The sequence below is a fragment of the Gobio gobio genome (genome assembly GCF_949357685.1).
Source record: "Gobio gobio genome assembly, chromosome: 12".
Taxonomy (NCBI): Eukaryota; Metazoa; Chordata; class Actinopteri; order Cypriniformes; family Gobionidae; genus Gobio; species Gobio gobio.
The window spans coordinates 12,541,425-12,685,603 of NC_137105.1; the positions used below are offsets into that span (position 1 = coordinate 12,541,425).

Sequence of the window (144,179 nt, forward strand, 5' to 3'; positions counted from 1 at the left end):
ATTTAAATGAACAATCTAAAAATATAAAAAATTCAATTTAAAGGTAACTATGAATCATTTTTACAGTGCACTGATACATTTTCATCCTTTTTTCCCCCCAAAGTCAAAGCAACAGTTCATTTATAAGATGTGGCTCACCCACCACAACATCCCAGGTCATGGCCAGAAAGAAGCGGAGAGGGGTAATTCACAACTTTTGAGAGAACTTTGTTCAAATCTTTTAAATACTTTATTTAAAACACTGATACATTATACTCTGTTGATTATTTTATATATCACAGATCATTGAGAAAAGACGGAGGGACCGAATAAATAACAGTTTATCAGAGTTACGTCGTCTGGTGCCAACAGCATTTGAGAAACAGGTGAGTTCACATCCATGTGCTTTATGAAGGTATTATTTCTAATAATTATTATAAATTAAAAGTAAGGGGAAGAGGATGTTGCCACTCTATTTCATCAAAGCTATCATATTAAAAACATATCCTATTTCTTCTCCCAAGGGATCTGCCAAGTTAGAGAAAGCGGAAATATTGCAGATGACAGTGGATCACTTGAAGATGCTCCAGGCCACAGGAGGAAAAGGTAGACTGCTTGTTATTGGCTCCTGTTTTGCCCTCCACCTAACGCTGTAGTGAAATTTGAGCACGGGGTTCCCTTTTGAACAGATTAAAGTGGAAATCAATGTTAATGGTAGGATTGAACTCGTGGGAAAGTGCCGGCAGGACAAAAGAAGCACTTGACCCTGGGATTGTGTTTGCTTTCATAAATCCATGGGAGGGGAGTGGGGCCACATTCACAGGCTGCACTGTTGGGGGTTTGTTAGGGCTTTCCAATGAGTGTTAAAACCGAAGCCGAGGGAGACAAAATAAACATACAAACAGGTCAGGTCACAATCCCAGTCTGCTTAGGTTCAGCCTCTTGAGCACAGTGGGGTTGCGTTTGATTCATCATGATTAAGGCTTCACTTGGCGTCCACGTTTGAATCGCTCTCTCTGTCTCTTTCAGGATATTTTGATGCTCATTCTCTGGCCATGGACTTCATGAGCATCGGCTTTCGGGAGTGCCTAACTGAAGTGGCGAGGTATTTGAGCTCTGTGGAAGGTCTAGACTCCAGCGACCCCCTCCGCGTCCGCTTGGTTTCTCACCTCAGCAGCTGCGCCTCGCAGAGGGAAGCGGCCGCCATGACCACATCCATAGCCCATCACCAGCAGGCCCTCCATCCGCATCACTGGGCCACCGCTTTGCATCCCATCCCCACTGCGTTTCTACAGCAGAGCGGACTTCCATCCTCAGAGAGTTCCTCCGGCAGGCTGTCTGAGGTTCCTCAGAGGGGTGCAGCCCTGCTGACCTCCTCCTTCACCCACAGTGACTCCGCACTAAGAGCGCCCTCTACAGGCAGCGTCGCCCCTTGCATACCGCCGCTCTCCACCTCGCTGCTTTCGATATCGGCAACCGTTCACGCAGCGGCCGCCGCAGCTGCAGCGCAAACCTTCCCTCTATCGTTTCCCGGAGGATTCCCGCTTTTCAGTCCCAGCGTAACGGCATCTTCGGTGGCTTCTTCCACAGTGAGCTCTTCCGTTTCCACATCCACCACATCCCAACAGAGCAGCGGGAACAGCGGAAGCAGCAGTAAACCATATCGACCATGGGGAACTGAAGTGGGAGCGTTTTAAGTGTTGGATTTGCTCTTGTTGCATCTGGACGCCTTCCACACTTTGTACATAAAGGAAAGAAAACAGCTATTGTGCCTGCTTCGGTCAGCACCATGGGCTTTTTTTCTCTCTCTACACTTCTCGTGCACATATGCAACATAAAATAAGCCAACTTTCCAGGAGGGAAGGAGAGAAAGACAGACTTTTACACATCACACTGCGTGGACACCCATAAGGATGAAGAGTGACTGTCATGTTTAAAGAAAATCACAGTTTAAATTTGCGTAAAGGGCTGGGCTGTGGGATAGTGCCTGCATAAACACTGCTAAATGCTGCATTTGATATGTATGCTTTTGATATTTCTCCATAGAAAAGCATATTGTCCGATTTTCACAAACACACACTCCGTGGCTTTGTTTAAAAAACAGCTTGTTCAACGACAAACCAAAGGTTTTTCAGATAATCACTAAAGTTGAGGTGTGAATCAGTTTTGTAATCTATGATTTAACAATCCAGTTTGTAAATCTGTATATGTGTAAGATTGTAACTAGAGTTTATATTGAAATTAGACAGAGGAGTTAATTTGGTATGATGCACTTCAATCACTACTGTTTTTTTGGGGGGGTTGGGGAGGGGGAGACGGGATCTTCTCCGCTTTACACAATAGGCCTACTGAAATTAAAAAAAAATAACATTCACTAATACTCATATGTGAGATTTTCTACTACTGTAACTTTGTTACCTTTTTAATAACCCTACCACGCTCTGTAAGATGTAACCTTTTTCTATGCAAAAAAGAAAAAAACTGATGTCCCTGAAGAAACTGAGTGGGGTTTTTTTTTTTCATTCCGACACATATGCCATAAAACCATCATTCCATTTGCCTTCACCACAACAGATCGTGGAATGTTATGAGAGAAAGTAATTGTTTTCCCAAAGCATAATTTGAGTTCTTGAAATTGTATGGTGGAAAAAAATATTTGCGTTCTTTTATGTGTTTTTCTAATAATGCAAAAGAAGCCAATGAAGTCAAAACAAACAACTGCAATTATAAGTGCCACTTCAACAGTTATAAATCAGTCGACAAACTTTAAAGTAAGCTGCAAACACATTTGTTGAATTAAGTTACATAGTCACCAGCCATTTTAAATATGTTCCCTTTTGTTTATAAAATGTCTCAATGCCATGTGTGTTGACGCTGCAACACAATGTCTTAAAAACATTTAAGCAGTTCACATTTGCTGTTTACTGTTATTTGAAGGCACGGCCCCTCAAGGTCCCTCTTGGTCCCTCAGGGACAGCTCAAGTCAAAACTTATGTAGCTGTTCTGGCGGGCGTGAACAAACCGCCGGTCGGTCTGCAGTAGTGTGCGCCACATGAAAGCACAACAACACCAGTCACTCCTCCCCAAGATGGGTCTTTATGCCGGCCTAATCCAGTCCCTTTATGCCAGGGTCTGTTAGACAGATTTACATTAGTAAATCACTGTCACACCATTAAATTCCTTAAGAGAAAAAGTATCAGCATTTCCAAGTGAATGGGGATTAAGGCAAACAGCGCCTGCTACCCACCGGCAATCATGGGAAAAGTGCGAGGCCATAAATCCGCCGGTTATCTGCTTTAGAGCGGCTGGTTCTCACGCCGGGCCCCTGCCTTTGAAGTGGCCGTCATATATCAAGGCCGCACATGATCTCCCCAAAACATCACACAGGCAAAGAGTCAGTGGTGTGAACGTGGTCAGTAAGCCTGTCAGCTTCATTACTTTCCACACATGAAAATGGTTTAGCTACAACAAGATGTGCTTTATATACCAGACCACAAGATAAAAGCAGCATCTAGATATGATCACGGCTCAGACGGATCATATTCTTGGCTCTAGGGCACAGTGAGTTTACACACAGTCATTTAGACTTTTTAACATCGACTGTTTGGTATTATCGGGAGTATTTCATATATTGATGAGGATGTTTTGGGCACATTAATATATATGTGTGTGTGTGTGTGTGTGGGGGGGGGGTATTTTTGTGAAATATCAGGACACAAATGTGTATAATGACATGGGTATGACATAGGTGTTACAAAAAGAGGGTGAAATATGAGGACGTTCCCCATGTCCTCACTTTTCAAAATGCTTATAAATCATACAGAACAAGGTTTTTTCCACAGAAAGTAAACTGCACAGTCTCCTGTGATGGGTAGGTTTAGGGGCAGGGGCAGTGTAAGGGGATAGAAAATACGGTTTGTACGGTATAAAAACCATTACGCCAATGGAATGTCCCCACATTTCACAAAAAAAAACCCGGTGTGTGTGTGTGTGTGTGTGTGTGTGTGTGTGTGTGTGTGTGTGTGTGTGTGTGTGTGTGTGTGTGTGTGTGTGTGTGTGTGTGTGTGTGTGTGTGTGTGTGTGTGTGTGTGTGTGTGTGTGTGTGTGTGTGTGTGTGTGTGTGTGTGTGTGTGTGCGTGCGCATGTATTTCTGTCTACTTCAGCCTGTATCCACACTTACTCATGGGGACTTAAACAAGTTCATAAATCATACAGAATGAGCTTTTTGGAAATGTAAAAAAGCAGAAATGTTTTTGTATGTGTGTGTGTGTGTGTGTGTGATAGGTTAGGGGTAGAGTTAGTGTAAGGGGATAGAATATGTATATTCTATTATTAATTATCTTTGTGGACTCCATACAGTTTGTCCAGTACAAAAAACATTATGTCTATGGAAAGTCCCCACAAAGATAATTAACCAATGTGTGTGTACACACATATATTACTTGATGTAAATAACATGGTATTATCTATGTAGCCTATGGTAGCATAGTAGTATTACTGTGCTGGTGGTAGTAGTAGCCTAATATATTACTAGTATGGTAAAATATGGTACAATTTTCCTCATTATGATTGACCTTTGATGACATTGACACTACAACGTTAACGAATATTAAATTATGAGATGTGTGAAGTCTGAAAAGGCAACAAATGGGTCTTTTCCAGAGAAATGCTGCCATCTGGTGCGAGATCATTTTAAGCTGCAACTAGTTCTCAATTCAGGTCACTCGTTTTTCGCTTATTACTTTCGAATGACATTTTTTTAATATTTTCTGCAATATATATAATATATACAATATTTTTCTAAAAGTTTCCATTATAGAAAACCAGATAGAATAAAAAAGGGAAAAATACCATCTTAATTTAATCAATCCTAACAATCCTAGCGAGATGGCGTCATCCTCTCCCGACCAATCACAGCATTGCGTTCTTCACGCATGCACAACAGGGAAGTAAACAACTGGTATGCACATGCGCTAACTTTGAGTTTACCTGACAAATGCATTAATTTCTTTATGTACTGTTGTACTGGTTGCTGGGAATTTATCACGTGTTCGCCGTTGTTGACAATAGTTTGGCGTTTTACCACAAACAACAGAGGTTATTGCCCGTGATTACATTTTTCATGGACTTTAGAGTCAATATGCAATGACCTAGGCGTTATTACTGTATACGCCGAGTTATTAGAGAATATGAAGTCGTTTAAATCTCCAGGACGTCATGGATATGCTGTGGAGGTTTCACCTTTTCTCGCTTCTACGGTCGCCTGTGCGTCCTCTCAGTATTATGGGATTGCAGGTAATATTAGTAGTTTGCACGGCCATGGTTAGATGATATTGACATTAAAAAAACTTCTTTCGTGTATTTTAGGATGTGGGACACTTCTTGTGCTGGAGCAGAGAGAAGCAGATGTTTCACTTGTGAGGAGGTAATTTTCTTTCATTCAGTGAATTAAATAGAGCATATATTATCAAAATATCTGGGTCATAGTGATCACCAAAAAATAATAACAGCTTACATGTTGCCACCATTATTACTATTATAATTTTTTTGTGACAATGTTGCTTTACTGTTTTGAAAATCATCCCACAACTACTGCTATGATATCTAAAACTATTTTACACACATACTTTTTACACATACATTAGAATGTAATAGAATGTAGTGTAATTGCCATGCGAATAACATTCCACTGCAACAAAATCTTATTGGAAAATAGTATTTAGAAAAGATGAAGAATCATTTCTTTGCAGATAACTCGGATAACAGTTTTGTATCTTATTTTGAATGCATTGACATTCATAAATTTTTGAAGTCATTGTAAATACGTGTCATCTTGCAGTGATATGAGGACAAGTGTAGTCAGTGATGTGACTGATTGTATCTTTTTGTCTCATGGGCAGTTTTGACTGGAATGATGGCCTCTTCGATGTGACGTGGAGCGAGAACAATGAACATGTGCTGGTGACGGGAGGAGGTGATGGATCTTTGCAGATCTGGGACACGGCCAACCCGCAAGGTCTTCTGCAGGTGCTTAAAGGGCACACACAAGAGGTCAGTTCACACTTTTAACTTCCAAAACAGCATGTTAAATCTTTCTGCACTTCGTAACCTCTAGACTGCAAAACGTCTGACCTTACAGGTGTATTCAGTAGACTGGAGTCAGACACGGGGAGAGAACCTGGTGGTATCGGGATCTTGGGACCACACAGCTAAAGTGGTAAGTGGAGTTTGTTTTATGCCTGGTACACATTGTGCCATTTTGGGCTATCCCAGATGAAAGATGACCAATCATGATTTCTGTGGTCGTGGCTCCAGCCTGTGGCAGACTGGAGTTTCCTTGGTATTTGAGGTGAAGGTTTGTCTTCTGATTTGGGATCTGACTCTCGCTGTGGCGAACATTGGAAGTATTCAAAACAATTCCACATGTGTAGCAGGGATGTGACACGCCCATCAAAACAGTGTTTCAGAGAGGTCAAAACATGATTGAAAATTGCCTGTATAGCCTTTTTATGTAAAAATATTTCTAACATTGTAAGTGGACCTCAACATTAAATTACATTTAAAATAATAATAAAAGACCCCTTTAAAGTCACCATGAAATCAAAATGGGCAATTCTTATTTTTTAATGCAATACTGCTGTATGTATAAATAATTTTTCCATGCACATCATATTTTCTTTGTAAATAATCTTGTAATCTTTAATCAAAATAACTTTCCTCCCTCTTGCAGCAACATCTCTTTTCTTCTCTGATTACGTGTTTTTTGGTGTGAGGGTGGGACAACCTGTCACTCACATGACATCAGAGCAATAGCAAACCAGAACCATCCAATTAATTTCCAATGGACAAAATCAAGTCCCGCCCTACATTTTTTTCTTGTTTGAGAAGCGTTTCAGTCAGATATACAGTACATTAAAATAACGAAGAAAAGACTATCGCAACTTCCGTTTCATGCCAACTTTAAAAGATGAGGCTTAGTTCTGTTCCTAACTAAACTAAACAATGCTAAATAAAATGCATTTAACCATATACTCATACATTTTGGGGATTCCAAATTCCCCCCCAAAAAAGATGAAAACATTATTTAATGTGCTTTGGTGATCAAACATAATGATGTTACATGGTTGTCCTGTTTTCCACACAGTGGGATCCGGAGCGATGTCAGTTAGTGAACACCCTGCAGGGTCATGAGGGTGTCATATACAGCACCATCTGGTCTCCTTATATCCCAGCATGCTTTGCTTCAGCCTCAGGTAGGATAATGAGCTGTATCTATCCTCCTATGAAGCCTGGAGGGATTGCTGCTTTAGTTTTGAAAAATGACTGTGTTGGGATGCACACTAGAAATACTAAATAATCTTGGGGTTATCAGACATGCATATGCATTAAAGGGTTAGTTCAGCCAAAAATGAAAATTCTTTTAATTACTTACCCTCATCATGACGTTCCAAACCCGTAAGACTTTCGTTCATCTTCAGAACACAAATGAAGATCTTTTTTGATGAAATCTGAGAGCTTTCTGTCCCTCTGTTGACGGCTTACGCAACTGAAAATTTGATTCTTCAAAACGTTCTTAAAGAGATTGTAACTTTTCTGAATAGACACGATCGCTTTATAGGATGAACAGATTGAATTTAGGCTTTTGTTTTATTTGAACTATCCTTTTAAGTTTGTGGAGCATGTGGTAGAGCAACACCAAAGTAAACCCACACAATGGGTTTGATTGAGCGCATGTACTTATACAATATTTGAATGCAACTGAAGTCATTTTGGAAATATGCTGTGTATTATATTATCAGTTATATGATCAGTTACCAGTTCAAGGGTCTTTTTGCTAATTATATTTTGAGGGATGGTAGAGGACAGGCAATTATGATGAGAATAGGAGGTATGGGATCTTGAAACAATGTTATTTTAGTATCATCGAGATTACGATTATATAGTAATACTATTATATACTATTACTATTATATTTTTTATTAATAATTTGATTTTTTTTGTATTGTCCATTTTCGTTTTGATTTTAGATAAAGTTTTAGTAATTGTGTAATATTTTTTTGTTTTTTTACTATTTTATTATTTAAATAAATCTGTCAATAGTTTTTGGTAAATTTTTATTTTAGTTTGAGTTATTTTATTACATAAAATGTAACTAAATGACACTGTTGCCTTGGCAAATTTTATTTTATCAGTTAACATTTATTTCAAGTATTTTATTTATTTGTACTTATTCTAACTGATAATAACCCTAATACCCTGCTGTAAAATGATCATGCCTCAACACAAACTGTTAGTAATTTGCTTGTCTGTATATACAGTATGCCATGTTTTGATTTTGCTCAACTCCTTAAAATTGCATCACAGGCAAATTATACACTAGAGAGCAACTTATTAAGTTGCAATACATACAGAAATACAGCTTGTGTATTGAGACATGTAGCACCATTTCACAATCTCATTCCATTCAATGGAATTAGTAGAAAAAAACAATGAGGTACAGACTGAGCTTGTGTTATATTTTAATTATCCAATCCAATTAGATTTGATACGTAATTAGGTTTAGTGGCCAAACCATTCACCTCATCAGTACCATCATTCACCCCATGAGGTCAGCAGTGAGCTTTCATCATCCTAGTCTTCAGCTCACTTTTTTATTTTAGTTTATTGTAATTTTTTTGATTAGGAATTTTTATTTAATATGTTAATATAGTACAATTAATTATAAGGAAAATAGCACAAAAGTGAACATAGTTAAAGGATAATTCACCCAAAAATGTAAATTCTGTCATAATTTACTCACCCTCAAGTTCTAAACCTGAATGAAGTTCTTTCTTCTACTGTTTGGTTACCGACATTCTTCAAAATATCGTCCTTTATGTTCAACAGCAGAAAAAAAAATCATGTATGTTTAGAACAACTTGAGGGTGTTGTTGTCAATGACAGAATTAATTATTTTGGATGAACTATCCCTTTAGCCATGTCCCCTAACATGTATCTAAATTCCCTTAAAAAAAAATCCATATGTGCTATTATTTGTTATTAAATCTGCTTTTTGATTAATAGCCCAGATTTTGATACATTTTGTGCTGGGAAAATTTACAAAAGTACATTCTTAGAAGAAATATCTGCATAATCATGATTGCATAAGTTTGCTTTTTTTTAGGTCGTACTCTTGAGTCTGCACAGTGATCTGTGTGTCTACTTGTGTAAGAAAGACTCACAAGGGTCTCACGAGCACATCTTTTTCAGATGTATCAGGGGTTGGTGACCACATTGCAGCTCTAAACCAGCAGGCTTTGCCATCAGAGCCCTGAGTTCATCAGCTCCAAACGGCTCTGTTGTGATCTTATCAGCAGCACATTGGGCCTGCAGCACCCACTTACTGCTGATGTGCTCCCAGAGTCTCCGTGTCTAAAACGAAAAATTCACCCAGAAATGAAAATTGTACCATTATTTACTCACCCTCACATTGTTGCAAACCTTAATTACTTTATTCTGTGGAGCAGCAAAGGAGACGTGCATCCCTTTGTAATGCATTTTACGCATGAACGGTGACAAGGAGTCAAGCACCCTTTATAGTGCATCAGACTAGCCCTGAATGCACATACACACATGATGCAGATCATATGCATAACACCTCATTCATGTTGATTTATATTGAGTTGAGCCTCCTCGGAAGCTGTAGTAAGAATAACACACTCCTGTGCTGATGGAGGACCTTTTTCTTTTGCCATTACATTTTGACACCACGTGTGTAATGAGATGTGTCTGAAAATCGATACTAAATCCCAGTACCGCGGCAAACGCCGAATGTGATCATGGGACAAGCGGTTTCCATGAAATGCCGCCTCAGCAAAGATGTTTAAGTTATATATATGCTGGTTTTTCTCATCAAAGAAACCACTTATGTAAGCATATAACATAAAGCCAACACCAGGTTTTCATTTTCCATATATATGTGGCAACTTTCCACAGCTTTCAAGCACAGTTTTAAGAGGGCCGGTTGTGACTCTGTAACTTTCTGCAAGCCTGATGTTTATACATAAAGTCTTTCTTTCCTTATTAATGTCTCTTCAAAAAGCAAATGCCAAATTGTGGGAAAATATGTGTTTTGTGTATGATCAGTTTTTGCATGGACACATAGCTCCACATGAGTCCAAATAATTGGAGGTCTTTGGTGAGGCATAAAATAAACGGAATTTGCTAGTTCATGCTGTGTAATATAATGTTGGCATATTTCATTGTATGAATATTTAGATAAATATTAATAATAGAATTCTGGTTAGAAATATTAAGCAAAATTAATAACTCTCTTAATCTCATAATATATATTAAATAAATGTAATTATATCCATTATCATGAATATATATATATATGTGTACATGTGCGTGTGCGTGCGTGTGTGCGCGTATATTTCTATGTTCTGTGTTTTGGGGTCAGTCACTGAATACATTTATTCAGCAAGGACATATTATTGATCAAAAGTGATAATCAAAGAATCCTAAAAAATACAAATGTATTAAAATGATTTCTGAAGGATTATGTGACACTGAAGACTGGAGTAATGATGCTGAAAATTCAGCTTTGCATCTCAGTAATAAATTACATTTTTAAATGTATTAAAATACTCTATATTGCCAAAAGTATTGGGACACCAAATCATTGGCACTCCAAATCATTGAATTCAGGTGTTCCAATCATTTCCATGGCCACATGTGTATAAAATAAAGCACCTAGGCATGCAGGCGCTTCTACAAACATTTGTTAAAGAATGGGTCGCTCTCAGGAGCTCAGTGAATTCAAGCGTGGTATTGTTATGGGTTTCCACCTGTGCAATAACAAGTCCATTCGTGAAATTTCCTCACTACTAAATATTCCACGGTCAACTGTTAGTGGTATTATAACAAAGTTGAAGCAATTGGGAACGACAGCAACTCAGCCACGTAGTGGTAGGCCACTTAAATTCACAGAGCGGGGTCAGCGCATGCTGAGGTGCACATATGTCACCAACTTTCTGCAGAGTCAATAGCTACAGACCTCCAAACCTCGTGTGGACTTCAGATTAGCTCAAGAACATGGTGTAGAGAGCTTCATGGAATGGGTTTCCATGGCCAAGGAGCTGCATCCAAGCATCCACATCACCAAGTGCAATGCAAAGCATCGGGTGCAGTGGTGTAAAGCACGCCACCACTGGACTAGAGCAGTGGAGACGTGTTCTCTGGAGTGACGAATCACGCTTCTCTGTCTGGCAATCCGATGGACGAGTCTGGGTTTGGCGGTTGCCAGGAGAACGGTACTTGCCTGACTGCATTGTGCCAAGTGTTAAGTTTGGTGGAGAGGGGTTTATGGTGTGGGGTTGTTTTTCAGAGGATGGGCTTGGCGCTTTAGTTCCAGTGAAAGGAACTCCTAATGCTTCAGAATACCAAAACATTTTGGACAATTGCATGCTCCCAACGTTGTGGTAACAGTTTGGGGATGGCCCCTTCCTGTTCCAACATGACTGCGCACCAGTGCACAAAGCGTCGGTCCATCAAGACATGGAGGAGCTAGTTTGGTGGGGAGGAACTTGACTGGCCTGCACAGAGCTCAGCCCGATAGAACACCTTTGGGATGAATTAGAGCGGAGACTGCGAGCCAGGCCTTCTCGTCCAACATCAGTGCCTGACATCACAAATGCGCTTCTAGAAGAATGGTCAAAAATTCCCATAAACACACTCCTAAACCTTGTGGAAAGCCTTCCCAGAAGGGTTGAAGCTGTTATAGCTGTAAAGGGTGGGCCAACTCCATATTAAACCCAATGGATTAAGAATGGGATGTCATTAAAGTTCATGTGCATGTAAAGGCAGACGTCTCAACTTTTGGCTATATTTATATTAAGAATATTAGGAATGGGATGTCATTAAAGTATATATTGTAGTATATATAGTATATAGTATATAAAGTATATATTGTATAATGTGTATATAGTAGTCTAAATCTTTTTAATCTTACTTAGATTTTCTATTTTGTTTTGACGTCTGATAATATATTCAACAGGGCCTACAAGTGCCTCTGTGCTTTGAAGAGACAATTTCAGCACCTCCCTTATCAGAGATTTCACCTCCTCCCGCTCAATGCAGTGATCGCAGGAGCCCTGGCTTCTCTGAAGGGGATGCCAATGAAATCTTCAATGCGAAACGCTTGCATGCCAACAATCTCAGTAAGAGATCTGTTCTGCTATAATTAAAATAGAAGTGCCTAAAGCAGACCATATATCAAAATTATTGTTAAACTTGAGCTCATTGAAATATTGACACAATTAATCTCCCTCAAAACCTTGAAACAATTTTTATTTCCATCTGCAAGCTGCCTCCTACACATTGAGGACCTTTTTGTGATGTTTTCTGACATATTCTCATGTGGTAGGGCCTTGTGATTCAAAGATCTTAGTTAAGGATTTGAATAAATTATTTTCACACAATAATTGCTGAAAAGGTTTACTCTTATCATATTATCATCATTTTTAAAATGTAATATTTTTATGGTGGCTTTCCATATTTTAAGATCAAAATCTGCATCTGTGACGAGGGTAAAATCTTAAAATCTATACATAAAAAGCTTTTCCAAATATTAAAAAAACTAAATGATGTAGGCAATAGGCATTGCAAACTAGCAAAGACTGTAATCGGTTTTAAAAAATAATCATATCTATAGGCCCCATAGTTTAGATTCTCTGACACCTTTTCCTGATGCTATGTTAAATGGAAAATTAAACCATGTTGCAGTATATCATGATACAAAAACACCACTCTGTTTAAATCTTCCTAGTGTACTATTACGTGTTTATGTGATGGGCTTAATTTATTGTGACTTTGCAGCTCAGGCAGGAACTCCCTGCGGGTCGCACTTCAGAGTGGATTTTATTTATTCCATCAATTGCACCAAATCAATAAGGGTTACAATAGTCATTGACATACGCCTCTTGAGATGTAATTAACTAGAGTAGGGCTATTCATTTAAATGACGATCTATTGGATCGTCAATAAATGCAATGTATTTTGATGACGTTTTTAGGATTGTCACATATATTTTGAACATATTCACTCCAGACTTGGGTTTGTATGCTCAGGGAACAGCTAGTGTGCTGCTATTTGATGTATCATTCATGTTCGTGCCGCAAATGGTACAAGATGAGATGCATACCAAAGTTGAATACTTTGGGGGTTTGTTCGCAATGGTAATAGAGATGCTTGCCTTAGTACACTTCTAAATGGTCTTAAAGTCACCATGAAATCCAAATTGGCAATTCTTATTCATTATGGAAAATTGCAGTACTTATTATAAATGATCCGTGCATATAATTTTTTTTTTTATTCACGTGTCCTTGGAATCTTTTATCAAAATAACCTTTTTTTTCTTGTTCGAGAAGCCGTTCACTTAGATATACGCCACAATATGGAACAAAAAGCTATCAAATCTTCGGTTTCATCCCAACTTTAAAGATTACAAATTATTTATTAACATCTGTAAGCATTCCACTTATGCACTAATATGGTTATGATGTGTTTATGTGATTCTCTCTTAATGTTTTAAGTTTCTGCATGATATAAAGTATAGTTATTTATGATTTAACATCCTAGGTTATTCAAAGGGGGACCTGTGGTTTATAGGGATCATATGAACATTATCCAGCATGCTGTTAGTACTACATTTATACTTCACCAGCTTTTGAATTCATATGCACCATATAGAGAATCCCCTGTTGAATGAATCTTGAGGCTTTTGCTGTGGTTTGTGGAGACTGATCAAGCGTAACGTTAGTTCTGGCAGGTCAGGTTAGTCAAGCTCGCATCAGCTGACTCTCAGATGATCCACATCTACCTATGGGAATACGACACCTATCGCAGCATATCTATATATAGGGTCCATTCAGTATTATAAGCAGGTATTGCGTTTCTCAGGAGAGAATTACCCTTCTCCATCCCCAGCTCCTCCTGTCGTCCAGTCAGGATTTGGCCTTCTGATATTCCTCTTCAGACTCTTTTATCAAATTGTTGTTACATTTTAATGATTTTGTCATTAAGAACAATAATGATGTTGCTACTATATTGGTTCTGTTCTGTTTACCCTAAGGGGGGTTATTGTTGCGCTCCCTGCTCCTATCCATGCTAGGCTGCATGGATGTGCAGGGGGTTCTTTCCCAGAACAGAACCATTCCGCCAATCCAAACTGTATGCAATTGTCAATCATCTTTGACAATAGTGGTCCTGACAGAACTAATGTTGCCCCTTCTAGTGACTTGTAAAAAGTGAATGGTCGGACCATTTATTTCTTACTTCAGAATAGAAAGGCTGTGCTTCAAGAAGAAGGTCAGATAAAAGGCGTAGAAATCTGTGGCCCGTGCAGCTTACAGAGGACTGGCCTGCGACAGTTCCCTCAGCGCCTTGCCCTGGGTCCATTCACGCTGAGTGCAAGTGGCCCTTGAAATGAATGTTATGGTTCAGAGGATTCTGCTGAGATCGCAAACCAGGAATTTATATGAGAAATTTTGTGGCTTTTTAGAAGATTTAAAGGTCTAATGAATTGATGCTCATCTCTGTTGCTATAGGGGATGGCACACTGCGAGTTTGGGATGTGAAAGCGGGATCCTGCAGGCTGGCCATTCCTGCACACAGGGCTGAAGCCCTCAGCTGTGATTGGTGCAAATACGACCAGGCGAGTATTATTTCCTCTATTCAGTTAATTCACTGTCTGTGTGCACAAATGGGATTTGAGTTCCCTTACACAGTTTATGATATTATACATGTGTAATTGTACCGAACATTTTTTTTTCAGGATTATTTGATTAACAGAAAGCTCAATGGAACAGCATTGATTTGAGATACAACTTAATGTCACTTTTGATTAATATTCCCTTGCTTTTATAAATTAATAATAAGTATGTCTTTAAAAAAATCTTAGTTACTCCAAACTCAAAAAAATTAAGCATTTTAATGGAAATTCGTTTTTTTAGGTGCAAAAGCTCCTTTATGTATATTTCCAAGATGATAACTGGATATCACTCCCTAAATTAAGCATGTAATGGAGTGGAGTCATGTGACCAACAATGTATCATACTGCTCACATACTATTTAAAAAAAATAGTATACTGTACTTTTTTTTTAAATGGTGCACAGTAGTATTTAATTCCGTTCATATTGCCTTTCCATTATGTGACAAGATCTAAAAGAACTGTATAGATGGTGGACAAAACATTTACCTTTGTCATTCCTCTCATTTCTATTATGTTCTCAGAATATTCTGGTCACTGGATCCGTGGACTGCAGTCTCAGAGTGTGGGATTTGCGGAACATCCGAAATCCTTTAGCTCAAATGATGGGCCATTCTTACGCCATCCGCAGAGTAAAGGTATTTTAGTTTGGGTCAACTCATTTTTTTAATTTTAGTTCAAAAGCTGGCCTTAATTTCTTCCAGAAGAGTATGTCATTTCAAGGGCCATGCAAACAATGTGTAAAGGGAGCTAGAGAGTTTGAAATACTCAGCTGGATGAAGGGTAAAGACTCTTACTACATCTGCATTTAATGTTAGTTTTGTCATTGCTTTGACTTAAATTAACTAACAAGTCTGTTGAACAATAATGAGGCTTGTGTCTGCTTCTGTCTGTGTGAAAATCAAAGCGTATTTCTGTACTGTATGTGACGGCTATGGATTTCCGTATATAAACAGATTATCTTTAAGGATCTGTGTAATTGAGTTGGAGAAAATGTGAACGCTTGAGTGTCCAAACAGTCAGCAATTATGTCGATTAAAGAGTTCAGTTCACTTTGCACCTGACCGGTCTGCTGCCAAACCTGAGAACAAAACGTACACAAATAGTCCTTCCATCTGATTTTGTGCCACATGAGGAACCTTGTATCTCCAAATGGAGCTGTGGGAATAAAACTCACTCCAGCTGGGTCAGGGTGAAATCACAAGCTGTTACAAGTTAATGGTTTTGCTCACAGCTTTCAGATAATGTAGAAATGTGTGATATAAGGAGCTACGAACACCGTGTTATTATTGCACTGGGAATACAGGAGGGCAGTGAAGCATGAGATTGTGTGTTCGAATGTAATGATATCAAATAGCTTTGAAATGAACACTTTTTATTCTTTTTATATGATTATTATGTCATCTTATACTGTATCAGTGATGAAGAGGTTCATTCATTGTCTTTTGCATTTACTGTTTACTCCTCCTGTAGTGTCATGCAGTGTTAATTTTGACAGCAAATTTTGATTTAGTTTTAGTCATAGACTTTTGACTAAAATGCCATTTAGTTTTAGTCATATTTTAGTCACCTGAATTGTTTTTAGATTCAGTCTAGTTTTAGTCGACTAAATCTACAGTAGATTTAGTCTCCTAAAATCTAATGAGTTTAGTTAAATTGTAATACATTAAGCATTTAAGCATTACATAACCGACTGTCACTTGAACTGACATTTTGACATCATTTTGTTTTTGACGTTAAAAATACACGAAACAGAGCTCAATTCCCTTTTTTTTTTTTTTTTTAAACATCTATATAGTTTTTATAACTTTGTATTTCTGTTTTAGTTAGTAGGCCATATCAGGTTAAGCTAAAGCTTCAAATAAGTTTTTATTTTTATTTTTATTTCAGTTAACATCGTTCAAATCAAATGTGCGCATCTGTTACACAGGATATCAGTTCTGACTGGATCTCTTCCCTAATCGTCCCTCCCTAACATTTTCGTGTTGTTTTTATTTGTTGACGAAAATGACTTTCGTCATAGTTTTTGTCATCCAACACTAGTTTTTATTTAGTTATCGTCTCGTTTTCGTCAGTGAAAAAAGGTTGTTGACGAAAATTATGACGAAAATTATTCGTCAACGAAATTAACACTGGTGTCATGACAATATTTTGATTAACCTTTCCAGCTAAGATAACTAAAAATAAATGGAGAGTTAATCAATAGAAAGGTTTAGATCTCAAAGATCTCACATACTTGCTAGCAAGTATAAAATTTGCTTGATCCGGAGGGGAATGTCCGATGTCACCATTTCTAGGAAATCATTGACCATTGTATTTTTTAAATCATAATAAATTCATAATCATAATAAATTATGTAGATGGCTATGTTTGTTCACCTCAAACCAAACTGAACTGAACTGCTTTTCTGCTCACATCCATTTGAATAAATATTGTAAATAAAAATAATTTTATATATAAACAAAGATGGATCATGCAAATTTCATGATATTTTTTATTTAGGACTGTCCTGAATAAGCTGTTTCACATAACAGATGTTGACATAGTCCACAAGTTCAAATAATAACTGAATTTACACAAATTAACCTGTTCAAAAGTTAATAAATAGCATTGAATCTTAATACTGTGTATTGTTACCTGGATGAGCCACGACTGTTTTTTATGTTTTGTGATAGTTGTTCATTAGTCCCTTGTTTGTCCTGTAGCAGTTAAACTGAGCTCTGTTCTTCAGAAAAATCCTCCAGGTCCCTCCTGAGGGGTGCGTCTCAATCAGCTCCCTAGCTCCCTACTAAGTTGTGAATCAGTATATCATGTAAACGAATTCGGCCTCTGGTAAGGACAATAAGGACCCTGGCTCACTACACATAGGGAAATGATGATTCTATTTCCGGCGACATGACAACGCCCTCATTGTACAACATCACAACTGGTATTTATAAACAACAGCAGAACTGATCTTTCAAACATTATTTGTTTATGTTGTATAAAATGCATTATGATAAGTACTTTGCTTGTTACATATACGTGCAACATTTCAGCTGTAAATAAATAATTTTAGCTAGAATATGTTCATAGCCTATTTAGTGATGTATGTTTATAGTTTTTTTTTGTTTTGTTTTTAAAAAGTGTGTCTTTGTGTAGTGAGTTGGCTCACATGATTTAAATTTTGCGTTAAGGGAACTTAGTGACCATCAATGCTCACTGGTTTTCACTTTTTAGCGAGCGAACGTTTCAATGCATTGGTAGGATTTTATAATTTGAGACAGCCGCTAAAATTGCCGACTCCTTGATCAGTGCCCTGACTATTGAACTAGGGAGCAGATTGAGACCTACCCATTGACTGAAAACTAAACATGACCTTACTGCATACTCTGAAAGCTGAATGAATAGTATAGCAAGTTTTTTGCTGTTTATACTATCTACCAAATGATGAAAGGATTTGGGCCACATTGAGCTGTGGAGTAAATATAGCCTTTATGCAGTGTTCATTGATAAAGATATCAGCATGTACTTCAATTGATTTTTATTTATTTATTTATCTTTTTTGTCCAGCAGCCACTTTATGTTAATTCTTCTTTCATTTGTTTGTCGTTTCTAGTTCTGCCCATTTTACAAGACCGTCCTTGGGACCTGCTCATATGATTTCACAGTCAGGTAAGCCAAATGTTTGACCACAGATGCATCTATTCTTATGATTACCAACACAGCAGAATGTTTGCAAGTGTGCTATTTTAATATACTGTTCTGCAAACAAGCAGTTAAAGGGTTAGTTCACCCAAAAATGAAAATTGTCATTAATTATTCATGTCTTTCCAAACGGTATTTTTAATGAAATCCGAGAGCTCTCTGACCCCTCCATAGACTGTAATATAATTAACACTTTCAAGGCCCAGAAAGGTAGTAAAAACATTGTTAAAATCGTCCATGTGACTCCAGTGGTTCAACCTTAATTTTACGAAGCGACGAGAATACTTTTTGTGCGCAGAAACAAACAAAAATATTTCATTCTAGCCTGTGTCAGTCTCCTACACAGTTTCAGAATCAGAATGAGCTTTATTGCCAGGTATGTTTACACATACTAGGAATTTGTTGTAGTGACAGAAGCTCCACAGTGCAACAAAATGACATTGACAATACACTGACACAGATAATAAAAATAACAACATACAAATATAGAGACAATGTGCAAAATAGCAAAGACACAATATACAAATTCAAAAAAATAAAATAAGCAATATTATGTACATGTATATTAGGTGTAAATTAGAAATGTAAATAAGTATGTGTTAAATAAATTAGTGAATAAAGGAATGTACAAGTGTGTGTGTGTGTGTGTGTGTGTGGGCATGTTTTCGTGAAATATCAGGACACAAATGTGTATAATGACATGGGTATGACATAGGTATTACAAAAAGAGGGTGAAATATGAGGACGTTCCCCATGTCCTCACTTTTCAAAATGCTTATAAATCACACAGAACAAGTTTTTTTTCACAGAAAGTGAACTGCACAGTCTCCTGTGAGGGTTAGGTTTAGGGGCAAGGGCAGTGTAAGGGGATAGAAAATACGGTTTGTACAGTATAAAAACCATTACGCCTATGGAATGTCCTCACATTTCACAAAAACAAACATGTGTTTGTGTGTGTGTGTGTGTGTGTGTGTGTGTGTGTGTGTGTGTGTGTTCTGGTGCTCAGGGCTCTGTAGCGTCGACCAGACTCTAACAGTTCGAAAAGGGAGTGTGCTGGATGAGAGGGGTCCAGAGTGATTTTGCCAGCCCTTTTGCGCACTCTGGATAAGTACAGATCTTGGAGAGTGGGGAGGGTTGTACCAATGATTCGCTCAGCAGACCGGACTACCCTCTATAGTCTTCTGAGGTCAGATTTGGTAGCTGAGCTGTACCAGACGGTAATTGAAGTGCATAGGATGGATTCAATGATGGCAGAGTAGAACCGTTTCAGCAGTTCCTGTGGCAGGTTGAACTTCCACTTCCTCAGTTGGCGGAGGAAGTACAACCTCTATTGGGCCTTTTTCCCAATGGAGGCAATGTGAATGTCCCACTTCAGGTCCTGAGAGATGGTGGTGCCCAGGAACCTGAATGACTCCACTGTTTTTACAGTGCTGTCCATGATGGTGAGTGGGGGAGAACAGGGGGGTTTCTCCTGAAGTCCACGATCATCTCCATTGTTTTGAGCGTGTTAAGCTCCAAGTTGTTATGACTGCACCAGGCAGCCAGCTCTTTAACCTCCTGTCTGTAAGCAGACTCGTCTCCATCCTGGATGAGGCCGATGACTGTTGTGTCTTCCGCAAACTTCAGGAGCTTGACAGAGGGGTCTTTAGAGGTGCAGTTGTTGGTGTAGAAGGAGAAGAGCAGTGGGGAGAGAACACAGCCTTGAGGAGCTCCAGTGCTGATGGTGCGGGTGCTGGATGAGAATTTACCCAGCCTCACAAGCTGCTGCCGGTCTGTCAGGAAGCTGGTGAAACACTGACAGACAGAGGTGGGCACGGAGAGCTGAGTTAGTTTGGGCAGGAGGAGATTTGGGATGATAGTGTTAAAAGCTGCGCTGAAGTCCACAAACAGGATCCTTACATAAGTCCCTGATGTATCCAGATGTTGCAGGATGAAGTGCAGACCCATGTTTACTGCATCATCCACAGACCTGTTTGCTCGGTAAGCAAACTGCAGGGGGTCCAATAAGGGTCCGGTGATGTCCTTCAGATAAGCCAGAACCAGTTTTTTGAATGACTTCATGACGACAGATGTTGTAAGCAGTGCAGCTTTCAAGTTCTACGGCAGCCGATGCTGTTCACGTGAGCACCACGACGCATGCGTGTGATGATGACGCAGGTGCTGCACTTTATCTACAATGTAAACTGCGTAGGAGACTGGCACAGGCTAGAATGAACTTGTTCAATAAGGTTTTTGTTTGTTTGTTTTTTGTGCACAAAAAGTATTCTTGTCGCTTCATAAAATTTAAAGGGGGGGTGAAACACTCATTTTCAGTCAATCTCATGTCAATCTTTAAGATTGAACCACTGGAGTCACATGGACAATTTTAACAATGTTTTAACTACCTTTCTGGGCCTTGAAAGTGTTAATTATATTGCTGTCTATGGATGGGGTAAGAGAGCTCTTGGATTTCATTAAAAATATCTTAATTTGTGTTCCGAAGATAAACGAAGGTCTTACGGGTTTGAAACGACATGAGGGTGAATAATTAAAGGGTAACTTCAGTGATTTAGCATTAGGCTTTGTATCAGTAGAAACCCGGTAGTATATTCAAATTATGGTACTTCCCCCCCCCATATCCCCCTGAGACGAGAGAATTATGCATTTTATTTCTGAAAAAAAATTCTCAGATGAGGCAAATATCGTCATTTTGCATCATCTGAGGAATTTTTGGCCAGAGGCTAAAGACTACAGCCACTAGATGGAGCTGTTCCGCATGTTATCAACCCGCCCATAGGGGAGAGATCTCACGCACAGAATGTAAGACACAGACGGCCGCACGGATAATCATAACGGAGCACGGTGCAGAGAAAAGTGAGTGTTTCAACTTTTCAATGAATTTCTGTGATAGTTTAGCTTCCATATGCGATTAGAAAACGTGCCAGACTGGCGCTTAACGTTACCTCAGCTCTGCTCAGCTCTTCGTGATGAATGAAATCTGACACTGCTACGTCTGTGCCGTTCGGCTCACTCACACTTTATTGAAAAGACACGTTCAGTTTTTAATTGTAGTGTTTATTCTCTAACTGAACGAAATTATTGTATTACTATGAAGATCAAAACGACTCTGGGGGCGGTGTACGGAGTGGCCTCGTAGGGCAGCGAAGCAAGTGCATTCTGGGAGTTGTCTTTCATCCTCATGAGACAAAAATAAATTTTCTGTCTTTTCTCAGTCTAGAAGGCACGAAATTCAAAAATAATTTCACATTTCTACTGCATAAATTACCCAGTTTAAATACAAAGCTTAATGCTAAATTACTGAAGTAACCCTTTAATGACAGAATTGCCTTTTTGGGGGAAATAACCCTTTGATATAAAATTGGCCAAGCATATTAGAGGACTGGAACTAACTGTTGAATTCAGCCACAATGAGTCAGTTTTTGTTATTGTTCCTTATCTTTCCTGTGGGAGTTTCCTTACTTCACAATGAAATTACATCTTCTTACAATTTTTCACTGAGCACTTACAGAAAAAACTCATTTGTTTTACTGAAACAACGTATTTTCCATTAAAAACATAGTAATAATTCTAAAGAACCTTTTCACATTTTCCCCTGAACTATCCAAATCTAGTCAGAGGACAGAGGATCTTTCCTTTTGGCCTTTGGATGAATGATGAAGTCTGCATTGCTGGCACAGTAGCAGAAAAACTGATGCCTTTGCCATCAAACAGGGCTGTAAAAGCCATTGGTCTCATTTCAGGGTAGACTGTTTTATCTCCTTTTGCAGTGGGTTCATTCTGTTAGTGCGTGGTTGTGTTTTTATTGAGCGTGGAGATCATTTTTGCATTAGGGAGAATGATCTTCAATAGGACCGTCAAGGACGTATCAGCAGAAATCACTGTAGTAAAGCAAACTTTATTATTTCCAAACTTGATGGCTGCCTAGTTGCTGTAATTTTATAAAGGAACTGTAACAACATTGAGTTTCGGGGAATAATTCATTCAAATGGTGTAAATATTCATGAGTCTATGAATATGATTTGCTTGTTGTACAGACAATATTACTTACAAAAATAACTTATAACGGAACCTTTAATCATGTAAAAGTAACCTTTATCCAAATTGATTTCTTCATCAATTATCAATCTTACAAACTTTAAGAAATATTAATCTGCTTGATCAGGACTAGGGATGTGACGGTGAGGAAATTTTCCCACCGGTTAATTGATGTGTGACAACACCGGTAATACCGGTATCACCGGCGGAGGCTTTTAAATCACTAATTCTATCTAACCGAAAGTAACATGCACACGACCGCTCTGAACTGAAAACGCGCCAGTGCGCACACACCGTGACTGACCGCTCGTCTGTAAATGCGCGCTCTGTGAGGCCATGGGTGCGTCTCAATCAGTTCCCTAGTTCAGTTGTCAGGGCACTGATCAAGCATTGATCAGTCTATGATTGAGATGCACGCCATGAATGCACACTGTTAGTTCGTCCGTAAAGCCTCGTTTATACTCGACGCGCCCGCACGAGCGCGAGGGTGCGCGCGGCAAAAATAAATCCGCGCAGCAGCGTAGCGCGGAGGCTCGCACTGCGGAGCCAGGCGAAAGTAAACAATGCGCGCTCTGTGCGGCCGTGCACATTTTACTTTCGGTTTTTAATTAGCGCCAATTCGGCTGCGGGTTGCTTGAATTGTGGGTTCATTAGCCTATTATTTTTAATGAAAAACACAACAACAAAACAAATGACAAACTCCCTTAAATAGGCACTTTTACGTTTCGCTTTGAAACCAAATCTTCCGCGATCATCTCAGTCAGCTCCTCACTCTTAAATCTGATGAATGATCCTGCCGCTGCCGAGACTCACGGTCGGATCCTGCTTTATTAAGCAGACACGTTCAGTTTTTATTTGTATTGTCTGTTCTCTAACTGAACTAAATTCTTTTATTACTATAAAAAAAAAATCAAAAAGACGATGGGCGGTGCCACGGTGGGCAAGTGATGTAACCGGTGTGGAGTATGGACACCGGTAACACCGGCAACACCGACTATCGTAGCAAGCCTAATCAGGACAAATAATATTTCCTATGTTTGTACAATTTGTATTACTGAAATAGTAACAAGAAAATCAAGCTTAATTGGTAGCTAAGATCTTATGTCTCATTGACTTCGATCTTTGTGAGCAAAACAATACGGATTCAATTCAATAAAATTATTGAGTTTTAATAAAACAACTAAAGTATACAAAGCTACGATTCACACGGGGTAAATATGCATATATATGTAGGAGAAAACAAACAATATGGTACAAACAAGGAAAAATCAAACTTAACGAATAATATAAATGGGGAGAGAATGATGGAAAGAGAGAATTAACAAGAGAGAGAGAGAGAGAGCCCTCTACGGCCCTTTCGCAAGAGACCTCAAGAAATTAGCAATCCCGTGAACAGGAATAATTCAGACAACCTTTTACACGCAGTTTGATTGTGAAATAAAATACTTGCATTGCTATGGCTTCTCGTGTGTAAGTGTCTGAGTTCGAATCGTCAGGGAAGTTCAGCTACGGATCTTCGGGTCTCGGGAGAATTTCTCTGAAGCTTAGGAAAGTCGTGAAGAAGGCGCAAGTTTTTCTTTGTTTTTGGACACCCCCTCCTCTTGGCTAATCAAAAGGGGTGATCATTTTAAACCTCTATTCTTAGAAAGCTGGTACTTTTGTAATAATGCATCTTGTTGTAATTTGTGAACGAGATTCGGTACAGTCAGGTTCCTGCGGTCTGAAAGATACCACACACTATCATTCTGCGATTTGAGAGTGCAGAGCTACAGGATTTCCACAGTTACTGGCGTACAAAGTTTGATTTACATACAGTAAACATCCTAGCTATTTTAATACATTGCATAAAGACATTAAATCAACACAATATGTATATTTAAACGTTATGGAGGCAGCTTTGGTCCACATGGTTCATATAAGGCGGCTGTGTGGGTAGCCTGTGTCTTGTCTAAGTATGTGCGCCCATTTGCACAAAGGGTGTGTGTGTGCGGACGTGAAGTCACGTGAATGTCTCGGGCCATAAAATTCAACACTCCAATCTCTTGCGGAGACACGGTGGCGCCTCGGATCTAATTAGTGTAGACTAATCAACACAACCCTTTTGTTTATGTATGATCTGATTAGAAAAGTCACAAGATGCTGTGAGGAGTTCCATCCTGCCAGATGGCTGGCTGGATGCCATTGCCCTTATCGTTACAGAACCACAAATGAGTTTTATACAAATATACCCTAAGAGTCATAATAACTGTTAATTGTGATTAAGTCTGAAAGATATGTTTAGGCCTTTGAAGAACATACTAATTATACTATAGTTAACAGATGTCTGACATTGCATTTCAGGATTAGCACGCCTTTATGCCCATGCAAGACATAATTTGTTATATTTATATAGCGCTTTTCTAGGCACTCAAAGCGCTTTACATATGGAAGGGGGAATCTCCTCAACCACCACCAATGTGCAGCATCCACCTGGATGATGCGACGGCAGCCATATTGCGCCAGAACGCCCACCACACACCAGCTGATTGGTGGAGAGGAAACAGAGTGATGAAGCCAATCTGTATATGGGGATGATTAGGAGGCCATGATGGAGAGGGGCCAATGGGCAAATTTGGCCAGGATGCCGGGGTTACACCCCTACTCTTTATCGAAGGACATCCTGAGATTTTTAATGACCACAGAGAGCCAGGACCTCGACATGTAGTAATGTTCCAGGTTTAATACAAATGAAGCTCTACCACCTATTTTGTACACAACCCCAAATCAGAAAAAGTTGGGACAGTATGGAAAACGCAAAAAAAAAAAAAAGAAGTGATTTCTAAATTTACTTTGATTTGTATTTCATTGCAGACAATATGAACACAAAATATTTCATGTTTTGTCTGGTCAACTTCATGTCATTTGTAAATGTGCTTCCTTTCCTGTCATTCAGACCTGCAACACATTTAAAAAAAAGTTGGGACAGTAAAGCATTTACCACTTTGTAATGTTGCCATTCCTTTTCACAACACTTAATAGAGGTTTAGGGACTGAAGACACCAAGTGATGAAGTGTTTCAGGTGTAATTTTGTCCCATTCTTCCTGCAAACAAGTGTTAAGGTGGGCAACAGTACGGGGTCTTCATTGTCGCATTTTGCGCTTCAAAATGCGCCACACATTCTCTATTGGAGACAGGTCGGGACTGCAGGCAGGCCAGTCAAGTACCCGTACCCTCTTCCTCCGCAGCCAGGACTTTGTAATGTGTGCAGAATGTGGTTTTGCATTGTCTTGTTGAAATATGCATGGACGTCTTCTTGTCTTCTTGAAGGCAGCATATTATGCTCCAAAATCTCTATGTACTTTTCAGCATTAATGGTGCCTTCACAGAAGTGCAAGTTACCTTTGCCAAGGGCACTGACACAACCCCATACCATGACAGACCCTGGCTTTTGGACTTGTTGCTGGTAACAGTCTGGATGATCCTTTTCTTCTTTGGTCCGGAGCACACGGCGTCCATTCCTCCCAAAAAATACCTCAAATACTGATTCATCTGACCACAGTACACGTTTCCACTGTGTGATGGTCCATCCCAGATGCCTCCGAGCCCAGAGAAGTCGACGGCGCTTCTGGACACTGTTAACATAGGGCTTCCTTTTGGCACAGTACAGTTTTAACTGGCATTTGTGGATGTAACTACGTATTGTGGTACTTGACAAAGGTTTGCCAAAGTAGTCCTGAGCCCATGTGGTGATATCGCTTCTAGATGAATGACGATTCTTGATGCAGTGCCGCCTGAGGGATCGGAGATCATGGTTGTTCAGCTTAGGCTTGCGCCCTTGTCCTTTACGCACTGAAATTCCTCCAGATTCCTTGAATCTTTTAATTATGTTATGCACTGTTGAATGTGAAATATCTAAATATCTTCCTATCTTTCTTTGAGGAACATTGTTTTTAAACATTTCAATAATTTTCTCACGTATTCGTTGGCAAACTGGCGATCCTCTGCCCATCTTTGCTCCTAAAGGATTAGACCTTTCTTGGATGCTGCTTTTGTACCAAATCATAATTACAATCACCTGTTGACATCACCTGTTTTAAATCACATCATTATTTAACCATTTTACCTCATTACAAGCCCTAAATTGCTCCTGTCCCAACTTTTTTTTAAATGTGTTGCAGGTCTGAATGACAGGAAAGAATGCATATTTACAAATGACATGAAGTTGACCAGACAAAACATGAAATATTTTGTGTTCATATTGTCTGCAATGAAATACAAGTCAAAGTAAATTTAGAAATCACTTCTTTTTCTTTTTTTTTGCGTTTTCCATACTGTCCCAACTTTTTCTGATTTGGGGTTGTAATTTCGACACTTTGTATAGAAAGATTAAGTGCTTTAACAAAAAATACTGTTACACATTTCTGTTTTTATACTAAGGGACATGTGACTGTTATAATTGGCAGCCTGTCAATAAAGCTTAACTTGTTTTGAACCTGGAACATTCCATTCCTTAGTTAATCTGTTCTGTTGCGAGAGCTCCACAATTGATAGAGGAATAGATGGTCATTGTCCCTACAAAGTGACAATTGATCTTTGACTTGGCTGTTGGAGAAAGATTACAGAGAGTACTTAATCTGGGCTGACAAGCTTTTAAAATGAGAATTGACTTGCACATTGAGCCGTGGTCTTATTAGAGGCGAGTTTGATTTTCTTTCCAGCGATGCTAGTCACCTTATTGTTTAAATGTTATGTTTATCTAGGCCTGGAGGGTAAATGTGCCGGCCAGTCAGTAAATAAACACTGCAAGTTTGTGTAGTACAATAATCCAAACCTATGTATACCTCCCAGATCCATATAAAAACAAGAGAAAGAAACATGGATTAAATTATTCATGCATCCAAAAAGCTAATATAATGGTAATAAATGTATGTATGTGGTGGGGAGAGTCTTTTTAGGAATTTTAGGAGAGTCTGCTAAAATTCAATTAATATCTATATACTCACTGGACACTTTATTTAGTACACCTTGCTAGTGTACAAGCATGGACCCCACTTTGCCTTCAGAACTGCCTTCATTCTTCGTGGCATAGATTCAAGCAGAATCTAGAGATTTTGGTCCATATTGACATGATAGTATCACATAGTGGCTGCAGATTTGACGGCTGCACATCCATGATGCAAATCTCCCGTTCCAGCACATCCCAAAGCTGCTCTATTGGATTGAGATCTGGTGTCTGTGGAGTAGAGTGTAGAGAACTTGTCATGTTCAAGAAACCAATTTGAGATGATTTGAGCTTTGTGCATTATCCTGCTGGAACTTCAGTAGCCATCAGAAGATGTGTACACTGTGGTCATAAAGGGATAGACATGGTCAGCAACAATACTCAGGTAGGCTGTGACATTTAAATGATGCTCAGTTGTTGCTAAGGTGCCCAAAGTGTGCCAAGAAAATATCCCCCACACCATTACACTACCAACAAGGCAGGATGGATCCATGCTTTTATGTTGTTTACACCAAATTCTGACCCCACCATCTGAATGTTTTAGCAGAAATCGAGACTCATCGGACCAGGCAACATTTTTCCAGTCTTCTGGTGTCAAACCTTGTAGCCTCAGTTTCCTGTTCTTAGCTGACAGGAGTGGCACTCGGTGTGTCTTCTGCCGCTGTAGCCCATCTGCTTCAAGGTTTGACATGTGGAGCGTTCAGAGATGCTCTTCTGCAGACCTCGGTTGTGATGAGTGGTTATTTGAGTTGGGGCCGGCTCACACAGAATGCGCTTCATGCACTAGACAGACATATTTGACCATTGCATTCGCATCTTCTCTTTTGCAGTGGAGCGCTATATATACGATTTATATATTTGTTGTAAAAATCCATTGACATCTCATTTTCAACCTGCAATACATCTCATTAATGATCAGATTTTCCATAAAATCGCTGTCAGTGTGAACGGTCCAGTGTACCTAGCTATATTACTGTACCTTAGAAACTTCATGCTTGTTATTTTCTCAGTTCATTTAATATAAATTATAGCTAATTTCCTTTAGAACTGGTATTTGTGGTTTTGCTTTCATAGCAAGGCTTTCATAGAAATCAATTATATTGATTACAGGAAATTTGCTATTTGAATAGACCAGGCGCTCATACTTGACCAAGGTGTCATTTAATTAGTTTTACATTCAGAGCAAACTGTGATAATGCCGACCATGAGGTAATTACTAGAAATGATTTCCGCAGAAGGAACAGATCCACTAGAATCGTTTTGTTCACTTGTGGTAAAGAGAAAAGGCTGTTTATTTAAATACAAAGCCTTTTTGAGGGTTTGTGTTCAAAAGAACATGTGAGCCACCTGCTGCCACACACACACATAGCTGTTTACTTAACCTAGTCTATGCAGTCGCTTTTTCAGATCTATCAGGTCTCGTTTACTGGAGATAAGGTGTCCTCTTTCATACATAACAGCTGGCTTTTCTGAGTTGCTATGACGGCAGTTACTAATACAGGATGCTGTACAGAAGGAAAATTGTCTTTCTGTGTGTCATTTAACAACTAATTAGGCTGGGATATTGATTTTGCTGTATTGTTCTCTGCTTTTTTCTTTCTTTCAGTAATGACAGTGTGTATAGGTTGATGCATTGCTTTAAAATGAAGTACGACATATCAGTGTTCTGAATATCAAAATACACGCCTTCTGCACATATCAGGTGCAGGCTGCTGTTGACAGTGAATTTCTCTCAGTATCTGCAATTTCAAAAAACATTTGTCACAATATTTGTCACCCTTACTTTTAGAGCTACACGATTCTGGATAAATTTCCCACAATTCTGAATAGACAATTAAACTAAATAACATGTACATTTCTAGAGGTTCTGACAAAATGTTAATTGCTGCAGTCTATATTAAAATATTTTTATTTTTAATTGGTTTGAATGAATGATTATACGGGCCCTATTTTAACAATCTAAGCACATGGTCTAAAGCGCACGGCACAAGTGCACTTAGGGCCCCTCCGAATCCACTTTTGCTAGTTTAACGACAGGGAAAATGGTTGGGCATTTTTTAAAAGGGTTGCCCCTATTCTCTTAATGAGTAATGGGTGTGTTTTGGGCGCAACGTGCAATAAACCAATCAGAATCTCCCATTTCCTTTAAAAGCCAGTTGCTTGCGCCATAGCAAATTCGCTATTTACATGGCAGAATTTGCGAGCAGAAAGACTGAACGCCTATCCAGAGAGGAATCCTTTTGTTGTACTTTTTTTTTTTTTTTTTTGTGCTGCTGCTGCTGCGTGTCCCTGTGTGTGTAATAAGCAGCGTGTACGAGTGCACCTGCCTATAGGCGCATATTATTAATGCACCCTACTGGCAGCTACCGGTACCCGAACGAAGCTTGTTGATGGCCTTGCGTTATTTTGAAATAACATTAGACATCTTCTTTCATTTGGATTTGGTCATCTGCATTTTTCTGCACTGATTGTGAGTGAAAATCGTGCAAGCCTAGTAATTTGGCACAAGTTTGTTATTACATTGTGGCTTTGTGGAAGAGTGGCAAGAAGTTTTGGCACTTTTAGTGCCCTCTGAACCTTTAACATGCACAGTCCATGTTAATGCAACGTTGGTGGTTTACATCAGCATCTCTTTCTAAAGATGTCCACACCCCGAGCAGCTTTCATCCCACTGTGCTTATAAATAATATCCTTCACTTCTGCTCTATGGCAATGTTAGTATTAATGCCTGCCTAATGTTTTCTTTTAGACAGGGAGGTTTTTTCAGAGGTGATTTAATTACATTTGCTGAATGGATCAGTCGGGGCCTGGTGAGCCAGGGCTGCGTCAGGGCTTTGAGCCACTGCCCCGTCAGAAAAGACAAACGGCCGTTCAATTAGCATGATTGCCTTCTGCTGCTTTGCGTCCACAGATTCTGGGACTATTCCAAGAACCAGCCGCTGCTGGAGACACTGGAGCACCACTCAGAGTTTGTGTGTGGCCTGGATTTCAACCTGCACATCCCGAACCAGGTAAACTCGCCAAAACACACTACAGTGGGCAACACTTAAAGATCTGAAATTGTGGCCAAGGTGTGCCAGTATATGAGCACTATAGTGCTCATATACTGTACTGTAGGCAACTTGGGTTCAAATCCAGTTTAACATCACAAATGAATATTAGGAGAAAGTTCAATACCACAGCAAAAAGACTCCTTGGACTGCAACCTTGGACTGTAAGCTTCAGTAGTCTAAAAATGCCACGTTGTAATAAAAAAAATGCTATATGCCTTTTAAGTGATCAAAAATCATTTCAAAACTTTGATTAAACAATTTGTTTGTCATCACATATTTTACAATGATCTAGTAAAATATATGTTGATTATTAACAAATTTGGTTATAATGATGTAAATGAAAGTGAAATATAATTTATCCTAGTGTTCATTTAGTTGTTTTTGACTAAATATTTTTTCTTTTTATTATTCTATTTTGTTTAGTTTATTTTTATTTATTTTTTAAATCTACTTGAATCTCCAGTTTGTTTAAAATTATAGTACTTCTGATCAAATAAAAAAATATATATATTTTTTATAAATCAAATATTGCCAGGCTGAACAATATTGAGATCTACTTGTTTTATTCTATATATTACAGTCTTTCTGTGATCTTTTGTGACAAAAAAATATATGTTTAAAATATATAAAAATATATATTAAATATATTAAAATATATTAAAGGTGTGTACATTTTAGCGGCATCTAGCGGTGAGGTTGTAAATTGCAATCACCCACTGCTCATCCCTCCCTTTCCAAGCACATAGAGAAGCTACGGTGGCTGACAGGACAAAGATGTCATCATCTGAGACAGCAGAGAGTAGCTAGCGCTTTGTAGAGCAGTTTGTCCATTTAGGGCTACTGTAGAAACATGGCGGTGCAAAATGGTGACTTCACTGTAAGGGGACCTGTGGTTTATGTATACAGAAATGGCTCATTCTAAGGTAATAAAAACATAACGGTTATGTAAGGTAAGGTATTATACACCACTGAAAACATAGTTATATATATTATATTGCATTTCTGTCAATAGATCCTCATAAATATTACACACTGCACCTTTAAAATAGAAAAGAGTTCAATTGACCTATCGGTAAGCCCCGCCCCCCTAAGTTACTGTTGCTAACTCGGACAAACAAACAGAGTTTCTAACTGTCTTACAATGACAGTGTCAGTGTGAAAACATTATCCCAAATTGTTTTTGGACACAGAATGTTGCGGACCCCCTCCGATTGATGGCCAAACTTAAATGATGGTTTATTAAGTTTATTAAATTCTTTTTCACTCAAAAAAAAAAAATCACCATAAGAGCTGAATAAACAATTAGCATAAGAAGTGTGCATTAACGGCTTATTCAAACTCTCGCTCTCTCCGTTGTGTTATCATTAACATACACAGCAAATTACAGTAATCACAGTAAACAAACATATACAGACATTATGCCTTTTCGGGGGTGCTAATAAACTGTAAACTTTGTATCTGAAAACAACTCCAATAAACTGGGAGTGCAAGCTCTCCCTTTCACTGCCCATATTGCTCCGTAGACTATAATACTCATCGAAATAGGAGTCCCTCCTTCGTAAGACATAAAACAGACCTTAAACCTGATCTAAACTCAGTGTTTTTGACCTAACGTTACACTGTTAACGTTACATGACGTGAGAACAGTTCGTTATTTCGGTTTGTATGTTAGCAGGGAATCACTAACTTTAATCGTAACTCAAGGAGAGTATGACAACCAGAAAATCCTCTGGATACCTGGAATCAGTGTTATAGTATCCCAGACACGTCGTTTTACCATTTTTGTAGCATAAACACCATCAAACCGATGAGAGCTTCGGATTTTCCAATGTTTCTCTATGGCGCTGAAACCTAAAGATGTCCGAGTTCCGGTCCCAGCGCAACTAATACTTAACTGCCATTGGCTCATCTGCGTTTGAGGGGTGGGCTTACCGATAAGTCAATTGTAATATTTCAAAATATTACTGTTTTTCAGCATTTTTAGTCTAAGGCTGAAGAATATTGAGATATTTTTAGGCTATATCATGCAATCTTACTTTCTATGATCTTTGTTTTTTTGTGTGTGTTTTGCAAAAGCTGCAATGTATTGACATCTGTTCTGATGGACCAGTAATTGAGAAACTTAAATCAATATTTCCATGACTCCATCTGCAGCTATTGATTTCTATTATCCCTCACTGTACAGCCTTGTCTGTTGACTTCATTTCACCTGAGATGTCTGTCTGTCTATCTGTCTGTCATTCGCGGAGAGGTAGCATGCCACTCGTACATGGAATCGGTCACGTACAGTAACAGAGCACTCAGCTCATTGAGATGTGGGCCGCAGTCCTCTGGGGAGCTGGTCCTGTCTGACGCAAGCACTCACAGTGATGAATAAAAGTCAGAGCAGTCAATGAGCCATCACTGAGCTGACGAGATGTCTGCAGCAAAAAAAAAAACCTTTAACTCCACAGTCTCTGCCACTGTGCTATTTTAAGATTTAACTTTGAAACCCTTGCAAACTATGTCACCTTAGGCCCTCTTTGAAGCCTGTAAATATAAAGGTCTTCCTTTCCGTCTGTTTACATGTAGCTTGATGCATTTTTAAATTGATTTCAATAAATTAACTTATAACTTATTTACTGGAAAGTAAGCCGTTATATAGCTAACTGAAAAATGCTTTTGGGCCGCCGAATATTTGTCTGCAATATATTTTTATGTTGATTAGAGTATTGTGTCAAAAGTTTGGGTTCAGTAAGAATTTTCTTTTGAAAAGAAAGAAATTAATACTTTTATTACACTAGGAAGCTTAAAATTGATCAAACATGACAACAAAGACATTTATAATGTTACAAAAGATTTCTAATTCAAATAAATGCTGTTCTTTTGAACTTTCTATTCATCAAAAAATCCTGAAAAATGTATCACACTTTGCACAAAATATTAAGTTTTCAAAAATGATTATAGGAAATGTTTCTTGAGCACCAAATCAGCATATTAGAACGATCTCTAAGGGTGCGTTCACACGCGTTTGGTCCGGACCAAAAAACAAAAAACAAAACATATAGTCCTGGTCCGCTTAGTGTTCACACTGGCATTTTTAACAGCAAACCTAAAGTTACCGAACCAAAGGCATAGGGAAACGCTCACAACCTGATTGGTCGGCTTTTATGACGTATATTTCTCGACGGAGCTTGCTTACCGCACTAAATTTTTCAACTAAACATCGAAATACATCTAAATAATAAACTAAATTAACCATTTAAACTAAATTACTGATCAAATTATTGATCTAAAGCCCACACTGTCACTGTATGATACTTGAAATTTTTCCAGAATGGCTATACAGCTGAATAAAATTATGCTGCATTATTTTCCTGTTTAACACTGTAAAGCTGCTTTGAAACAATCTACATTGTTAAAAGCGCTATATAAATAAAGTTGACTTGACTTGACTTGACCGAACATTCAAAACAATGCTGTGTGCTGGATTAAACGCGATAATTTTATGCGTGTACATATGGTTTTATTTTTACCAGCTGAGAACTCAACAGCACCAGGACTTTAATTTGTTACCTCCTCGTTGCTCCACGTTCGCCCTCTACTTATTTTGGATACACCGAACCGCACCAGAGTTCGTTTGGAAGCGGACCGAGACCCATCTTTTTAGTCTCGGTCCGCTTGTTAGGTAGGCACCAGGGTTCGAATGGCTGCGTTCACGTATGTTCAAATGAATCGCACTAACCGAGCAATCGCACCAGGGTTAACAAGTGTGAACGCACCCTAAAGGATCATGTGACCCTGAAGACTGGAGTAATGTTTTACTGTATTTTTGATCAAATAAATGCAGCCTTGGTGAAAATAAGAAAAAAAAAAGTTCCAAAGCATCCTGAATTTTTTTTCAGGATTTTTTATTTTTTTTTGGCTGAAGTTATTTACATTATTTTCAGGGTATAATGGCTCCATTCAGCTTTTTCAAGGGTTTGCCATTACCTCCACATCTCATTTTGGTAATGTAGAGTTTCCTGTCTATCAGAATGCAAATTTGGGAAGCTTTTAAGCTCACTTAGATGTCTTGGCCATTTCGTAGTATTTTGTGAGTCTCTTATAAGACGTGATGTGTCTCTTATACTAATAGTGCGCAACCAGAGAAATCACAAAAAACGGGCCACAGTGTGTCAGAGCCAAATTGCAGGATTGGAAAATGATGTATGTATGGATTCTCTCATATTGTTAGTTCCGCATGGGGCGTAAGTACAGCTGTTGGCAGGCTGCAGGTGGTGTGGGTTGTCCCTGCAAGGCGAGGGCAAGAACTGTGAAGTGGTTTTTCTACCGCAGTCTCCCTGTTCTCTGCCAACCGTACGCACATACACACCTTGTGCTGCTCGTACTCGCTGTCCAGGCCAATATGTAAACCCACAACTCAGTCTCAGCTATTGTTAAATACTCACGCATATACATTTTTAACACACATTGTCATTTATTGGCTAAGTGGGCATGACTATAGGTCATTTTTGACTATTTCAAATAGTCAGTAGTTCATTGTTAGACTTAAAAACACATTCCAAATGAAAATGTGCTTTTCTTCATCCTTACTTTATTCATATCAGTTTGATTGATCACCTCTGCTCAGATTTGCCTTTCACGCTGAACATCTGTACGGTTATTATGCCTTTGAACAAAGTAGCGCCTTCAAATGCAATAATTATACTGTAACCGGTGCTTGAGAAAAAGCCCAGCTCCACCTTCATGTACACCCACAGCAGGTGATACATCATACCTTTGCACCTTTTGACAAGGAGCTAGAACGTTTCTGCCAAAGTGGACATGTATTTTGTGCTCAGATATTGTTCCTCAGATGAGGAGAGCGGAGCTCCGAATCAAATTCCTGCTCTCTTGCCTCCAGTTATATTGAACTTTGTATTATCAGCTGACCACCCATTCACGCGCCTGCTTCGCCTCACTCTCTGCATCTGTTTTTTATGCACTGTTGCCCGCTTTCTGGCACTCGGTCTCTGTTGTGCATTTTGCAGTCAAGTAATTAATGAAGGACTTTTTTTTCCCCCTCAATGGGTGAGTCACGGGTTTTCTGCTGGAGCGCTCTGGAGTAATGAGATACAGAGAAAAGACTGCAATAAAGGGAGCGGAGCTTTGCTTTGGCATCACTAAATCCCTTTCCTATTGTCTTAGGAAACACTGTGCCTTTTGAAATTCTATTCCAGTCCATGAAATTCTATTCCAATCCATATTTTTAGTTAGAGTTAAATATATAGTATATGTATATATGAATCATATGTTCATGTCCATGTTATGTCAGCTGTCCTCATTCAATTTGTCTTGATATTTCTGTTACAATTTTTAATGAAGAAAACAACAGGTTCTTTGTTGAGTTGTACATGACACGGTTGCACTTTATTGTGTATTGTGCACTTGTATTCCTTACATGGACAAAAGGAGAGGCTTTAAAAAACTCTTTCAAGCAGCATCAAAAGGAACAACCAATTCGAAGCAATTCATTGGCTGAATATCATTATTGTGCATTTCAGTAAAGCAGCATATGCATAGAAATCTCTTTGTTTTTCAATATCAAGGGTGCTCTCTCTCTCTCCGCTCTCTCTCTCTCTCTCTCTCAGCTCTCTCTCTTTCTCTCTCGACCCACCATTAGCTTTGTGCTTTACATTTACCTATATGAATTGTGTAGATTTTTATTTTTATTTTTTAAAATTTAGTAGCGTTTCCCATTGTTCAATTTGGATAAAAATAGTAAAATGCCAATACTTTTTCTCTATCTCTCTTCCTATACAATTTATGTCCTAATCAATCATGATTTACTCTGTTGATCAGACCAATAATACATATTACATATGTATCCAATCATTTGCCATTCTTTCCAATCAGCTAAGAAGTTTACTTTTTTTAATCCCTGAGGTCCATTTATGATATTAGTACGTTTTTGTGCCAAAAAGAAATGCAGTAATGTTTCCCACCTTTTATCTAGTGCTATGTTATTTTCACAGTACATCAAGCACTTTTATCTGAAAAGATAAAGATTTTAATTTATCATGAAATTACCCTTTTATATTGATGGGCTTGTAACCAACTGTGCAGTACCATAACCAGTATTCATCTTAAGTGTTTAAACGGGTCATATGATGTAGGGTTGGGCCGATAGACGATGCCATCGTCCATCGCCGTTGGCTGACAGACATCAGAATTTTGAGCCGGCATCGTGATTTCCCTAGATGTTTTACACACACTAAACCAATGAGAGAGAGAGAGAGAGAGAGAGAGAACGGTAGCATAATTTTTCTGTTTCTAGTTGAAGCGAGCAGAGCATCAAAACAGCGCTATATATCATCTAGTAGTTTTATCTAAAGCCAAACGTGCTTCATTCAAGCCCTTTCCACCCATGCGCATTCTCTCTTTCTCCAGACGCATGCCACATTAAAGGTCCCATTGCATGAAATTTTCATTTTATGAGGTATTTCAACATTAATATGAGTTCCCCTAGCCTGAATATTGTCCCCAAGTGGATAGAAATGTTGATCGGTGTAAAACCGAGTTCTGGCTGTCTTTCTCTGCCTTTGAGAAAATGACAGGCCAGACTAGCCAATCCTGAAGTCTCCTGGTTTGACGTCCAAGCGGGAACGGTTACCTCCCTTTCCTCCGCCCAGAGAATCTGGCACACCCATGCAAACGCTCGAGAGATCATGGGTTGTGAACGAGTGAACACTGGCAGTTTCTCAGTGTTTGGATGTACAAATGAAAACAGAAGTCTTTTTTCAGTTCCTTCTGATCTGTGATCAGTGATTTCTTATGTGTAGCTAATTATTTATTATTCGTGCACACACTGCGGCTTCTCTCTCTCCCGACAGAATGGTGTTTTCGTGTTTTCTATCTTGTGAGTCAGTGTTTTTGTACGTCCTCGTCGCGTCTATCTGTTCTTAAATGTGCATACAGTCGGGAGTTTCTGCTTAAAATCGGCAGAGCCACATCTTTAGAGATAAACCTCACACACGCCGAAGCTCGGCCTTCAACATCCCCGACACCCAGTACTGCATCTGGCCCACAGCGGAGGCACCAAACGCGGCGTGAGATTAAGCAGAAGGGGGGTAAGCATGAGGGTATCCGGCTAGGCTAGCCAGCTTTCCCCACAATAAACTGGATTACATTCGATTACTGCTGTTGTGTCTTTGTTTGCGCTGTGTAAGTTACTCAATGCGCGTCACTGATGCTTTTCATATGATTGGAACATATCTAGAAATAATGCTTTAATCAAACTTACTAACTCGTTCATCTCGCTGTAATGGTACATTGCATGTTACAAAGTTGGTAGAATAATGATGAAGACGGACTCGGCGTGACTGGGACTCGTGTTTATTCAGAACTCTCAGATACAGACACAATAAACTCGCGCTGACAGATAGCGCTCTCATAACTCAGTAGTTACTATAAATAACTGTTAGCAATCGCTCCGTCTCCGTGATGTCCGGTTCGCGAACGAATCATTCTTTTGAATCGGTTCTTTTTAGTGAACCGAACCAGTTCACCAAATCGGACTGAATCGTTCTAAACGGTTCGCGTCTCGAGTCAGCGCTGATCCATAATTTACTAAAGTTACTAACTTTTCTGACATGAGTGACAGCCCCTCCGACTAGAAATAAACTAATAACCTGAAGTATATTCTAGTAACTACAACAGTTCACCCTGAACTGAGACATGCTGAGAACTGATGTGAAGTGAACTCAGGTCCATCCGTCTCTCTGGCAGCAGCTCGTGCGTCGTAGACCTCGTTAAACCACGCCCCCTCCGCTCATTTCAAATGCAAAGATGTCAGCCAATCACAACAGTGGGCGTTTTACTGAAGTCTCACAGCAGACACGCCTCTTGAAACAGGGCAGTCAGCCACAGGGCAAACAGCAGTATAGACAAAATGCCTTTTATTTCTAAATTATGACATTTTATGATGTAAAAATCATACTAACAATATAAGTACACCTCAGGAAACACTATAAAATAATAGAAAAATGCCATGCCATGGGACCTTTAAAGGGTGAAAAAATGAAAATTAGCCCATGATTTACTCACCCTCAAGGCATCCTAGGTGTATATGACCTTCTTTCAGACGAATAAAATCTGAGTTATATTACAAAAGTCCTGGCTAATCCAAGCATTTTAATAGCAGTAATAGTTGCTCTGTTTTTGAAGTCCATAAAAAATTCATCTGTCCGTCAAATAACGTGCTCCACGCGGCTCCGGGGTGTTAATAAAGGCCATCTGAAGCGGATCGATGCATTTGTGTAAGAAAAATATCCATATTTAAAACTTTAAAAAGTAAAGTTTCGACTGACCGCCTCATCCTAGAACATTCATCCTAACAGCTTCCACCCTGCCTATTAAAGTAAGGGGAAGTGTATTCCAGCGGTTCAAATCGTGCTTAATTTTATCTATTAATTTAATATAATTACTTTGATATAAACTAAGGTCAGGGGGTATATTTATTCCCAAATATCTAATTCCCTCCCTGGGCCATTTAAATGAGAAAGTAGATTTCATCTGTGGGGAAATTAAATTGTTCATGGGGAGTGCTTCTGTCTTAGTCACATTTATTTTGTAACCTGAGTAAAATCCAAAGGTCTCAGTACATTTCATTAAATTTGGAACAGACTTTGTGGGATCTGAGAAATACACAATTACATCGTCTGCATATAGTGACAACCTGTGTTCCTCACCATTCACTTCAATACCACTAATATCTGTGCTATCTCGTATTAGCTGTGCAAGGGGCTCTATACTAAGGGCAAAAAGAAGAGGCGAAAGAGGGTCCCCCTGTCTGCAACCCCTCCCCAACAGAATTTTTTGTGAGAAACACCCATTTACCCTTACTGACGCTTTTGGAGATGAGCACAACAGTTGGACCCATTTAACAAAGCCAGGACCCAGACCGTATTTCCTCAATACACTAAAAAGGAAAGGCCCCGGTCGAATGCTTTTTCTGCGTCCAAAGCCAATGCCATACATGGCACTGGTTTAGACTTGGCATAAGACATAACATTCAGTAGTCGACGAATATTATCAGACAGCTGGCGACCAGTAATAAAGCCTGTCTGGTCTGGGTGCACTAGAGTCGTAATAACTGTTTTAAGTCTTTTTGCCAGTATGGAGGTCAATATTTTGCAGTCCGAATTTTGAAGCGCTATGGGTCTATATGAACTGCACTCTGTAGGGTCCTTCTCTCCTTATGAATAACCAAAATTATTGTCTCTTTCCAGTTTGGTGGGAATTCCCCCCTTTCAAATGCATACGCATATGCTTTCTCTAAAATAGGGCTTATATCGTCTACAAAGGCCTTTTTAGAATTCATTACAGTATCCATCCGAGCCCGGACTTTTGCCGTTTTTTAACCCCTTGATTGTTTCTACAATTTCTTCTCTCGTAATGGGTCGATCTATAGCTTGTGAATCTTCTTCTGATAATTTTGGCAGGTTTATGCTTTCTAAGTAGGCATACATTTTTTCAAATTCTGTACATGTGTCCGTATTTGAGTACAGTTTCTTATAAAAAGTGGCAAAAGCTCCCGATATCTCATCTGGCTTATACAGAAAGGGCTTACCTGGGTCGTTATTTTTAATTTTCTGTACAACTGTTAGGCTCATCTGTTTTTTTAGTTGGAATGCTAAAAATTTACTTGCTCTACTCCCATTCTCATAATAGCGCTGTTTTAGAAATCTTAAATTTCTCTCAGTATTATTTGTGAGCAAGTCTCCCAAGGCCCTCCTGGCTTCCTTAAGTTGAGTTAGATCATTTGTAGATAGTTGACTTTTATGTCTCTGTTCTAACTGTTTAATTTGTTCTTCAAGTTCTTTACGTTTGACTTCTCTAAGTTTCACCTTAGCTGATGCAAATGAAATTATCTTTCCCCTCAAAACTACCTTAGCCGCCTCCCACAAGATCACTCGTGACATCTCACTCGTATCATTAAAGTGAAGGTATTGGTCCAATTCCGCCTTTATATGATCTTTAAATGCATTATCGTTTAGAAGTGAGACATTTAGGCGCCATAGGCTTGGACTATAAACCCTACCCAAATCCCAAATCAAACTAACTGGGGCATGGTCACTTAAGGTTATGTTATGTATTTTACAATCTAGGACTCTGTAAGACTCATTTTTAGCAACAAAGAAATAATCAATCCTGGAATATGAGGAGTGTGGGTTTGAATAGAACGTGTAATCCCGATCTCTTGGGTGTATATGTCTCCATGCATCGATCAGACCCATATCCTCCACCATTTGCTTTAGAATCCTACTGGTCCCTGAAAGCGTGGCAAATGATGATGGGTTTTTATCCATCCTATTTGACAAAATGCAATTAAAATCACCTCCAATCAAAATGATTCCTTTAGCTTTTTCTATAATCATTTCACTTATTTTCTTAAAAAATTTAGGATTGCTTTCATTTGGAGCGTAGATATTCAGCATAGAGACATTCACACCACAGATGGACCCATTTACCAGAATAAATCTCCCTTCTTTATCCGTAATTTCTGAGTGTAAACAAAACTGCAGTGAACTGTGCAAAAATATTGTCACTCCACGCCTTCTCCCTGAACTATGAGATGAAATATACACTTAGCTGGCCCATGACCTTTTAAGTTTCATATATTCAGAGTCTGAAGGTGGCTTTCTTGTATAAAGGCTATAGTACATTTAAGATGTTTAAGCTCATTGAGATTTTTTTTCCTTTTTATGGGGTTATGTAAGTCCTTAACATTATAGCTAATTACACTTATGCTATCCATTAACGCTTACGTATGCAAACCATTTATCACACATTGCAGTTCTTTTATGTTCTTGGGGCTCATTGTTATACATATCCCATGTTGTAAAATAAAACATTAACACGAACACTGTAACTATATACATGATAACATTTTGCATCCAGACTTCCAATTTATTCACCCATAAACGTATGGGTCTTCCTTGCAGTAACATGAACAAAACCATATAAAGCAATTGAGTCGGCCGTGAAAAAAAAAATGTTTTGCAAGGAAGTGAAGTTTTATCCAGAGCCTCCATAAAGGAGACTGGGCCTTGACTGCAAGTTCGTCATCACAGATGTCCTGCGTTTATGTCTCCCACTCTCATCGCCAGAATTTAGAGAAGAAAATACAAATCAAAATAAAAAAGATCCTTTATCCGCCACTGAAGAGGATTTAGTGCCATTGCCTTTACACCCATAAAGTCATCCAACAAGTTAGAAACCAATGAAAAAACAATAAAAAATTAAAGCTGCAAGCAGCATTTAGCGGGGTTCAAGCCTTTAAGGCCTTTAAGCACACAAGCATCAAAAGACATTACGTTTCATTTAGCAAGATTTTAAACACTGAAATAACAGATGGAAAAGTCCATTTACAGGCAATATTGGCAATTTACCATAGAAAACATATGGTTTTAAAAGGTTTTTAATAGTTATAGCGCCACCTATGGTCCGATCTCTATAAAACTTTGCATGCTTGTTAATGATGTTATGACACACATGCCTCCAATTTTCGTGAAGTTTTGAGTTTTCCCTTAGAATATATCAAATGATATGCATATTTCGTGGATGTGTGCAACACCACGTGATTACAGAGCCATAAAACTCATTAGCGCCAACTAGTGGCCGATTTTTTTCAAAATTCTTACCGACCTCTAGGGCCATGATACTTGTCTAATAGGTGCTCAAATTTAATTGGCTGTGGCAGCCATGTTTTTTGAGATATGCCAATGTCCTCACAGACATACTTGGTACCTTGGACACTGCATACCAATTTTCAAGTCAATCGGACTAGCGGTCGGGTGGTTAAAGCCATTTTCATGTTTTTTTACGTTATTGCGCCACCAAGAGTTAAATCGTCGCAATTTTTTTATTGTGACCAAAGACTCAGCCTATACACATGTCTACCAAGTTTGGTAAAGATATCTCATTTTGTTCTTGAGTTATAGCTTTTTTAGTAAATAGGCTCCGCCCTGAACGACTATTTTTACGCTCCTTAACAACCGTGAATATAAATTTCGACTTTTTTTTGATAATTATTCATAACCTAACTCCAGAGAACATTTTGTCACTGGTTTGGTTCCGATCGGGCAAAAAACCTAGGACTAGTTTGCAAAAGTAGTTTTTTGACAAAATTCAAAATGGCGGAAAATCTATAATGGCGGAAATTAAATCGGAGATATACGTTTTGTTCGTCATGGACTCACCTTTCCAATGATATAAGACACTTGAGTCTACGTCATACGGTTTAGGAGTTATAAGCCCTTTCACGCTTTTGATTGCTGTAGCGCCACCTATTGTCCAATCGGGTTCATACTCTGAAAACATTAGCCTCGATTTTTGTACTATCATCTGATGAAGTTTCAAGTCTCTAGCATTTACGCTTTGGTCTGCACGATCACAGTTTAAATATGATTGAACAATATTAGTTTAGAGGATAAGCCAATGAGTGGTCTTCTGCTGCCATCTGGTGGCAATTTTAGGTAATACGCCATAATATATTTGAGATAAATTAATTTGACAAAATGTGATTGTAAATATTGTAATAATGACTTTATAATGTCTAAATAGGAATTATAGAAAATGATAAGTAAATAGTATGAAAAAATGACTATTTATCCCCAGCAGGTGGCAGCAGAGAACCACTCATTTTCATTTTAAATGTCTGTTTTTCATTTAATGGGCACATTTTCCAAGTTAATGTCTTCAAACGTGCTTAACTCACATGCACATTTTGTTGGTGATATAAATATTTGAAATAAATGATGGGTAACAAATAGCTTATTCCAGGTCTTCCCCTTTAAAACATATTTTCAGGCATTATTTTAATTGTAATTTAATAATTATTGTAAAAACATTAATCAAATGAACAAATTAATTGATAAACATTGACAAAATGTCATTTTCAATGCTATTATAATGTTTTTTTAGAGTTTATATATATGCTTAGTGGACAGAATGAACCAATGAGTGGTCTTCTGCTGCCCTCTGCTGGACATTCTACTTATTAATAAAGTCTTTTCACAGTTGCTTTGCAATAAACACTATAAAATCAGTTATATATCAAATTGGTCTTCCATGTTAATTCCATTATGCATGCTTATACACACACACACACACACACACACACACACACACACACACACACACACACACACACACACACACACACACACACACACACACACACACACACACACACACACACACACACACACACACACTTTTTTAATGCTATGGTCTATAATCATTTCACATAGCTCTTTGTAACTATTAATCAGATTATTAAAAATGTATTCAGAAACATAGGACTACACACACACAATTTGTTGTAGATACAGACATTTGAACTATATGATGTTGCAGTAAACAAAATGTTTCCTGCAAGTCTCCTTCAAGATTCACATTTCTCAATGTGACAATTTTGACTAAATGTGATTGTAAATGTTAAAATTGTGATTTTTTTTAAAGTCTGAATATGACTTATAGATCAATATTAGAGTGTAGTACAATAAAAAGAACAGCGGGGGGCAGCAAACGACCACTTATTGGCTTAATATACCATTATTTTCATAATTTTCAGCTTTTTAACTGTTATAGAGGCAAATATTGTCCTATCTGTCTGAAATTTTTCATGCTTGTTTAGAGGCATAGTACACATGTTCTGACTTGTTTTTAAGAATATCTGAGCATTCATTGAATAGATATAGGCATTTTGGGACACTTGGTCAAGGCCAGACACACACACACACACACACACACACACACACACACACACACACACACACACACACACACACACACACACACACACACACACACACACACACACACACACACACAAACACACTTTTTTAATGCTATGGTCTATAATCATTTAACATAGCTCTTTGTAACTATTAATCAGATTTTTTAAAATGTATTCAGAAACATAGGACTACACACACACATTTTGTTGTAGATACAGACATTTGAACTTTATGATGTTGCAGTAAACAAAATGTTTCCTGCCAGTCTCCTTCAAGATTCACATTTCTCAATGTGAAAATTGTCAATAGTAATACTTAAAATATTCATTTTAACTAAATGTGATTGCAAATGTTAAAATAGTGATTTATTTTAAGCTGAATATGACTTGTAGATCAATATTAGAGTGTAGTACACTAAAATGAACAGCGGGGGGCAGCAAACGACCACTTATTGGCTTAATATACCATTATTTTCATAATTTTCAGCTTTTTAACTGTTATAGAGGCAAATATTGTCCTATCTGTCTGAAATTTTTCATGCTTGTTTAGAGGCATAGTACACATGTTCTGACTTGTTTTTAAGAATATCTGAGCATTCATTGAATAGATATAGGCATTTGGGGACACTTGGTCAAGGCCACATCATGAAATAACCCTGTTATAGCCATTCAGATGCAAAATTTTAACTTTTTTTAAAAATAATTATTGCTCTAAAGAGTCCAGAGAATTGTACTGCACTGGTTTGGTTCTGATCAGGTTGAAAAATCTATGACTAGTTTGCAAAAGTAGGTTATTAACATAATTGTGAATGTTTAAATAACGATTTGATTGACAGTATTGGTTCTTGAGGCAAAGTTGTTCAGTATGAGGAGATCTATTATAATTTATGCATATTATGTGGATGTTTATAACCCCACCTGATTACAGAGATGGAAAATACCATTTACAGCCAATACAGGCATTTCACCATAGGATTACATGGTTTTCAAAGCTTTTTAACAGTTATAGCGCCACCTATGGTCCGATCTCCATGAAACTCTGCATGCTTCCTCGCCATGTTCTGACACATATGCTCATCAATTTTGGTGAAGTTCTGAGTTTTCATTTGGGATGTATAGGCTTTTTAGTGTATTTTGCCACGCCCCTGTTCTAAATGACCCTGTTACAGCCAGCCAAATGCCAAAGTTCAACTTTTTTTTGATAATTATTGATCGAGAGAGTCCAGAGAATTGTCCTAGACTGGTTCGGTTCCGATCGGGCGAAAAACCAGGGACTAGTTTGCAAAAGTAGGTTTTGGACAAAATTCGACATAGCAGAAAATTTTCCCTGCCTACATCCAAATCGGAGATAGCCATTTTGTCTGCCTTGAGCCAAGGATTCCAACGATATAAGACACTTGATCCTGGGACAAACAGTCTAAGAGTTATGAGCAATTTTGAACTTTTGGTTGCTGTAGCGCCACCTATGGGCCATTCGGGGTCATACTCTGATAGGTTGTCCCCAAACTCAGGCCTACCATCTGGCCAGGTTTCATGTCTCTAGGCCTTACGGTTTGGCCTGCACGATGCGTTTTACGAATCCTTACAATTACAATAGGGTTTCAGCATTTCATGCTTGAACCCCTAATAAGAATGAAGGCTTTTTGCCAGTTATAGCGCCACCTATGGTCCGATCTCCATGAAACTCTGCATGCTTCCTCGCCATGTTCTGACACATATGCTCATCAATTTTGGTGAAGTTCTGAGTTTTCATTTGGGATGTATAGGCTTTTTAGTGTATTTTGCCACGCCCCTTTTCTAAATGACCCTGTTACAGCCAGCCAAATGCCAAAGTTCAACTTTTTTTTGATAATTATTGATCGAGAGAGTCCAGAGAATTGTCCTAGACTGGTTCGGTTCCGATCGGGCGAAAAACCAGGGACTAGTTTGCAAAAGTAGGTTTTGGACAAAATTCGACATAGCAGAAAATTTTCCCTGCCTACATCCAAATCGGAGATAGCCATTTTGTCTGCCTTGAGCCAAGGATTCCAACGATATAAGACACTTGATCCTGGGACAAACAGTCTAAGAGTTATGAGCAATTTTGAACTTTTGGTTGCTGTAGCGCCACCTATGGGCCATTCGGGGTCATACTCTGATAGGTTGTCCCCAAACTGAGGCCTACCATCTGGCCAGGTTTCATGTCTCTAGGCCTTACGGTTTGGCCTGCACGATGCGTTTTACGAATCCTTACAATTACAATAGGGTTTCAGCATTTCATGCTTGAACCCCTAATAAGAATGAAGGCTTTTTGCCAGTTATAGCGCCACCTATGGTCCGATCTCCATGAAACTCTGCATGCTTCCTCGCCATGTTCTGACACATATGCTCATCAATTTTGGTGAAGTTCTGAGTTTTCATTTGGGATGTATAGGCTTTTTAGTGTATTTTGCCACGCCCCTTTTCTAAATGACCCTGTTACAGCCAGCCAAATGCCAAAGTTCAACTTTTTTTTGATAATTATTGATCGAGAGAGTCCAGAGAATTGTCCTAGACTAGTTCGGTTCCGATCGGGCAAAAAACCAGGGACTAGTTTGCAAAAGTAGGTTTTGGACAAAATTCGACATAGCAGAAAATTTTCCCTGCCTACATCCAAATCGGAGATAGCCATTTTGTCTGCCTTGAGCCAAGGATTCCAACGATATAAGACACTTGATCATGGGAAAAAACGGTCTAAGAGTTATGAGCAATTTTGAACTTTTGGTTGCTGTAGCGCCACCTATGGGCCATTCGGGGTCATACTCTGATAGGTTGTCCCTAAACTGAGGCCTACCATCTGGCCAGGTTTCATGTCTCTAGGCCTTACGGTTTGGCCTGCACGATGCGTTTTACGAATCCTTACAATTACAATAGGGTTTCAGCATTTCATGCTTGAACCCCTAATAAGAATGAAGGCTTTTTGCCAGTTATAGCGCCACCTATGGTCCGATCTCCATGAAACTCTGCATGCTTCCTCGCCATGTTCTGACACATATGCTCATCAATTTTGGTGAAGTTCTGAGTTTTCATTTGGGATGTATAGGCTTTTTAGTGTATTTTGCCACGCCCCTTTTCTAAATGACCCTGTTACAGCCAGCCAAATGCCAAAGTTCAACTTTTTTTTGATAATTATTGATCGAGAGAGTCCAGAGAATTGTCCTAGACTGGTTCGGTTCCGATCGGGCGAAAAACCAGGGACTAGTTTGCAAAAGTAGGTTTTGGACAAAATTCGACATAGCAGAAAATTTTCCCTGCCTAAATCCAAATCGGAGATAGCCATTTTGTCTGCCTTGAGCCAAGGATTCCAACGATATAAGACACTTGATCCTGGGACAAACAGTCTAAGAGTTATGAGCAATTTTGAACTTTTGGTTGCTGTAGCGCCACCTATGGGCCATTCGGGGTCATACTCTGATAGGTTGTCCCCAAACTCAGGCCTACCATCTGGCCAGGTTTCATGTCTCTAGGCCTTACGGTTTGGCCTGCACGATGCGTTTTACGAATCCTTACAATTACAATAGGGTTTCAGCATTTCATGCTTGAACCCCTAATAAGAATGAAGGCTTTTTGCCAGTTATAGCGCCACCTATGGTCCGATCTCCATGAAACTCTGCATGCTTCCTCGCCATGTTCTGACACATATGCTCATCAATTTTGGTGAAGTTCTGAGTTTTCATTTGGGATGTATAGGCTTTTTAGTGTATTTTGCCACGCCCCTTTTCTAAATGACCCTGTTACAGCCAGCCAAATGCCAAAGTTCAACTTTTTTTGATAATTATTGATCGAGAGAGTCCAGAGAATTGTCCTAGACTAGTTCGGTTCCGATCGGGCAAAAAACCAGGGACTAGTTTGCAAAAGTAGGTTTTGGACAAAATTCGACATAGCAGAAAATTTTCCCTGCCTACATCCAAATCGGAGATAGCCATTTTGTCTGCCTTGAGCCAAGGATTCCAACGATATAAGACACTTGATCCTGGGACAAACGGTCTAAGAGTTATGAGCAATTTTGAACTTTTGGTTGCTGTAGCGCCACCTATGGGCCATTCGGGGTCATACTCTGATAGGTTGTCCCTAAACTGAGGCCTACCATCTGGCCAGGTTTCATGTCTCTAGGCCTTACGGTTTGGCCTGCACGATGCGTTTTACGAATCCTTACAATTACAATAGGGTTTCAGCATTTCATGCTTGAACCCCTAATAAGAATGAAGGCTTTTTGCCAGTTATAGCGCCACCTATGGTCCGATCTCCATGAAACTCTGCATGCTTCCTCGCCATGTTCTGACACATATGCTCATCAATTTTGGTGAAGTTCTGAGTTTTCATTTGGGATGTATAGGCTTTTTAGTGTATTTTGCCACGCCCCTTTTCTAAATGACCCTGTTACAGCCAGCCAAATGCCAAAGTTCAACTTTTTTTTGATAATTATTGATCGAGAGAGTCCAGAGAATTGTCCTAGACTGGTTCGGTTCCGATCGGGCGAAAAACCAGGGACTAGTTTGCAAAAGTAGGTTTTGGACAAAATTCGACATAGCAGAAAATTTTCCCTGCCTACATCCAAATCGGAGATAGCCATTTTGTCTGCCTTGAGCCAAGGATTCCAACGATATAAGACACTTGATCCTGGGACAAACAGTCTAAGAGTTATGAGCAATTTTGAACTTTTGGTTGCTGTAGCGCCACCTATGGGCCATTCGGGGTCATACTCTGATAGGTTGTCCCCAAACTCAGGCCTACCATCTGGCCAGGTTTCATGTCTCTAGGCCTTACGGTTTGGCCTGCACGATGCGTTTTACGAATCCTTACAATTACAATAGGGTTTCAGCATTTCATGCTTGAACCCCTAATAAGAATGAAGGCTTTTTGCCAGTTATAGCGCCACCTATGGTCCGATCTCCATGAAACTCTGCATGCTTCCTCGCCATGTTCTGACACATATGCTCATCAATTTTGGTGAAGTTCTGAGTTTTCATTTGGGATGTATAGGCTTTTTAGTGTATTTTGCCACGCCCCTTTTCTAAATGACCCTGTTACAGCCAGCCAAATGCCAAAGTTCAACTTTTTTTGATAATTATTGATCGAGAGAGTCCAGAGAATTGTCCTAGACTAGTTCGGTTCCGATCGGGCAAAAAACCAGGGACTAGTTTGCAAAAGTAGGTTTTGGACAAAATTCGACATAGCAGAAAATTTTCCCTGCCTACATCCAAATCGGAGATAGCCATTTTGTCTGCCTTGAGCCAAGGATTCCAACGATATAAGACACTTGATCCTGGGACAAACGGTCTAAGAGTTATGAGCAATTTTGAACTTTTGGTTGCTGTAGCGCCACCTATGGGCCATTCGGGGTCATACTCTGATAGGTTGTCCCTAAACTGAGGCCTACCATCTGGCCAGGTTTCATGTCTCTAGGCCTTACGGTTTGGCCTGCACGATGCGTTTTACGAATCCTTACAATTACAATAGGGTTTCAGCATTTCATGCTTGAACCCCTAATAAGAATGAAGGCTTTTTGCCAGTTATAGCGCCACCTATGGTCCGATCTCCATGAAACTCTGCATGCTTCCTCACCATGTTCTGACACATATGCTCATCAATTTGGTGAAGTTCTGAGTTTTCATTTGGGATGTAAAGGCTTTTTAGTGTATTTCGCCACGCCCCTATTCTAAATGACCCTGTTACAGCCATCCAAATGCCAAAGTTCAACTTTTTTTTGATAATTATTGATCGAGAGAGTCCAGAGAATTGTCCTAGACTGGTTCGGTTCCCATCGGGCGAAAAACCAGGGACTAGTTCGCAAAAGTAGGTTTTGGACAAAATTCGACATAGCAGAAAATTTTCCCTGCCTACATCCAAATCGGAGATAGCCATTTTGTCTGCCTTGAGCCAAGGATTCCAACGATATAAGACACTTGATCCTGGGACAAACGGCCTAAGAGTTATGAGCAATTTTGAACTTTTGGTTGCTGTAGCGCCACCTATGGGCCATTCGGGGTCATACTCTGATAGGTTGTCCCCAAACTGAGGCCTACCATCTGGCCAGGTTTCATGTCTCTAGGCCTTACGGTTTGGCCTGCACGATGCGTTTTACGAATCCTTACAATTACAATAGGGTTTCAGCATTTCATGCTTGAACCCCTAATAAGAATGAAGGCTTTTTGCCAGTTATAGCGCCACCTATGGTCCGATCTCCATGAAACTGTGCATGCTTCCTCACCATGTTCTGACACATATGCTCATCAATTTGGTGAAGTTCTGAGTTTTCATTTGGGATGTAAAGGCTTTTTAGTGTATTTCGCCACGCCCCTGTTCTAAATGACCCTGTTACAGCCATCCAAATGCCAAAGTTCAACTTTTTTTTGATAATTATTGATCGAGAGAGTCCAGAGAATTGTCCTAGACTGGTTCGGTTTCCATCGGGCGAAAAACCAGGGACTAGTTCGCAAAAGTAGGTTTTGGACAAAATTCGACATAGCAGAAAATGTTCCCTGCCTACATCCAAATCGGAGATAGCCATTTTGTCTGCCTTGAGCCAAGGATTCCAACGATATAAGACACTTGATCCTGGGACAAACGGCCTAAGAGTTATGAGCAATTTTGAACTTTTGGTTGCTGTAGCGCCACCTATGGGCCATTCGGGGTCATACTCTGATAGGTTGTCCCCAAATTGAGGCCTACCATCTGGCCAGGTTTCATGTCTCTAGGCCTTACGGTTTGGCCTGCACGATGCGTTTTACGAATCCTTACAATTACAATAGGGTTTCAGCATTTCATGCTTGAACCCCTAATAAGAATGAAGGCTTTTTGCCAGTTATAGCGCCACCTATGGTCCGATCTCCATGAAACTGTGCATGCTTCCTCACCATGTTCTGACACATATGCTCATCAATTTGGTGAAGTTCTGAGTTTTCATTTGGGATGTAAAGGCTTTTTAGTGTATTTCGCCACGCCCCTGTTCTAAATGACCCTGTTACAGCCATCCAAATGCCAAAGTTCAACTTTTTTTTGATAATTATTGATCGAGAGAGTCCAGAGAATTGTCCTAGACTGGTTCGGTTTCCATCGGGCGAAAAACCAGGGACTAGTTCGCAAAAGTAGGTTTTGGACAAAATTCGACATAGCAGAAAATGTTCCCTGCCTACATCCAAATCGGAGATAGCCATTTTGTCTGCCTTGAGCCAAGGATTCCAACGATATAAGACACTTGATCCTGGGACAAACGGCCTAAGAGTTATGAGCAATTTTGAACTTTTGGTTGCTGTAGCGCCACCTATGGGCCATTCGGGGTCATACTCTGATAGGTTGTCCCCAAACTGAGGCCTACCATCTGGCCAGGTTTCATGTCTCTAGGCCTTACGGTTTGGCCTGCACGATGCGTTTTACGAATCCTTACAATTACAATAGGGTTTCAGCATTTCATGCTTGAACCCCTAATAAGAATGAAGGCTTTTTGCCAGTTATAGCGCCACCTATGGTCCGATCTCCATGAAACTGTGCATGCTTCCTCACCATGTTCTGACACATATGCTCATCAATTTTGGTGAAGTTCTGAGTTTTCATTTGGGATTAATAGGCTTTTTAGTGTATTTTGCCACGCCCCTTTCTTAAATGACCCTGTTACAGCCACCCAAATGCCAAAGTTCAACTTTTTTTTGATAATTATTGATCTAGAGAGTCCAGAGAATTGTCCTAGACTGGTTCGGTTCCGATCGGGCGAAAAACCAGGGACTAGTTCGCAAAAGTAGGTTTTGGACAAAATTCGACATAGCAGAAAACTTTCCCTGCCTACATCAAAATCGGAGATAGCCATTTTGTCTGCCTTAAGCCAAGGATTCCAACGATATAAGACACTTGATCCTGGGACAAACGGTCTAAGAGTTATGAGCAATTTTGAACTTTTGGTTGCTGTAGCGCCACCTATGGGCCATTCGGGGTCATACTCTGATAGGTTGTCCCCAAACTGAGGCCTACCATCTGGCCAGGTTTCAAGTCTCTAGGCCTTACGGTTTGGCCTGCACGATGCGTTTTACGAATCCTTACAATTACAATAGGGTTTCAGCATTTCATGCTTGAACCCCTAATAAGAAGGAAGGCTTTTTGCCAGTTATAGCGCCACCTATGGTCCGATCTCCATGAAACTCTGCATGCTTCCTCACCATGTTCTGACACATATGGTCATCAATTTTGGTGAAGTTCTGAGTTTTCATTTGGGATTAATAGGCTTTTTAGTGTATTTTGCCACGCCCCTTTCTTAAATGACCCTGTTACAGCCACCCAAATGCCAAAGTTCAACTTTTTTTTTGATAATTATTGATCTAGAGAGTCCAGAGAATTGTCCTAGACTGGTTCGGTTCCGATCGGGCGAAAAACCAGGGACTAGTTCGCAAAAGTAGGTTTTGGACAAAATTCGACATAGCAGAAAACTTTCCCTGCCTACATCAAAATCGGAGATAGCCATTTTGTCTGCCTTGAGCCAAGGATTCCAACGATATAAGACACTTGATCCTGAGACAAACAGTCTAAGAGTTATGAGCAATTTTGAACTTTTGGTTGCTGTAGCGCCACCTATGGGCCATTCGGGGTCATACTCTGATAGGTTGTCCCCAAACTGAGGCCTACCATCTGGCCAGGTTTCAAGTCTCTAGGCCTTACGGTTTGGCCTGCACGATGCGTTTTACGAATCCTTACAATTACAATAGGGTTTCAGCATTTCATGCTTGAACCCCTAATAAGAAGGAAGGCTTTTTGCCAGTTATAGCGCCACCTATGGTCCGATCTCCATGAAACTCTGCATGCTTCCTCACCATGTTCTGACACATATGGTCATCAATTTTGGTGAAGTTCTGAGTTTTCATTTGGGATTAATAGGCTTTTTAGTGTATTTTGCCACGCCCCTTTCTTAAATGACCCTGTTACAGCCACCCAAATGCCAAAGTTCAACTTTTTTTTGATAATTATTGATCTAGAGAGTCCAGAGAATTGTCCTAGACTGGTTCGGTTCCGATCGGGCGAAAAACCAGGGACTAGTTCGCAAAAGTAGGCTTTGGACAAAATTCGACATAGCAGAAAACTTTCCCTGCCTACATCAAAATCGGAGATAGCCATTTTGTCTGCCTTAAGCCAAGGATTCCAACGATATAAGACACTTGATCCTGGGACAAACGGTCTAAGAGTTATGAGCAATTTTGAACTTTTGGTTGCTGTAGCGCCACCTATGGGCCATTCGGGGTCATACTCTGATAGGTTGTCCCCAAACTGAGGCCTACCATCTGGCCAGGTTTCAAGTCTCTAGGCCTTACGGTTTGGCCTGCACGATGCGTTTTACGAATCCTTACAATTACAATAGGGTTTCAGCATTTCATGCTTGAACCCCTAATAAGAAGGAAGGCTTTTTGCCAGTTATAGCGCCACCTATGGTCCGATCTCCATGAAACTCTGCATGCTTCCTCACCATGTTCTGACACATATGGTCATCAATTTTGGTGAAGTTCTGAGTTTTCATTTGGGATTAATAGGCTTTTTAGTGTATTTTGCCACGCCCCTTTCTTAAATGACCCTGTTACAGCCACCCAAATGCCAAAGTTCAACTTTTTTTTTGATAATTATTGATCTAGAGAGTCCAGAGAATTGTCCTAGACTGGTTCGGTTCCGATCGGGCGAAAAACCAGGGACTAGTTCGCAAAAGTAGGTTTTGGACAAAATTCGACATAGCAGAAAACTTTCCCTGCCTACATCAAAATCGGAGATAGCCATTTTGTCTGCCTTGAGCCAAGGATTCCAACGATATAAGACACTTGATCCTGAGACAAACAGTCTAAGAGTTATGAGCAATTTTGAACTTTTGGTTGCTGTAGCGCCACCTATGGGCCATTCGGGGTCATACTCTGATAGGTTGTCCCCAAACTGAGGCCTACCATCTGGCCAGGTTTCAAGTCTCTAGGCCTTACGGTTTGGCCTGCACGATGCGTTTTACGAATCCTTACAATTACAATAGGGTTTCAGCATTTCATGCTTGAACCCCTAATAAGAAGGAAGGCTTTTTGCCAGTTATAGCGCCACCTATGGTCCGATCTCCATGAAACTCTGCATGCTTCCTCACCATGTTCTGACACATATGGTCATCAATTTTGGTGAAGTTCTGAGTTTTCATTTGGGATTAATAGGCTTTTTAGTGTATTTTGCCACGCCCCTTTCTTAAATGACCCTGTTACAGCCACCCAAATGCCAAAGTTCAACTTTTTTTTGATAATTATTGATCTAGAGAGTCCAGAGAATTGTCCTAGACTGGTTCGGTTCCGATCGGGCGAAAAACCAGGGACTAGTTCGCAAAAGTAGGCTTTGGACAAAATTCGACATAGCAGAAAACTTTCCCTGCCTACATCAAAATCGGAGATAGCCATTTTGTCTGCCTTAAGCCAAGGATTCCAACGATATAAGACACTTGATCCTGGGACAAACGGTCTAAGAGTTATGAGCAATTTTGAACTTTTGGTTGCTGTAGCGCCACCTATGGGCCATTCGGGGTCATACTCTGATAGGTTGTCCCCAAACTGAGGCCTACCATCTGGCCAGGTTTCAAGTCTCTAGGCCTTACGGTTTGGCCTGCACGATGCGTTTTACGAATCCTTACAATTACAATAGGGTTTCAGCATTTCATGCTTGAACCCCTAATAAGAAGGAAGGCTTTTTGCCAGTTATAGCGCCACCTATGGTCCGATCTCCATGAAACTCTGCATGCTTCCTCACCATGTTCTGACACATATGGTCATCAATTTTGGTGAAGTTCTGAGTTTTCATTTGGGATTAATAGGCTTTTTAGTGTATTTTGCCACGCCCCTTTCTTAAATGACCCTGTTACAGCCACCCAAATGCCAAAGTTCAACTTTTTTTTTGATAATTATTGATCTAGAGAGTCCAGAGAATTGTCCTAGACTGGTTCGGTTCCGATCGGGCGAAAAACCAGGGACTAGTTCGCAAAAGTAGGTTTTGGACAAAATTCGACATAGCAGAAAACTTTCCCTGCCTACATCAAAATCGGAGATAGCCATTTTGTCTGCCTTGAGCCAAGGATTCCAACGATATAAGACACTTGATCCTGAGACAAACAGTCTAAGAGTTATGAGCAATTTTGAACTTTTGGTTGCTGTAGCGCCACCTATGGGCCATTCGGGGTCATACTCTGATAGGTTGTCCCCAAACTGAGGCCTACCATCTGGCCAGGTTTCAAGTCTCTAGGCCTTACGGTTTGGCCTGCACGATGCGTTTTACGAATCCTTACAATTACAATAGGGTTTCAGCATTTCATGCTTGAACCCCTAATAAGAAGGAAGGCTTTTTGCCAGTTATAGCGCCACCTATGGTCCGATCTCCATGAAACTCTGCATGCTTCCTCACCATGTTCTGACACATATGGTCATCAATTTTGGTGAAGTTCTGAGTTTTCATTTGGGATTAATAGGCTTTTTAGTGTATTTTGCCACGCCCCTTTCTTAAATGACCCTGTTACAGCCACCCAAATGCCAAAGTTCAACTTTTTTTTGATAATTATTGATCTAGAGAGTCCAGAGAATTGTCCTAGACTGGTTCGGTTCCGATCGGGCGAAAAACCAGGGACTAGTTCGCAAAAGTAGGTTTTGGACAAAATTCGACATAGCAGAAAACTTTCCCTGCCTACATCAAAATCGGAGATAGCCATTTTGTCTGCCTTGAGCCAAGGATTCCAACGATATAAGACACTTGATCCTGAGACAAACAGTCTAAGAGTTATGAGCAATTTTGAACTTTTGGTTGCTGTAGCGCCACCTATGGGCCATTCGGGGTCATACTCTGATAGGTTGTCCCCAAACTGAGGCCTACCATCTGGCCAGGTTTCAAGTCTCTAGGCCTTACGGTTTGGCCTGCACGATGCGTTTTACGAATCCTTACAATTACAATAGGGTTTCAGCATTTCATGCTTGAACCCCTAATAAGAAGGAAGGCTTTTTGCCAGTTATAGCGCCACCTATGGTCCGATCTCCATGAAACTCTGCATGCTTCCTCACCATGTTCTGACACATATGGTCATCAATTTTGGTGAAGTTCTGAGTTTTCATTTGGGATTAATAGGCTTTTTAGTGTATTTTGCCACGCCCCTTTCTTAAATGACCCTGTTACAGCCACCCAAATGCCAAAGTTCAACTTTTTTTTGATAATTATTGATCTAGAGAGTCCAGAGAATTGTCCTAGACTGGTTCGGTTCCGATCGGGCGAAAAACCAGGGACTAGTTCGCAAAAGTAGGTTTTGGACAAAATTCGACATAGCAGAAAACTTTCCCTGCCTACATCAAAATCGGAGATAGCCATTTTGTCTGCCTTAAGCCAAGGATTCCAACGATATAAGACACTTGATCCTGGGACAAACGGTCTAAGAGTTATGAGCAATTTTGAACTTTTGGTTGCTGTAGCGCCACCTATGGGCCATTCGGGGTCATACTCTGATAGGTTGTCCCCAAACTGAGGCCTACCATCTGGCCAGGTTTCAAGTCTCTAGGCCTTACGGTTTGGCCTGCACGATGCGTTTTACGAATCCTTACAATTACAATAGGGTTTCAGCATTTCATGCTTGAACCCCTAAATATATATATATAGTCGCGCAACAAGTTAATTATTATGGGAGAGCAGGGAGGGAAGCAAGCAACAGAAACACGTCATGAAAGAGATGTCTGTCACCATAGCTCCATCATGCGTCCCCTCCCAGACCATTAATGAACTGATGGACTGCAGTAGGCGTGTTGAAAGTGTGTGTGCGTCCTCCGTGGGTCACAAGCAACTTGGCTGGAAAAAGCATCCTGTTTTTGTCAATTTCCTTCTCCTTCAATTTCTGCCGCACTTCATAGAAGTCTCGCTGTTGTTTATATACTTCAGCCGATAGATCCGGGTGGAACCTGATGCTGTTATTCTTGTAGATCAACTGGCCTTTTGCTCTTGATGCTCTCCATACGCGCTCCTTGTCTCGGTAGTTTAGAAACTTCTCAATGAAAGTTCGCGGGGAGGCAGTGGGGGCGCTCTTCAATCCGGTAATGCGGTGAGCTCTCTCCAATATCACCGGCGGCTGCACACTTAGATTTTAGGTTAACCATTTTTCCATAAAAGCACAAGAATCCGTCCCCTCCTCCTTCTCTGGTATGCCCACGATTCTCATGTTATTGCAACGGCTTCTGTTTTCCAGATCATCTTCCTTCGTTTCCAAAAACTTCACCTTTCTTTCCAACGCGCTGACTTTTGTCTGCAGGCCGCTAATTGAATCCTCCGCCGAGGATACCCGTTCTTCAGCCTGTGTGATGCGCCCGTTGCACTCGTGTATGTTCGCCTGAACATCCTTAATAGCCGTTAACACACCACTAATTTTTGTATGAAAGTCATGTTTGAGGAATTTGATGGCTTGCATAATATCAGCGCTGGTTATATCGTTCACCTGCGCGCTGTCCGTGTCCACCGACATGGCGTCTCCTTCACTGTCTTCGGGTTCTGAGACACTTTCCTCGCTAGCTTGAAAGTCCAGAGAGTTAAGCGATTTCTTATACTTGTGGGCATGTTTAACTTACAATGACATTGTGGTTGACTTTAAGTAGTTTTACAATAGAAGTTGGGCGATTTTGCAGCGATAATCTGAAGTTCAGCGACGGAGCGGGGAGAAGTGCTGCCGTTCAGCTCGACGCCATAACCGGAAGTCTAGCCTGGACTTTTTAAATAGAACTCTGATTATATTCGCATTTTCAGAATCCGACTCAGGATCTCAGGGGTGTCCAAAGTCGGTCCTGGAGGGCCACTGTCCTGCAGAGTTTAGCTCCAACTTGCCTCAACACAGCTGTCTGGGAGTTTCTTGTATGTCTAATAAGACCTTGATTAGCTAGTACAGGTGTTTTTAATTGGGGTTGAAGCTAAACTCTGCAGGACAGTGGCCCTCCAGGATCAGGATTGGACACCCCTGATCTAAATGATACAGTCAAACCGACGACTTTGTAGAAAAATAAATAATTTCAGTATGTTAACCTATTCTATTACACCTAATAATCAAAATAATGAAATGGCATCATACCATAGATTGCCTGACGCAAAGCTTCTAATGTCCTTAGTTAATGATCACATTTTTACATTTCATGGATGCCTTTGTATTTGTGTGACTGTGGCCTTTTTTTCTTTTTTTACAGGTTGTAGACTGCTCTTGGGATGAGATTGTAAAAATCTTCACCCCTTCATGCCTGGCCGCCCAATAGGAGTTGATGCACCATAGAAAGATGGGGCCGCAAGGTACGGGGGAGTCACGACTCTGTTTTAATCACAGGTGCAGAGTTTGCCAAGATTTCACTGCAGTTTTCCTAATGACGCTATTAAAGGAGAACCCGTGGGACGCATCGGGAGCATTGCATCGGGAGCGCGGTACAGAGGATGGGGAATCTCATGCTGTCACTTAGTGAAAAAACTGCTCGCTTTTGAGAGTGCGATGTTGTTATAGTGTTTTTTAAGTGTCAAATCAAACTAAGTGAGATTACCTTAATCAGTGAGTGCCTTGTTGTTGTCTAAAGCTCATTGGTAAATGTAGTATGTATTGTTGCCAGTTTGTTAACCCTTAAATGCATGAATGTTTTGTCAATCATTATTACATATTCCGGATCTATATTTAACACGGTCGCAATAATATAAAACTCTCCTGATTTTAGAGTAACAATTACAAAAGAATAAAATCAAGCTTATTTTGTTACCTTTTGGAGCTTGGAGGAGTTCAGTTTGAGCAGATGTTTTATACCATCATCACTGTCCTCGTCAGAGCTCATTTCCCAGTACATTCAGCATCTGGCTCATATTTGCCATCTCAAACATATTCTCAAAAAAATAATTTTCAACATCTTCTTAATCAGTATTTTGATCGCTGACAGCCCCACCATCAAGTGACAGGGACACTTATATTTGATTGCATTCAATACTTTCTCTGCAGTAAATCACAGAGCCATTTCAAGTTTTGCTGATTATGCTTCCTATTCTTTTGTTATTTGCCTGCGGTAACTATGAGCGTCACTTCATCATTGTGTATCAGACACTGCCATCTTATGGAATAAATGTGAATTGCACTTATTCAGTCGTCAAAGATTCAATTATTTTTGTGCAGAAATAATATACTCGCACTGTTACACACCTCGGGTTGTTAGCGACCCTATACAATTTTTACAACAAATGAATGGGAAAATAGGCATTCTTTTATCATTTTTCTTGTTATATTGTCTACAATTAATTGTTTGAGGAGTACTAAGAAGGTTGACATTCTGAACATTGATGAACATTCAACAAAAATGAACATTTTTAACATTGCCTCCAACACTGTGTACAGTGTAGTTTAAATTATAGCAGACAAATAGGTGAGTATTTAATCAAAGTTTGAGCACATAGTGATTGTTGTTTGTTTTATTTCACTTGGGGCAAAATATAGGAATAAAAAAAGTAAAAGAAATAATAACTGGCTTAACCTTTTTTTGGTTGAAAATACTAACGTGTAATATATACATGTACACCATGCATTCATATAGTCTAAGTTGTATAGAGCAGGGGTTTTCAAACTTTATGATGCCAAGGACCCCCAAATATAATGAACCTTTATGAGGGACCCCCTTCCTAAAATCCATCTATTTTAATGTACAAAAAAACAGTTAAACTGTTAGATAAATAGTAAGCGTGACATTATAAATACAACATATTGTTTCCCAACTTAAATTGGCTATTAATGTTGGATGTATAAACCCGAAAAAGAATGTTTTTAATTAAAAATGATTTGTATAAGCAACTTTCACAATAAATGTATGCAAGCAGTGTAGTACATACTGTGTTAAGAAAACTGCCTTACAACCCCAGTGAGCGAGATAAAGGGGACTATAGTGAGAAAAACTCACTAGAAAGATACAAAGCAAACATATACAATTCTGAAATGTATATGGCAAGAAAGGGGAGAAACATTTAAAAATGAAACCGTTTGAATATTCGGTAGACTTTATCCATTTTTGCTTTTTCTTTTTCTTTTCTGAAATTTTCTGGGGACCCCTTAGAACCTTCTGAAGCAGTTTGAAAACCCCTGGTATAGAGGCTATCGATTTTCCAAAGGCTTGTTATCCAAATGACCTTGAATCTCCAGAACTGATATGAAGCCTTTGAAATTGTAAACAAAAAGTTTTGAAGCTCAAACTGTGACTTTAGATATTGCTTCCATGTTCAGGGAGTTTGACTATACAGATCATTTTAGATGCGCGATCTGTTCTTGTACAGCCAACCTTAGAAAAAACAATAAAAACAATGATTTAACCCATTTTATTAAGCTGGGTTTAATAAGAGAAACATCCAAAATGTTGAAGGCTCCAGCAGGGTCTGTGTTACAGATACATCATTTAGAATCATAAATGTTTAGCAACCATTGTAATTTTTTATTTCACTTAGGAAATATGCCTTGGGCATTAACATCTTAATACATTGCAGTTCGCGCATTGGTTTACAGATCTAAATTGCGCACAGCTTGTTTTGTGTTTACAACTGCACTACATCGAAGGAGAAATAATAGTGTAAAGTACATCAAAGTAAATGGATTGGCTGCAGTTGACTCCAATTCAATCATTGTACAGAGAAGGATGCAGTCGGAGCTGCAGCGCGTGTCGCATTTATTCAGCAGCGCTCAGCGCGTGTGTTGTGTGAATTACGCGCGAGCGAGAGGAGAGTGCACGTGAATATTCAGCAGTGAACTCAGAGCTCAGTGCGTAATAAGGAGACGCCGGGAACCCCCAGTCTGCGAAGGAAGACATGGAAGTTTGCAAAGGACGTTTGCTGGGCATTTCGGTGGCCGTCGCTCATGGATTCTTTTCGGGATCGCTAAATATTTTGTTAAAAGTCCTCATTACGACGTATAACTTCACGTATCTGACTTTAATCCAGTCTCTGACCAGCGGCACTGCGGCTCTCACATTAGAGGTGCTGAGGAGACTGGGCAAGATAGATATACCACCCTTCAGCCTCCAGTTAGTGAAAGTTTTTGCGAGTGTCTGTATTTTGTCAACTTTGCAGTCCACGTTAACCCTCTGGTCTCTCAAGGGACTGAGTTTACCCATGTATGTTGTGTTTAAGCGATGCTTGCCCTTGGTAACGTTAGGGATTGGAGTGTGTGTGCTGAAGAATGGGTTCCCATCACCTGGGGTGATAGCAGCAGTTCTCGTCACCACTGGAGGAGCAGCACTGGCTGGTAGGAATATTTTGGACATTTATAGATAATATATTAGTTTTTCATTTAGAAGCTTGTCATTTATTCCAGGTTATATTTATAATGTATAAGTATTTGCACATATACCTTAAAAAAAATTTGAACATCACCGCTATTGCCAGGGAAGTGATAGTTTACCACTATAGGGTCATGTTGTCACACTATGCTGAGGTAAATTTTCACCAATAACCTATCATTAAACAGCTTATTAGGTTTTCAGCTAATTTAAACATAATTCATGAAACAGCAAAAATGTTGAAAATAAATATTGTAATTAATGTATATGTTTGCAGCATGTAAAACACATTTATGCACAAAATCCCTAGTCCTGTGCAGTTAAAACTACACTAGTTTTTACTTTTATTAACCAACAGCTATATGATTTTAGGTTTGAGGATAAAGATTATAAAGACTACTCTAGTTTAATTTGTTCTTGTTTAATTTATTATAATTTGATCTAGATTTACATACATTTGTGTAATTGGTTCTTTGAATCAAAACCTATACAGCCAGTGTGACAATTTGCCCCGGTTTGATAACTAGCCCTCCATAAAGTCAAAATATAGTATCCAGTATAGAATTAGAATTACAAATAACTATGCTAATCTTGCCTAATTGATTCTGGGCTATGCATGTGATGTCGGCATGAAATATGTCTCATACAGAGTTTCATTTTAATGACCATAAATCATGTATGGCGCAGTAACTTTGCACCGCTTCGTTCTGTTCTTGTGCAGGTGCTGGAGATCTAACAGGTGACCCTTTTGGCTACGTGACTGGCGTTTTAGCTGTGATTGTCCACGCCTCCTATTTGGTACTCATCCAAAAAGTGAGTGCAGACAGTGATTACGGGCCACTCACGGCTCAGTACACCATTGCAGTGGTGGCTTCTCCTGTTCTCTTCATCTGCTCCATTGTAAGCATGGATGCCATTGATATGTGGACATATGAAGGTTGGAAGAACCCGTACATCACAGTAATCTTCTTTATCTGCATTCTCATTGGCTGTGCGATGAACTTTACCACACTGCACTGTACCTATATCAACTCGGCCGTCACCACCAGTTTTGTGGGGGTGGTCAAGAGTATAGCTACTATCACTGTGGGCATGCTGGCCTTCAGTGACGTGATGCCAACCAGACTGTTTGTGGCAGGCGTGGTTGTCAACACCATCGGCTCCATCACCTACTGTGTGGTGAAGTATCACGAAACCAAAAAGAAGCTGGCCTACCAGGATATGGAGTCCGCTAAAAATGAAGAACTTCCAGGAGAACCTTATGTGGAACCAGCCAAACCTGATGGAGATATGGAAACTGTTCCAAATGATCTGGAGAACGTCCCCAATGGTAGCCTGATGGCATCAGCTGACGGCAATGATCAGGGTCCCGTTCGTGAGAATAAAGTAGCAGAGTCCATAGAATTAGAAAGACCGGGGGTCTCATCAGAGGATCTTACGAGACAATCTCTGAGCGACAGTTACGTAGGGGTCTGGAGATCCGTTCGCACCTTAAAGTTCTTTAAGAAAGACACTTTACTTGATAATATGGAGGTCCAAAGTCCTTGATGGTTGGTTTCCCGAAGTGCATGTTAATTGTGAAAGTATTGTTGAAAACTGATGGTGTGAACAATGTTTGCCTTTTTCTCTCCCGAACATGATTTTATGAAAAACATTTATTTTTTATAAAAAGGTATAGTCTGTTTGTACATTAGAGGGAGTATAATCACACGACATTGAGGAATCCCCTATAACAGATGTGCCAATTTATTGACTTAAAATAAAAGATCCTTTTATTTTAGGATCAATTTGAAATGACTATTGGGGGGGACAAAAAAATCTAATATCTTAATAGGGATAGTCCACCCAAAAATGAAAGTTCTGTCATTATTTACTCACCCTAATATAGTTCTAAACCTGTGTGACTTCCTGTGTTCTGTGGAGCATAAATAACCAACCAATTTCTGTTCCCATTGACTTCCATATGGACAAAGAAAAATATATAATGGGAACCAAAACTGTTTGGTTAACAACATTCTTCAAAATATCTTCTATTGTCTTCCACAGAATAAATAAATGCTTACAGGTTTGAAATGACATGAGGGTAAATTAAAGGGATAGTTCACCCAAAAATGAAAATGACCCCATGATTTACTCACCCTCAAGCCATCCTAGGTGTATATAACATTCTTCTTTCAGACGAAATCAGAGTTATATTAAAAAATGTCCTGGCAAATCCAAGCTTTATAATGGTAGTGAATGGCAGCCCAAAAAAGTGCATCCATCCATTATAAAAGTAATCCACACGGCTCCGGGGGGTTAATAAAGGCCTTCTGAAGTGAATCGATGAGTTTGTGTAAGAAAAATATCCATATTTAAAACTTTATAAAGTAAAATAGCTAGCTTCCGCCAGACCGCCTTCCGTATTCACCTTGCGAAGAAAGTGTTACACCTCTCGCAGTTCAAAATGCTTACACTACGTCCGACGTCATCGGCGTGCCAGTTAAGCTTTCTTCATAAGTTGAATACGGAAGGTGGTCTGCCGGAAGCTAGCTATTTTACTTTATAACATGGTAAATATGGATATTTTTCTTACACAAACCCATCGATTCACTTCAGAAGGCCTTTATTAACCCCCCGGAGCCGTGTGGATTAATTTTATAATACATGGATGCACTTTTTTGGGGCTTCAAATTTTGGGCTGCCATAATAATGCTTGGATTTGCCAGGACATTTTTTAACTCTGATTGTATTCGTCTGAAAGAAGAATGTCATATACACATAGGATGGGTTGAGAGGGTGAGTAAATTATGGGATAATTTTTCATTTTGGGTGAATTATCCCTTTAAATACAGAATTGTCATTTTTTGGGGGGTGGAGTATCCATTCCTTTAATTAAATTGGACTGTTTTTTTTTTTTTTTTTTTTTTGAATGATTATTTATGTTTCTATGCACGCAATGTCTGTGCCTGTATACTGTGTTTTGTCTACGAATGCAATTCTTGAATAGGAGGCATTGGATTTTCCCATTTGCATGTAGTATGCGGAATTAATTTAAACAGATTTTACATCGAAATTATGATCTTTGTGTTTCATCTTTAAAAACAAGTATGAGATAAAACTGTGCAATCATTTAAATTCCTCTTTAACATCTGGGATACAGCCAATATAGAGATGGAGATATTTCATCATATATCGTATATCAGTGGTTCACAATTGGTGGGTCACAATCTAGAAGTTGATTCTGTCAACTGGGACAAAAAATATTTGATCCAATAATAACATTCAGCTAAACTTATACAATTGCACAGTTAAAGGAGTAGTTCACTTTAAAATGAAAATTAGCCCATGATTTACTCACCCTCAAGTCATGCTAGGATTATATGACTATTCTTTCTTAAGAACACAATCGGAGTTATGTTAATAAATATCCTGACGCTTCCAAGCTTTATAATGGCAGAGATGGGGTTCATTGAGTTTGAAGCTCAAAAAAGTGCATCCATCCATCCGGGGGGTTAATAAAGGCCTTCTGAAGTGAATCGACAGGGTTTTGTAAGAAAAATATCCATATTTAAAACTTTATAAAGTAAAATATCTAGCTTCCACCAGACCGCCTTCCGTATTCAACTTATGAAACAAGCGTAACTGGCGCGACTTATCACTAGGACGTATTGAGAGGTTTGAACTGCGAGAGGCGATACACTTTCTGCGTACATTGAATACGGTGGTCTGGACTTGCCCCATCGATTTACCTCGGAAGGCCTTTATTAACCCCCCGGAGTCGTGTGGAGTACGTTTATTATGGGTGGATGCACTTTTTTGTGCTTCAAACTCAATGAACCCCATCTCTGCCATTATAAAGCTTGGAAGTGTCAGGATATTTATGAACATAACTCGGATTGTGTTCATCAGAAAGAAGAAAGTCATATACGCCGATGGCTTGAGGAGCAAATCATGGGGTAATTTCATTTCTACTACTCCTTTAAGACAGCCAATGCTACTCATTTTTGATTTATTTTGCCAAATTAAGCAGAAGAAAACATTGACAGGTTGTGTGACGTGCCTTCAATCTCAATACAATTATACAAGGGGAAAAAAATATGACAAGTGACTAAATATTGATTCTCTTGCAGCAAGGATAAATGTGTTTTGAGCTGTCCATCATGTGCTGTGGATTATTGTCATGGCGAGAATAGGAAATCAAGAGACAAGAAAAAACAAAGCCTTTTGGGGATCTGATCACATCAGAACAAATCATCAACTTGCAACAAATGCAACTTTTTATGTTTTCTTTGGGGGGGGGGGGGGGGGGTCGGTACTGTGTTGGGTTGCCACTTTTTGTTGAATTTAAAATCTGAGTACTGACACAGCTGAGAACCAGTAATATTGAAGTCAATATCTATCGAGCTTGTGTTAGCTGACTTCACCAAATGTAATGCTCTGTTCATTTGAGTGGGTTCCTATCAGCAAAAGCAGACCACCATCAGCACCGGTTCTTTAGGGATTGCTACTGAAAATGCGAAACAAATATAAGCATTTCTTTATGTAACACAGTTAACATGCCTCTTTAGTGTACTTGCTAAAACAAGAGTACATCGGTTGCTTTCACAGTCAGCACTTTACGGTGGGATAATACATCAAAAGGTGCGTTTCAATACATATTTTTTTTTGGTTTGTTAGCATTTATTTTCAGTCTGAAAAGCATCTCCTTCCCAGCTCACAGGGACATTCTCAGAACGTTCTGGCAAGGTTCTCTTGAAGTTATGAACAAACGTTTGTCCAGTAACGTTAATACAATGTGCATTCAAAGCTATCTGGTCTTTAATAATGTTCTCAAATCGTCAATGGAACGTTTTTTTTCCCCTGAAACATTAGTTGGACGTTCACCTAACGTTTTTTAAACGTCACTTGGTCAGGGAACATTCCATTTTATAATTTTGCAAACGTTATTTTTGAATGTTCCCTTAACGTTCACATAACCAATACATTTTTTTACATTTAAAAACTGGCTGTTTGACTTAACTAAATTTCAGAACAGTATTATATGTTAAACCACAGAGCAACATAAGAGTGTACTGGAGAACATTCATGTTAAACTCTCCATGGCTTTCCTTCCATTTAAAATCATCTTTGCCTGACAATGAACAAGTAAAAACAAATAAACTTCTCATGAGTACCAGGTGCTTTTGTTATAATTTTTCAGTTATAATAGATAGCACAGCATGGAGTATTATCTTCATTTTGCTCGAGGCACAGTACAAAAGACAATTTGCCAGACAATAGCACAAGCCCTCAAAGCCAATATAAAAAGTTAATGTCATGCTTGAAGCCATGTGTGGAAAAGATGTGCTTTGTGATCTTGTACTGATCGTGTTTCATACTTTTCATGACACATTTGTTTGGTTTTATGTTCCCATTTTTAAAATGATTTATGGTCTGTGAAAATTTAATTTAAAATTCAATGGTCAGATATGTCCAGGACAGATTGTTCTTTATGAATGGCAACAGCTGATTTCCTCCCCATCACAGCAATATGAAGTGCAGGACATCTGTATTTTTCATTCAGGTAGGCTATATATTTCGTTTTGAACAGGAATTTGGGTCATTGCTGTTTTATGGAGCATGCTTCTCCTCTGATCTTTTTTTCTTTAATCAGCACATTCATATCATGGATGTAAGTGATTTGCATATCTCTACCTAATCAGGCTGGAGTTCATTTCTTTGCCTTCGAGTGTGTTTTATTCTCTCACTTCTTGAATACAAAAGCTTGAAAAATGGAAATCTGCAGTGAAACACAAAAAGAAAATGAAAGCATGTTTGTCCAATGGGCCACTTAGTTATGCCTTGGCATAGCAGAAACCAAAAGAAGATATTTTGAAGAATGTCTGTAACCACCAAACCATTGACTTCCATAGTCATTTTTTCCATATACGGGGGTCAATGGTTCATCAACTGTTTGGTTACAGGCATTCATCAAAATATCTTCTTTTGTGTTGAGCAGAAGAAAGAAATTCATACAGGTGTGGAACAAGTTGAGGGTGAGTAGATGATGACAGAATTGTCATTTTTGGGTGAACTATCCCTTTAAGGCAATTCCCATGGATACATGATGCCACCTAGTGGACAAAGGTGAGTCTATTGCATTTGTTCGCATAACATTTTAGCATTTTTATGATATAAATAAGCTGTTGTGTAGCACTTTAAATCATTATATTATGCGCAATACACCAGTGTATGTACTTTTACAATTATATGTATAAAATACATATTATGTTTCTAATTTCAGTTAGTCTACAATTAGCCTAATGTGCGCAATTTTTTCACTTTTACCTAAAGAAATGACAAAAATCTTCTGAAATAAAAGACGTCTCATTTAAAATATTTATGAAAAGTAATAATAGTAGGCTTTAGAAATAATATTTAAACAACACTAAAATTAAAAAATAAAGATTAAAGCTATTTAAAAAGGTCCGTTTAATTTTTGTGTGATTTTGTCTTTTTTATTCGTTTTTATTGGTTTGATTTAATGTTTTTTTTTCATATTCGTTCAAGTCAAGTCATCCTTTATAGAACATTTAAAAACATCAGAAAGGCATCCAAAGGACTTTAAAGATCAAACAAGATAAAAAATTAAGTTATATTTAAGTAATTAAATATAAAACATAATCTAAATAGCTACAACGGCATATATTTTATCAGCTTCGAAACGTATTCAGTAATCTATTCAAAAGCCACAGAAAAAAGATGTTCACGCAAAAATGAATGTTGTTTCAACTTTATTTGTATTAACAAAAATGTTTTAATAGTTTTAGTTTTAACATATAACCCTAAATAATGCTAATTATATCCATCGAATATTCATTATCATGCAATGTGTTATTATATCTTTATCTATTTAGTAATAAATAATGTTATAACAATCCAACGTGATTAACAAATGTTGAGTAACACACTGGAGAATAATAAGGAAAAGGAACTGAAGAAATAAACGAAAACGCACGTAATCAGTTTTGTCCCTCTACGGACACTGTAGTTTGACGTCATCCTAAGCGGTGCAATTTGAAATACGGGCGCGGTTTTCAGCATCTCTGAAGTTCATATCTAATGTAATTAAAACTTTTGTACATTATCTATATGTGTCATATTACAACTTACGAATTTTTGTTTGATGTCTTTTGTTTAATTGGTTGTGTATAGCGTCGTTAAACGTGTGTGCCGTTCGTCGTTTTGTCGTACGGATTGTGTAATGTAAACACAAATATGATCTTTTATTGTTTAATTTTAGACAAATGGAGGCCAGCAAAGACTTACCTAGTGCCTTTAAAACGCCTTGCAAGCCTGCAAAAGTGAAAAGTCCAGGTAGAGTGATCTTTAATACGTCTGATACTATAATAATTGCACGTTATATTGGTTTTCTCATCATCAAGATGGTTTTACATCCCATCTCCATGTGTGGTGGTTGGTTAAGGTCGCTAATAATGTCTTGAATGTATTGTTTATCAGTCAGTGCATGCGGAACCCCAGTCACCATTCCTGCCTCTCCCTTCATGAAGAAGCTCGGCTGCGGGACTGGAGTTAATGTCTATCTCATGAACAGGTACAATCTTACAAACATAATATTTGATGCATCTGTGTGCTACCAACTCCATGTTAGTGTAATGGACACATTTAAATCTATGGCAATATTTACACCAGGATGGGCAAGCAGACTCATTCACCATGGGCCATTAAGAAGATCAACAGCAAGTGTGCATTAAGTCAAATGAATGTTTATCAGAAGCGTCTGACCGAGGAGGCAAAGATCTTAAAAGACCTGCACCACCCCAATATTGTTGGCAAGTATTTCTTTAAAAGTTACAGGTAAAGGTACATATGAAGATTATAGGCCAAACATCTTTTTTTTAATTCTTTCCCCTGTGTTTTTTTAAGGCTTCAGAGCTTTTACCACAGCAAAGGACGGCTCTAAGTGTTTAGCGATGGAGTACGGTGGAGAGCAGTCTCTGAATGACCTCATTGAGAAAAGGAAAGATGAGGGTCTACAGGCATTTCCTGTGGCCACTATTGAAAAAGTGGCTCTTCACGTCGCACGTGGTTTACAGGTATGGTTGTGAAATCAGTCATTTGTAAATTTACTGTTAAGGCCCATTCACACCAAGGACGATTACTATTTAACTATAAGATATAGTGTTAAAATTGATGGGGGGGGAGTCAGAATTGCTAGACATAGTCCCATATTTTCACGCAATTTTGAGTTTATTATTGAGTCAGTTTATATCTCGCCATTTTGACTTGATTTAGAATTTGGACTTTAAATCTTGCAATTCTGTCTTTAAATTTCGCATTTTTGATTTTATTTCTCAGAATTTGGACTTTATATCTTGCAAGTTGGACTTTGTATCTCGCAATTCTGACTTTATTTCTCAGAATTGTGACTTGCAATTCGGACTTTGTAACCTGCAATTGTGAGTTTATATCTCATAATTCCATTCTGAGAATAAAGTAAAAATTGCAAGCTATCAAGTCACAATTCTGAGAAATAAAGTCTGAATTACGAGTTGTAAACGTCACAATTACAGCGGCAGATGATATAACTGCAGCACGTACTTATAATACACAGCGATATTGTGTGTACGTGTAGATGCTGTTATTGTTATCGTTCTTGGTGTGAGCTGTACTTAAAGGGTTAGTTCACCCAAAAATGAAAATTATGTCATTAATTACTCACCCTCATGTCGTTCGACACCCGTAAGACCTCCGTTCATCTTCGGAACACAAATGAAGATATTTTTGTTGAAAGCTGATGGCTGAGAAAGGCTTCAGATAGGCCTCCATTGGCATTCAGTACATTTACACTCCCAAGACCCATAAAAGGCACTTAAAACGTCGTTACAAAGTCCATCTCACCACAGTGACTCTACAATAATTTTACGATGCGACGACAATAGTTTTTGTGCGCAAAAAAAAATCAAAATAACACCTTTATCCAACTTGTTCTTGTCTTCCGTGTGTGCCTCCACGACGCATGCGCGAGAATATGACGTTGCGCCGGGGTTCGGGAATCCATGAAATGCACACTTTAAACCCATTTTGAGAACACCGCTGAGACCTAAAGCACGATCAATGTAGAATTCAACAGCTTAAATACGCGCGTCTTCCTCTGCTTGTAAACAAATCCCTTCTGGGTCATGTGTCCAAACGCTGGATCTGCGTCTTATTCTCGCGCATTTGCCGTGGAGGCACACATGGAAGACAATAACAAGCTGGATAAAGGTGTTATTTAGATTTTTTTTTTGCGCACAAAAACTATTGTCGTCGCATCGTAAAATTATTGTAGAGTCACTGTGGTGAGATGGACTTTGTAACGACGTTTTAAGTGCCTTTTATGGGTCTTGGGAGTATTAATGTACTGAATGCCAATGGAGGCCTATCTGAAGCCTTTCTCAGCCATCAGCTTTCAACTAAAATATCTTCATTTGTGTTCCGAAGATGAGCGGAGGTCTTACGGGTGTCGAACGACATGAGGGTGAGTAATTAATGACAGAATTTTAATTTTTGGGTGAACTAACCCTTTAATGTTCATCATCATGGGGGGGGGGGGGGGGGGGTTGAAGTGTTTTCAACAACAATGTTCCTGTTTGCCATTATCGTTGTAGTTGTGGTGTAGGCTCTACTGTTTTTTTACATTTTAGAAAGATATTTATACAGTTGTTATCAAAATTATTCAACCCCCATTGCGAATCAGGTTTATTGGCAAAATTGACAGACTTTTCACTGTTTCACAAAATCAAACAAAAGTAATTGAAACAAAACAAATATTTCAAGTGGTTTCCCCAAATTCAACTGAAAATGCAACTTTTAATGACTTCTGCAGTCTCAAAATTATTCAAACCCCTGAATTGAATCCCTCACAACAGCACAAATCTGCAAAACAGGTGCTGTCTCAAGCACTTGTTAGAAATCTGGCTAAGTCAAAAGAATGGCCTAAAAAGCTGAGATGTCATCATCCTTCACAAGCAAGGAACAGGATACAAAAAGATAGCGAAGGCTCTAAATGTTCCCTGACACAGTTCGCAAGTTCAAAGTTAAAGGGTTCGTTCACCCAAAAATGAAAATTCTGTCATTAATTATTTAAGCTTGGAACATACTCTGCAAGAACAAAGAAATTTGTTAGTTTTCTCGAGGTGGCAAGAACAAGAACAAAAGTTTGTTCTGGCCAGGACATTCCATACTCCACGAGAAAAGCAGGTGCCGAACATCTCCGTTTCTCTGCATTAACCCCGCGCACTTTAAAATTCTGACCAATCACACAATAGTTCTCGGACACCCACAAGAAAAAAGTTATTCTCAGACGATGTGTTGAGAACGAGCTGCGAGAACTCCCAAACCAGGACTTCGAGAACAAAATTACGTCATTTTGTTCTCGCAGCCCTGGGAGCGAGAACTTTTTTCTCTGTTCTTGCGGAGTATCTAGTGGCCTTTACCCTCATGTCGTTCAACACCCGTAAGACAAATTAAGATATTTTCGATGAAATCCGATGGCTCAGAAAGGCCTCCATTGGCAGCAATGACTTTTCCTCTCTCAAGACCCATAAAAGGTACTAAAGACGTCGTTAAAAAGTCCATCTCACTACAGTGGTTCTACAATAATTTTATGAAGCGGCGAGAATAGTTTTTGTGTGCAAACATAAAATCGAAATGGCGACTTTATTCAACTTTATTCTGGGCCTCTGACGAGAACTCACGAAGCACCACGACGCATGCGTGAGAGTAGAGCCGGCGTTCTGACACATGACTCGGAAGCGAGGAGCTTTGTTTACAAGCAGAGGAAGATGCGCTTTATCTAAGCTGTTGAATTCTACATTGATTGAGCTTTAGGTCTTGTTGTAGTGCTCAAAATGGTGCTAAAGTGTGCATTTCCTGGATGCCCGAACATTCTCGTTGCATCATAAAATTATTGTAGAACCACTGTAGTGAAATGGACTTTTTAACGACGTCTTCTTTAGTACCTTGTATGGGTCTTGAGAGAGGAAATGTCTTTGCTGCCAATGAAGGCCTTTCTGAGCCATCTGATTTCATGACAAATATCTTCCTTTTTCATTCCGAAGATGAACAAAGGTCTTACGGGTGTCGAATGACATGAGGGTGAGTAATTTAATGACAGAATTTTCATTTTTGGGTGAACTAACCCTTTAAAGGAACAGCGGTTATAGTACCTGGACAGGGCAGAAAAAGGAAGCTATCAACGGCTGCAACCATATTTCTGAGAAGACCGGTTCAGAAAAACCCTCAAATGACTGCAAAAGACCTGCAGCAAGACTTGGTGGCAACAAGCACTGAGGTTTCAAGATGCACACTAGGGTGCGTACTAAACGCATGCCAGAACTAAGATGTACACCACTACTGACCCAAAAGCACAAGAAAAGTTGGCTCCAATTTGCTCAAAATCATAAATAATAAGCCACAGGAGTTTTGGGATTCTGTTCTGTGGAACTTTTGGGCCCTATGAATCAGCGGCATGTCTGGAGGAAGAAGAATGAAGCACACGCTGAAAAGAACACTGTCTACCACGGTTAATCATTGTGGTGGCTCAGTGAAGAAGCTGAATCTTGGGTGTCATTGGACCTTCCAACAGGACAGTGATCCCAAGCATACCTCGAATTCCACCAAGGCTTGGGTGCACAAGAAGTCCTGGAAGATTTTACAATGGCCATCACACAGTGACTTGACTTGAACTTGATGGAAAATCTCTGGTGGGATTTGAAGAAGGCGTTTGCAGCACGCAAACCCAACAATGTTACTGAACTGGAGGCCATTGCTCATGAGGAATGAGCTAGGATTCCTCACAAATGCTGCCAGAAGCTGTGTCTGGTTATATTGTTAGCAGCAGGTCATAACAGCAAAAGGGTGTTCTACGAAGTACTATAGATTTTGAGACTGACTGCAGAAGTCATTAAAAGTTGCATTTTCAGTTGAATTTGGGGAAACCACTTGAAACATTTGTTGTGTTGAGCTATTTCAATTACTTTACTATTTCAAAATTTCAGTTGCTGTTCATTGCAAACAGTCTGCACATTTTGCCAATGAACCCGATTTTCAATGGGGGTTGAATCATTTTGATTACAACTGTAACTACATTGTTATACGATAGTTATCATCCTTAGTGTGAACAGGCTTTTACTGCTTTTTCAAATGTAATTATGTAATCTCAAGCTCCTACTATGTTTTATTGTTGTTTTTTTAGTACCTGCATAATGAGAAAAAGCTTTTGCATGGAGACATGAAATCATGCAATGTTGTCATCAAGGGCGACTTTGAAAGCATCAAAATCTGTGACGTTGGTGTGTCACTGCCACTGGATGAAAACATGCAGGGTATGAAAACATTTCAACATGATTATTTTTCCTTCATGTGTTCATTAAAGACGTGTTTTTTTTGTACCTTTTTTTTATTTTTAGATCCCCTCTATTAAAGTATTATTTCAAACCTATCTTTCCTCAGTGAGCAATCCAAAGGCCCACTACATTGGGACGGAGCCATGGAAGCCTAAGGAAGCCTTGGAGGAAGGAGATATCACAGACAAAGCTGATATCTTTGCGTATGGACTCACGCTGTGGGAGATGATGACACTTTCTGTTCCTCACCTGGAGATGCTGGATACTGAGGGTGATGATGATGATGAGGATGATGGTAAAGTTACTGAAATCAAATCCATGTGCTATTTGTAATATCCTATAGTGAATAGATTTGCGCAGGTTCAAAGTGCCTTTTGTCTTTTTCTTAGATGACTCCTTCGGTTTTGATGAAGATGCATATTATGAGAGGCTGGGAACTCGACCGGCTTTGGATGAAGCCACTCTGGAAGGGTCTTACCAGAGGATGGTGGAGCTCTTCTGTCTCTGTACAGAGGAAGACCCTCATAAAAGACCCTCTGCAGCTCACATTGTTCAGGTGCTGGAATCCAACAACCAGCTTTCTGACAAAAACAGTGAGGTCATTGTAATTGATTAAATTTGCCGTTCCATTCCTTTCAATGTAAAGTATATTGGTATGTTTACAGGTTGGGTCTGATTTCTGTCTGCTTTTCTGTCTGTAATTTTTACTTTGTGAGCTGTCTCTTTGTCACATTGTAAATATTTTTCTGTTGAGGATTTAGTCACGTTACATATGTTCTTATGTACTCTAATGACGTTCAGACATGTTCTAGATACTGTATTTGTTATGGTGACATTTGAAATAAAGTGTCTATTTGAACTGGTATTTGTGTATAAAATCAGCACACATGACTCATTACTTGATGGGAATCAAGATGCATAACAAAATACTTTAAAATTTATGTTCAACATAAATGTCGGTTGCACTTTATTTTACAGCTTGTGTACTTGCCTAGTACTGGTTAATATAAGGTAACTACATGGGTTAGGTTTAAGAGTAGGTTCAGGGTTAGTACCTAGTTATTGTTAGTACACACAGTATGTACGTGCAGCGTTTATTAATTTTTGTTTAATAAAAAATACAACTCCATTTTTATTAGCTCAGGTCAACAGAAAATAAATACAATTTCTATTCACCACATTAAATGTATAAATAAGAAAAACAATGGCTGTCAATAGAATGAATTAATTGACCAGTATTCAGAAGTAAATGGTAAATTAGTCTTAATTCTAGTGTTTTATTTACGTTTTCCTTCCTTTTTCAATGGGAAATATCTGCCCTAAACTAAAGAATTTTGTTAATTCATTTAGACTGCTTGAATGCAAGGTTTTGTGGGCAGATGAATAGAAACTACTAGAAAGAATTTTAAAGTCATTGCACCACAAAAATATAAAATTAACTAGAAGACAAACGGGTAATTATAAACTGAAATTTTAAAAAGTGACCAGTCACCTAAGTTGTATAATCAGATTGATTCACACAAATACAATACAAAATGTATGAACAAGACCATTTATTTTAAAATATGTACAAAGTAAGGAGCAGCTAAACAGATTTTGCTCATTTTACAACCAACTTTAAGGAATTACAAAGCCTAATTTTCCAAACAGGAACCTTTAGGACCTGCTAGCTTACAATAAACAGCCAGTATTTGTTCTGAAGTACACAGTGCCTTAAATATGAATAAAATCAAAACATCAGTCTCTACATAACAGCAAAATGAGATGTTTATCATATCAGACCGAACTTCATTTGAACATCTAACCATTTTTTTATCAATTAAAAAATCTGGGGGGGGACAAAAGCATTAACAAATGCAATCAAACTAAAACAGTGTAGTTTTTTTTCCTTTAACTGATGAAGTTGTAAACCAGAAACGTTGGCGTCTCGCAGTATTTTGTAGCAAACAGCTTCCCCTCTGGTGTAGGGTCAGAAAAGGCGATTTCTTCTTTGGTCAGATGGCTCCCGTACATGAAAGTATTCCTGAAAGAGTAAGAAACAATAGTTTTATATACACAGTCATTTATGCATATATCTTTCATCTTATTAATGCGCTGAAAACGTTCGGTACCTGACAGTGTCCAGAAGGCGAGTGGCGATGCTCTTCCTCCTCATCAGACTGAAGACCCAGATGCGACTGACGCCACAGATGGCTTTTTCCGGCGCGGTAGAGCAGCACCAGGCTCTGTGGCGCTCCATGAAATCCTCCTTGTTTATGTCGTGGGGTTTCTCTGGCTGCTCCAGCACCCGAAAGGCCTAGAGAACGTTCAGTAAGATCAGATTTACTTTAGTTCATCACTGCCGTTCTGAGCTAAGTCTTTAGGTAGACAAAGATTCACCTGTCTAATATTCTCAGCCACCAGACATCCCACAACCATCCTGTCACTGTTAATGAACAGGAAGGTTTTAGCCGAGCTCGGGCTGCTGAGTGTGATCTGCTGAAAGCCCAATTCACTGTCTGCAATCCGTCTCACATCCTCTGCCTGGAACAAAGCAGCACAAGTTAGAAAATACTAGGCCTGACGCGATTGGTCGATACAATAACTAGTTGATATCAATATTTTTAATCGACTGGGTACGTTGGGTACGATATGACATTTTATTAGTACCGGTACTTTAAAAATAACCACTCTAATAAGAGCAGTATATCTTAATTTGCGTCGATGTGTGACAGCAGGAGTGAGGACGTGTGTGACCACCGTTCACAAAACAATGGAAGCAGAACGGTCACATATATATGCGCAGCTCAGGAAAGAGAGAGCAACAGAAAAGTGCGGCGCGGCCGGGACGTGCTTGCGGACTAGCACTGCCAAACTCTGACCTGAATCCCACATGCCTTTCACTCAGACAGATCGCAAAGTCAGGTTCACAGATTATTGGGTTTGAATGGTCAAAAATATGTAAAAATGCACGTCCTTGCGAGTATTCAGGTAAACACAGTCGGATATGTCTTTAGTGAACGTATACAGAGTTGAGTGAGAAATCGGATGTATTTGGTCAGTGCCGGTCTTAAAGGGCCGGACCTAATATTATGTGTGATTTAATGTTAATCAAACAAAAGAAAATAGAAAACCACCCCATGCTTGACTGACTAACTTTAATATATTTATTAAGAATCAGTGTGTAGTTAATTTACAGTGACTATGCAGACTATGCACTTTTGTTTTTACATTTGATTATTTAATATATTTATTGGATGCTACTGGTAATTAGAGCTACTGTAACTGAAATTAAAAGCACTGTTTTTTTCATATTGTTTGTAATATACATGGCTTATTTAAAAAAAAAAAAGGATACAATTAAATTAAACATCTATATTGTAATTATAAAATGACACTTAAATATTAAATCGTATCATGAAATAAGATTTCAGTCATCCCAACCTGTTCAGAATAGTGGTTAGTGTTAACATGATTGATAATAATGTGATTTTATAAATAGTAAGTTCTGTCATATTATTCAATAACTTTTACAGTTTTTTGCCATGGTATGGATTCAGTATCGTATCGAGGTATTTTAGTCTGGTATCGTATCAAAGTCATAATTTTGGTATCGTGACAACAATATTTTATATAAAAGTATTTGCTGATATTCTCTTTTTTTTAATGTTGGTCTACCAATTTGTACCTTTTTACATTTTTACTCTTTTAGTTTAACATTTTGTTAAGGGCTTATTTACATTTATACTTTTTTTATAGTAAACTACTGAATGCCAAAGTTGCAAGTTAAATTAAATGTTTTTAAGTAAAATTTTTGTTTAGTCGATAGATTAATCGCAGCCCTAGAAAATACTGATGATTTAGCTGGGCAGCAAAGGTTTAAATTATTCACCATTTTTTGTGTGAATTTGTCCGTTCAAGCCATAGAGTGTAAAAAAATATGGACGTAGTGTCCGTGACGTTACCCATAGGATTCTGAAGAGCCGTTTTGAAGCGCAAAGTAGGGACGAGCTGGCCATTGCCATCTTGTCAGCGCGTCACTCCCGGATAATAGAAAATGGGCAAAGAGGCGGGACATGGGTGGAGCTGAGGTGACGCGATGACTAACAGACAGCAGATAAATGGCTATCCACCTGTCACTCAAAGTGGCCACGCCCTTAATTATCGAGGACTTTAAAGCTTTATATAATGCAAGCGAATGAGCTATAAAAAAAATTCACTCCCCTCACAGTGGTCATGAAGAGCAAAATTAGCCGTATAGACCAAAACCACAATTTGTACCAGGCTGTAAACTTGGGCATTTTAACATGGGGCTCAATGAGATTCTGCTCCCTTCTGGAGCCAGAGTCGATGAATTGCAGTTTAAGTCACTTCCATATTGGCTTCAAGAGAAAATGCGGGAGGTTGCCGCTTGGTTCAAGCACAGAGAACTTAATATTTGCCCGCTTTCTGTGAGTGTGTGCTTCAGATGAGTGCACGCACACAAATCTTCTCTCAGCATGTGCAAGATCTCTTTTGCATCTTGCTCTTGAATGTTTACAAGGCACGGCTTAATTGAGTTTAGTTTAAACAAATAGCAACATGTGGTGTTCAGGTCTCACCAGCGCTTGCACGCTATCAACACCCGGGTAATGATGGGCCGGCGTAAATGACTGGATCATGTTCGAGCATACGGGACTCATACAAGAGTGACTGTTTTGTCCACGCTTTTTGATCATCGCTGTTGTAATGTATCGGGAAGCCAGAATGTGTATCCATCGACAGAAACATACATTAGCCTAACTCTGTCTGTCTGTTTACGTGTTGTTTTCAACAAAAAATATTATAGATGCGTCGCCAGATTTTAGATTTTTTACAGGGAACTATTACACCCCTAGTGGGCAGAAGCAGCGTTTGACCGAGAATCAACCACAGCCAGCATACCTTTTTTGTGGCATACTTTGGATCCTCAGGAAGAACGAGAATAATCTTTCCATCCCAGAACTCAGCCACAACCCTCTCCTTTTTCCAGCCCTAAAAACATACAAATTGATGTGAAATTGCAGCATTTTCGTAGCAGAACTGCATTGATGACAACATCACGATGGCTCACCACAAACTTAATGGTGTCCAAGAAGCGCTGATGGAACTGTGTGTGCTGGAAGTTGTCCTCAGGACTATCTGTACTGTACAGCATCCCACAGGACCCGCATGTGGTAGCGCCGAACTGCTTTTGACCAGCATCCTGAAGAGCACACACATTAACCATTAACAAGAGGTGAAGAACCACCGACTTATTTCCATCCAACAACTGCACCTTCTACTCACAATGATGAGCTGGTTATCCGTTTGCTTCTTCATCTCTCTTCTCAAAGCGCTCCTCTCTTTGGCCTTAAGAGCAGGAGTGGCAGTCAGTGCAGGAGTGCTGGTGTTCAGGGGTGGTGACAAAATCCCTTTTTTCTGAGGTCTAAGACCAAGAACGAACAACTGATAAGGCTCAAACTAAACACATTCAACGTAAACTTTACTGGTTTTACATTGTCATGACATTAAATACAAAAGAATGAATATAACCTGGAAAAGCAAGGTCATAAGTTAGTACACACAGTAGCTTAGTATGCAACTATACTTTTGAAACTGTATTTAAATTTTACATGTAAATCAATATTCAATACTTTGCAACTGCATTAGGGAAAAAATTGTATATGAATGTCTTACCTTTTAGTGCCAAAGATGGGATATATAGATGAATCTTCTGAATAGAGAGGAATAATAATAAATCATATTTTAAAAATATCATCAGATCTGATTGTTTACAGATTATTGTTGTGGGTTAGGGTTTGTTTACATATAGATGCATTATATTTTTAATAAAAATAAAATATATATTTATTTAATGATCAGATATTTTATTTAACAGTCGTTTTGAAACCGAATTCATATAATCATATTTAACAATAACTTAATGTTTTCTAAGTAGAAACTATTTTATGTACATGTACATACATACATACATATTAGATATATATATAACAAAGGTATATATACAAAAATTGAAAGTATTTTTGATTATACATAATAGACAGACAGACAGATTGATAGAATATTTAATAATTTACCATCATCATGAGAGCTGTTGTGATCTGGTGAAATGTCACTCACATCAAACACTGAGTCAGTTTTTGCAGGCGAGTCCTGGAAAGCATTTTCAGTTTGAGAAACCGATGATGAAAGCTTTACATTTGAAGTTATTAGCAGATAATTCAATAGTCTAACCTGGCTACCAGCTTCAATGGACTTGTTGGGGCTAACGGATCTCCTCAAAATCACCTTTAAATCTTTGGTGACACCATGCAAATCGGCCAGGACCTGAGGGGACATATTCTTAGGACTTAACATCACTTGCGTTGCCTTGCTGGTCTCGGCATTTTCATTATTGGTGGATTTAGTGGTGTTGTCAACTTCCGGGAGTTTTTTTAAGAAGACGGCACGGCGGACCGGGGACCGCTCTCCTGGTGCTGACGTCACTTTCTTCTCCTTCATGGGTTTCTGAGAGTTGGGTTTCTCGTAGGTTGACGGCTGTTTAGGCTTTGTGTTCTGTGCAGACTTCTTGTACAATGAAGTGGGCTTTTTTCCGGTGCTAAAGAAAGCTGCTCCCACAACGAGCTTGGGTTTACCTTTGGACTTCATAGAGCTAAACGAAATGGGGAGCACAATGACTTCCGACGACTGATCCGTTTGGGTGTCAGAGGCACTTTTCCCTTTGGGTTTAGCGGTAAAGTAACCTTTCAGGTTAGCCTGTGGACCACTGCTTTTCTTTTGAACCTTCCTCACTGTTTTTTTAACAGGATCTCCAGCAGATGAAGGGGGATGTGATGGCTCATTGCTAGGGGCTGACGGTGGTGACTTGACTTCCTTCAACAGTTTCCTCTCAAGAGGTGTGAGATACAGAGGCTTCTGCTTGCTGTAGAAGGATCTTGCCCCCAATACCGTTTTGCGTGGCGAGATTCGTTTTGGAGGAGATTCTAGTGAAGAGGTCCTCTGCATCTTCTTGGGTGTGCTGAGAATTTTTTGGGGGGATGCCAGCGAGATGGGAATGTTCTCTTTTTGTCGAGTTGACCTTCTTGGAGAATTTCTCAGGGTTGTTATTTGTTTCTTAGCTGGGTTACTGTGGTGGGTTTAAACAAAATGGGGGGGGGGGGGGGTAAAATGTGTGTCATAAGACAAAATAACTTTTCACGATCTAATATCTAACTAAATTTAACCTCATACCTTTCAGCATCAGGAGAGCCATGTTTTCTTTTTCGGGATAACATCTTCAAATCACCTGAAATGAGAAGACAGGGAATCAGAGCATGACGTAATATCTAACAATTATGTAGGACGCCATTGTTTGCACTTCTAGAACATTCTAATATTTCTGTAATATTCGTTTTTCTGCCCTTATTGAGAATGGTGTAGAAAAAGTAGTAACATGAGCAAATTTAGTCAACAGTATTTAATAAAAACACTCAATTGCGTCCGTAGCCAGTGAGAATAGTGCAAGTCCTTAAAATTAGAAATTTAAAAGAACCAAACTGTATGTTCTCCTGTCAAACGTATTGCTGTGATACGGGTATATGTAGTTTGGCCCAGATTATAAAACCTACAGTACATAAAACGTCAATACATTTCACTGGTTTTTACCTCATTTCTTTTCTAGGCGCCAACAAGTGACAACAAGCAAAATCTCTCTAAAAAAATACACGCTGGATACGATCACCATCACAAATTTCATTTAAAACTGACATAATATCTGTAGTAGATGACTTACCAGGTAAAATAAATCCGATTCTGTTTTTTTTTATTTGTGTGGAAACACTGGGTGAAAAATAATAGCGGCAAATCTCTCCCCTTCACCCGCGATCTGTTTTGAAGACCGCGCCAAAGCCAATTGTGGCGCACACGGAAACGGAAACAGCGAGTGTTGCATGACAACATCCGCTTAGCTATGGGAACTCTGATTCATCTCTGCGAATCGATTCTTTGTACAGAACCGGTTTAAAAATCCTGTCCGGTTCAAGTCTATGGGTTCAAGTTCTCCAGTTTTTGTTATTAAATGCATGAATGAATAGTAACAACTGATGTCATCAATGTCCTACCATAATAATAGACCTACAATAAGGTCCTTCTGTCTTTCAGTCCAGATTAAGTGCTAAGTCCTTAAACACAGCCACTGTTCTCGTAGCTTTTAAGTTTTTAAAGAATTCAATAGATTCAAAATACATTTTCATCTCAAGTTTAAATCTATAAAAAAAGTTAACAACTAGAACAATTACATTTATGAATATGATATTTGACTAACAGAAAAATAAGATTTATAAAATAAATATATTAATTTGATAAAATCACATATCACACCAAAATGTCACTGTGTGAGAGCAATTCCAAAATAAATGTAAAGTAGTTTTTTAGGTTTCTCTAAACACATTCTTAAGTCTTTTTTTGAGAGAGCACTTATCTGGGTAAAACCTATGAATTAGCCTAACTTAAAAATAATTTCTCTCATTTCAGGCATTTGTGAGGCAATGTCAGTTCTCCAGTTTGTCATCTAAAAATAAAGTAATTTAGAATTATCTAGGTTACACACAAAATAAATTTGCATCAGTCTGCAAAAGTTTTTTAAAAATACATTTTTATTAAAATAAACTGATTCGTGTGTTGTTAAAACTATCTGAAATCGGATTTCACTCACTACTCGCTACTTTTACCATATTCTTTCTATGACATAAATAGTAAGAGTAGTATCAAAGTCCTTTAAGACTGTATATAAAGTCTTTGGTAGTAGGCCATGCAGTTGTTTACGTGAGGATAGTTCGGAATATGAATCGTTCAGACCCGTTGAACCAATTCATTGAAAAGATCCGATTCAAATGAACAATTCAATCGTGAATCGCTACTACATTGCAGCGATGCTTGGTTCCTGTTGTGGTCGGAATGGATGGCACACATGACATGTGCCTATGATTTACCTCTTATCTGCTCTCTGTTTTGTTGAATACATATAGTGAGACCTTTCAAAGGTTGTGTCTTTGCGGAAAGATGGTGTTTTACTTTAAAAGCGACGGTGAGTAGTGAGTGTGTGCCCAGGCAAGACCATGTTTATGTTGTCAACAAAGACTGTATGAATACGAAATAATTATAATGCTTAAAATAAATACGACAAAAAAATGATCAAAACTGTAATATATGTAGCTTGACAGTATCTTGTCTTTACAGTTCAGTATGTCTTTAGTTGAATAGCAAGAGTAAACAGTGCTTTTTAAAAGTTGCAATGTATGCTTATCTTTTACAGTGGTCTCACCGCCCTATACCATCTACATGGGCAAAGATAAATATGAAAGTAGGTGCTTGTTTTATCATAACACTTTTCAGCATTCTGTACTTGTCAGGCCATTAATAGTGGTTTCTGTTTTTCAACAGATGAAGATCTTATAAAATATGGATGGCCGGAAGATATTTGGTGAGAATTTATTTGGTGCTCGTCACCACAAATGAATAGTTTTTTTCTTCTAGTTTTAATCTGCAATGAATGTTTCTGTGATTCCAGGTTCCACGTGGACAAGCTCTCATCTGCTCATGTATATCTAAGAATGCCCAAGGTATTTCGAGAAGTGAAACGCATTTTAGCATTCAGCTGTTTATAATATTTCGGTGTTGACAACTGTTACTTGATTAAAGGGTGTAACGATAGAAGACATACCAAAAGAAGTCCTGATTGACTGTGTCCAGCTGGTCAAAAACAACAGTATTCAAGGTATGAAGAATCTATCAAAAGTTGTTTGTTAACGGTGTTATTGAAGGTGTGATCTTAACTGTATTTTTATTTACAGGATGCAAAATGAACAATATTAATATTGTCTACACACCATGGGCGAACCTGAAAAAAACAGCGGACATGGATGTCGGTCAGATAGGCTTCCATCGGCAGAAGGAGGTATGATTAGAGATAATGATGCTTCTCTGAGAATAAGCACTAGCCAATTCTTGTTTTTGTACAATTGAAACTACAACAGAGTAAATTAGATATGAATCAGATATGCAACAAAAAAAAAAACTCCTGCCTGAACAGTTCATATGACTTTGAAGTGTTCATGTATTACTATAGAGGGTATGCAAGTATGCATTGACGTCACTTTCCTACCGGACTTTCCTCTACATGAACAATATTGGGGAAACACGAGTAAAACAAACGAGTATCCATTAAACTAAAGGTTGGATTCGATATAGTGTTCCTTACAACTTACCAAAGATCCAGTGATCCATTTATTGATGTGCAGCCAGGAATCGTGTTTCCTGACATATATATATATATATGTGCCTGATTTCGACGCCAGGGAAATACATAAAGAAAGTTTGCCTGTGAACGCTTTATATAAATACAATATAGGTAGGTCTAAAAGCGGGTGATCACTTATATCATATTGTCCAGCCCTAAAAATGTTATAGTTTTTGTCAGTGTTTGATTAAAAACATCCAATTTATGCAGAATATAAGCTGCTAAATACTTAACTGATGAGTTGTCAATACAATATATAACAATACAATATATATGGTATGATTTTACCCCAAAATTCAACATATTGGCACAAAATATAACCGCAATTCCACGTTTCGCTGCCTGGGGTTCTGTTGTTTCTGTGAATTGCAGCGATCCGTTTGCTTCTCTTTTCTGTAGCTTTCGGCAGACTGTAAAAATATACCTCAGATTTCTTGTCAAATCTATTAGTACAGTCAATCTCGAAGCTTTTTCCCGTTTTAAATGTGTTTCGTGTTTTCTTTTTGCCACTCAGTCGGTGTAACTGCAGTCACTTTGGCCGACGGTGACGTCACGTGTATACCCTCTATTGTACTTTGAAATCTTGTAGATAATTGCAAATTCTGTATAAATATTTAAGTGCACTTCAACAGGTGAAAATTGTGGCAGTAGAAAAGAAAATCAACGAAATTGTCAACAGACTAGAGAAAACGAAAGAGGAGCTCTATCCTGATCTGGCCGCTGAGAGGGAGTCTCGGGACAGAGAGGAAAGAAATGAGAAGAAGGCTCAAATACAAGAGCAGAAGAAGAAAGAGAAGGAGGAAACGAAGAAGAAAAGAGAGATGGAAGAATTAAGGTGCTGCAGTGCATATTATAACTTTTGCTTTGTTTTTTAAATACACTGGCATCCAAAGGTTTAAGACCACTTGCGAAATGCTTTTATTTTTTTTATTATTGTTTTTTAATTTCATTATAAATTATATTAACAGCAAAACAATTTCTTTTCAGAATTTATATTTGTTAAATCACCTTTTTTGCTTCAGTTACAACAGCATTTGAGTTGTTTTCAGTGTGGTCTCAGACTTTTGGACTCCACTGTATATACATAAATATAAATGATAAATGTAACAAAATTGTACATCAGAATGTGTCATTCTAAAACCTGCTATTTAAAGGTACAGGCATTCATTACATGAACTTACTGTAAATGTAACATCTACTTTCCTGTAGGAATTATTCAACGCTCATGAAGAGTGACAACATGACCACAAATGAGGTAATACGTCCTTAGTGTTTAATATATATTGCTGAGCATTGAATTCTGTTATGACTAGATATGATCATTTTCTCTGCAGGATGGCTATGATTCAGATGACTTCATGTAATGGATCTGCGATAAAGAAGAACCACCATCTTGCCCCCTACAGTATCTTCAAGTTTGTCATTGCACTTTCAAAGGACGCCATAACGGTCATCAGAAATTCCAAGACCGTTCTAGAGCATTTGGCTTTGTCATTCCTTTGAAAATAAAAATACAATATATAAAGTATGTTTAAAAAAATAACCTCTTTAAATGATAAGAGAGTAGATTGCTCATTTAAACAAGAAGATTTTGAGGATCTCAGCCGATTCTGATACGTTAAACAGTTTTTTGTTGATGTTTTTGAATGAATATTCACTGTGGAGACATGTTAATGGATGTGTACACTAAGACCCAGAGAGTATTTGTGCTTATAAATGATATGCCTTAAACATACTCTTAAACGTTTCCTTTTTTGATGTTCTAAAATAAATCAATCTTTGGCATTCTCAGTTTCATTTCTGTTTGTTTGTATATACACCGATCAGGCATAACATTATGACCTAATATTGTGTTGGTTTCCCTTTTGTTGCCAAAACAGTCCTGACCCGTCGAGGTGTGGACTCCACTAGACCCCTGAAGGTTTGCTATGGTATCCGGCACCAAGATGTTAGCAGCATATCCTTTAAGTCCTGTAAGTTGCGAGGTGGGGCCTCCATGGATCGGACTTGTTTGATTGAGATCTGGGGGATTTGGAGGCCAAATCAACAGCTCAAACTCTTGCTCCTCAAACCATTCCTGAACCATTTTTGCTTTGTGGCAGGGCGCATTATCCAGCCACCAGTAAATACCGTTTCCATGAAAGGGTGCACATGGTTTGCAAGAATGCTTAGGTAGGCGTTGCTTTAGGTTACTTTAAAGTCACTGGGAGAAGACGAAAATATCCAGCAGATGGCAGCATTTCACCGCATTTTGACTTATCATTACTTCAGCCGACAAGATCAATTTCTTTATAAAAGTGCACTGAATATTAGATTTTTATTTAAGTATTTATTGGATTCCATAATCGGACACAAAACGGGTCCCGAAGCTCTTTAAAAATGTGTCATTTATTTATTTTTGCAGGAGCTCAAACTGAACATTACATTTTAGATTAGGAGTAGCCCATGACATTTACATTTCATAAACCTTGCTGTTTCGTTAATTTTGTTTCCATAAATATAAGATTTTAATGTATAATCTAAAGGTCAAAATACCTTGAAAACCCAAAGCTTAATTTTGCTACGTTCAAGCAAGAAACATTCAAATTTACTTCGACACAGTTTATAACATTTAAATCACTACGTCAGAATTTTTATTTTAATAAGACCCATCCAAATCCATTTAGTGGTACAATAATAACATTGACAGTGGTATGTTGTGGCTGAGCGATCAGAAATATTGTATTTAGGAATATAAAAGCTGCAGACAGGCCACATCCTCCTGAAGAGCAAGCACACTTGTTGCGGTACAGACAGACACAAAAGAAAGGAGTTACTGTGCGAAGACGGCGTCTTCTGTCCAAGGCTGGGCTGGAAAATATGACCTTGGACTGGCACCTCAGATGTCCTTCACTGGCGGGATGTTTCTGGTTTGTTTATAGGAAAGATTCAGTCACATTCAAGCCATTGGCATTGCACTATTATAACAGGCCTTTCCAGCAACACATTTACAAAAAGGGTGGCTTGTGTTAAAGCGAATTTGATTTAAACTTGGAGTTACATTGTAAAAATTACTAACTCGTACTTTCACGACGGGCACATACACTTTGGTGTCATTTTGTGTAAAACAAACTGGAAATAAAATGCAAAATATATGAATTCAGTAGTCACTCGATTCAAAGTTGTTTTTATGTCAAAGCTGTCCAAGGCCAGTGTTGTTTCCTGATTTCTGTCCCCCAGCCAATAATTTCCTTTTCAAAAAGTAAAAGACAAAAATATAATTTTTAAACCTTTCCAGAAGCAGCAAGGATCCCTGCACCCTTAAAAATAAAGTTTCTTTATTGGCATTGGTTCCATCCTTAACTCTCACTCCCTGTTTTTGAGAACGGATGTGAAAATGCACTATCCAAACCTAAATGGTTGTAATTCAAGAATGCTTTGGACCTAAGACCTAAGTTTGGTCTCATTTTAAAAGACACTTAATTATTATTATAGATTATTGCTGAAGCGAAAGCACTTTAAAAAATGAAAGTATGAAAAAGTTATGGAAGTTTACATTTACTGTAAAATGTACTAAATATTTTTTATTTTATATAAAATATAAATATATATTTTACAAAAAATATGTTTTACTCTAAAATTACTATTCAATCAAATTCTAACCAAGTTGTGTTCAAAATTTTAAGTTGATATCACAAAATTGAAGTTCCAACGAGATTTTTTGTTTAGGCTTAATTCCAAAAATAGCCACCATTAGCAGACATTCCATTAAATTTTTTTATGCATTCTGCTGTAACAAATTAATAAATTTTTGTCCAAATATCACTTCTATCACAAAATATGGAACCTTGAGAGTCAGACCTTTCCGACGGTATGTGTTTTGTCAAGATTAGAAAAGGTTTTGATTATAAATATGTGAAAATGTAAATATTTGAAACATGATGACGCCCATAGGGAGGAGACTGCTAAAAGAATTTAGAGTACTGTTTCTATGGTAACGCAACATCCAGTTTCAAAATGGTTTTCAGATGAATATTGAGATTGTAAGCTTTCACATGATACCTAATTTAGGATAATTACTAAAATATGTGATACAAAAAAAGAGAAATATTTTAGAGGACAAATACTAGAGTATATGTTTTATTATGAACCTTTAGCATGAAAACCAACATTTCAGTGATTAAAAGTGTGTGCATCGACTTTAGAGAACCCAAAATGTTTATTCTATGGCATCGCTGCAAAAACTGACTTTTGGAACATTTCTTTTAGGAGTGTATGGAGGATTTCTTTTGGACTATCAGACCATGTATACACATACCTGCTGCATGGCTGAAGTTAGCATCAACAAAGCAGAGAAAACTTTCTGAAATCCTAACAAACACTAGTTTAGTCCAATCATCCACCGTCACAGTTAGCTTAGACCTCCGCTGGGTGGATCGGGGTCTGCCACACATAACCTGTCTGCTCCATTAACCTCATGTTTAGAAAAAAAGTCTCTCTAGATGTGGCTGTGGGGCACAAACCAGGCCCTGTCAGCTATACTTCACATCTTCACCGGCCATTAGCACATGCTGCGGCCAAAACTATTGGCAGGGACCACACACGCGCACTCACACTGACAGAGCGGGGACAAAGAGGCAGGAAAGCAGCGAGAAGCGTGGACCGCCACACAAAATGAAAAGGGATGTGCCTCTGTGGTCTTCCGAACCGGTCAGGCCAGCTGGAGCCTTCAACAAAAGCAAACAAGGTCATAAAGTGGGTGCAGAAAAGAACAGGCCTGGAGAAGAGCCACTGTGATGTGAGGAAATGTGCGGTACACATGGGTCTGACTGAACAGTTCCTGCTCTGTCGGGGAGTGAGAAGACAGTAAACTATGAGATAAAGTGCTGCTTTATGAACCGCTGTAAACAACTGCTCAGAGGGTCAGGATTATGAAACATTCACTTCATTTGAAAAGAAAGTGTCAGTAAGACAATACAGGCCTTCTCGTCATTATATCATATATGCAATGCCACTCTTAAAAATGCTAATTATTTCAAGACTAAAGGTTTTAGGTGCACTATGTAAAAATTCTTCAGTAAAATATCCAAAAACCACTAGGCCAGTGTTATATATTTTGTTCAGTTGAGTACTTACAATATCCCAAATGTTTCCAACTATTTGTAAATCCCAAGAAATTTGTTATTTTAACCAAGGAACCGGGACGTGTGAGGGAGTCGCCTGTCGATGGCGTCATATCCGAATCAAAAAGGCTTTACTCTCACTGCAGTGTGCAACAAGTGTCATAGCAGCCGCCGAGCGAACGCACAGAGTAACGTCATAACATCATTTTCAACACACTCAGATGTATCTAATATGATAAACAGAGCTAGTCTGGTCCTACCAGACTCTCATACAGAGAGTCTGGCCACTCTCCATTGACAAGCATTAACTTCCTTGAAGGCGGGTACTCTGTTGAAGTTTAAAACTATTGGATCTGCCATAACCAATCTCTAACGTTTGGTCGTGACGTATGTCATCTCAAACTAGCGCACGACATCAACGTCATCGTTCTCAGCCACTCCCTCTGTTCGCTGATTGGACCGGTTAAAATTTGACCGGAGAAAACCAGAGAATATACCGCACTCCCAAACGGAGTCCTGAAGGAAAATGAAAATTGAGCCGAAGTACGTAGGAGGACGGAGCCAGGCTAAAGCTGGGTTACCTCATACTCATGACCGGAATTGCGGAAGTGGCGCCGGCGACTGTGTCATAATAAAAGTCCAGCTGCTCGCGAGACGTGTGTTGTGTTCATCTTATTAACAATCGCTCCAGCGGCCTTTGCTCAGCTCCACAACTCTTGGTCCTGCTCTGCTTCATACTACAGTAACGTTAACAATCGCATCCATGAACATGATTTCTGCCCGAGTCCTATCCAGACTCTTTTCCACCGGCTGTGAGGTGAAGACCCCATGTCCCAAGATTCTGCGCTCAAATGTCACATCATCAAACTACGCCTTTGTTTTGAATAGATGACCTCTAGCGGACGGAAGTCACATAGTGCACCTTTAAATAAACATTGTTTTTTTACTTTCTATGAATCAATGAATCACAATTCTCCACATTGAGTTTTTCCACAAATATATTAAGCAGCATAACTGTTTTCAACATTGAAAATAAGAAATGTTTCTTAAGCAGCAAATCAGCATATTAGAAAAGCACCATGTGACAGTAATGATGCTGAAAATTTAAAAACATTAATAGAAAACAGTTCTTTTAAATTCTAATATTATTTCACAATATTACTGTTTTACTGTATTTGTGATCAAATAAATGCAGCTTTGGTGTGGATAAGAGACTTCTTTCAAAGGCCTTTAAAAAATCTTACCAACCCCTACATTTTATATGTTAATTGCAAAGTAATTGTTGTCGTGGTATATTTTTGAGATGATACTACAGTAATAGCTGGCTGATTTTCAAAAATACTTTTATTTTAGTATTGTCATTGTAGGTCTGTGCTTTTAAAAACCACCTAAAAGGTCAAGTCACTGGCTCATGTCATGTCCAGATCAAAAAAGTGCATATTTAAAAACAACAACAAAAACAATTATTTTAATTTTCATGTCATCTGTTATCATTACATATAGGTAATATTAAATATTAATGTTCCTGTTTATACAAGGCAATTTACAAAGACAGTTCTCTCAGAGTGACCAAACACATTTGTTTTTCTACCACAAAGCAGACTTTCCATTGACTTCTATTATTTTTATACTGATCTAATAATATTTGCTATGCACTACCCCTAAACCTCTCAAACAATCCATTTTAATATTTTTTATAATGACATCATTTAGCTATTCCCCACCTATGAATTCTACAGGAGAAATGTTAAACATGCATTCTAAAACGAAGTTGAGCACCTTGTGAAGAAGCCACATTTGTAATCCACAAATGCATCAACTGCTCTTCTTTACAGTAACTTCTTTACAAAATCCCTACACCCATTTCCAAACACATTTCTATGATAATTGTTTCAGAAATTATGCACATCACCTCTTGAGAGGTCAGAACCCAGTGGAAAGCATCTCAGCTTCATTCTTCATAACACATGAGCTCTCCCCATGGGTACAGTTAGAGGTTTATTTTGTGCTTGACTCATCGACAGCATACTTCATGCTGACGATTCACTCCAGAGGCCCCTGACACAGTGATTGGACAAGATCAACAGAGACGTGACCCACTGATCTGTTCAACTCATCCAGCTGACAACACAAATTCCTCTGGCACAGATGCAAAGCTTACACCAGCAGCATAAGATTTCCCGTCAAAACCTTATCTCACCTTGCTTTTTTTCTTGCTTTTTTAAAAAACATTGCTAGAGCTAAACCCAGCTTAAGGTGGTAGCTGTTTTTCACATGGTACCTATGTGATTTACCAGCTGGTGAAGACATGATACATTGCTTGGTGATACATTGCAATGGTTAGCTTGGCCCAGTAAACCCCTAGTGGTAGATGTTGTAACTACAGCATTAGACTGCAAAAGCTGCTCACTACAGAGCCAATTTCATCTATGGTAGCTTCTCATCGAGCTGGACATCTAGCTCACCCTCTCTGGATGTAATGGGCGGAGCTTGAAGGTCCAACCACGCCCTAACACTTCAAATATATCATAATTATAAATAGCAAAGATGTCCCTATATTACAGTAGATTTTTTAATTAAACGTTTATGATATATATATATATATATATATTGCTTGCTAAATGTTTATTTCATTAGAATACATATCAACCATCTATGCTAGCTTGGATCAGCTATACACCAGTTATTTTAGCATTATTTTTTTTTTGTAATATTTTTTGTTTTTATATCTTCAGTTTTCATTTTAATTTCAGTTTAAGTTTTGTAATTGTGTAAAGTGCTTTTGTAATTTTTATTAGTTAAATTTTTTTTTGCTGTTTAGCTTTAATTAATTTTTTTTTTTTAGTAATTTTAGTATTTCAACTGAAACCTGTTTATTTCAGTTAGTTGCGGCAACATTTATAATTTTCGTTCAAGTTTTTTTTTAAGTCTTTCATAAGTCTTTAAGTCTTTCATATTTTAGTTTACCATAACTGTTTTTTTATTTTTTATTTACCATATATTTACCATAAAGTTCAACTAATTATTGCATTCACATTTATATTATAATACATTTCTATTAAATTAACATGCAAATAACAAAAACCAAACAACATGCACAAGTTTTCAAAGACATTAATATAATAATATAATATAATATAATATAATATAATATAATATAATATAATATAATATAATATAATATAATATAATATAATATAATATAATATAATATAATAAATATAATAATATAATTAATATAATATAATATAATATAATATAATATAATAAATATAATAATATAATATAATATAATATAATATAATATAATATAATATAATATAATATAATATAATATAATATAATATAATATAATATAATATAATATAATTAATATAAATGTTAGTATTTAAGTATTAGTATTTATAATTTATTTTATTTCAGCTTTATTTTAATTAAATAATAAAATATTTAGTTTTAGCTTTAGTTACCAACCTAAGCAGATTTGAGCTGGATTTTCAGCAGTGAAAGCCGACGTAAAGTTATTTGCAATTCAACATTCATATCAACACAATATTCTGAGTGTTAGAACAACATTTCCACAGCAGGATTGGGCCAAAAGTTCAACAATCCTAAGTAGGGCAAAGCAAAAATTCTTTCTTCAGAGACATTTCTGTAGACAACGCACAGAGCAGGTCAGGCATGTGTGGAAAGCTGGAGAATATGCGAGGATTGCACCAGAGGGAGCCATTAAATCAAGGTCATGTGACGCTCGCCATCAGTCCAAAAAACTCTTGGCACTGTCATGTTCTGAAATTCACTCAGTCCAGCCATTATGATTCTGGATCTTTGAATACAAGCCCAGGAGGAACCATGGAGCTCAAGAGCAAAGGATATTAGCATTGCATCTGAAACAAAGCATCACTTACAAACATTTGGAGAAAGTCTCCTCTCTAAAAAATGTCCCGCAGAGGAGTTCATGAGTTTAGATCAGACTCTCGAGTCAATGAAATCATTGGCAAATGCAAATCAAGCACTGTATACAGTCCCTCTGCTTTCTCGATGACACTTACAGCAAAACACGTTAAGGAGTCTGAAGGGGGCTGCGGTTTCAGCCCCAGAATGAGGCAGCGGTTGAGGGTTTGTTAGAGGGAGGCGTCAGTGTAATCTTTGTGGTCTGGAAGTCATTCTCTTTATGTCCAAATGAGCTTGTTTATTTTTATCTATTGTGAAGTAAAGTTGCTTTATTGTGGTCCAGTTGAGTAACTGGTTCAATGTCTCTGCATGAACATTGTCAAATAGCTCAGCGACAAAGCTACAATGGCCTGTTTTAATGACTCAATACTCTGTATTTTTATTGTTTTGCCCATTTTACCGCATTGCTTATAAAAGGTTCTCATTTCAGGGTGACCATACAAAGCCTATTAAATTGTTTCTTGTAATTTTGGAAACAATAGTCAAATAGACATGTTTGGAAATCATGTCTGCCTCCATGCATTTTACATTCTCTGTACATAATGCTTTAGGACTGCAGTCACATAGCCTCACCATCAATTTGACAGCTGACTTACATTTCCAAAAATGTGCATTATACATTGTGCAGTGCTTGCATGCAAAGTCACTTTGGATAAAAGCGTCTACAAAATGGGCTTAATGCATGGTATCTAACAATACAATACACAGCTCAAATTCTATTAGCTATATTTTCTAACATCTCCTTCCAGACTATTGAATTGGACTGCCAAGTTGAACTATAACAAAAGAAAAACAGAAGAAAACAACAGAAACAGAAGAAAAAGCTAAATTACTGCATCTTGATCTCAGATGTAACTGGATGCTGACATGCAATGTAACCATGTGACAACAATGAAGCATACTACAGAACTGAAATGCATAATGAATCCTGGTTTCCATATCTTTTTTAAAGAACAGTAGGTACTATACTGTACAATATGCAATAACCAGTATATGACATTTTTAAGAAAAACAATAGAATGGAACATGTGATTTTTCCCTATTTTTTACAACATGATCGGCATTTTCAAGAGTTTAACTAAAATGTTTTTGTTATGAGAGAATAGGAAGAACAAAAACAACTATGTGTATCAAAACCACTCTTTTCCTGAAAAAAAAAAGAACAACATTTTTAAAAGTCAATGAATTTGCCACAGCCGGATGTAACATTTTTGACAAGCCAAAGATGTCAGTCTATGAGTAACATTATTTAAACCACAAAATAAACTTAATTCCATAAAATAATGTAGCCCAGGGGTTCTCAAAGTGTGGTACGAGTACCACTCAGGCTGCCTCTAGTGGTACGCAGAGGACTCACTAAATAAATGAATGTTAAAACGCAAACATTTTAATTGAAATGACGTTTTTATTAAACAAGGTTAGGGAGGAACACGTTCAGATAATTGACACAGGTGGAGAGTACTCAGCTAATCAACAAAAAAGGTGTATATATACGCAGCCGACTCACCTCCATTTTGTTGACAGTTTATCAGCATCCCTCCACCACCCCTTTACCACATTTTATTCTTTTTTAGTTCTAAACCACTTACATACGGGGGGTACTCTGGGTTCGGGCCAAAGTCCAAGCTCGAAGCCCTCCCCCCGGACAGCACGCCAAATACGCATTTAAATCTACTCTCTATAAATTATATGTAAGTGTGAACTCGTGAATCTTTATTTATTTACCTGTATATAAGCACAGTGCAGTGTTAATGTACATACTGTGTATTTACAATGTTAAAGTGGTTGACAACAATACATATTCTTATTAGGAATAAACTGCCTCGTTTTTGAACTGTGCAGAGCGGTAGCTGAATAGTTAGGCCCACTACGCTACTGTATTTTAATGTTGGTCATTATGGTGGTACTTGGAGAGCCAACTATTTTCTGAGGTGGTGTACTTGGTATAAAAAGTTTGAGAACTACTGATGTAGCCAATAATGAACTATGCAAAAAGCATTTCAAACGTCTTCAGCACATTTTATAATTACCCACAAATCAAACATAGTTCACCCCTTATGCACGTTTTCACATCCGTCAAAAAATTAGGCTGGCTGTTAGTTGGAATATTAGAACTAAAACATTGACAAAAAACACTCTTTAGAATCATTTCACTGAATACTTGCCAGTTAAGAAATAAAAAAACATTACCTACTATCTATGTTTTCAAATCCACATCATTTGAATATCACAACATCAATGTCTGTCAAAAAAAAAAAAAACGTGCACAATACAAGGTACATATTTACGAGAAGCAGAGTTCCAGCGAGTGCACGTATTTCATGGAAAAACCCACTACCGTATGTTTTGAATGCGTCATCGCTTTCCGAGAAGAGGGAGAAAATGGCGGCCTGAGTGGCTTCAGCAGGCTGTCTGTCAGAGACGGTAACATACGTAATACATAACGCATTTGTTCTTCACTCGCTGAACTTGAATAGGGATCAGAAATCAGGGAACAGAGTGAAATACTTCACACTGCATGCTAAAGAGAATAAACGGCAATCCAACTGAAAAACATCGGCGGGTTAGTGAACATAATTTAATGTGTTGGCTTTGACGGACATTTTTAATGTACAAATTACGCATTCCGATTCCGACTTTCCAGATTTTAATATTTTCAATCATTTTCTTTTTTTCATAATTTCGCGCATAAATGAACAGTTAAATGAGTGATCTTGAGATGAGTCCATGTCTTGTAAGCTTGACGGGTGATATTTATAAAATGTAGTTGGATCCCCATCTTCTCAATTAAAAGATTAAGGCAATTATCAAAGTTTTGATTATTTAATTTTCCAATAAAAGATGATACATTTTTACATGACTTGTTAAAATTAATGACCCCTTGCAGATTTTGACTCATATTGTTATTTATGTGTGTTAGAACCAAATAATCGGCAGAAATTATTGGAAATAAAATAAAATAAATCATGAGCATATTTAGTTAGATTACATTATAGAGACACACATACCATGACTCTCTGTAATACTCTATTCTGATTGGCCGAAGACTGCTAAATGATTTATTTGTCTGTTGTTCTTGTACATTGTGCTAGTTCAATGTTTCTGGAAGAACTCAGTGGTTTCTTTCTTTGAATATGATAAATATTGACTCAAATCCATTCATTTATTTTGTTATTTCCTTGTATAATTATAATATAATATTTGTATTTTTATACATGCATTTGTATTTAATTGAGTACAAGCCATACACTAACCAGGATCAGAATAACTGACATAACAATTATTACCTTGTACTCCATTCCAGACCAACTTGGAGGTAAGCAATTACATTGACAAACAAGCCTAGGCCTACATGTAATGTAACATAAATATGATGCAGATAGAGCCCTACATCACACATGGCATGCCTACAGCTGTCATTACATCTAATTGCCATACATGTAAACAATGCTACACATGAGACAGCATGGAGACAGTGGAGGCGTTTATATAAATGAGTATATAAGCAGTCACAGCCTCTTCGAGACGTCCTCCAAGCACAATTAGAGAAAATGGCAACATGGCGTGGGACGAAGAGGAGGGTCTTGGCTTTTATGCTGAGTTGTTCATTTGCGGTTGCCTATGAGGAGCCCTCGGGGAGGAACAGGACTTGAATGGCAAGTATAGCTAACAGGGTCCAGATGGCGCCCCTGCGTTTGGGAAGGGGGTCAGGGGCTGTTACTACAGCTGCGGGTTCCTCTGCACCAAGGCAGGGCAGTGGAAAATCATATTACAATCACTGTGAGGTGAACACCCAATGAGGTGGACGCACCCAAAAACGTTCAAAAACCATATGGAGAGGTAAAGAAAGGGGTTTATACGTATGCAAGGTGCCACAGCCAAAGGAGGGCAGAGCTGACATTGCCTTAATTTTATGTTTGCCACTCGCATTGTTGTTGTGGCATGTTAACGAAGCATGTAAAAGGGAAACAGCTGGGGTTTATTGCCCTACGTGCAGTGCCATTTCAGATCAAAATCTGATTGGCAGAACAACAGTACTTGAGCTCAATGTATAAGATTACGGAGAAACCAAAACAGCAGTGCAAAACAGTCAAAAACTGCTGATAAATCTATAGCAGAATCCCACTGCTAAGCTGGAGGGAGGTTGGAATCATGTCAAGACGCTTCTAGGGGAAAATACAAAATCAGGGCAGAGCTGTTTGCATAGCGGGAAACTTCCTACGGACGAAAGGGATAGTCCATCCAAAAATGAAATTCTGTCATCATTTACTCACCCTCATGTCATTATAAACCCGCATGCATATTCTTTTATAATGCACTGAATAAAGAAAGTCATACATATTTGGAACGACATGACGGTAAGTAAATAAATTTTCATTTTTGGTTTGACTATCCCTTTAACATTCTTTGTGGATCAAGTAAATTGTCAATTCTTGCTGATTAGTAAGGGATAATAACAGTCAGTTTATAGCAAAAACAAGCTTTGCAATTCTGCCTTTAAACCTTTTTGGATAACATGATCATCAGGGCCCAGTTGAACAAAACTCCTTAAAGGTGCAGTGTGTAGTATTTATAATGATCTACTGACAGAAATGCAATATACACTCACCTAAAGGATTATTAGGAACACCTGTTCAATTTCCTATTAATGCAATTATCTAATCAACCAATCACATGGCAGTTGCTTCAATGCATTTAGGGGTGTGGTCCTGCTCAAGACAATCTCCTGAACTCCAAACTGAATGTCAGAATGGGAAAGAAAGGTGATTTAAGCAATTTTGAGCGTGGCATGGTTGTTGGTGCCAGACGGGCCGGACTGAGCATTTCACAATCTGCTCAGTTACTGGGATTTTCACGCACAACCATTTCTAGGGTTTACAAAGAATGGTGTGAAAAGGGAAAAACATCCAGTTTGCGGCAGTCCTGTGGGCGAAAATGCCTTGTTGATGCTAGAGGTCAGAGGAGAATGGGCCGACTGATTCAAGCTGATAGAAAAGCAACTTTGACTGAAATAACCACTCGTTACAACCGAGGTATGCAGCAAAGCATTTGTGAAGCCACAACACGCACAACCTTGAGGCGGATGGGCTACAACAGCAGAAGACCCCACCGGGTACCACTCATCTCCACTACAAATAGGAAAAAGAGGCTACAATTTGCACAAGCTCACCAAAATTGGACAGTTGAAGACTGGAAAAATGTTGCCTGGTCTGATGAGTCTCGATTTCTGTTGACACATTCAGATGGTAGAGTCAGAATTTGGCGTAAACAGAATGAGAATATGGATCCATATGGAATATGGTTACCACTGTGCAGGCTGGTGGTGGTGGTGTAATGGTGTGGGGGATGTTTTCTTGGCACACTTTAGGCCCCTTAGTGCCAATCAGGAATCGTTTAAATGCCACGGCCTACCTGAGCATTGTTTCTGACCATGTCCATCCCTTTATGACCACCATGTACCCATCCTCTGATGGCTACTTCCAGCAGGATAATGCACCATGTCACAAAGCTCGAATCATTTCAAATTGGTTTCTTGAACATGACAATGAGTTCACTGTACTAAAATGGCCCCCACAGTCACCAGATCTCATCCCAATAGAGCATCTTTGGGATGTGGTGGAACGGGAGCTTCGTGCCCTGGATGTGCATCCCACAAATCTCCATCAAATGCAAGATGCTATTCTATCAATATGGGCCAACATTTCTAAAGAACGCTTTCAGCACCTTGTTGAATCAATGCCACGTATAATTAAGGTAGTTCTGAAGGCTAAAGGGGTCAAACACAGTATTAGTATGGTGTTCCTAATAATCCTTTAGGTGAGTGTAATATACATAACAATGTTTTCAGTGGTGTATATACAGACCTTACATAATGAACCGTTATGTTTTTACTACTTTAGAATGAGACATTTCTATCTACTTACCCTTACAGTGAAGTCACTATTTTGCACCGCCATGTTTCTACAGTAGCCCTGAATGGACAAACTGCTCTACAGAGCGCTAGCTACTCTCTGTTGTCTCAGACAACGACATCTCTGTCCTGTGTCGGCCACCGTAGCTTCTCAATGTGCTTCGAAAGGGAGGGGTGAGCAGTGGGCGGTTGCAATTCACAACCTCACCGCTTAAATTTACACAGTGCACCTTTAAGCTAAGAAAACCCTTATTAACAAACAGACAACAAACATTTCACACAAATTTGTGGAGTTCATGCAAGCTGCCATTAAAGCATAAGGAGGACAAACCAAACACTAAGACATTCATGTGCATTTTGCAATTCAACTTTTCTTTCTAAAATTGTTATGCTGATTATACAATCCGTAATGGGAAAAAAACTGTATTATACTGGAAAGGCTTTCTTGCATTTTGACAAATAGTCTTTTGGACTGAATGGCTGGAAGACGAACATCCCTTGGCTTTCTTCATGCATGCACTTCACAAATGATTTCAAACGAAACAACTCTGACTTTCCTAGGCTCGATTGACGAAAACAACACATGTTGGATAAGTGTAAAATGTCTTAGCAGAGGCAGTGGGCTCTCAGGGACTTTATTCAAAAATGTTAAATATTCCGTCTGTCGAAAATCCAATAAATCTGATATTTTGCGGAAAGTTTTTCATCTAAAAAGAATGCGAATCTTCCCAATGTCCTTATCAAATGTACATTTATTTTCCAATTTGACACGTTTTGGTATTCGCTATTTGCCAAGCATAGTTTAATTACACACATGCCAAGAAAAATTAGTTTGAGAACAAACAACAGAGCGCCATGTGACCCCAAACCAGGTCAGAAAATTATAGACTCTTTAAGACCACCAGTAAAGGAGGAAAACATTTCACAGCAAAGCTCAAGCCGCTTACTTAGTGTATAGCCTAAGATATTTTGTATTTATATCTAAATACTTCTGCAAACTGAAATCTTATTGGGCTAAAGCCTTTTTTCTGCACTTTAATTGAACTCAGGTTTGACTCAACAGCCATTGCCAGATGATTTTTTTTTATGTTTGATGAAAACCTAACCCACCCTTGTTTACTGTTACTGACATACCAGAGTCGTTTCTTTTCTTTCTTTCTTTCTTTACAATAAAGCATCACACCGTTCCCTCTGCCAAAAACTCCAAACTGATGGCGTTTGTTTTGAGAGGAGCATTTCCTCCTCCATGTGGTTTTAATAAGGAAACTCTGTGTCTGTGTAATGAAATCCAAATAAATATGCTATGTTCATGTTTTATTTGGTTTGATTTAAAACAATTTCTGCAGCTTCAAATCAATTATTTGGATCATTTAATTTAAAAGAAACAAATAAACTAAGAAAAAGACTACATCTCTTGTATCAAAGTTAATCTGTGGCGTGTGGCAGACTTCTGAAATGAGTTTTTCTGTTGACTGATGTCAATTCCTGTTCACGTTTCATTTGATGTAAATGAAAGGTATTAAAAACATTCAATTAAGGATTAATGCTTATGCACACCTGCAACTACTTTATAAGATCATTTACATTAACATTAATTTTATTTTATTAAAATCAAATCAGTTCAAATTTGTTTTGAATCAGATATGATCACAAGTGAGCAGTGTTGGGGAAAGTTACTTTGAAAAGTAATGTATTACAATATTGCATTACTCCCTTAAAAAGAAACTAATTGCGTTAGTTACCTTTAATGCGTAATGTTACTTTTGAGTTACTTTTTCTCACCCAGACTGGGCTTGTTATTTTGTTTTTTGTTTTGTTTTTTCAAACAATTTATATTTTTGGGCAAATGTAAAGGCCCTTTCACAGCAAAATTGAAATAAACATAAATGTATAGTATAGGGTGCAGTTCAAACAGACCTTTCCATTCTAGATTGAAGAAGAATGCAGGAGAAGAAAATGTAACACTTACTTCACCAATAAAAAGAAAAAATCTAAAGTCAGTTTGAATCATCGAAGGTCAGCAGCAGCAGGTGGTCAATACAGTGAGATTAAATGCATTAAATTATTTGTTTTATTTAACATATTTAATTATTGGAGGTTTGCGTTGTATTGTAATTTTGCATTTGCATTTTTAGTTAAGTTAAGGAATTTAAAGTTTAAGCAGAACTTTCAGTTTTTTTAATTTTATAATTATACTTTTAATTTGCTCTGAACTTGAGTAAGCTAATTTCTACATTTAACTTAAAAATATCATGCACTCTTTTAGTAGTGGAAACTTTCATTTTAACTAGCTAATTCAATAAATGCCACTTTGATAATTGGTTACACAATGCTTTGGTAGTATTAGCATAGCACTTGCTGAATGAGGACAACAATATAATACATTTAACATATATCTGTTCTCAAACTGAGCTCAAGCTCCACTCGTCACCTGGTAACCCTACAAAAAAAAACCCCAACATAACAGAAACTCTTCTAAACTAGCATAACTAAACATTAAACAATCTCCCACTTAACGTTAATTTTGCACACACAAAAAAATAATAATATAACTTCATTTTGGCATTTACTGTCCCTTGAGTGTCATGGCAAAGCATGCTGGGAAATACAAATCCCTGCCCAGTTTTGGTTAAATTTAAGTTAGTCTAAATTAAAAGAAAAGTTCATAAAACTCAAAGCAATGAAACAATTCAGATTACTTAAAATATGTCAGTTTTGTGAACTCAAAAGAAAAAGAAAGTTCTAATACTAAAAAAGTTAATTTGTTTAATAAACTAATTTGTTTAGTTTTGAGTTGACTCTACTCAAAGCGTTGGAGTTTAGTGTTGATTTTTATTCATTTTGAGGAATACTAAATCTTTTTTTGTGCAAGTGAGATTAGTCAATGCATGCTCACATTTATTCTAAAACTTCAATAACCATCATGTTCACACAGCGCACACAATGCCTCTGCACTTTTTCTCATCATGGGGACAAGAGAGCTTTGAAAAAGTAACTTTTTTGTAAAAGTAAATATTTTGTTGTAAATTTAAAAGTAATGCATTACTTTACTAGTTACTTGAAAAAAGTAATCTAATTACGTAACTCGAGCTACTTGTAAGGTGTTACCAAGTATTTTTTGAAACCGGGTCCCAGAGTGGATAAATCTGAAACCGACACCCTTGCGTTTTCGTGTGTACAGCCTATATTTTGTGAAACGGTGAGGTCATCACTCCATGTCCCGCACAGTAAAGACTAGAAGGGATACAGCTACGGGCACTGGGCATGCGCACATCAATATTGCATAATTTAATTAATTATGCATTATTGTAAAGGTAGGTTTAGGGTTGGGGGTAGGTGTAGGCGTTAATAAAACACAATCTGGTTAGTAGCAAATTTATTTATTGTTATTTTATTGTGAGATTTTGCCTCAGTTCCGACCTCTTCTGTACCCCTACAAGCCACAACTCTTCTTCTCCATTTTTAGTGTATTTCTGTGGCAGAATTACAGCGCCACATACTGGTCTGACATGTATACTATCGTTTTGAGTCGGTTTTAGTGGTTTCATGTGTACGCAGAAATTTCTTGAGATGAGGGAAAAAAAAGATTAGATAGGGAAAGCTCTGGCTTTGTGTGGATGTGGCCCAAATGAGTGAGTTGTTTACTCTCTAATAGTTGAAGCTAATTTGCAGACTGGCTGGCAAGATAAAATGCCAATCAAGTAACTTTTCACCTGTATTTTGTCGTTATCTCCCTCACATTCATGCTACGTTTTTTGGACCCATATGAGAATGTAACAAAAAACCCTCCCTCTCAAATTTGATCTGCAGTGTTATGTGACTTTTAAGCCCACTATGTAGATGTTAAACAGGTCTGTTCAGAAGTTCTGGTTTTGTTCAGGTTGTCACTTTTCCAAAAGGACTTTTCATTGAGACTATTAATTGTTAGCTTGCTGTCTGAGTTTATAGTCTGTTAAGGTTTATGTGTAATTTACAGTTCCCTGAGCACTGGCTAAAAGCCTAAGTTATGCTGTACAGGATGTCTACAATGTCTGGCCGTGTTGTTAGAGCGTATATCATGACCTTACAGGTTGCTTCATGAGGTGTGCTGTTTGCCCCTTTTGACCCAATTAGAAAGACCATTTGCAAAGTGAAAATTAAACAGTACTGTGAGAACGCTAGTTCTCTTACGAGAGGTTCTCTCGTATTGCGTAAGTTTCCTTACGCATCGGGAAAGTATTATTTCTTCGAGATATCTGAAAAACCCAAAATTATCCTTAATTTTGAAACATTGTCAACGCAGTGCGGCAGCCTGGCAGACCATAGCAGGCTATTCCAGCGTGCTATTGGCTGCTCTGCTGGCAACTGCAGCAGCCTATCGGTGAGCCCGCGTGACGTGGCGACCAATGAGGGCGCTTTGCGCCCACCTGGCTTCATTTGCCTACAGGTGGGGTGTGGCCACGTGTATATAAGCGGGGCTCACGGGCTGCGTATTCGATTTTCTTTTCTTCAGCGAAGCCCTTCGCATCACTGGATCTGGAACCCGCCGCCGTGATCGTGCAGACGAGCAAGCAGAGGACAGCGCCTGAAGAAGCCGGCAGCATCGCGTCACCTTCAGCCATCCGTGCCTGCTCTGCTATCCGGCAGCCCATATCCTTTTACGCTCAAGTGTTGTCGCCGCTGCGTCACACTTTCTCAAAAAGAGCCGAGCGTTTGATACAAAATGTCTCGTTCCACCTGCGGCTCGTGTCACGCGCAGCTCAGTTCCGGGGACCGCCATGTGATCTGCGCTCTCTGCCTGGGCCGTGATCATGCCGCCGCCGCACTACTCGCCGGCGGATGCCCGGAGTGCGAGGAACTGACGATGTCGACCCTGCGGGCTCGACTCAATCAGTTCGATGACGACATCCCTCCAGTCCCTGCTAAGCCGCGCAGAAAGAAGCGCCGCTCGCAGCGGACTCGCAGCGGAGTTCGCAGAGAGAAGCTCGCCGGAACCCTTCCCGCCGGCTTCACTCTCGCCTTCCCCGCCCCCACCCCAGGCCGCCATTTCTGTTGCCGCCTCCGGGGATGAGGCGGATGCGGCCGCGGAACGCGCCGACAGCTGCTCCATCATGGCTTCCGACAGCGAGGACTGGTCTTCTGCGACCTCTTCAGTCCGGGCCTTCGGACGCTCTCGAGCGGGTGAGGACGCGGAACTGTTGCGCCTTCTCACCCGGGCTGTCGAGCAGCTAGGCCTCGAATGGGCCCCGCCCAAGGTGGCAGCGCCGAATCGACTTGACGGATGCTTCCTAAACAGTCGCCGCTGTGCGCCCACCTCCAGGACTGCACCTTTTCTGCCAGAGCTTCACGAGGAGCTCGCGAAGTCCTGGAACGCGCCATTCTCCGCGAGGGTCTCGTCTCAGGCTTCTTCGGCGCTCTCACAAGTTGACGGCGCGGCTGAGAAAGGCTACAATGCTATCCCTCCGGTGGAAGAGGCGGTTGCAGCGCACCTTTGCCCGCCTTCTGGTTGGCGCTCAAAGGCTGCCCTCCCATCTAAGGCCTGCAGAGTGACGTCATCGCTGATCGGCCGCGCTTTCGCTGCCTCCGGTCAAGCGGCATCTGCTCTGCACTCTATGGGCGTGCTGCAAATCCTCCAAGCTAATCTCCTCCGCGACCTGGACGAGAAAAGCTATGACACTGAGTTGGTCACGGATTTGCGAAGCACGACGGATCTCGCTCTTCGCGCTACCAAGACCGCAGCACAGGCCCTCGGACGCTCTATGGCCTCCCTCACGGTAGCTGAGCGCCACCTCTGGCTCACGCTCGCGGATATGCGAGAAACAGAGCGCGCGGCCTTTCTAAACGCCCCGCTCTCCCCGTCTGGGCTCTTCGGACCAGCGTTCAAGGGGATCGTCGATCGTTTCTCTGAAGTGCAGAAGACGACTCAGGCCATGAACCTCTTCCTGCCTCGACGCCCCGGCGCTAGCAATAGCTCCGTTGCTCGCCGTCCTCGTGACCAGCCAGCACCGAGCTCCGCGCAGCGCCCAGCGCGGCCCCCTTCGTCTCAGCGAAGACCGAGCGGCTGCCCCAGATCGCGCTCTTCCAGCCGTGGTAAGCCGCCTCCCCCTCGGGGCCCCCGGCCTAGGATCGCCCTGAAGTCCGAGCCTCCAAAGTCCTCCTAGCCAGAGGCGAGAAACGACGGTTAAGTCCCGCCGCGGCCGGACCACCGTCAAAACTCTCTTTCCTGTCAGCCCCCACTACTGTGGCTGCTGCAGATGGATTTCACACAGCCAACGAGCCAGCAAAACTGCCCTCTCGCCTGTCAATAACCGCCGTTTTTACGGCGAACCAGAGAAATCACAAAAGTTGCATTATTTCTGGTTGCACGGCTCACGCCGTAGGTGTTTCAAATGCAGTAAATGTGCCCACTTTTCTGTGTTCACCCCTGCACACAAGCACTATAAACCCTGTGTCTCTCACTCACATAAATTTCACTCACGATGCGTAATCTCACTCACGATGCGTAAGGAAACTTACGCAATACTCGTTCCCTCTTCTAGAGAGAACCGAGGTTACGTTAAGTAACCGAGTATCGTTTTCAACAGCTGTGCAAAGAAATTACTCTAGACCATAACAAAGTCATAATGTACCAAACCAGCTCTCAGTCAAGAATCATGTCTAACAGGCCACGTCCTACAACTGTGAAGCTCATCATTTGCTTCTTAACTCGCCTTCCTCTCAACTCATGGTCTTATACATGCCGTCACATTCCTAAAAGAGCAATGTCATGCTATCTGTAGCTGAGGAAAGCATTGGAACGATTACAAACCGCTAACTTGCATAGTGAAAATGTCAAGCAAGAACGTCTATCATTTCCAAGGACATATATCCAATAAAATATCCGCAGATCTGTGCTGATGGCAAGTCAGAGCTCTGCTGCTTTTGATTAATATCAGTGCGATGTGTGTAGAAGATTGAGGGAAAAAGAGAAGTTTTGAGATTTTGGATGATATTTTGATCTTTTTTCCAGGCAATGACTCTAGAATGCCACATTAGTAACATTTTCCCATTTATTGCAAAACACTGATACACGTTCAACAGTTTGGGGACAGTACGATTTTTAAATGTTTTTGAAATAAATATTTTATATACACTAAGGCTGTATTCATTTGATCAAAAATAATAAAAACTGTTATATTGAGATACACTATATTGCCAAAAGTATTGGGACACCCCTCTAAAATCATTGAATTCAGATGTTCCAATCACTTCCATGGCCACAGGTGCATAAAATCAAGCACCTAGACATGCAGACACTTCTACAAACATTACAAGCGTGGTACCGTGATAGGTTGCCACCTGTGCAAGTCCATTCGTGAAATGTCCTCAGTTCTAAATATTCCACGGTCAACAGTTAGTTGTATTATAACAAAGTGGAAGTATGCCAAGACATTTTGGACTATTTCATGCACCCAACTTTGTGGGAACAGTTTGGGGATGGCCCCTTCCTATTCCAATATGACAAAGCAAGGTCCATAAAGACATGGATGAGCGAGTTTGGTGTGGAGGAACTTGACTGGCCTGCACATAGTCCTGACCGCAACAGATAGAACACCTTTGGGATGAATTAGAGCGGAGACTGCGAGCCATGCCTTCTCGTCCAACATCAGTGCCTGACCTCGCAAATGCGCTTCTAGAAGAATGGTCAAAAATTCCCATAAACACACTCCTAAATCTTGTGGAAAGCCTTCACAGAAGAGCTGAAGCTGTTATAGCTGCAAAGGATGGGCCAAATCTTAAACCCTATGAATTAAGAATGGGATGTCATTAAAGTTAATCAGCATGTAAAAAATGACTGTTTTTTAATATTATCTTTAAATGTTTTTTTTCTTCTTCTTTTTATGCAAAGCTGAATTTTCAGTATCATTATTCCAGTCTTCAGTGTCACATGATTGTTTCCGAAATCATTCTTTGCAGCATTTATTTGAAATAGAAATCTTTTTGTAACATTATAAATGTCTTTACTGCCACCTTTTGATCAATTTAATGTGTCCTTGCTAAATAAAACCATCAATTTCTTTCAAAAAAATCTTACTGGCTCTAACTTGTTAGTGTGTATATTGATTAAAACAAAAGCAAACGTTTAGGAGCTGGCTTATTTTGCACAATAATTCCTTAAAAACCATTCAGATTTGCCATCACAACAACAGCATTTAACTTGCGCCCTGAAGTAATGGTTTAAAATTAGCTCTGACTTCAACACACTCGGGCGGCTGTCTAGACGTTTTTGACATAATCTGTTTGTAGAGCTTTTAGAATTTTGTTGCGTAATGAAGTTGCTTGTTTAAATTGTAACCTAACCATGTCCTAACGGCGTACTATTAAAAATATCAAAGACAAGTTCAGTCCCCAAATCAATTTCCATGTAATAATAATGTCACAAGTCATAACATTCAAGGGAATTTTCATAGGGTCAGTTATTTAACCCTTTTTTTTTTAAAGCTATTAGCACAAAATCTTCACTAGTTTAGTGTACTTCTCCCTTCGGCGTTACCTTTGCTGCTGCAGACAATTTATGAACCATCTAAGTGAGAAAATGCTTGCGTGAAATGAATTCCATGGAAGAAAATGAAACTGGCCTCAGCCCGTGGCTTAACATCTGGCGCAGTTTACTCTGGCAAGTCATATGTTATTCAGGAGAGGGAAAACATGACACCCTCTAGCTTTAAATTTTTTTCAATTTCAAACTTAAAGCATAAGAAATATGTATCTACTGTAAATTGTTTTCATATATCGCAGGGGAGCAGCGCTCTTTTTGACAGAATAGGCGAATGACAGATTTTTCTCACGGCCCATGACATCCTGAGAGAATTCTGTCATTGTGTCGATACAGTTTTCTTTGCTGTATAGCAGCTCTCATACAGAAGGTCAGGGTTTGACACTGGGACATCTGCAAACACATTAATGTGAGTTATTAAAGATACACTGGGTTTAAGATACAATTAATTTGGTTTAAGGTTTGAGGTCTGTTTCTGACAACAGAGAAGTGTCGAATAGCATTTGAGTGTGTTATGATGATTAATATAAACTTTGAACATTATTACTTCGCCTGGCGTATTACATTTGGCAGCTTTGATGGAGGGTGTAAGGACACGTCTTGGAAAGTTAGAATATTGAGCTGTTAGCCATTTAATAATTATGTAACGCTTGGTTTAATGAGAATCTCTGACCTGTTCTTGAGGTCATCATGTTTTCTTTGGCAAGAGGAAACTTCCTTGAAATGTCGCACACTATTATAGAGGATAGGGCCTAAACTTCCAGGCCAGCTGCAGAGACTCTGGGTCACAGCACACAAGAGAGCTTAAGCACATGAATGGGCAACACATTCTGCACACTGTTTCCTAGTGTACTGGGTGGTCATACTACTCTTTGTGTTTCATTAACTTCCATTCGCAACCCAGGCAAATTTGAAAAATGTACCTGTGGCAACATTGCTAGCAAAATGATATTACGTTGTGCTGTGTATGTTTCGCGACAGGTTCAAAGTGAAATGTTTGTGTTCCTTGAAAGTTCCTTGATTATTACGCAGGAATGAGAGTATAGTTCCTAGCCATATCGGCCTAGAAAACTTTTCATTTTCCATCGGTACACTTAGTACACGATGCAACTACAGAAGAGTCAAGTTTTAAATAGGAAAAATATTGAAACTCTTTGGTAATTTTTTGAGATCAGATTCAATGATCTATGCTTAGCTATGCTAAAGAAGTTACTGCCAGACACAGAGATCGGCTGAATGGATTAGAAAACGGTAAAACTCAACTGTTTAACTCTAGGAGAGTAGCCTATTTAAAAAAATAGTGGCGTGTTCCTTTAACCTTTTAGTTTCCGTCGGTCTTCGTACGCGATGCAACTACAGTAGAGTCAAGTTTTAAATAGGAAAAATATCGAAACTCTTTGGTAATTTTTTTGAGCGAGATGCTAACGGTCTAATCAGATTCAATGATCTATGCTAAGCTATGCTAAAAGTGCTACTGCCAGACCCGGAGATAAGCTGACTGGATTCAAAAACGGTAAAACTCAAGCGTTTAACTCTAAGGGAGTCGGAAAATTAACCTATTTTCAAAAATAGTTCCTTTAATGCTCCATCGCGTTTTAAAATAACGAATCACCTACTACACTAAGCCCTAAACCACCCGATAGTTTTTTCAAGATTAAGTATGAGATTAAAAACGCAAATGCTGAAACAATCATGCCATTTTAGCTTGTTTCTACAAGTCTTTGAGCTCTCTTGTCATGACTTGTAGCCCTCCAATTGTGGGTATATGCAGGTTGGATTAATGGACGTGATGAAAGGTAGGGCGTGCCAAAAGGTCTTTATCATTGGTTGCGAAAGCTGCCAGTCTTTCACCACACCTCCTTTGCCACGCCCACTGAGCTACCGAGTAAGTTTTTTATGTCAGAAAATCCAAACATATGGGAGCTGGTTATGTGATGCAAAGTCCAAAATGTATTAATTTTCATATCATGCACCATGGTAAAAAAAAGTGTTTTGAGGTCATAATATAATATCATGCAAAGAGGCAAATAAGTCTGCCGCACATGCCGCGTTAAAATAAGTCTTTATGAATCCATAATCTGCCCCTGCATAATTTTGTATGAGAAGGATTAAGTGCCTGCTGTTTTAATGCGTGCAGTGTTCATTTAGGTTGGAAACTGCAATGATTTGTATATATTGATAAGTTTTTTTGCGTTTTGCAAAAATATTGCCACAGGAAGGCCACGTTTGTCCAATGAGTACAGTATGCAAATACAGTATGGGAGAACGGAAAGGCTGCATATATACAATTTCAAGTTCTGTGAACTAAACACAAGGAACTGCATAAAACTGCATGGCCTGCAGTGTTGTGGGAAAATGGAGTTCAAAGTACATTTTTACATGTTTGATTTATAAGTGTACAGAACAGCTTAGTAACTGCATAGCAACGACTTAACAACCACCCAGAACACCCTAACAACAGCATAGCAATGCCCAAGCAACCACTCAGATAATCATATCAACTGCACAGCAACATACTAACAACCACTCAGAAAAGCTTTGAAATAACATGGCAATGGCCAAGCAACCACTTGAAAACACCCGAGCAACTGCATACCTTTGCAACTGCATGGCAATGTAGGCCTACTAAAAACACTCAGAACAGCTTAGCAACTATTTCACAAAATACCGTAGCATCATGACAGCAAGTTTCGCTCACAAAAGAAAAAAAAATCTAGTTGTTGTATCATTATTTGTGAGTTATAATTCATAATATATTTAATTCAAATGCCCCAGAGCATGACATCATATCCACTTGCCTACAATCATTGCAGGGTCCTATAGTGTTGAGGGTAGACATCTTGCTTGAATATTTATTTGGCTCCCTCTACACACTACATGCCAAAGTCACATAACACACAGGCAACCAAAATCTAGTTCCACTGGAACTCATTAGAATATCTGAAGTTTGGCTGTTGCCATCAAGGTTTAATAATTCAGCTGGTTCACACACAGTAACTATTATGTTGTCATTCCCACAAGGAATCAATTTCCTTTGAAAAGCTATTTGGCACCCAAATTTTCTGGATCAAAATTGTGAATTGTGAAAATTGTAAACAGCAAGCTGCAGATGAAGGCTGAAGATCAATTCGCAGAGTAATGAACCTGAGAAAGAAATAATGGGATTGAGGAATAAACAGATTTCTTAAAGAAACAAAAGGAACTGGGATTTACTGGAATTAGGGATCTCACACCACATTTAAATGTCAATCATCTTATGCTAATGGTTTGTTTTCTTATTAAAACTTAGCCGTGATACGAGAGAAGGTAAACCTAAACTATATAAAAAGAAACTCATTGCATTAATATATGTCAAGAGATGAAACATAAAGGTAATTTAGTGACATGCTAATCAGACTTTGCTTTCTAACATAGACACTTTTGATCATGTAGATCTTATTTTAGCTTTGCACTTGCTTTTGATATGCTCTCTTTGCCGAAATGAGCCATATAATGATCCATCAAATGGAACTGACCTTTTCACTGTAGCTATGATGGTGATTTATTGTCACATGTGGAAACCGTTTAAGCTTGCTAGTAGTCAGATATCACAGAGGCTTCTCATCACCACATGCAACACTTTAATGAAAGAAAAGCTTATTTGCCCATGCAGCTGGCACAAGTTGTTTTAACACCTAAATAAAACAGCCCATAAATACTGCAGTTTGGTATATTGTTTCTGAAATAGAAACACATTATATTGGCAATTTACATTTACTTAAAGCGGAAACTTCCAGTTAGGTATTCTATGTTTCCAAAATCATTTATTTTGGTTGTATAAAAGAAAGTTGCAGTTTAGTGCTGGTCACTTTTCTCAATTCAAATCCATAAACTGCACATGTTGTTTTGATTTTTTAAAATTATAGGTGGAGTTTTTGGAACATTTTAAAAATTCAACACTGTGAAATGTTAAGAACATTTTGTAATTGCTGGGTTGATAGCTAATTATGGAAATGCATTTTTCTTATTTGTTTCATGATGTTAGTATGGAATGGCAAAAACGGTATTTGCTTAGTGAACTTAAAAATGCTAAACATGCTCTTTTTTCTTATATTTTTATAACCCTTTATTGTTGGGCAAAGATAATTAACTGTATGCTAACACATCATGAAGTCCTACTCAAACACATTAATCATTGCATAAAATTACACCTGTTAAAATGATCCATATTTACAAATTGGAAAATCAAACCAATATGAACACTAAAACTTAAAAGTTGCACAGTTCGTAGCCAATGAATAAAAATGGTCTGTACAGTTCACAATGCTCATTGCCTTGGTTTTCGCAGGTTCATGCAATTCAAGCAAATGTAAAATGATGTGTTCACTTGTACTTTTCGTGTGTTTCATTAAAGGGCTAGTTCACCCAAAAATGAAAGTTCTGTCATTAATTACTCACCCTCATGTCGTTCCAAACCCGTTTTGGAACACAAATAAAGCTTTTTGATGAAATCTGAGAGCTTTCTGTACAGCATACACAACTACCACTTTGACGCTTCAAAAAATCCATAAAGAGATCGTAAAACTAATCCATATGAATTGTGGTTGAATTTTTTGGCATTTTCTGAGGAGACACGATCGCTTTATATGATGAACAGATTAAATTTAAGCTTTTATTATAAACATTCAACAACACATCAGTTGTGGTAAACGGAAGCTCAAGCATGTTCGCTTGACGTGTGAGAACCAATGAGGTTCATTCTCGTGTTACGCAGCAGGTATGAGTTTCTGCAAGAGGTTTGTTCTCTCGCATCAAGCAGGTTCAGTTGAGCTTCTTTTTATGTTCGCTGGTCAATGTTTAAATTTGATTCAAATCCAGTCAGTCAGGTCCACTTAAGTCAAAAACACCATAGACAAACTTTTAGTCAACGTTTTATTAGCATATGTTGCAAAAATTTACATTTGGCGATATGGCTCTGTTCTAAATTCCCCATCCTTTTCATGAGCTCCATAAAAAGCCAAGACAGGGAACAGCAGCAGATTCCGGGGACAACCTCCCTTTTTTTTTTTTTACTGGGAGGGCAGCAAAATCCCCCATTTAGAATAGAGTATGCATCAATGACAACAGAGGGACATTGATTAAGTTAAACACAGTTTAAGGAGGAGCTGGGTTGCAAAGCAGCGTGCAGCAAAAGCTGCCAAGCAGCCAGATTGAACTGATGCTATGCTTAAGTAAGGCCCCTGTTTGAAGAATCTTAAAGGGGTGATGAACTGAGAAATCAATTTTCCCTTAAGCTTTTGATATATAAAAGGTCATGGTAATATAAGAATATCCTGTAAGTTTCAGAGCTGAAAACTTCCTTGTTAGTCAAAGAAAAGTTTTTATTGACACCAGGCCCAGAAAACGAGAGCTCTCAGAATATACTGATCTCTTACGCAATAGGACCTAGACGCCGCCTCTACAGATATGCTTCTGTAGCCCCGCCCACCGACTCGTGAGCTAAGGATCGATCGTCCCTGCATAAGCTTCCTTCACTTATGTGAGTAGGCTAAAACATGTTTTTTATATGTGTTAGTTTTGCATAACATTACAGATCGTTTGGAATCTATTGATATCTATTGACCTTAGCACGCTGTCACAGGGTGGAGAAGGTGTTATTGAATTGGTTCACTCATGATTGTTTTTCAGAAAAGCCTCAAAACCATTACTTATTCATTATGATGTTTTTGAATGTAAAAACCACACAAACGTCATAAGTTGACCTCAGACAACAGTATAAAAAAATGTCAAAAGCCAGTTCATGACACCTTTAAATGAGAGTTTGTAGTGAAGTGAAGTGACGCGTGGCCAAGTATGGTGACCTATACTTGGAATTTGTGCTCTGAATTTAACCCATCCAAGTGCACACACACAGTAGTGAACACACACCCAGAGCAGTGGGCAGCCATATTGCTGTGGCGCCCGGGAGCAGTTGGGGGTTCGCTGGCTTGCTCAAGGGTCTCACCTCAGTTGTGGTATTGAGGGTGGAGAAGAGCGCTGGTTATTTTTCCAATCAGCTGACAGCGGAGCTTGACTACATGGCCTGCCTGAACTAACGCAGAATGCTTGATTTAATGAACTTTTTGAAGTGTCAAAAGTGGTAGTTGTGTAGCTGTCAACGGAGGGACAGAAAGCTCTCAGATTTCATAAACAAAATCTTCATTTGTGTTCCAAAGATGAATGCAAGTCTTATGGGTTTGGAACAACATTTATTGAAAGAATTACAATTAATTACAATATTTTTTTGGGTGAACTATCCCTTTCAATTTATACCTACCTTTGAAGAGTGAAAATATTTGGTTTACTTGAACTCATAATAAAAATCATGTTTCAGAGTACCTGCTCTGAATTTTCTGGGATTATGATGCAAATACAAAATGGAAAATGTTGCTCTACTGCTAAATACACTCAATAAAAACCAAAAGTCTGATTTGTCGAACGTTTATCTGTCTTCAAATACTGATGCTGGCTGATAATTGATTCTACGGCATGGTGCCTAGTACAATTAATGGTTTCATAGCAGCCTGGCTGTGTAACCATTGGTAAAACAAGATTATTGTGAAGTGGCTCATATAGAATTGTGCTTGAGCTAAGTGTGTTGAAAGCCTATACATAGTGTATTGTTGTTCAGAGCAAGCTCCATGTTCGGGGAATGTGCATGTGGGCCTCCAAGATTCCAAAGAGTCCCCAACATCGTCTTGTTTAGAGAGAGATCTCCAAGTCGACGTCTACCACCATCTACTGCAGGAAACATCATAACTCTGTCCAGAAAGGCAGTCAGTGTATCACCATTTGGGTTACGTTTAAGTTGTATCTGTTCATGACTTCTGGGCAGGCTCCCCTGGTGGTCCAGGTGTTCCAGGTGGCCCCTGTGGTCCTATAGGGCCCTGTATTCCTCCCGGTCCTGAAGGTCCATGTACCCCTGGGAGTCCAGCTTGTCCCCGGATTCCTGGCGGTCCTTTGAGGCCAGAAATTCCATCCTTCCCAGGAGCCCCCATATCACCCTTCTGTCCTTTTTCACCCCGAGGCCCTGGTTGGCCTAAAGACCCTTTTTCTCCTTTAAGTCCTGGCCCACCTTTCATCCCAGAAGTTCCTTGCACACCTGTATCCCCCTTAATTCCCAGAGCGCCCTTTAATCCTTGAGGTCCACGATTTCCTGCAAGTCCCCTGTCTCCTTTCAGTCCAGATACACCTAGAGGTCCTTTGGCTCCCTGTTCTCCTCTGCTTCCCTTTGGACCTGGTGGACCAGGCATTCCTATAAAGAATCCAGAAAAAAACATTAGACTCTTCAAGAACATGTAAGTGAAGCTATTTTATAGACACTACAGCAGGGCTCTTAAAATCTGGCCCTAGAGGAACACTGTCCAGCAGAGTTTAACCCCCAAACCCTAATCAAACGCACCTGAACAAGCTAATCAAGCAGGTTTTGATCAGGGTTGGTGTATTAAACTCTGCAGGACAGTGGCTATTCAGGCTACTACAGGTAGACAACAACCTTTCAGGATAGTGAAGTTCTGGATCAGCTTTGCATGACTGGTGTCTACTAGCTTCATCTCCTCCATCACCAACGATAGGTTCCTCACGTCAGCTTCGAGGCGTACATTCAGCATCATGTACTGGAATCTCAGAGTGTCGGCTAGGTGAAGAAGAAGCAAGACTGTGTTGTTCAAGTTCTGCAAATCCTCTGTGTGACTGCCCATTCTGGATTGGCAAGAGGAACTCTCTATGTTGATATATTTGTACATGCTCTGAACATGGCTGACGGTTGCATTGATGCTGGAAGAAATTGTGTCAATCTCCATTTCAATGGAGTCTATTCTTGCATCCAATGTCACAAATCGTTCCCCGGTCCGGTTTTCGTAGTACTTCGTGTGGTACTGGTGGTCATGCATGTTCTCCTCGTGTTCATCAATGTAAGACGAGACATTGTCCAGTTGCATCTGAAGGTTCATGACTTGCAGAGTGAGGTCATGCACCATCTCTGAACTCATGCTGATACGCTGGTGAGTGGCAGAGACACCACTTTGAACAGCCCTCACGGTCTGCATGGTTACGCTGGCATTGGATTTCAGAGCACTTAAAATTCGGCTGTAATTCTGCCAGTCCGCTGTAATTTTTTGGAGCACCAAGGTCTCCTCTTCGGCCTTCCTCTGAAGAGCACCTATCCACAACGCACTAAGACCGACAGTGGTGTTGACTTGTTGCATTGTGGCCTTCAAATCATACTGATCCTCAACAAGGTTTTTCATCCCTTGATCAGTTTCATTAATGACAACCTGCCAGCCAGTTACCTGATCAAGGTATTGGCCCAGAGACTGGTTCATACGCTTAATGACGATTCCATAGGCCTGGAGGTCTCTCGTCATTCGGTTGCTGGATTGCATAAGACTTTGCTGAGATTGGGTCGCCTGGTCCAACTGCTGCTTTTGACTGAGTACCATCTTCTGGGTCTCTTCAAACTCCTTCTTCAGTCTGGCAATCTCCTCTTGGAATTGTGCAACATCTAAGCAGTTGGAATAGTTGTTTGCAGTGCTGATGTCTACAATAGAACCATTAAACCATGAATCTCTTGTAACAAAATACACTGCATAAAAATGCATTTGTGTTTTAAGAGTCTGAGCACTCTGTGTGCACAGCTGTTCCTTAGGTCATTATCTCGGTTATAAATTATTTCTCATGAGGTTTTACTTTCTGAGGGACTCACTGACCCCAGGAAGTGAACCAAGAGATTAGATAAACAAATTAGATAAATTTAGCAGGCCTATTTTAAACATAAGCAACTGTGTGAAAATATGTTTTTCTTTTTGCAGTTTCAACCTGTTGTTGATCAGTTTTTTTGTTGATAACTAAAACCATTAAAATCGTTTTCGGTAATTGATACAAAAAATTACCAAAATATTAGATTACAAACTTAAACGAAATGTTGCCATGGCAAGTTTAAACTGAGGTACTAAAATTAATAAAAATGAAATAAAAATGAATTAAAACTTTATAGAAATATAAAAAACATAAAAATGACAAAAGCACAGAGCAAAATGATTAAAACTTAAACAAAATTTCAAATTAAAAGTAATATACTACACTAGTATATAATTAATATTAAAATAGAACTGTAATGCTTAACAGTTCCCAAAAATGCTGGTACCGTAAAACAAGAATTCTTACCTTTTATACTCTCCTGGACTTTGGAAATGTGTTTGTGATAAAATGATTCCTCTTCAGATAAGTTGTCAACTCTCCTGAAGACTGACATGACAAATGTATTGATATTAAAACTGTGGTTTAAGAGAATTAGGTGATGTGTAACAAACAAACATACAAGCAAGCAAAAAAAAAATTCTAATCAAAAACGTGAAATTGCATAATATTGGAATGTTGGATCAGTTTAACCTCTGTTCCCTTAGAGAATTCACAGGTTTGGAATTCTTTTCTGAAGCTTTCGTCACAAGAATCAATCTTAGACTATGGGGACTGGTAAAGTGTAATGGACCCTTGCTTGTGGTTGTAATTTATTTTCCAGCTGTATGTCTGCATGTCACCTGCTGTATTTTAAAAAGGTGCTAAAAGGAAATTGCTAACATTTTGTCACTAAACAGAATGCTTGTGTTATTTGACTTCTATCGTGCAAACTTTAGATTCACTTCCTACATAAAATTCCTTAACATAATAACATGCATATTACACACATATCTGCTTTCATTTTTGAGGAGTTAAAGCAATATGAAACACATGTGTGTGTGGCATCATTTTGAAATATCTTGTAGCTAGGCCTGTTTTTCCTTTAAATGAACCATCATCTTGTCATCATACATTTTTCATCAAACCAAACAACATTCTCCTTGATTTATTTTGCCACAGTTTAGCTATGTTGTGACCTGATGTGGTAGTATTACATCCTGTCAGTGCGACAATGCTCACAAAGTTCTTGTTGGAGCCCCACTGCATTTGAAACATGGATTTGTTGTTGTGTGATATAATTATAAGGAGAGACTTGTGTAAAAGTCTTAAAGGCAAGGCTGTAACCATGTCTTAGACATTGGGGTGTTTCTTCGTTTTTTTGTTTGTTTGTTTGTTTTGCATGGAGAGGGGGGTATTGGTCTTATTGGTTTATTTAAAGGAATTCAATCATTAAAGGATTATAAGGGATTGATAATAAAGAAAAATAAATAAGAACGGTAACATTTCCAGTTCTGTTGTAGTTATAGCCCCGTTTCCACCGAAATTACCCGGAACAATTTGTACCAGGAACTTTTTTTACAGGAACTTTTTTCCCCCCAGACCTGCTAGTGTCTGCGTTTCCACTGCGGTCTGAAGTACCGTGAAGATTAGGCAAATTAGTCCGGTGATGTAGGACTGCGCTCGGCTGCTCCTCCCAGTTAGCGACGGACAGTAATAATATTTTGCGCGACACTGTCTGCAACCAAGTATGGAGGAGATGCAAGCAGCGCTGCTTTTTCAGTGCTGGTTATGTATTGGTTTACTAAAGAGGTCATTAACAAAACTGCGGAAAATAGACAAGCGCTGATACTAAAGCGTATTCTGAAAGCGCGTAAAGCTAGATTTAAAATAAGACAATGTTATTATCAGCTATCACGGACATTGACCATGCGATGGCTGAGACGAATGCGCGCCATCGGACAGAAAGAGCAAGACTGATATTTACTGAACGCAGAACGAACCTCACAAAATACTTTTAAAAATGCTGGTTGAAATAAAATGCTGCGTGAGTTCAACCAATCAGCATGTTCAGCGCCCCAGTCCCACCCCCGAAAGTTCCCGAACTTTGAAAAAGTACTACCTCGGGAGCAGGGCCGTTTGGAGGGGTAAATATTTACCCAGAACTTCATTTAGACCCTGGTTCCTGCGGTCGAAACACACCGCGGATCACCCCAAAGTTCCTAGTTCCTGGGGAAAGTTCCTGCGGTGGAAACGCGGCTTATGAAGTAAACTATTAGCAAATAATATTTAAAAAAAAAATTCACAAGCACATTCACTCTCATTTTCTTCTGCCTAATATGTAAAAATGCAAAACGTTTCTTGTCATGTCCAATTCAGCTATGATTTACATAAATAATGTCATATTTTCAATTCAAAATGTCGAAATTTCATAAAAAATTTAAAGTTTGCATCACTTGATATTACTGTTGGTCGCTGAACGTTTTTATCGTAAAATAGTTGTCAAATATGAAATGTTTAGCTACTTACATCTTACGACACACTCTTTCACTGCTATAACTAAAGTGTCGCGCTGGAATTAGGTAAGCCCCGCCTTCTTTGATTTGTTTGGCCATCTCACTCATTCTGAGGCAGACCAACTTAAAAATGTAACATTTGACTTTTGTCATCCTAGCAACAATAAGAGCGGTGTGTAATGGAGTAAAGCAAAGCAGCATCAACAGTATCAAATATTGGGCGGGACCCCTCATGTCTATGGTGGTAACGGCCCTGCTTGAAGGTATATTATTTGCAGTTATGTTATGCTTTCATGTTCATAAGTGGGGCAAAAGATTCAGATTTGGCATTTAACATCACACATGACGTGAGATTTAGTGTGTGGCTCCACACAGGGAAAGGATTTGGCCTGCTTCTATCAAATCCGGAGATTGTTGACTTTATGAGCATTATGCTGAATCAAAACCCACACTGCATGCTGTAACCATGTCCTACAATCCTTTTCTCTAGCCCATATCGGTCATTTCAGCAGTGTCTTCCTCAAATCCTCAAATTAACTTTATACATTGCTGGTTCAAGAACAAGTATTTATATCTACCTTTCAACTTTTTTTGAAAACACAGTTTATTATTAGTGATAGTGTGGCTGCAATGTCATGAAATCTTACCAAGGGATGCCAAGACAGCCACTGCAATGATGAGCAAAGCTAAAAAGCCATAGAGCATTTTGACAGCTAGCTGAAGAGAATGCGTCTGCTGACATTTCATACATCCTCCTCTTGCCCTTCCTGTGGACACAAAAAGACACTCAGTTCTCATAAAGAAACCTGGTATTCCTGGCAGATCTGAACTTTATCATAAATGAAACATTATATCCTAAGTGTTATATAAAAAATGTAAACCTGATCCCAGGCAGACTATTAACATCTAAATACACAGCTGTGCCTGAAAACAAAAACAACAGTAAAGAGACTAATAATTCAACCGAGCTTGCAAATTCTGTAAATTAAGCTTTTCAAAGTCTAAACGCTGTCAAGAACTGAACATTTAAAACAGATGTACAATAATCAATCATGAACCAAACAGTGGGGGATAAGTTTCGACACATGTACATACAAAGCTATAAGTCAGACCGTTGCTAAATATTTCATATTTGTGGAGATCACAAGCATTCAGGCACAATAAAACAAAATTCACTACTGTTTAACTCTCTTTTACGAACTCCATCTTTTGTACTTTGTGATGCCTCATTAATAAGAAGAGCAATACGCTTTAAGAAAGATGATTTTTCTAACCTCTCAAGGGAGGAATTTCCTCTTCTTCTCCGGTTAAGTCCTCCTCTACAAAGAGAAATTGCACAAAACACGAATAAGTCATGACTTTGCAATTCATAACATCATACTTAAATGTAATCATAATCCTATTAAATCATCGTTCATCGTATTGGCTAATCAAACACGGTTCCTTTTGAGACTCATCATTTACCTCCTGCACAGTACAAAAACATTGTACCGTCATATTTTCATCATGTCAGGTCTCTGACTTTAATTGCAGGTGATTATAAAAGGACAACTAGATCCACTGCAGGGATTAAGCACATATTTGGTCTTATGACTCTATATCAGGAGGATCCAAATAAAACTGAAAGAAGAGAAAGTCTCCACATACCATTAAAAAGCTGGTTCTCGTAGCCACAATAGCTATCTGCAAAAGAGGGGGAAAAGCAGCAGGGTTGATGTATGTGTTCACAAAATTAAGGTCAATAGAATGACAATGCATGAAGGAGAATGATAAGCACATTCACCAGAAACAATAAATCATAAACTAAAAGCAGACAAACTATAAGGCCTGCTTGCTAGTACTTCCTTCAAAAAACAAACCAGTGAACTTGGACCGTTTAATATGAGATCACTGTTGGAAATAACCTTATATTAGCACAATTACACGAAATTGGTGAGGGAAGTGTTTTTACTCAATTTGATAGGATCTTTTGGAGGATGTATTCCCCCTGGAAGGAATACAATTATAAATATATATATAAAATAATAATGAAATTAATAAATATCAAAATGTTTCTTGGCTGCAACACCAAGAGATAGTTGGCCAGGAGCTGCAGGCTTTGGGTGGGAAAAACCACAGCTGTTCTGGCCAAATGCCACAAAAATAAAGGTGTGGTGCAGGACATAGCTATGAATAGAATAAAGGATGAATGTTATTACATATAGCACAACATCTGGAAAAGAATTGTCAGCAAAGGGTTATCCAGGCTAGGTTTATTTCAGCCACCCATGACGGTTATTAACCAAAATAGCTGATGACTACCTGGAAAAGTAGAACCAAAACATTGGATGAGGTGCTTCAAGTGAGGAAAAAACTGACTATATGCCATCAGAATATCCAAGAAGCTTTATCAACAAGGGACAAAAATCAAATGGAGTCTCCAAACTGAATCGTGAGGGAAGACCTTGTTAAGCCTGTTCTATTTTCTATCTGAGATACTTGAGCACAAACATCCAGAAGTGTTATGGTCTTTAAGACCACAGAGCTTACTATCCCATGGGAAGAAGGAATACACAACAAAAAGCATGAAAATGTTAAGGCGCCTCTGAAGGTTGCAAACTTATGTTCTGAAAAGTCATGGTGTGGCAAGCAGCGAGGCCGAGGGATCGTGAGAACGGGGCAAGGCCAGTGGTGTGAGTGATGATGAGCGCCAGCTGCGTGCCGCAACGGTCTCATGTCTCAAGGAGGAGCTTGGATGCATAAAAGGAGGAGCAACGACAATCAAGGACGAGAGAGGACCAGGCCTGGACTTTACATTGTGTTTTGTTATGTTTTATTATGTGTGTGCGTTGTTACTTTCATTTTGGCGTTTATTTCTTGATTAAAGTGTTGAACATTGGCCGGTTCCCGCCTCATCCTTCCCATAACAACGAACTTTATTACATTTGTGCCGAAACCCGGGAGGAAGGAGGGACATGCTGTCAGAGAGCCCTCGCTGCTGAGGGGGATCGCGGTGCTGAGGAGGTCAGGCAGCGCGGAAAAGTGAAGACCACGAGTGGCTGCCCCTTGGCGGTGGTGCTGGAGCGATTGAAGAACAGGTGGGATGGAGAGCTTGCTACCGTGCTCCTGGGTCGAGGTGGGGTGGCTGCCATCCGAGAGGGAGCAGAGGAGTTCCCGGCATTTGCCGCAGGCCGGAGCCTGCTGCCGTCCGCCATGTTTGGGTATGAGCAGGGGACGGGGAACACACTGCCGGGTGTTCTGAAACCGGAGGAGGCGGAGGAGGATCGAGGTGTCCACCGAGCGTCCAGTACCATCACATGGCACTGTGAGTGAGAGCCTCAGCTGGCTGAGGACTGAGCGGTAGTGTGACCGGAAACCCCTTTCCCTTTTCCTCTCTCCCCTCTCTCGTCTCTGTCGCTCCTTATGCTTCCGGCTCCTTTTCTCTCGCCTCGTCTGTTCTTACCCCCGCATGCCACAGCCACCGTGATCGGTAGAGCACAGTCTCGGGAGTATGTGGCAAGCAGCGAGGCCGAGGGACCGCGAGAACGGAGCGAGGCCGGTGGCATGAGTGATAATGAGTGCCAGCTGAGTTGCCCCACCTTGTGTCTCGAACACATAAAGCGGAGCGACGACAGTGAAGGACGAGAAAGGACCAGGCCTGGACTTTACGTTGTTTTTTGTTTATGTTTTATTATGTGTGTGCGACAGTCGTCCGTGAGGAGGTTGCCGTTTTTACTTTCATTTTGGTGTTTATTTCTTGATTAACGTTTTGACCGTTCGTCGGTTCCCGCCTCCTCCTTCCCATAATAAAAAACGTTTACAAAAGTACAAAGCAAACTACAAAATGAATGGTGACTCAGCGTCTCTATACCTTGCAGCTGGAGAGCACTGGGTTGGTACTGAAGTACTGAGTACAGAGTTGTTACTGGAGGTATGCCAGTCATCACTGCCAATGCTGTTAAACATCAAACTGTTTTCTCTTTATCGGACACTATTGTTCAGCAAGTACTTTTAAAATAACATCCCCCAACACCACAGTCTCAGGGAGTTTGCACCTGCTTCGTTTTCTGTTTGTTTAATATCTTGGGTCTGTATTTTTCAAACCTCAGGCACGTCTCGGAGCCATGCTTTGCATGCCAAACCTGCTAAGCTCATGGTGAGATTGTTTATACCTACTACCCAAGCCGCTGAGGTCAGGCCTACCAGAGCCAGAGTGCTAGAAGGGGCAAAAGCTTGATGAGGGAGAACATATCCCCACCAGTCCTGGCTACACAGGTGGCTCGGAGCAGGCGCAACCTTGGGTCTTGTGGTAGTGTGAGTGTTGCCAACAGTACAGAGGAAAAGGAGGGGACCATCCAGTCTGGTCTGGATGTCTGAATTCCCCTTGAAAACATTGCTTACATGGAAAGAAACATCGAAAGGCACTATGGCAGGGTCAAGTACTTGAAGTATGAAAAGAGACAGGATATTTAATTAGCTTGACGGGTTATTCAAGGATCTGGAGGAAATGGAAACTTTCTAGATTTCGTCAGAAGTCTGAGAGCATAAGGTGAATATGCCAGTGTTTATAAAGGGTGGGCAGTCAAAATTCAAAATACAGTTATATGATGTAAACAAATTTTAAACAAGAGGGCAGTCTTCAGTTTGCATGTTATGCAACAATATAATACAGTAAATGGGACTCATGGAAGTCAAAATCTGGCCACGTCTGCTGTTTTTTCTCTAAATGAACAGCATTTATTGACCTTAGCTTAGAACATGTCTTATATGGTGCGCTGTAAAAGAGTATGATCCATATCACATTAGCATGGACACAATTTAGGTAGCATTTGAAGGACACAATCTTAAAACAGTTATCAGTTATCTCAGGTGTATACACAAGAAATACAATCCACTTGGGCAGATGTTTTACAGTATGTTAACAACCAGCTATGAAAACAACATCTGTGTGCCCTGACCAAACATTAAAGGCTGAAATTTCATTCTGGGTCATCGAAACACTGAGGATAACTAAAACCACATGAATTACAATGGTGGCATGTAAATACTGATCTTAGAAAATAATATATTGTCAGTGCCCATTCTAAAGACTTGGCCACCAATAAGCACTTGCATCACTGCATCAAAACATGGTTGTCAACATATTTAGTCTTTTCTTCACAATATGTAATTTGTTATGAGGCATCCTTTCAGCTCATCCCCTTTTCCACAAATACAGCAAGGGCAGTGAATGTTTATACAACTCAAGAGTTGAGAACTCTTCTTGGATAACAAGGCTTAAGAGCAGAACTTCACAATGTCAAAAGTTTGAAGTTGACCTCTTCAACACCTTCTACAGTGGCCAAAGATTTCTGAGGATCTGCCTAATCCTTCAAATCTTGCAATGGAAAGCTACTTGATGAAATGTTCTCAAGGCTAACTTCTGGGGCTTTGATGTTTAAAAGAAAGAATTGGCGTAATATGACCTCTAAACTGTGGGTTCAAGAGTTTGTCTAGTGTTCCCATGCCTTTAAATGGATACACTTAACTGAAAAGCACCAAAACACAGGAAACATACAGTAATAGTGGTATTATGTGACCAGATGAATGCAGTGGGTATAAAACATCTGACAGGAACGCCAGGAACTAGAGATGGGAAGCCGAGGCAGAGGGCAGGGTCTTTCCAAACCACAGAAACTCAACCACAACTAATAAAGACAAGTGTCTCTACAGTTCTACTTGATGTACAACTGCTTTACACGCATTATAAAAAGTATGTGCAGTTCTACTAAAGAGTTCAATGAGAATAATGAAAACATTCCTACTGTATTTTGTAGTTTATGAAAATAAAGGAGTTTAAAAATGGAGGGGAATCTCACACATCCACTCCCATCTTTAGATATCTGCATGTTTACAGTCACACATGAATTACATTAAAATACATGTTCTGGGATGTTTAACAGCCTCTCAAAGACAACCTCATTAGGCTTTAATAATTTTTTTAACGGGTCCCACAATGTCTTCAATGCATAACCTGATTTCACAACATGTTGTGAAACAAGTGCAACATGTTCCTGGACCAATATCTGTGTTGATCCTGGAACAAGGTTCCAATCAACGAATCAGATTTGAGAGAGTTTAGAGTTTATGTCAACTTTAGGCTTACAACCAGGGTTAGGTGCTTCTACATCAGTGTTATTCACCTGTCATTTCACTCTGATTTTAGGGCTAACTTATGGGTAGGGTTAGGTTTTGGGGTGGGAATATGGTTAGGAATACATTTTCAGAAAGGAATGTTGTTCCAGGATCAACAAAACATGTTGACCCAGGAACATGTCTAACTCTGCAAAATCAGGACGTGCTATGTTCCAGTATTGTAGTACTCGAGACTCGGTCTCGAGACCATATTTTAAATGGTCTTAGTCTTGTCATGGACTCGTGTGCATTTGGACTTGGTATTGACTCGTACTTGAACATATTAGGAATTGGACTTATTCCCGAGTCCACTCGAGTCCCATTCGAAATATTTAATGATTAGTACTGTATCATAATATTTCTTTAAATTGATGTTTGATTGGCACGTCCAATGATTGGTGATTTTCTTGTGCACAACTGTGCATTACTTGAGACGTTAGTGCAAAGACTCCCGCCAGGTTCTCTCCCACCCCCGTGACCCGCCCGCTCTCGATTCTATTTTAAGCGGTGTCCACCTGCCATCCACCTGTAGTGGTACCACTTTCCAGAAAGTCACATTGCTACATTATTTCTCAACTGTGTTATTTTAATATATTTACTGTTTACAAAGTAGGACAAAAGTGTCACAGAGAAAACCAAATCTTGTTTAATTAAATAATAAAATGAATACAGATACGATGACTGATGACAGTGTCAACACTGAACATCTCCCCCCAAAAATGTCTAACAGAAGGCCGCCCGCCCTCTCTCCCTCGGGCACATTCACACTTTATTTTCTGCAGTCACTCTTGTGCACACCCTCGGTAACTAAAAAGTTAATTAAATTGATTCTAATGTTGTTTGTGGATTTTCTCTGGTCTCGACTCGGACTCAACCCTCTCTGAACTCGGTCTCGACTTGGACTCAACCCGCTCTGAACTCGGTTTCGACTTGGACTCAACCCTCTATGAACTCGGTCTCGACTTGGACTCAACCCTCTCTGAACTCGGTCTCGCCTCGGACTCAACCCTCTCTGAACTCGGTCTCGCCTCGGACTCAACCCTCTCTGAACTCGGTCTCAACTCGGACTCATCCCTCTCTGAACTCGGTCTCGACTCGGACTCAACACTCTCTGAACTCGGTCTCAACTCGGACTCATCCCTCTCTGAACTCGGTCTCGACTCGGACTCAACCCTCTCTGAACTCGGTCTCGACTCGGACTCAACCCTCTCTGAACTCGGTCTCAACTCGGACTCATCCCTCTCTGAACTCGGTCTCGACTCGGACTCAACCCTCTCTGAACTCGGTCTCAACTCGGACTCATCCCTCTCTGAACTCGGTCTCGACTTGGACTCAACCCGCTCTGAACTCGGTTTCGACTTGGACTCAACCCTCTATGAACTCGGTCTCGCCTCGGACTGAACCCTCTCTGAACTCGGTCTCAACTCGGACTCATCCCTCTCTGAACTCGGTCTCGACTCGGACTCAACCCTCTCTGAACTCGGTCTCAACTCGGACTCATCCCTCTCTGAACTCGGTCTCGACTTGGACTCAACCCGCTCTGAACTCGGTTTCGACTTGGACTCAACCCTCTATGAACTCGGTCTCGACTTGGACTCAACCCGCTCTGAACTCGGTTTCGACTTGGACTCAACCCTCTATGAACTCGGTCTCGACTCGGACTCAACCCTCTCTGAACTCGGTCTCAACTCGGACTCATCCCTCTCTGAACACGGTCTCGACTCGGACTCAACCCTCTCTGAACTCGGTCTCGACTCGGACTCAACCCTCTCTGAACTCGGTCTCGACTCGGACTCAACCCTCTCTGAACTCGGTCTCGCCTCGGACTCTACCCTCTCTGAACTCGGTCTCGACTCGGACTCATCCCTCTCTGAACTCGGTCTCGACTCGGACTCAACCCTCTCTGAACTCGGTCTCGACTCGGACTCAACCCTCTCTGAACTCGGTCTCGACTCGGACTCAACCCTCTCTGAACTCGGTCTCGACTTGGACTCAACCCTCTCTGAACTCGGTCTCGACTCGGACTCAACCCTCTCTGAACTCAGTCTCGACTCGGACTCAACCCTCTCTGAACTTGGCCTCGAATGAGCTGGTCTCGACTACAACACTGCTGTGTTCAATTATAAACAAATATGTTGAGCAAGAGTGTTTAATTAGATCTGATACACTTCAACTCGATGTAACCAAGAATAAGAAGAGCCTGTTTGCCCCGTTCAGTCGATTACAAATAGACTCATTGGTCAGATCTTGGGAAAACAGCTGAAGGGAATGTATGCGTGTGCGGTTAACACTGGCTCCACACCTGCTGCCCACACTTGAAGAATGAAGAACTTCCAGCACATCTCTCACAGCACGAGGAATGCATTAGGAGTCATGCTCTTTCATGAGTCTCTGGTTTATGCATTAAAAGAGAGAAACGTTTATCTTCATTTTGGATATGTTTCCTATAAATTCAAGATCCTACCAAAGGATGCAGACCCAGATGTTCCACTTGCCTTCAAAAAGAACTCACTCGGCTTTTATGAAAACCAAGGGTCTCATATTATTCTGTGTTGAATAAAACCAGCATCTAAAATGTCGCCACATCTGTATGGTTTAAGCGAAAATTTAATTGCAAATAGTGTCAAGCTGAGAGTGGTGAAGGTATGATGTATTTTGCTGTCAAAGTAACAGAACCACAAACTCGCATCCAACATCAACAGGTCCCTGCTTTTCTCTAGAGCCTCAGAGTTTCAGTTTTGAATGTGTGCTGTCAGCACGTTCATGTTAGCCAGTATTTACATGCATTTCTCACATGAATAAAACAAGCATTAGTCAAAGTATGAATCAATAAAAAGAAACATTGCTTACCTTTCATGTTGATTCTGTAAAACACCCCAGGTCAGTTTGGTAAAGATGAGTGTGGAGACTTGTGAGCAAATTTATTTCACCTGTTTGAATGTTCAAATTTGGGATGTATTTCAAAGACTCATCAGAATCCAGAGCATCAATCAAGAAGAATACTACAAAAAACAAGTCACTAAATCTCAGACTAATCCAAAGTTGAGGACACTTGTGGACACAGCATCCAACAGCTGTTGTGTCAAGAGGAACCCTCTATAACATGCTGCCTCTTTGCTATAGAACCAGTGGAAAGTAATACCTTGGACAGTAACCATGTGCAGCTTTGGCAAACATGCCGGAGAGAGGGAGTGATTGTTTCTGTGTGGGAAAGGGAGGGAGTCGACGAAGGAGGAGAAAAGGAGGTGGGACACGGTGCATGTGCTTCACTGAGTCAGTCTTGAGCACTGGCCTAATTGTTAACAAATGTCTGGTATTGGAGCAACAGGCACCTTTATCTTTTGTGGGCTCTTTTTGTTGAAGATTTACAAATTATGTTTGCCGTATGGAACAAAAGGGACATGCTGTTCTCGAAGAGTTTGTTGTTGAGAGGAGATCAATATTATTGTACTATTAATGCTTGTGAACACAAAGTGCAACTTCATACTTTTTGCACACTCTCAACTACAGACAGTGCATATATGCTTAAAATTATGTTTTTTGTTCTATTGAGCACTATTAGCATTCAGTTTGAAATTTATTCAAGTCATGTCTCTTTAAACAATGGAAATGAGAATTTGGTTCACAAAAAAAGTTTGGAAAATCTATAATGTAAATTTCATAGTAAATCCCAAAAACTGGGATTATTGCTATTAAATTAATAAACCATTAATAATTTTTGTGATATTGTGAATAAAAATATATTATTTTCAATAAAAGAAGTTATTGATGATTTCCATTTATCTTGATTGTACGTCTGTTTTTTCCATTATAATTTAGAGTTTTTGATATAATAATGAGCAATTAATTTAAATACTTCAAACCTGAACCTGCGACCCCTTAAAAGTTTGAGGCCATCTGGTTAAAACCCACTGTGTTAAAGGAATAATTCTGTTATTTCTTACCATCATGTCATTTCAAACTCTCATAACTTTCTTTTTTCCACATTAAAGACGTTTTACCATGAAAATATAATATGGTGCCATAAAATTATTACAAAAATCATCCAAATGCCATACTTGTTGCATGGAGCCGGTTTGATATTAATGATGCTAAACTCCAAACTTTATGTGTCCCGATCATAACATGCCAGGTTTGAATATACGGAAGCTTGAATGTAATTTGACAGATTTATTTGTCTGTTCCTTACACAAACTATTGTAAGTCTTCAGAATATTTGGAATATAGCGCATAACACATATGGGCCACTTTTTGTTTATTGATTTTGACAGTTGTGTCTAAAAATTCATTTCTATATAAAAGAGCAGCATGAACATTCTTCAAAACCTATTGTTCCACAGAAGAAACAAAGTTTTGCAACAAATGAGGGCCACTATTATTAACTAACTATTATTTGGGGTGAACTATTGTTTTAAGACCTTATGTTTGTAGTTTGTAATTATTTGATCTGAAAAACAACAAGCAACTCGTTGCAGAATGTGATTCTATTTGGACATCAATGCCTTTGGAAGCACATGAATTTGACCTCTTTTGCCATACTGTCATTCTCCTTCCACAAGAGACACACATATCTTTGGTGGCTTCTGTTTCTGATTAAGCATGTGGGATTTATGCTGACTGTTAGTATATACAGTATATATATATATATATATATATATATATATATATATATATATATATATATATATATATATATATATATATATATATATATATATATATATATATATATATATAAATGATTAAAACCATCTAAAAATCATTAATCATGTAATAGCCAAGGGTCAAGAAATGTCAATCATGGCCTCAAATGCAATGACATTACATAATTATACAGTTACCATGTTATCACGTGAGAAAGGTCACATTAGGACAGGACTTCTGTGTCCAATATGGATGTTTTGCAATCACAGATTCCATTCATAGAGCTGGGATTTGGGAAAAAGAAGATGATATAAGGTTTCTGTTCATCCTGCTTATGTGTTCATAACAAAAACAAGCTCTCTATTGCTCCACCTCAAGATGAGCTCTCCCATTTGTCTATTATTGTTCTTCCATGATCACCTAAGAGAAGAAGAAAAACAAGTTGAAAAAAGAGAAAGAAACCTGAGGAACAAGTGCTGTCTGACAAGAGTAACCTTCATACCATGGGACTTGTAAAACAAAAAAATCATGGTAATATCATGGAAGCGTGCCTGAAAAACAATGCTAATACCATAGTACTTGTTTTATAGTGTTCCTTTTAGCCATTACACTCACTTACAGTTTGTGTTATGCACTTCCTAATCCATTATTCTCACAAAAACAGCTCTATAAATAAAGAACTCGGCTGAGTTGAATTAATCAAGAGTTTGATGTTTCTCATTTAAATTGTGTGCAAGCTCTCGCTTGGATGGCGTTCATAGTTCACAATATAGTTTCATTGTTAATATGTGTGCAGATGTGGAAGCAAATGTGCTTTTAATAAATAAACTGATTGAGATTGATTAGTGTTAACTGAGGAAAGAACAATGACATGCTGAGAGCCAGTATGAAACGGCATCTAATCATGTTGTGCAGTTGTAACGGTTTATCAAATTTTCGAGCTGTTGGATTAAAAAACAAATAAAAAACAACTTCTCTTTAAGTGAATGAGTGGTTTAGCAGATGATCTGCTGTTAATTGCACCAGTGTACCTCCATATGCGGTGAAGCAGTGTTAGCATGCATCAAATTACTCCAAAACCACCAGCTTTGATCCGCTTGCCAAGACTGTAAATAATGCCAGCAAATAGAACAGTGTTTAATAGACTAGCACAAAACCATCTGGCGCTTAATATGCTTTCAAACAGATTCAGATCACTTCAGAATATGTAAACAAAATGTTGCACCGCTGTTCTATTCTGGGGAAGAATACTAAATATAGAAAAATGTTTTTCTATAATGTCTCTCTTCAACTGTTATGCATATTTATAAAGATAATATTGTCATTTATTTGATAGGGAGCAGCCTTTCTGCGTATGACCCCAGCTGTGCTTTCATTCCAAGCCTCTCTGCCTTTCATATGAGTTACTGCCACCCAGAGGACAAAACTAATGTTACTTTAAGAAAAAGTTCACCCAAAAATAAAAATTGTCATTAATCAAATTATATAAAAAGGTACACTGTGGCTGCATCCAAAAACCTAGGCAGCTGAATTGTTGCCTCAGGCAATGACTTGTAAGGGAACATTTGCGCACGAAGGCAGCTCACAAAACTGATTTCGGACAGACTTCTGAGGCAGCATAACAGTTTAATGATCTACAGCCAAATAGCGCAAGCTTTGGCGGTAACTAAGCAAATATTTAATTACTACAGTAGTAATGTCTCGCTATAAATGACATCAGAAGTGGAAAATGTTGGTCAAAAACATACATTTAAACCGACCAACAACCGCAACTTTCAGACGCCATCTTTTTTTTTCTAGCTCAACTGTCACTGAATGGAACGCATAGGATTGTGGGATATCATAGGCAGCGAAGGATACCTTCAAAAGCTATCAGATGAAGGTCTCTCAGGAGGCAGGAACTGAAGCTAACATTGGATTCGGACGTGCCTCGATGTCTTTCTACCTTGAAATGTGTCCTCCGAAGGCAGCATTTTCCAGTTTTCGGACGCAGGTTATGTAACTTATGGCCCCCTAGCATTGTTAGATTGTTTTGGTTGTGCTTCGGCTCAGCGTGACTGTGCGGATGAATATGGTTATTAATGATGATTAACTTTATTGTCCCCAGGGGGAAATGCTCTTGTTTAACACACACAACATAACCAACATAATACAGGAAAGAAAAAACAGCTAAGATAACACTCAGCGATGTCTGTTATTAAGGTATGTGATGGCTGAGGGAATCAGGCTTCTTTCAAAGTGAGCCCTCCTGCACCTCAGAGCCCTGTACCTGTGCCCTGAAGCAAGTGGGGCTAGATACTCATTAAGTGGATACGTGGAGTCCTGTTCTATTGAAAACAATGTGTGTAATAGCTCTGTTATTAAGTTCTGTGAGGTTGAGTGTTGGAAGACCTATAATTTAAGCAGCAATACACCTTTGTGAGTTTGGTCCTGCTTTTAACAGAAAGCATATTGAAAAAACAGATAGAACAACAATAGAATTGGCTAAATTATGTTTTGATAAAGCAGCAATAATAATAGAGTTATCCTACTGCTAATACTACATTCACTAGTCTTAAGAGATATAACCAGTTTAGATGGAAAGGATCTCAAGCTGACTAGTTGAAGACGTTACTCTATACCCATTAATAGACAGTACATCCTTGAAGTGAAATGACCTTTCACAATAGAAAATGCTTTGCGATGAACTCCATTAGAGAGCTACAATTATCCATTCAATAAAATACCGCTTGTTGCTTTTACATTTCAAACCCCTCAGTTCTCACTAGGGCTGCCACTAACGATTATTTTTATCTCGATTAATCTATTGACTAATTTATTACAATAATTTTCAACAATTTTACTTAAAAACATTTAATTTAACTTGCAACATTGGCCTTCAGTAGTGTACTATAAAAAAGTATAAATGTAAACAAGCCCTTGACAAAATGTAAAACTAAGAGTAAAAATGTAACAAGGTACAAATTTGTAAACCAACATAACAAAAAAAGAGAATATCAGCAAATACTTTTTATATAGAATAGTGTTGTCACGATACCAAAATTATGACTTCGATACAATACCAGACTAAAATACCTCAATACCGATACTGAATGGATACCATGGCAAAAAACTGTAAAAGTAATTGAATAATATGACAGAACTTACTATTCATTGTTTTATCATTGTTTTAGGGTTAAAAACCCCCCTAAACTCACTTAGCCGGCATGTTCCTGCCCTGCTTCACACAGAATATTAGGTCTGGCCCTTTAAGAGCTGCACGGACGAAATTCATTGTAACACCCGATTTCTCATTCAATTCTGTATACGTTCACTAAAGACATAACCGACTGCGTTTACCCGATTACTCGCCAGGACGTGCATTTTTACATATTTTTGACCATTCAAACCCAATAATCCGCAAAAATGGCGTCCTGATCTGTCTGAGTGAAAGACGGCTGTGCGCGCTTCAGGTCAGAGTCCGGCAGCACGCGCGGGCACGTCCCGGGATAAGAAATACTGCTCTTAGAGTCCTGTAATTTACCGGTACTAATACAATTTCATATCGTACCCAACTTACCCAGTCGACTAAAAATATTGACGTCGACTAATTAACAGCGTCGACACAGTCGATTGTATCGACCAATCGCGACAGGCCTAGTTCTCACCATCTCCAAAAAGCCAAGCCAATGTTGATTCTCGTTTTATTACGAGCTCTGTCTTGTTCTCCTTTCCAGTAGACTAGCGTTTTTTCTTTTCGTTTAGCGTCCACACCAGACTGTAAAAAAGAGGTCCATATCAGCAGATGACATCATTCTGTTTATTCTAAGTGCATGCTTGTCTTCCACTTTAAATGCTCGAGATCGTTATAACAGGATGGATTCTGATTGGCTGTCAATGTTTTTATCGTTCATCAGCTGGAAAAAATCGTTCTGAAAGTGATTCCAACAATACCATTTCTCTGTGCCATTAGTTATAGCGGTGGTGTGAAATTGAACTCTGCTATATTGAGAACGATATTTAGAACTATATCTTTATCGTTATCTATAGTTATCATCTTTGGTGTGCCACTCTCACGCCACACCTGCGTCAAAGAAACGGCAGCAACTTCTGTCTCTCGCTCTCGTTCTCTTTTTTTTTTTTATATGACGAGACAACCAAGGGCGAGTGACGCAAGTATGCAGTTTCCCGCGAAAACCATCCTGACAGGTCTAAAATATAAACACTTATAATCGGCTTACCATAGTGAATCATGGTAAGACAGAAACATGTTTTGGGAGAAGGATTGAAGATGTATTTACTCATCATCATTTACATCTGGTTAATTTTGGACAAAAAATATTTATGCCTTCATAGTGTAGCCTACCTTTAAAAACTTCACATTTGAAAATGGAGTAAACAAAATGTTCTGGCAAATGCAACGTGCCAATAGATATGAAACCCCTGATCGCATTTAAAATGCCAAGAAAAAGGGTGGAACGTTTCATACTTTACAGCGTGCTGCGAGTGATATTGACAGAGGAGGACCACTCACTGGTATTGTTTATGAGGTGAGATCTCCATTTGAGAGGACAGGGGTCAAAGAACGCTATCACGTCATATTTGCTGGATGTAAATGAAATATGCATGTTCTGTTGCAACTAAGAAAATGGAGCCACATAATAAAAACCGCAAGGTATTTATGCAAGTCAATGTACAAGACCCATGACATTTAAGGTATTTCCCCCTCAAATACTTAGTCATTTATTTGATTTTTGCATTTTCTGAAATAAGTGATTGCAACTTACCAGTGCTAAACACTCCGCCATGATGAGAGTGTTGAGGTTCGTTGCCAGGGCGTTGCTATGCAGTTACTCGGCAGTCGCTCACTGTTCCAAGTCAAAACAGCCCTGGACCTTCTTCAGTGTTAGTGTCTGTCAACTTTGATTGTTTAGAAAAGTAATAACACACCCTTCTTCAACAAGCCACATGATTTGTGCAGGGTGACTTAAAGGGATAGTTCACCCAAAAATTAAAATTCTGTCATCATTCACTCACCCTCAGGTTGTTCCAAACCGGTATGAATTTATTTATTCTGCTGAGCACAAAATACATTTAGAAGAATATGGGTAACCAAACCAGTTGATCTGTTTAGTTACAGACGTTCTTTAAAATATCGTCTTTTGTGTTCACCAAAAGAAAGAAATTCATACAGGTTTATAACAACCTGAGGGTGAGTGAATGATGACAGAATTTTCATTTTTGGGTGAACTATGCCTTTAAGTACTGAAGGTTAATACTTATGGTTATGTATTTGAGCAAACCTGTAACCATAAGTATAAGCAATAATAATATTGATGCTTGCCTTAGCAAACCTCATTAATTATAGAGTAATTTTGAGTGTAGGAGTACAACAGACCGTGTACTGTATATAAATTTAACTGGAATGACCTGACAACATTTTACAGATGCATGACATCATAAAGAGGGAGTTTTTGTCTGGCTGGGTTGACTGTTTGTGCAGATGTCCTGTGGCCGTGGGGGAAAGTATGGGGTTAAATGTGCTTAACCTTTCACCTTTGCTTACATTTCAGAACATTATGAGCTGTGCTTTCCTAATACTTAGGTTCTTCTGGCTTTGTCACAAAAAGCTAAATGAACTCTAAGACTAGGGGACGAAAGCTACCTGACAAGCCATGACGTGATGTGGACTGAAACGCCACTTTCCATCCACAGCAGGAGAGATTTACTGTGGTAGTGGCCCAATTTGAATGTGTAATATGCAATAAGTAATGACGTGTTTTGGTCCAAGCACACATAATAATCTCTTACAAAATAACATGTTTATGTCTGTTATGACTGTGAGCATTATACGTCTCAGTATAAATCTTTCCAGAAGGTCTTGCAGGTTTCACTGACATTTTTGCCTTTTCTTTTATTACAGTTTTCTCGCATATTACAGCGAGTAGTTACATAACCGTGGAAGTGGCGCACAAAATGTGTACACCTACTTCCACATGATTCACCGGATTATTCTCTGCACCGCTAGAGCAGATGTTATGCGGGTCACGTTAAGGTGATCCACCACTAAAAGTTGGAACTGTGTGACAGTGATGAATTATCCACATACTGTCTTTGCCGGTAAATTCTAGAAGGCTTTTTCCCGTAAACCCCATGTTCAGTCTTTGCTTCTAACAAGCACAATGAGATGAACAAAACAGTGCAATATTGCCCACTTCTGGTCAGGGAGAGCTGCTGCTGTTACGAATAATACTTTCTGGAACAATCCAAAGCCACAGCCATTCTCATCCCGTGAATCACGTCGTCAACATCACCCAGCCTCCCAGTATATAAACAAATCGGAGGCGGCGCAGTCCATCTGCAAGGAAGAAAAAGCATCACAGCAGGGTGAGTACAGAGAGCACCTTAAAAGTATGTTGACATTGTGTTAATATAATTATTAAAGATATTATATAATATATATATATGCAAGCCATTATTTAGATTCAGATTACCGTGATACATTTATGGTGTTTAATGTACTATAATTGCATTGTAATACTACATTTATGCATTACCCAACAACTGAACAATAACCCACTGCTGCAAAGATTCTGTTTGTACAGTTTTACTTTGCATGAGATAACACAATATATAATTTATGCTGTTTATGAATTACAATGCACCCTCCTGTAGTTAATGTCATCCAAAAAAGTCTATCTGGGCTGTTTGGCTGAATCGCGTGTGTGCCTTCCCTAGGCGAATTTGTATTGATTTTTTTTTTTTATTGCAGAGAGGAATTTGTCTCGCAGCCCAAAGCTTATGCGGGAACTAATCTAAGGTCAAGTGCATTCAGAATGCATACTGTGCACTAGCAAGATAACATTAAACAAAGCAAACCTCCTCACTCAGAACAAGCCATCTGTGTGATACACTTTGTCTTATAAACATGCCAGAGATGTATAATCTCATTCCAAAACAAATAACACAAGATTAAGCACAAGGACAAGATTAATTCAAACAAAGGAAATAAGAAGATGCAATGAAAACAAAATTTTTTAGGGACCTCGCTGTTACAGAACAGCACATTTCCATTTGACTTAAGATTTGTTTCCATTCATTGGCTCTTCCTGTTAACATTTGTGCATGTGTTTTTTTTTTTTTTTTAATGTAACTAGGTTCCTGGCTTTAACTTGGCTGAGTTGGGGTTTCTATGTACACGTACCCAGAGTAAAACAATGAAACTTATCCCCTTGACTGAGTCAAAGCTTTTATGATGTTTGCTTAGACTCCGGTGTGAATTACAAATCCAGCTGCAGCTGTCGAGGACAACTGGCCTGTCTTGTGGTTTAGAAATGTCCAGCATAATTAAAAGTGCAGCGTTTTGAAAAGGGCAACTTGCACGGAATCGCACACATTTCTGCAAACTCACAAAACTGGGATTAAGTTTCGTCTGAACAACCGTTTTGAAAGCTTTAGTGAAGGGGATTTGCTTTCAAATCCATGTAATCACGGAAAGGAACATATAAATGCTCAAAGGTTCGCATGTTTGGTACACTTCCACTGATTGTTGTGTTCTTCAAATCCTTTTGGTTTGATACTGGTTGAGGGGATAGTACACCCAAACACGAGTCGTCATTTACACAAACCTGACTTACTTTCAGGATGCATATTTTGAAGAATGTTTCTGATTTTGCGCATACAATGAAAGACAGTGGGGTACAAACTTAGCCTGGATGCCAGCTGAATTTAGCCCCGCCCACAACATTTGAGGTCGGGAAGTTCGGTCTGGACTTGATCTGTTGTGGAGCAACTATGCTCGAACCAGAGCGGTTCGGACCAATCAAATTGTCAGGGCGGGCTTTATACAATGATGGACAGATAATCAATTGTATACGAATGGGTGAATTTACTGGAAAAAATTTACTGGAGTAGATGCCATTTACATTAAGTACAGATATACCACCTTGTTTGCTAAATGTCTGGTTGGGCAAGACAAAATTAAGGAAATCACCATATCATTGAGAGTGGCAATAATGTAGGGGTAAGACGCATGGCATCAAGTTGATGCAAATCGACCCAAGGTTCGAATCCGCCTTTTGCCGAACTCACTCTACTCCCTTTTCCCATCACATATCAGATCAGAAAGGCATTTATTTTCAATAAAAATGTTAGAAAAGTGGAAATTAAGCATCTAACATATGTTTAATAATAAGTGTTTATTGGTTAGGGGTAGGTGAACAGACTGAATTAGACTGGGTCCAATATCATTGGTCGTAAAAAGTGGGTGGGTCTTGTCCCATGGTTCCGACGCCCATGAGTATAGGTAATACTCCACGTCGCCAAAGAGTGCTTGGGCTGAATTTGTTTACTAAACTGAGAACTTGTTGCATTCACCTTTACTATTTCTCTCAACAATTATAATTGTGTTGGTACGTACTCTGTGTATCTTAAATTCTTTTTTAAAACACCGGTAAAGATCGTTTACACTCATCTTCTTCTTCTACTTCTTCCAGCGTGCGTGCAGTTGAGTTCTGTTGACAACTATGCGTTGCTCAACACACGTCACTTACTCCGTTGCTCTGATTGGTTGTAGGTCTATCCAATTGAGTGCAGAGGCATTTTCTTTCCTGGTTCGGTTGAAACACGCCCCATAATCACAGCCCAATGGCGCAGTATCAGACTCATATTCTGACTAGCATAGGGTGACCAACCATATTTTGATTACCGAAAACCAGGACACTCAGCCCGGCAATGAGATACTCAAATGATACTCGTAGTTTACTCAAAGATGCCTTATTCATTTCAATATATTTAAAGTATGCCCCCTCTGTATGGATAGAAATTTGTTATGTTAGGGACATTTGGTCACCCTAGACTAGCATCTGAGAATGACGACGTCAGGCTAGTACAAACTAACATTAGACCCCCATTTACTTTCACTGTACAGACAAAACACTGATTTTTTTTCCCGAAATATCTTCATTAGTGTTCCACAGAGGACAGAAATGTATTCAGTTTGGAATGACATGAGTGTGAGTAAATGATGAAATAATTTTTTATTTTTGGGTAAACTATCCTTTTCACATGTTGTAGCTGAACTAGTGTCTTAAGGGAAAAAAACATTTTTGACAATGACGTTATATAGCCAATACAGAATATAAGGCGCAGTAAATCTGTTTGGCCCTCTGCTCAGAAACATCAAGGTTGCAGAAAGACAAAGTCACTGACACTATTAGTTCCCGACCTAGACCTATAAATAGATACACTGCTACAATAGATTCATTGCCCACACAGTCTGTAGGAGAGTGTCTCCCACAAAATGCATTATTTTGCAATTGGTCATGGTCATAAACTTGCTGAGTCACTTTCACCACAATGTCATTGAAAAAAAAAAAAAGGTTCACTATTGAGTGACCCACTATTTCCTCTGTTCACAGCTTCTGAAATCAGGACATAAGCCGAAAGATGAAGGTCTCCTGGTCTCTGCTGGGGCTTTCTCTGCTCTACCTATCCACAGAGTGTCTGATACCCCCAACTAAAGAGGAGCTCAATCGTAAGTGTGTGTGCGTTTTAGATAAAGAAAAACAAACGTGCAGACAACGTTGTGAACAACCACATAACAGTAATATATCCATTATTGCTTTTTGGCAGAGATTTCACTGCTTGGTGAAAAGTACCTGGATAAGCAGATTGAAAATGCCATCACTGGGGTGAAGGAGATGAAGACTGTGATGGAGCATTCAGGAGAGGATCACAAAAGGTTCCTGTCTGAGCTGGAGAAAACCAAGCAAGAGAAAGAGGTCAGCCAAACTAAACTCTTAGGCCTATACTCATTTAGAAAATATTTCATGTTCTGAACAAGCACAAACAATTCTATAAAATATCAAATAAAAAAGTAGTTTACCGTAGCTAATGTGAAATATTGAACAAAATATACAGCATTTATTAATCTTGGTTAAATTAAACTTACATTTCTACCATTCCAAGTTGTATAAACTAATAATTATTAGTAACAATGAACAATAGTAGTGCATTTATAATTAAAAATGTTAATTATTAATGCATTTTAACTACTGTTCATTATACAACTTGAACTATTAATTTATTATGAATGAACAATAGTATATTCATAAAATACCATTAACCTAGATCAATAAAAACTGAGACAAATTATGTTGATTAAATACATAATCTACATATAGTAATACATTAATATTTCAAGTTGTATACTAAACATTAGGTCATTTATGATTAACGAACAATAGTAGGCCTATATACTTAACATTAACATAGATTAATAAATGCTGAGAAAAATTATATAGATTGGATACATAATCTACATATATTAATACTATTAATATTTCAAATTGAATAAATTAACATTAGGTAATTTGTAATTAACAATGAACAATAGAATATTTATGAATTAATATTAACCTAGATTAATAGACACTAAGAAAAATGATATACAGTATATTAAAATGCATAACCTATATACATTAATGCATTGCTAACATGCCAAGTTGTATAAATTATCATTAGCTAATTTATTTTGAGCAGATATGAACGGATATATTTATTAATAAATTAACATTAAAGGATTAGTTCACTTCAGAATAAAAATGTCCTGATAATCCACTCATCTCCACATCATCCAAGATGTTCATGTCTTTCTTTCTTCAGTCGAAAAGAAATTAAGATTTTTGAGGAAAACATTCCAGGATTTTTCTCCATATGGTGGACTTCAATGGGGTACAACGGGTTGAAGATCCAAATTCCAGTTTCAATGCAGCTTCAAAGGGCTCGACACGGTCCCAGATGATCCCCGTTATCAAGCGAAACGATCAGTCATTTCCTAAAAAAATATAAAAATGTATATACTTTTTAACCACAAATGCTCTTCTTGCTCTGATCTGCGATGCGCCACGCATTAAAGGTCGTTTCGCTAGAAAAGACCCTTATTTCTCATCTGGGATCGTGTCAAGTCCTTTGAAGATGCATTGAAACAGCAATTTGGACCTTCAAACCGTTGTACCCCACTGAAGTCCACTATATGGAGAAAAAGCAAACCTTATTGTAAAGTGTACTTAAGTCACACTTGAAAATGTTTGAATGTCATTACATAAGTGTCCAAATATTTTCTGGGGGGCCTACCTTTTATTTTGTCTTGTGCTATTTCATCAAAAAGACCGCTCTGAAGATGGCTAAGGAGATGGAGGAGAAGCTAAGTGATGAACAGAGCGTGTGTAATGAAACCATGCAGGCTCTGTGGGAGGAGTGCAAGCCCTGCTTGAGGAAAACCTGTGTTAAGTATTACTCACGCACCTGCAGCAGTGGAGCCGGCCTGGTGGGACGACAGGTGATACGTCTGCACAAACATCCCTGCAATAATCCTGAACTCATTCTGGTGTTAGCAACCATCCCTCTCTTTGTCTGTCTTTAGCTGGAGGAGGTTTTGAACAGAACCTCTCCCATCTCCATTTGGATAAATGGGCAGAACATTGAGACCCTGGTGGACGAGGACCAGCAGCAGACCAGGCGCTTCCAGGACCTGGAGGAACGGTACACAGAGGTTGCCGATGGAGTAGACAACATCTTCATGGACAGCATGAAGGTGTTTGATCACATGCATTCCTTCCACCAGCCCGGTTTCTTCCCCAGTCCATTCCGTATGCCCAGCATGTTCAGCAGACAGGATGCAACGGGCGGCCGGGCCGCTCGTATCTACAGGTCCCCCATGCATGACACAGAGTTCCACAGCTTCCACAGCATGTTCCGCCCCATGATGGAGATGGCAAGAAACATGTTCGAGTCATTCGGGCCCTCCTACATGGGAAGCGATGCGGATTTCCCCACAGAAGGTATATTTCAGAATCAACAAGTCTCGATGTAACAATATGTATAATGTTAAAAGTCACACTTAACGAGGTAGAAATATTTATCATAATTTACACACCCTCATGCCATTCCTAAACTGTATCGCTGTGTCCGAAATGAAAAACTTCCTTACTATATAGTATGCCAACAGAGTATTATGTCTGAATACATAGTATTCAAGATTCTGAAGTGTGCATTCAATAGACACTTTACTTTCCCATGAGGCCATGGGAGAGGAGTTGTGAATGGCTGTGAAGCAACACAACTGATGTCGTAGATCACATGACAATAACAACATGCCAGATGCCACAGTTTGTTTGAATTTCATTCATACTACACACATTCATACTGTATAGAACATACATTTCACAAAGTACGTTTCAAAATGTATTATCTAATATACAGTTTATGATTTTGTATGCAGACTCTGTCTGCGGAACACAAAAGATGATATTCTGAAGAATGTTATAACCAAACAGATTCAATTCCCATTGACTTCCATTGGTTTTTGTTCAATGGAAGTCAAAGGGAACTGAAACAATTTAGTAACCAACATTCTTCAAAATATTTTATTTTGTGTTTTATTTTAAGTGTTATTTTAATAGGCTGCTTCAACATTGTGAAAAGTGTACGTTTTAGGTCGACGCATATAGCAGAGAATAGACTGGGCACACGACTGTTACTTATGTGACTTGCTTGATGTTAAAAGGGGTTATTAAACGCAATAACTTGCGAAAAACAATTTGCAGTCTCGCGCTGTCTGACACACACACCGAAACGTGCGCACAAGCCTCCTCCCTGAATCTATTCGCACTAACACAGTAAGCCCCGCCTTCTTTGATTTGATTGGCCATCTCACCATCTCACTCATTCTGAGGCAGACCAACTTAAAAATGTAACATTTTACTTTTGTCATCCTAGCAACAATCAGAGAGGTGTGTAATGGAGTAAAGCAGAGCAGCATCAACAATATCAAATATTGGCCAATTTGGTCATTTCCAATTATTCGGGGGGACTTGTCTTCGATAGTATAAAATAGTGTTTAATGCTAATTCGTTTACTTACAGACTGCTTATACTCCAGATGCATTTAATTTGTACACCTGTATTCACAGATGGAAGAGTAAACGAGGATGTTATTATAACTAAACCATATGGAAATGATAAGATGACCTGCAGGGAAATTCGCCGCAATTCAGCTGGCTGCATTAAACTAAAGGATGAGTGTGAGAAATGTAAAGAGATCCAGCATATTGGTAAGTGCAATATTAAAATGCCTTTATTTTATGTTATTTTATCCAACATGGAACTTATCAATATCCCAAATTGGGACCAAGATATTGTCAGAGAGGTCCCTGTTATTTAACAATTAGAGCGTTGTTCTCTTCCTCAGACTGTTCTGGAAAGAGGCCCCTGGAAAGCCCCCTGAAGGAGGAGCTGGAGAAGGCCCTCGCCAGGGCTGAGAGATTCACACACGAGTACAACAACCTTCTAAAGAGATTCGAAGAGGAGATGTTTAACACCTCTAGTGTGCTGGACCTGTTCAACAAGCAATTCGGTTGGGTGTCCTCTCTAGCGAACCACACCAAAAATGAGGAAGGCTTCTTTAAAATACAGGCAGTATGTCCTAATTATGTGATTCAGAACAACTGTAAGCTCTTTCACTAGGCAGATCACTCAGTTCGCCAACGTTTTATGTGCAGGTGATGTCAAAAGGCTCAGATAATGCAGAGAATCCAGCTGACACTAAAGTGTCAGCCAGACTGTTCGACGGGCCAGATATGAGCTTCACAGTGCCAGGAGACATTCCCTGGAGCGACCCAAAATTCTCTGAGGTGGTGGCACAGGAGGCTTTGGATCGTTACAAACAGAACACTGTGTGAGTCTTTACACCATTTTGGTTTATTCTAAATCTTATATAAATACATAATTATCAAAATCACCAATGCTTTCTTCTCCAGGGTGACAAACTAAACGCTTTGGAGGGCGGGTACTTCCAGTGAAGAAGATATTCTCTTTTCTCTGAAAAGCACTTGAGAAGATCCTTATGAATTAGAGCTATATTGACAAATGTTGTACTCATGTAGCTGGATTTCTGCTGTCTATCATTATTCCTGCTGTCTCTTCATATGTAACTTTCAGAGACCCTACAGAGATTGTATAGAATAAGTGCTTACGAAAAACATAATCAGCTGTACATTGATGAATATCAATAAAACACACAAAATTCCAGGTTTCTTCATCTCTTAAGGAACTAAAAGGTGGCGTAAAATAAATAACAATAGCACACTTCACACTGCATTTCTATAGGAGTAAAAAGTCTTCTATAACCTTCATTCACTTTCCTCCAGTGCTGGAACTTCTAACCTCCATCCAAACAGCAGAAGCCAATGAAACCTTTAAAACAAGGCTGAAGACACATCTCTTCTGAGAGGACTTCATTCAGTGCCTTATGATTAATTGTAATTAAAACAAAATATGTTAACACTACTTAAAGCCTTTATGTATAATGTGTTATAAAAAAGTATTTATAATGTGTGCTATAATGCATATCTTTTCATAAATAATTTTAACCCAATTTAAAATGGATTACAATATTTTAGATTCCTGGTTATATCTGAAATTGGTTGTTTGTCGTATGTTTTAATGCACTGTACT

General features: G+C 39.1%; 8 protein-coding genes across 12 annotated transcripts in view; 6 read left to right on the forward strand and 2 right to left on the reverse strand.

Annotated features, from left to right (window-relative positions):
- hey2 (hes-related family bHLH transcription factor with YRPW motif 2) overlaps window positions 1–2,472 on the forward strand; it is a 5,279-nt gene extending 2,807 nt beyond the window's left edge. Inside the window, exons 2-5 of the mRNA XM_079830524.1 lie at window positions 104–182; window positions 282–365; window positions 504–585; window positions 1,009–2,472. Of these exons, the coding sequence (XP_079686650.1) occupies window positions 104–182; window positions 282–365; window positions 504–585; window positions 1,009–1,676 (913 nt within the window). The 3' untranslated portion in view covers window positions 1,677–2,472. The remainder of the gene's footprint in view (window positions 1–103; window positions 183–281; window positions 366–503; window positions 586–1,008) is intronic.
- Window positions 2,473–4,900: 2,428 nt separating this feature from the next.
- Window positions 4,901–59,374, forward strand: pex7 (peroxisomal biogenesis factor 7). 2 transcript variants are annotated; one of them, XM_079831130.1, is made up of 10 exons: window positions 4,901–5,274; window positions 5,347–5,404; window positions 5,880–6,030; window positions 6,119–6,196; window positions 7,124–7,232; window positions 14,568–14,674; window positions 15,254–15,367; window positions 18,328–18,383; window positions 30,345–30,444; window positions 58,453–59,374. In XM_079831130.1, exons 1-10 carry the CDS (start codon window positions 5,169–5,171, stop codon window positions 58,516–58,518), a joined length of 945 nt encoding a protein of 314 aa, XP_079687256.1. In that variant the 5' UTR covers window positions 4,901–5,168; the 3' UTR covers window positions 58,519–59,374. The 2 variants fall into 2 exon arrangements, 1 of the variants encoding a protein (XP_079687256.1); XR_013817624.1 differs by having other exon boundaries at window positions 4,914–5,274; window positions 30,288–30,444.
- Window positions 59,375–61,068: 1,694 nt separating this feature from the next.
- slc35d3 (solute carrier family 35 member D3) lies at window positions 61,069–63,327 on the forward strand. Its single transcript, XM_079832149.1, has 2 exons — window positions 61,069–61,514; window positions 62,270–63,327. Exons 1-2 carry the CDS (start codon window positions 61,079–61,081, stop codon window positions 63,094–63,096), a joined length of 1,263 nt encoding a protein of 420 aa, XP_079688275.1. The 5' UTR covers window positions 61,069–61,078; the 3' UTR covers window positions 63,097–63,327.
- A 5,226-nt stretch (window positions 63,328–68,553) lies between these two features.
- Window positions 68,554–74,793, forward strand: pbk (PDZ binding kinase). 2 transcript variants are annotated; one of them, XM_079830869.1, is made up of 8 exons: window positions 68,554–68,633; window positions 68,813–68,886; window positions 69,031–69,124; window positions 69,223–69,362; window positions 69,457–69,626; window positions 73,769–73,898; window positions 74,026–74,214; window positions 74,309–74,793. In XM_079830869.1, the coding sequence occupies exons 2-8, from the start codon at window positions 68,817–68,819 to the stop codon at window positions 74,533–74,535; spliced, it is 1,020 nt and encodes a 339-aa protein (XP_079686995.1). In that variant the 5' UTR covers window positions 68,554–68,633; window positions 68,813–68,816; the 3' UTR covers window positions 74,536–74,793. The 2 variants fall into 2 exon arrangements, with proteins under 2 accessions (XP_079686995.1, XP_079686996.1); XM_079830870.1 differs by lacking the exon at window positions 68,554–68,633 and having other exon boundaries at window positions 68,781–68,886; window positions 74,309–74,782.
- A 659-nt stretch (window positions 74,794–75,452) lies between these two features.
- esco2 (establishment of sister chromatid cohesion N-acetyltransferase 2) lies at window positions 75,453–81,823 on the reverse strand. The gene is made up of 11 exons (XM_079831099.1): window positions 81,691–81,823; window positions 81,150–81,204; window positions 80,154–81,045; window positions 79,997–80,072; window positions 79,596–79,632; window positions 79,206–79,344; window positions 78,991–79,122; window positions 78,822–78,911; window positions 76,299–76,442; window positions 76,031–76,215; window positions 75,453–75,942 (listed from the first exon to the last, which is right to left on the reverse strand). Exons 2-11 carry the CDS (start codon window positions 81,191–81,193, stop codon window positions 75,810–75,812), a joined length of 1,872 nt encoding a protein of 623 aa, XP_079687225.1. The 5' UTR covers window positions 81,194–81,204; window positions 81,691–81,823; the 3' UTR covers window positions 75,453–75,809.
- Window positions 81,824–82,791: 968 nt separating this feature from the next.
- ccdc25 (coiled-coil domain containing 25) lies at window positions 82,792–86,038 on the forward strand. The gene is made up of 9 exons (XM_079831267.1): window positions 82,792–82,983; window positions 83,212–83,259; window positions 83,340–83,379; window positions 83,467–83,518; window positions 83,598–83,673; window positions 83,750–83,853; window positions 84,828–85,030; window positions 85,405–85,450; window positions 85,530–86,038. The coding sequence occupies exons 1-9, from the start codon at window positions 82,959–82,961 to the stop codon at window positions 85,557–85,559; spliced, it is 624 nt and encodes a 207-aa protein (XP_079687393.1). The 5' UTR covers window positions 82,792–82,958; the 3' UTR covers window positions 85,560–86,038.
- Window positions 86,039–111,276: 25,238 nt separating this feature from the next.
- On the reverse strand, window positions 111,277–128,233 carry scara3 (scavenger receptor class A, member 3). Of its 2 annotated transcripts, XR_013817621.1 has the most exons (8): window positions 127,891–128,233; window positions 120,535–120,570; window positions 120,162–120,206; window positions 119,535–119,654; window positions 116,861–116,941; window positions 115,191–116,234; window positions 113,379–114,950; window positions 111,277–113,298 (listed from the first exon to the last, which is right to left on the reverse strand). XR_013817621.1 is itself a non-coding variant. In XM_079831100.1 (7 exons), exons 1-7 carry the CDS (start codon window positions 127,895–127,897, stop codon window positions 114,514–114,516), a joined length of 1,770 nt encoding a protein of 589 aa, XP_079687226.1. In that variant the 5' UTR covers window positions 127,898–128,233; the 3' UTR covers window positions 111,579–114,513. The 2 variants fall into 2 exon arrangements, 1 of the variants encoding a protein (XP_079687226.1); XM_079831100.1 differs by having other exon boundaries at window positions 111,579–114,950.
- Window positions 128,234–135,689: 7,456 nt separating this feature from the next.
- The window catches only part of clu (clusterin), a 9,708-nt gene continuing 1,218 nt past the window's right edge, over window positions 135,690–144,179 (forward strand). The window contains exons 1-10 of one of the 2 annotated variants that reach the window (XR_013817622.1): window positions 135,690–136,050; window positions 139,083–139,198; window positions 139,297–139,445; window positions 140,834–141,004; window positions 141,089–141,506; window positions 142,637–142,777; window positions 142,915–143,141; window positions 143,225–143,400; window positions 143,483–143,782; window positions 143,873–144,097. Coding sequence is in view for 1 of the 2 variants with exons in the window: in XM_079831107.1 (XP_079687233.1) it covers window positions 139,111–139,198; window positions 139,297–139,445; window positions 140,834–141,004; window positions 141,089–141,506; window positions 142,637–142,777; window positions 142,915–143,141; window positions 143,225–143,400; window positions 143,483–143,495 (1,383 nt within the window). In the remaining variant the exon portion in view is untranslated. Of the gene's footprint in view, window positions 136,051–139,082; window positions 139,199–139,296; window positions 139,446–140,833; window positions 141,005–141,088; window positions 141,507–142,636; window positions 142,778–142,914; window positions 143,142–143,224; window positions 143,401–143,482 lie in introns of both variants that reach the window. The other variant, XM_079831107.1, reaches the window with a different exon arrangement.

What these genes read in the sequence shown, in the direction of transcription:
- pex7 (XM_079831130.1), top strand. Translation starts at nt 5,169, where the DNA reads ATGAAGTCGTTTAAATCTCCAGGACGTCATGGATATGCTGTGGAGGTT. An exon ending in TTAAAGGGCACACACAAGAG is followed by an intron (nt 6,031 to 6,118) that starts GTCAGTTCACAC and finishes CTGACCTTACAG; the next exon opens with GTGTATTCAGTAGACTGGAG. An exon ending in ACCTGCACATCCCGAACCAG is followed by an intron (nt 30,445 to 58,452) that starts GTAAACTCGCCA and finishes CTTTTTTTACAG; the next exon opens with GTTGTAGACTGCTCTTGGGA.
- slc35d3 (XM_079832149.1), top strand. Translation starts at nt 61,079, where the DNA reads ATGGAAGTTTGCAAAGGACGTTTGCTGGGCATTTCGGTGGCCGTCGCT. An exon ending in TGGAGGAGCAGCACTGGCTG is followed by an intron (nt 61,515 to 62,269) that starts GTAGGAATATTT and finishes GTTCTTGTGCAG; the next exon opens with GTGCTGGAGATCTAACAGGT.
- pbk (XM_079830869.1), top strand. Translation starts at nt 68,817, where the DNA reads ATGGAGGCCAGCAAAGACTTACCTAGTGCCTTTAAAACGCCTTGCAAG. An exon ending in AATGTCTATCTCATGAACAG is followed by an intron (nt 69,125 to 69,222) that starts GTACAATCTTAC and finishes TATTTACACCAG; the next exon opens with GATGGGCAAGCAGACTCATT. An exon ending in TGATGATGATGAGGATGATG is followed by an intron (nt 74,215 to 74,308) that starts GTAAAGTTACTG and finishes TCTTTTTCTTAG; the next exon opens with ATGACTCCTTCGGTTTTGAT.
- esco2 (XM_079831099.1), bottom strand. Translation starts at nt 81,193, where the DNA reads ATGTTATCCCGAAAAAGAAAACATGGCTCTCCTGATGCTGAAAG. An exon ending in CCATTGAAGCTGGTAGCCAG is followed by an intron (nt 80,073 to 80,153) that starts GTTAGACTATTG and finishes AATGCTTTCCAG; the next exon opens with GACTCGCCTGCAAAAACTGA. An exon ending in CCCATCTTTGGCACTAAAAG is followed by an intron (nt 79,345 to 79,595) that starts GTAAGACATTCA and finishes TCTTGGTCTTAG; the next exon opens with ACCTCAGAAAAAAGGGATTT.
- ccdc25 (XM_079831267.1), top strand. Translation starts at nt 82,959, where the DNA reads ATGGTGTTTTACTTTAAAAGCGACG. An exon ending in GGGCAAAGATAAATATGAAA is followed by an intron (nt 83,260 to 83,339) that starts GTAGGTGCTTGT and finishes GTTTTTCAACAG; the next exon opens with ATGAAGATCTTATAAAATAT. An exon ending in CAAAAACAACAGTATTCAAG is followed by an intron (nt 83,674 to 83,749) that starts GTATGAAGAATC and finishes TTTTATTTACAG; the next exon opens with GATGCAAAATGAACAATATT.
- scara3 (XM_079831100.1), bottom strand. An exon ending in GGAAATTCCTCCCTTGAGAG is followed by an intron (nt 119,655 to 120,161) that starts GTTAGAAAAATC and finishes TTGTGTCCACAG; the next exon opens with GAAGGGCAAGAGGAGGATGT. An exon ending in AGTCCAGGAGAGTATAAAAG is followed by an intron (nt 116,235 to 116,860) that starts GTAAGAATTCTT and finishes GTTCTATTGTAG; the next exon opens with ACATCAGCACTGCAAACAAC.